The sequence below is a fragment of the Crotalus tigris genome, unplaced genomic scaffold, assembly GCF_016545835.1.
Source record: "Crotalus tigris isolate CLP2741 ecotype Arizona unplaced genomic scaffold, ASM1654583v1 scf7180000018122.1127207, whole genome shotgun sequence".
NCBI classification, from domain to species: domain Eukaryota; kingdom Metazoa; phylum Chordata; class Lepidosauria; order Squamata; family Viperidae; genus Crotalus; species Crotalus tigris.
This window is the reverse complement of record NW_024096835.1, coordinates 114,723-228,515: the sequence shown is the minus strand read 5'-3', so window position 1 is coordinate 228,515 and position 113,793 is coordinate 114,723. Positions and strand designations below refer to the sequence as shown.

Genomic DNA, 113,793 nt, shown 5'->3' with positions numbered 1-113,793 from the left:
TTTGCAACATCCATACCACTATCACATTCAAGGCAGCCATAGTTTCGCTGGATCTTGACAAAGATGAGTGAAAATTGCATACTGGTAACAGTTCTATCCAGCTCTAGATTGCATGGTGTGATCAAACATAAGCAGAAGAAAAAACATCTTGTAATATTTCAACCACTCCACATCCAACTTGATGTGTCAGATTATCAGAATTGATTTCCTTTAAAATCTAAAGGTCCCATCTCTCTTCAAAGACCATCCTCATGGAGTGGACAAGACAATTTTTTTTGTATTCAAACCAAGCCCAATGAAATTTGGTTTCATTCAAGACTGTCCAGAAATTCACTTTGGATTCAACTTTTCACATGGAGATAAATACGAAGGAAGAAATTCTGAGTTTGGTAGTTCATGAATGAATATTATTATTTAGCATATGAGAAGAATGTGACAAGCGAAGTAAACATATATACATAGTCCACGTAATTACAAGTAAAGTTTTTATGGGGGTATAACAGTGGCCTCATAACTGGATATCTAGTTCAAATATCCAGGTGATCGCTTCTGGCATTGCTTCATGCAGATCTTGTGTTTGAATGAATATACAAAATCAGCTTTTCAAATAGAGAAGATTTTACATCAGCAATTCGCTATTGGGTTTACCTTATACTAATGCAGCGGTTCTCAACCTTTGGGTTGCGACCCCATTTGGGGTCGAACGACCATTTTACGGGGCCCGCCAAACAATGCGATCCGCCATTTTTTCCCCAGGGGTCGCCGCCGCGCATGCACATTGCGCATGGGGCCATCGCCACGCATACACGCCGCACATGGGGGCGCCACCGTGCATGCGTGCCACATGCATGGGGCTGCCACCGCACATGCGTGCCACGCACATGGGGCCACGCCGCACATGCGCGGTGCATCCTTATGACCGGGGTCGCCGTATAAAAAGGTTGAGAACCACTGTACTAATGCATTGTTTAACCATGTTTTGTTATACAAGCCTCTGTTGGGTGAATTTGTACATTGAACTAAAGCATGTGTGTCAAACTCGTGACGTCACATGACGTGTCATGACATATTGTGACTTTTCCCCCATTGCTGGCAATAGGGTGGGTGCGGTTTTGGTATGACGCATCTGGCCTGCGGGCTGGCAGTTTGACACCCCTGAACTAAACCATAAATTGTGGCATACAAATCCTAGTGGTTGGAGTCACACAAAATAGCCAAAGTCAAAACCATCATGTTATATGTCGATGTATTGCCTGTCCTATTCTGATAACTATATGTTATGCCTCTAGCAAATTTCCTAAGACCTAAACAGCAGATTCTCCAGCCAGAGGGTCGCCATTTTCTATAAAAGTCTTCAAGCATCAAATACATTTATGATAATAGGCTTACATGAGAGCTGCTCTATTAAACCAGAATCAAAAAATTCTAATTGCTTTCTATACTTGGTCTTTGTCTTCAATAGTAGATTACTGAAGTGGCATCTTTCAGGGTAACAGATATCCCAAACTCTAAACCAGATTATGCAGAAACAAAAAACATTCTTTTGAATATATTAGTTTGCCAGAGGAGATACTTATTTCCTGAATGAGCAGAAAAAATGTCTTCATTTAGATCAAGAACAGGTGCTCTCCTTTTGTTCTCCAACTGCTAAACATTTGCTTCCAATTTGTTTTGTTTTGGATGACTTAAAAAAACTGGGAGTATAGACAGAATATATATTCTGTAGTATCTCAAACAGGCCTTAGTGAATTAGTGGGAGTTATGTACATATGCATAAGGATGAGTGTTACGACACTGTTTGTTTCATCTCAGAATGATGTTCCTTCCTGTAATGACTTGTATCTAGACTTTTAAAAATTTCCTGCACTGCACTACAGAGGAATCTCTAATTTTCAAGACCCCATTGTGGATAGATATGGAGCTTTCGACTGAGCTGAATTAAAAGACACGTGAATAAGAAATGGAAGGTGGGTATAATTGCTTAGGAGGTGTACCAGCAAACACCAACTATCTATCGAGAAAAAGTTGAAGTGCAGAAGGAACTTATATTAGAAAAGGGGAACAAAAGCAATAAAAGAGCTCTTTTTAAAATTATTAATTCCATCAGTACAATAAAAATAAAATTGTAAGTCCACTGTTTGGATAAATTGTAGGATGGTAACAGTTGATAGGTCAGAGATCTTCAACTTCCGTTACCGCGTTTCTCTGAAAATAAGACCCAGTCTTATATTTTTGTTGGCACCAAAAGACACCATCGCCCCCTGTGTGCTTGCTGCCTCCTGTGCTGGCCATGGCCACCCTCCCAGTTTATTTTTGGCAGCACGCTAAAAAAATCAGGCTAAGGCTTGTTTTCTGGGTGGGCCTTATTATCGGGAAACACGGTATATTTTCCCCCCAAAAGGAATTGTTTTAAAATACATTTAAACACAGCAATTGACACGAGGAGGGAGTGGCAACCCAAACGAAACAGGGATGGTAGAGCATATTCAGTATCGTGAATGAATTTAAATCACCAATTGGATCTGAAACCTTGAAGATTCAGTTAATTATATCACAGCCTCTTTCTGTGAAATCATGGAGGAAAAGCATAAACCCAAAGAAGTGGTGAAGGCAAATGCTCTTCCGCCCTACCTGGTAGACTATTCCAAGAAATCAACTCCACAGGTAGTCTATAACTACTTCTATTGAGATTGACTACAATAACAAGAACCTTGCAAGTCTGATTATGCTGTCTTCCTCCTCCTTCTTATAGTTCACTGAATTTGGGAGGTTTCTGCCTGAACCACTTCCAGATGATATCTGGATGTTCTGGATTTTAAAAATGCTTAGTCCCAAATGTCTAGGGAACAGAGCCTGTATATTTGTTTGGCAAGGTAATCTTCCTTACTCTCTACAATATTGGAGTATGTATGAGGTGAATAATCAATAAGGGATCTGGAACAGATAACTCATGAAAAATTACCGGAAGCATTAGGTAATTTTAACCTGGACAACTTGTGATATGGCTGCTGTGATGTATCTAAAGTGCTTTCATGTGGAAGTAGAACAATTAAGTGTTACAAGGAATAGGACAAGAAACTATAGGTCTGAATTACAAAGAGGTAGACTTTAAATATTAGGGGAAAAAAAATAAGAGCTGTCCAACAGGAGATTAACTTAATAGTGGTGCAGTCTCCTTCAGGCAAGACTCTGATGTTACGGTAGAAGTAATATGTATGACAAAAATTATTTTTTCTACTTTCAGTAGTGGGGGCAGGGGGATAAAAATATTCATTTGCTCTAGCCTGGTTTAGCATTATGACATGTTTTCTAATATAACATGAAGATTACATATAGCTATCACAAACTGTGGTATTCTGTTTGCCATGCCATGCCAAGGCACAAGATTTAATTGGAAGTTGTGGCTCAAATTATTCCCTCCTCATGTTTATTAGTTTGCTCACTATGTATTCCTTGAAACTAGAGTGGGGGTCTGGGATTAGTCTTTTTAAAGTCACAGTTTACCTCCTGAAAACAAAACTCTCTCATTTCTCAAAGGGTGCGGTGGGTCTTCCACTGAGTGATGAAGCCTTACAGAAGGAAAGCACATAGTTGTTCTGGAGACTTTTCTTTCACTAGCCTTCTTTCTCCCCTTCTCACTGCCTACCCCCATGTTCTTGGCTGAATTCTGGTTGGATTCAGATTCATGATTGCAAAAGGCAACCATTCAAATGCACACTAAAAGGCAAATGAGAGATTTATCAGTTCCAGATTTAGGATGTGGGCTGGTACATGTCTTGGAGAAGGTGTACCTTTGCTATTACAAAGGGGGCTGGACTGAAAAAGCTGCCTTTTAAAAGGTTGTGGAATACAAAAGACAAACAAACAGTTGAAATGGCCTTGTTTTGTAGGGCTGAACAAAGCTGAACAAGAGCCAGTTTTGCTCTTTCAGGGAGAAAAACACTCTCCACACAGGATAGTTAGCCAATGCAACATTATGCGGCTTCTGCTGACAACTATTTACATTTTCCCTGGGCTAGTTCCAATACAACTTAAAACCAAGGAAAATATATATGGCAAAGCCATTGCTTACGGTGTGTGTGTGTGTGTGTGTGTGTGAGAGAGAGAGAGAGAGAGACAGACAGACAGACAGACAGACAGACAGGCAGATAGAATATGTGTGCACACATTGACACACATAAATGTTCAAAGAGATTGTTATTTCACGTTGGTTTACAACCCCTGCACATATTGACAGTTGGATTTAAGGCCATTTCTTGCACTAAAATCAGCACTGTTGGCATCTCTCTCCTTCCATGCACAGACAGCCTTAATGCAACAATAGCCTAGCAACTGTAGCGGGAAAACGAGGCAAACCATTGGCTTGTAATTTGAGCCTGGCTTCACAGACCCTTTTGTGCCTGTTTCCTTGGACACCAGAAGCAGGAAGTGATAAGTTATACCAAACACCTCCAAGAATCCTGCACCAGCGCTTGGCTTGGCTTGCACGCTATGAGGGGCCTACTAACTAGTCAGGAACAGGATGGTTGGAGGGAACTGATTAACAAGGAGGTTTTCTGCAGGATCAGCTGGAAGGCAAAATACGGACGAAAATACCCCCAGCGCATCTCCAGGCAAAAGTGTTTGCTGCCTGCCATCTACCTTCCCAAGGAGCACTCAAGCTCTAGAAATCGAGAAGGAGCTCCCCAAAAGGAGGACCAGCAGGAGCCAGCAGAAGAGAAGGTTGGGCTGAGTCTTCAGGAGCATCTTCCAGAGATGAGGGTCCCAACCCCAGAGACCACACAGCTGCTATACAAGGGCTTCTCCCATGAAGGCAAAGGGAGGCAGCAGTACCTCAAAGAGAGAATGATGAAGTCTCCTGAAGAAAAATTTTACTACCCAGTGCTGTCTTCGTGGGAGTATGGTTGGCGCTTAGGTAAGCAGAACCCAGTTGCTGGTTCCCCACTCTGATGCTTCCAATGGGAGACGATATGGAGATGCTGTAAGGGCATCCAGTTTATTGATGGCAATACAACCACAGTCCCTATGTATCTATAGTTGTTTTGTTACTTGGAGGTGCATGTAGTTGTAAAACCTCACTCTTCATTAATATCTTCCTCGCCTAGGATATTTTAGTGGTTGCCCTTGCCCTGTGGCTGCCACCAGCCTACCCAGTGCTAACCAAAGCCCAGTTGCACTGCTACCCCCTCCCTCCCACTCTTCCACCTGTTAGGATCTAGGTGAGGCTGGGAGGTGTCTTGCTAGGCTTCCCAGGTCTTCTTTTCAAGGGATCCACTATTAGTAATCCCTGCAAGAGTAGCACTCCAGAAATACCGCCTTCCCAATCCTATTTGCTTCCTCCAGGGGAGAATGGCGATCAGGAGTGCCAGCAAGTGGTCAACACAGTGGGTGTAGACTTGGACAAAGCTTCTGAAGTGAAGTGTCTCAACAAAGATTCTTGAGATTTATTATGATTGGGAGCAGGGTTAAGATAATGGTAACTGTCCTAAAGGATGGGAAACAGCACATGGGAAAATGTAGATACTAAGATATTACAGGAAGTATGATTATTCTCATATGATGGGTTTTTTTGTCATTGAAATGGAGGCAATAGAAGTATGGAGGGAAGAAAACAAAGTCTCATTTTAGAATAAAATTAATTTCTTTCTTTGTCAAGAAATGTACATCTCCCTCATTCTGAAGAAGAAATTCATTGTTGTTGAATTAATACTGTATTAATTTTTGACCTAGTGTCCCTTCTAGATACATTCTGTATTTAATATTATTAAGTTCAGATTTAATGAAATTCTATTTTGAATGATCAGTGTTAGCATTTTGTTTTATTATAAGAGTCCATCTTCAGTGTTAATTTAGGTTTTAAATAAGGGGTGGGAATTCCAAACCTAATTTTTTTGCATTGGGCCTACATTCCTTAAATATGCCTCAGGCAAATCTTTTCCTAATTTGATAATTTCCAGGGGTTTTAGGACTATGATTTAAAGAGGCTGGCATTATAGAGACATATAGATAAATACAAAACAACTACTTTGCCCATGGATCTGGTCAAAGTACTAATACATTTGCTTATTTATCTTCTGAACTTCGTTTTATTGTAATTTGGAGTCATTTTGCTAGCTTATAGACAGAAATCAGAACAGCTCTATATGTGGGGTAATGATGGCATGACCACCACTATTGGAGTCAGGTAGCTTTATATATTGCTAAAATTATAAATAAACTACTGTAAATATATTTGTTTTTTGACCATAAAAATTTTCCATAAAGTTAAGTTGGTCTAGACCAGGGTTTCTCAATGTTACCAACTTTAAAATGACTCCAATTTCCAGAATTTCCCAGCTGGCTAGGGAATTTTGGAAGTTGAAGTCCAACATCTTAAAGTTCAACATCTTAAAGTTGCTAAGATAAGAAAATCCTGATCTTAGATCTTCCCTAAGCTGATGCTCCCCAGATGTCTTGAGTTTACAACTGACAGAAATCTCAGCTGGGAATACCTGGAAAGCAACTGGTTGTGAACGGAAGGTCTGGGAACCCACACATCATATCCTTCTGAAGTTGTTTTTAGACATGTTCCATTTGAGATTTGCTGGCCAATTTGGCATTGCTAAGAGAAAGAATTATGCTTGCTCAGCTAACCACTCACCATAAATTCATTTTTAATGATGGAATCTGAATAAAGTTCCAGTACCTTCAACGGAGTCGTAAGGCCTAACTATACATCTGTTTTATCATGTCAGGAAGCTGATGACATGTTTATCTTTATCTTGTCAGCTAATGAATCATGGCTGTTTTACAATGGAAACTGGACATTATGTCATTTAACAAGTGGATTTCTGCTCAACATTATTCAGACAAGTTTACCTTGATAACTACAATTGTAGTCCCTACAGCTCTAAATGTAAAGATTTCTGTCTGAAAATGCAAGAAAAAATGAATTTCTGCATAGAGTATTGCTGTTATAGAGGTGGACATTGAGTTTTCTTCCACAAATGCTTTTTATTTTGTTCACCCACCCTTTCCTTTGGTTTCTCTTCAAATTGTAACTATCTTATGCCTTATAATAAGTTCTCTTCTTCATAATGGGTTGTTTTGTGCATTATTGTTTTACAAGCCACATTTTGCTCAGCGGGAGCTATAAAACAGTAGATCCTTAGGTAATTCAAACATATTCAAATTGAGCAACCAACAAAACAGGATTCCTTTTCCTTGTCAGATGAGAGGAAACCATAGTTACTTGCTAACTGTAAGCATGCACAGATGTCTGTAGTGGAGATTTGAGCAGAATATGTCATCACTCTTTGCAGCTATAGGTGGTGATCTCACAAGCAATCTGTCTTTCAGGGCAAATAAATCCCTGGTGCAGATTTCATCATGTCAGGAAATGGATGACATGTCTATTGTTATCTTGCCTTACCAGATGATGAATTGTGTTTGTTGCCTGAGGGACCTGAACATTGCGTCATTTGTCAGTTGGAATTCTTTTTAAAATTATTCAAGAAAGTACCTTTCCAAGGAAGCTGTGGCTAGGGCGTTATGTTATGTACAGATGTGGTGGTTGGTGTTTTCTATTCAAACATACCTCAGCAAACATTAAGAAGAAACCTTATCTATCTATCTATCTATCTATCTATCTATCTATCTATCTATCTATCTATCTATCTATCTATCTATCTATCTATCTATCTAACATCTATCTATCTATCTATCTATCTATCTATCTATCTATCTAACATCTATCTATCTGTCTATCTATCTATCTATCTATCTATCTATCTATCTATCTATCTATCTATCTATCTATCTATCGTTGCTGTAACAAAGCCATCAGTGTATATAAGTTAATGCATAACAAAATAAAATAGCAAGCTTCTGAGTACTGCCAAGCAACTAGATCATCCTTGCTTAATAGATGTGGGATTAATTGCTAGTTTTTATTAGTTTTCCAGTGTACCGTCTGATGACTATTGGTTATAGCCTGGTGCCTGCCACCTTGCTGATGTTAAGCCCCTCCAGTCCCTTGCTGCCTGTGAACACCCATAATGGTGGTATTTACCGGTTCCAGCTTCTTTCATGTAAGAAAGGGGGCGGGGCTTCCACTGCAATGCCATAAAGCTGCTTCTTTTGGTTTGAACCCCTTGGCCTCCCCAACCACATGGACAGATGCTAACCTTAAAGAAGATTGATACTGTATACAGTGATAACCTTTTTATTCTGCTTTGAAGGACCTGCTTTTTCTTTTAATATTTGCATGCCCATTTTGTTTTTAATTTAAAAAAAAGTAAAATATTAACTACAACTACCCCTATTTGACTTGTTAATATATCTCAACTTCACCTTTATTTCAGGAGACACCATTAAGGACATCAGGACACCAGTTCACAAAAAATCTTGTATTGTAAAAGGTACTTTCTACTTCAAAAATGGAATCTTCTATACTCCATCCAAAACTGACAAATTAGCATGAATACTGGCTGAAAAAAAGAAAAAATGTTCCACTGTGTTGCTATATGCTTGCTGTGATATTAAATCAGAAGCCCTACATGAACTGGATCCAGATTTAATCATACTTAGAGTCAACCTATTTAAACCAGCGAGGTCCAAATCATGTTCTCTAGGTCAACCTTTCAAATATCAAGGGCAGAAAATAGAGGGTTTTCTAAATGTATGAAGAAACAAACAAACAAAAAAGAATAAACAAAACATGCACAAGAAACCCTCCCCCCCTATAATGAGTTTTTCAGTTGCAGTTTCCATTTTCTTTATGAAACTAGGGAAACATTATCAATGTTAGGATAATGTCAGGATTATGTTCTGCAAGTTGACAAGACAATCATTTACAAAGGAAAGGAAAGAGCTTAAATCATCCAGGGTACAGTCCCCATCAGAGCCAAAAGACGACTGGTGGGGGGGGGGAATGGATGAAGAAATCAGGGAAGAGACTGAAGGGTTAAAATTGGCAGAATCTGTAAACTACTTGAGCTCTACTCTATGAGCCCCAGAGGTCAAGATTGAAAGGCCTGAGCAAGCTGGAGGGTGAACCTTGGGTAATCTAGAAAGTGATGTTCATATCTACCTTTCCCCACTCTGGGGAAGAAATGAGACACCCCTTGTTCTGAACTGATGGTCCCCTGTGGATCCCAGATACTTCATTCAAGACAGGGGAACAAAAGCCCTGTTATTGCCATTTGTGCACATGAGAATGTGAGAGGGAAAGCAAACTAGCATGGGTGCTCATGCTTTGCAAAGTGCACTAGACAGGTATGCTTGGCAAAGCTGTTTCCACATTTAACAGATATAATTTACAGGAAACCTGAGAATCTCACACCCAGAAGGTACTTCCTGAACCCAAGAAAAATGGCATTGCAGCCATCAGCTTATATTACACAAAGGGAAAAAACAGCCCAACCTATTAAAAACAGTATCGCAAAAAACAGATTAGAAACACATGTTAAGATAGGCAAGAAAATGGTAAGTGAGCACCTGTCCAGCCTAGACGAGTTCAAATCACCAGGACCAGATGGATTACACCCCAAGGTTCTCAAGGAACTGGCAGATGTGATCTCAGAACCACTGAACTATATCTTTCAAAGATCCTGGACCACTGGAAAACTACCGGAGGACTGGAAAAGAGCTGATGTAGTTCCCATCTTCAAAAAAGGAAAAAAAAAATGGATCCAGGAAATTACAGACCTATCAGCCTAACCTCAATACCTGGCAAGATTCTGGAAAAGATAATCAAATAACGAATCAGCAAACACCTAGAGGCAAACAAAGTCATTACCAAAAGCCAACATGGGTTTGTCAAAAACAGATCATGCCAGACAAATCTTATCGCATTCTTTTTTTTTAAACAAAATTTTATTAAATTTATATAGGTGAGGAAAAATAGGAAGAATACAGGTATGGTAAAGAGAAGGGTAAAAGGAAAGGGGGAGGGGAAGGAAATAAGGAATTAGGGTAAAATAAGGATAGGTACAATCACATATTTCAACAAACAAGCAACCGTCCGGTTCATAATAATGAGTAAATATCATATTCAACCATTTTTAAGAAAGCTTAAACTGTAATATATTAAAAATAATTAGTAAGCAAATACGTTGATCTATTAAGTAAACACTACTAATAAAATCACACACACAAAAAATAGATCCTAACAATCAAAAGTAACAAATGAAAATCAGTAAATCAGGAAAAGTAATCGTATCATCAAAGTGTTAGTTAGAACTTGATTAAAAATCAGTCATCTATTCTAAAATATTAAATCCTTCAAGTTCTAACGTGTCTCTAACCATTGATAAAATTTTTCCCAAGATCTAAAATAAATTGAATCATCTTTTTCTTTCATTTCTAACATTAGTCTATCCATTTCTGCACACTCTAAAATTTTGGTAATAATAATCTGATCAGATGGTAGATTCTCATTTTTCCAAAACTGGGCAAATACTATCCTTGCAGCAGTTAAAACATGCAATATCAAGTAGTCATTCTCTTTACCATAATTAGGTCTTAATATTCCTAACAAAAACAATTCTGGTTTAAATTCTATTTGTAGTTTCATCATCTTTTCCAACCATCTATGAATCTTAGACCAATATTTCTTAGCGATAGGGCATGTCCACCAGGCATGATAATAAGTGCCTGGCTGTTGTTTACATTTCCAGCAAATATCCAAAACATTTTTAAACATTTTTGCTAGCGAACTGGTGTCATATGCCAACTATAGAACATCTTATATAAGTTTTCTTTATATGCTACCGCTTTTGTAAGCTTAATGTTTTTATCCCAAAGTTTTTGCCAGTCTTCCAAATCTATAGAATATCCAAAGTTCTTTGCCCATACTATCATTGTTTCTTTCACTTGTTCTTCTTCCATCTTCCAGTTTAGAAGAAATTTATAGAGTTTTCTACTCAAATTCTCATCTGTTTTTAACAAAATTTTATCCAATGGGTCTGTTCTTTGTAAAAACCTGTCGATTTTATATCTTTTTCATATCTTGTTTGAATTTGCAAATAGGACCACCATGTCAAATCGATACCTTGTAGTTATAAAGTTTGCCTGTCCTTAAGTTTTCCCTCTTTATCTAAAATGTCTTTATAACTAACCAGTTTGTCATAATTAATCAGATTTGGATAAGCAAATGCTTCCATTGTTGAAAGCCACTCAGGTATCTTATCACATTCTTTGACCAAGTAAAAAAATTAGTGGACCAGAGGAATGCTGTGGATATAATTTACTTGAACTTCAATAAGGCATTTGATAAAGTAGATCGCAACCTACTACTTGATAAGATAGAATAATGTGGGTTAGACAGCATCACCACCAGATGTATTTGTAGCTAGCTGACCAGCTGTACTCAGTGTATAGTCCTCAATGGAACTACATCTACTGTATATGGAGGGAAGTGAGTAGTGGGGTGCCCCAGGGCTCTGTCCTGGGCCCAGGGCTCTTCAGTATCTTCATCAATGATTTGGATGAGGTGATAAATGGGGAACTCATCAAATTTGCAGACGACACCAAGCTGGCAGGAATAGCCAACACTCCAGAAGATAGGCTTAAGATACAGAAGGATCTTTACAGACTTGAACATTGGGTGCTATCTAACAAAATGAAATTCAGTGGTGAAAAAAATAAGGTTCTACATTTAGGCAAGAAAAAACAAATGCACAGATATAGCTTAGGAGGTACCTTACTCAATAGTAGTAGTAACTGTGAAAGGGATCTCAGAGTCCTAATGGACAGTCACTTAAATATTAGCCAGCAGTGTGCTGCAGCTGCCAAAAAAGCCAACAGAATGCTAGGCTGCATTAATAGAGGGATAGAATCAAGATCACGTGAAGTGTTAATACCACTTTACAATGCCTTGGTAAGGCCACACTTGGAATACTGCATCCAGTTTTGGTCACCGTGATGTAAAAAAGATGTTGAGACTCTAGAAAGAGTACAGAGAAGAGCAACAAAGATGATTTGGGGACTGGAGGCTAAAACTTACAAGGAACGGTTGCTGGAATTGGGTATGTCTAGTTTAATGAAGAGAAGGGCGAGGGATGACATGATAGCAGTGTTCCAATATCTCAGGGGTTGCCACAAAGAAGAGGGAGTCAAGCTATTCTCCAAAGCACCTAAAGGCAAGACAAGAAGCAATGGATGGAAACTAATCAAGGAGAGAAGCAACCTAGAACTAAGGAGAAACTTCCTGACAGTTAGAACAATTAACCAGTGGAACAACCTGCCTCCAGAAGTGGTGAATGCTCCAACACTGGAGGTTTTTAAGAAGAGACTGGATAGCCATTTGTCCGAAATGGTATAGGGTTTCCTGCTTGAGCAGGGGTTTGGACTAGATGACCTCCAAGGTCCCTTCCAACATCATCATTATCATCATCATCATCATCATCATCACTGCTGCTTATATGCTTGTATTCTCCAGTTTTTCTCACTGTCTGATTTGAAAACATAGCTGATTATAATTTTTATTTTTTATTATTTATTAAAAAAAATTTTACTTGAAAAGATCCTATGTGTCAATGCTCCACTGAGATTGATGGAACATAGCAAACTATTATAAAACAAAATTATACAAAATAAATGTAATGAACAAACTATCACTTTATCTCTTCCAATATACCTGAAAAGTGACTCTTTTTTAACTAAAAATAAATGAGTTCATCTTTCATTGGTAAAGATAAGATAGATAAGATAAGATGAGCTGAGCTGAAATAAGATAAGATGAGGTAAGGTGAGGTGAGGCGAGGTGGGGAGGGGAGGGGCGGGGCAAGGCGAGGCGAGGCGAGACAAGACAAGATAAGATAAGATAACCTTTATTGTCGTTTTTTTACTGTGGACACACTGGCACACATTAAAAATGAAATTTAGTTGCTTGTTCTTAAAAGTGTACACAAATATAACACACATTTAAACATGCTATATACAACATATGTATAAACTTTCACCCTTATATATAAATAACATATAAATATTAATCACTGTCTAACTTGAATACATAGGTTGTATCCATAGGTTTCATAGTCATAGGTTTCATGTTATGACTCGACTGAAAGATGATAGCAATATGAAATATATTTTACTGTGTGATTTATTACACAAAAAATGTTGTCCAAAGTGCTGCAGAGGAATAAAGGATGACAATATCAGTGCACAATTTGATACACTGAGGATGCTTTTTCTGATGTGGTTAAATCACTGCCTTTTCTGTGATTCAGCATGTGCTGGTTGATGGACTGAAACTCCATTTGTTGTTCCAGTGTTGGTCTTTTCATCATTCTTTAACTCTCATTCTTTTCTGCATTTCTCCTCTTAGTTTGGCTCAGAGCCATTTAAAGAGTTTGGGAAATTACATTTGCCTAAGGGTGCATGGATAATGTGATGACTTACTGTAACTAGTCTATGTGAATGCACCTCCTGTCACTCTTGCAAGACAAGGATTTGGCAGCAAATCTCAGTCATCCCATTCCACACAACTTAATCTGACTTCTAATCTTGGACTTGGCCACAATGGGATAAAAATCTTGAGTGCAAATTAGAATGAAGTAATATTAAATAGCTGATTGGCCTTTGTCCCTGTGAGACTGCACTTCCCTCATGGCTGTTCAAATCTGATTTTTCTTCTTCCCACTTTTTCCAAGTTTCAACAGACTCTTTTCTTTGTGCTTCATGGCCAAATGGCTGTTGTTTCTTGATTGGTATTTCTGCTGTCAGAACGAAGGGTCTCGTTCTGGCTCATCAGCTACTCATGCTGTGACTCTTCTAGAGTAAGCGGTGGTAACTGTTTTTATATAATATTTTATTAATTTTCCAATTTTACATTTGAATATTTAAGAAGCAACGTGGTGACTGGGTTAATCAATAGTTCAATAACAAAATCTTAGTGCAAATCTCAGGTTACAACATCAAATATTTCTTCTCTTTTTCCCTTAACATTTACTGTCTCATATTCAGGTTAGTACATTTCTAGTTATATCAACTCAGTAAAAACATCATTATTACATTTATCAATAATTTTTTAGCTTATACATATCTTAATTACATTCCATCTTCATAAACAATCCATATCCTGTTATTGATTTTTACTCAATTTTTAATTTCTCATCAATATTCCAATTTAACCTTTGATATTTATAATTTTCACACTTTGGGTAACCAACATTTCCCTTATCTCACTTCATAACAAATTATAATATTCAAAATACATATTTTATCTATGTGAATATAATCTTGTTCTATTTCTTTAGAGATATTTATTTCCCACCATATTGAATCATCTACTTAATAACACAATATCCCCTTTAATAAATCAAAACCATTATATATATTGCCTGGGTTAATCAATAAATCAAACGTATTCATAATATTTAATTTTCTTTTCCCTTTTAAGTCTAATTTTTAAATATTAAACTGATAAAATTCTTATTTTCGACTGGTTTCCAAATATTTTAAATCTAATAACCAAAATTCCCCTTATTTCAACATCTCCCTTTAATCCTCTAATTGGCAATATAAAATCGTCTCTAATGAGTCAAAATCCCAATTCTTTCAACCTTATTCTAGCTTTCTTCCTTTGCCAACTAGGCTTTCGTATCGGCGCCTTTAAATCATCAAATAGATCTCCTTCTATTTTTACATATGTTATTTGAATTAAAGGAGACCATTTGATTGCCAGTTTTCTGGAAGGACTAGTCCATTTGTATTCATTAAATTGTCTCCCTGTTATTCCAGTTCCCCATGTTTGCTCTAATATATTTGTCTTCAATTCAATCTGTTCTACTTCTTTCTCACATTTCTTCTGATTTATATAGAAAGTCATTTCCATTTTCAATATTGTCACTTCCTTTTCTGGATTTTCCATCAGGTGTATTTGTTGGTCAATTGAGTCCTCTGTCTTAATATTTGGTTGTCCCGCTTCTTCTGTTATCTTCTGCATTGTTGGTTTTTTGGTTGTAGTCAAAATTTGGCTTTGTGCATCTAAGCTGGCATCTTGATCTTTTATTTTAGGTCTTATTTTATCACACATTAAAAGAATGGTTTCATGTATTGCTTTTAACATAGAATCTTTTCCTGGTCTTCATCCATCTCTTTCACTTATTTGTAAATAGTCTTTCTGGTAAAAGTTATTTGTTAAGCAAAAGTCAGTAAAGGTTTACATTCACAGTTCAAGTAGGCCAATTTTGCTGCCCAGCTGTTCTCTTACAGCTAAGTCTCTCACAGATGGTTCCAAGGTCAGGAAGGTCTTATCTAAAGTCTGGGCTTTGAGACAAGTCTCTTTTTAGGAAATAACAAATTGCAATACCCAGCTTCACCACAAGATGTCACTGATGCCATTTAGAGTTTTTTAAGTCCCGAATTTTTCTAATTCTTTTTCCAATTTTATTTCTTTTTTGTAGATAACAAAAGTCTCCAATAGAAATAGGAAAAATTTTGGTCCCCAAGTTTCAAGAACATATAAAACTTTAATTAGATTAAAGTTGTTCTTTTTAATGCTTTGATTCCCCTGGGTAATCAGATGCCGCTATTCTTAGAGGGTGGGAAAGAAATTCCCTCTCTCCTCACAGGGGGACGATACTTCAAACAACCTTTACAGGAAAAGAAGGTATTGGGGTAAAGAGAAGATCAGATCTCACCCAGTTTCATCCACATTGCTTTCAAAGTGGTTGATAGTAGATTTGACTTTGGCTTTCTGCAGCCTAATGATGAGCCATATTGCTATAGCCAGTCTTTTCTCCGCCAGTTTGGAGGACTGCCACGGATTGAGCGGAGGGGCTGCTGCCCTCCTGCGATCAAGTGGAGGTCCCCTCCTTGCTCGTCGCCCCTATAGGGTGACTTTTGACCCTTTCCAAGGTCCCCCAGCAAAGGAAAATCAGATGTAGAAGATGGAGTTGCTTTCCAAGTGTATGTGTCGATAAACTGGAAGAAATGGTGGTAACTTAAGTCAAGTAATTTGGGAGCAATTTTGCTTCCAGGTGGAATTTCATCTGGCCTTCTGAGTGATGGGTTCTAGGCAGGCTTCTGCCGAAAGTGCCACAAAAGAGACATAAGTCTCTTGGAGAATATTTTGGACTATATCTCCACCCCAATCTGTCTTGAGAGAATGCAGGATCTCAATATTTCAACTGATATTGTTTTATGAAATTTGCTTGTTTCCCATCCTCTGCTTGTAGCAATATCCTGCCTAATAAAATGTTCCTGAGAATTTTATGCGTAGATGTTCCTTTGCAGATTTTTAGTGGCTCCTAATAATGGTATCAGACAACTGTGGCAAAGACAGTATTCAGCAGGAGATCAGCGCCACACTTGTGAGAGATTTTACTGTATATTCAAGGGAATGGGCTTGTCTGAGCTGTTAACTCAGGAGGGAACATAATGAGAAGATAAGTGTTAAGAGAAACTTCTTGCTTCAGAGAATGTTCTTTAATCTGCTCCAGAAAAGGGAGCAGCAACCATTTTGTGTCCTCCAAATCCACTGGAAGCAGGGCCCAGTTGCCAAGCTTAAAAAACAGCCTGCCTCCACCCACACGCATACCACAAGCCCATCTGATGCATACCATTTCATGAATCATAAAAGAAAAGTTTTGGATTTAACTCCAAAACTATATTTCTTTCTTTTTCTAAATTATACTTTGGCTTGCCCTGGCACTCCTTGGTTGCATTCCAAACAGGACAGAAGTCTATTTGTATATATACTTGTGGATTTGCTCAAGGCATTTATTCCCATGTATTTGGAATCTGGATCTGTAAATCTTAACAACAGCACAGTAAGAAACGTTTACAATGAGAAGTATATTACTATCCATTGTCAGTATCAGAGGATTTAGGTAAAAATAGGCAAATTACGTTCTGTAAAGTTCCATGTTCCAAAGATGTCTATTGGTATATATAATACTGGTGTAATAATTTTCACTGTATCACCTGCAGAAAAGTGTCCATGTATTGTTCACCTGTGCAATCTTTTATTTCAGGCAAGGTGACTGGGAATTTCTGGGAATTATTGTCAGCACATCTTAAAAATCCTAAAGTTGAGAAATGCTGCTCTAATTGAGGCTTTTATGGTGTGAATGCCCTGTGTCCTTCAAGAATTTTTCAAGGGATTCTAATGATATGGTTTGTAATTTGTAATCCCTTAGTGTTTTATCAGCTATCAAGTTTTGGGGGACCCTACTTCATTTAGAGATTTTGTATATGCTTATTTTTGTAACAACATTTATTTTTCAGTAATTTTACTACTATATACAACTTGTTTAGTGTTCATGCTGCAGCTAATAAGAAATTCTTCTGATTCTTGCTTTGTCTGCCTGCCTCCTCATGTTGAACCAAGCAAGCTAAAGCCTCAATAGCCTCATTAGGACAATTTACTTAGATTTTTTATGACTCAGCCACCTTGGGCAAACTCAGTACATTTGCTTGATGTATGATTGAACATATTCAACTCAGGAAAAAAAAGTATATTTAATAAGTATCCTACTGGCTCTCGGTCCTGCAAAACATGTTAATTTAGCCACTAAGCTAATTAAGCTGGCAGTAAGTAAAGTCAAAGGCAGATACCAAGTGAAGTTTTCAGTATGGCATGGCATAGAAGAAAACAGCAAATTATCACAAACATTGAGTTATGAGAAGAAATAAAGAAATCAGGCTATGGAATTCAGACAGGGAAAACTACAGGGGAAGGGTTGCCTTTATTTTAACTCTGAATGAGTTTTGTTGAGGCTAGCAGTCGATTGTCTTGGTGGAAGGAACAATTGATTATTTCTGTCTTTTTCTGCTCAGTGGAATGAAGCCATGTTGGGGAAATAATTTTATTGTTGTGAATATTCCCAGTTGAGTCACAAGGAAATGATTTCACTGGATAAAATAGAATTTGTTCTGGGTCAGGAATGAAATACAGAATCGTCTTTTTTTTTTTCTCCCCCCTATCTAGGCTGTGCGTTTCCTCAGTTTGAAAAAAAATGGCCAACAGTTTGGGCTTGGCCAGTTCATCATCACCAGAGCAGTAAAAATGGTAACTTTGGGACACCCTTCTGTAGGCTGAAAATAAGTCTCAGGAGAACCTTAAGTTGGTTAAAATTCAGAAATACTTCTTTGTCCGATTAAGTAAATCAAAATAAAAAGGAAGTAATTCTTTATAGTTAAATAGATGTCTTGTGAGCTAAAGCAAGGAAAGGTTTGTGCACCCTCTGGTGGGAATAGTAAGACAAAATGAAGAAAAAGATTATATGTAAAGAAAAGAAAACCACCTATTCCTTTATTGACAATCAAATGCCGATGTTTATCTAGAGCAGGGGTAGTCAACCTTGGCTCTTTTATGACTCGTGGACTTCAATTCCCAAAATTCCTGAGCCAGCTGGAATGGTTCTATTTGCATTCTTGAATTGCTCAATGTTCAAAAGCATTGATTTGGAAGCAGGAGGGGGAGCAAAATGTTTTTCTTATCTGACTTTGCAAGCTGCCATGTTTAGACTCACTTCACCAGCTTTGTTACGACTTCAGTTCAATTTGACCAAAGGTCAAAATACCTAAGCGAAAGCTGAACCATGCTGTTTTGATACCAGGAAGGGCTGGCAAAACAGAAAAGAGGAAAGAAATATGGCAGTTCTATTACAATGTTAATAACAAGTTGCTGTGGTGTTTTGAAAATCTTTTTACATTCTAGAGCATTTGCTGCCCTGAATTGCTTGATGTGAGCAGCATTTAAATTTATTAGTAAGTAAGTAAAAAATTGGGCTGGGCGAGGTACTATTTGATTTCTCCATATTTGTCTCTTGAGAAAAGTCATTAGAGCAAATAAGGTCTAAGGTGTGGAGTGGAAAATAGTTAAATAAACAAGGAAAGAAGACTGGCTTGCTGACCCGAGCAAGAATACAAGCAGGACATTGTTAGTGACTTGTCACCCAGCACCGGAGGTAAGTACATCATTTTCTCTCTTTCTGGATGACATTGCTAGAATTAAGTGTTTCCACTTTAGGGAAGAATTAATTATACCTGTAATATAGAACACCACTGTTGAAAAGAAGAATGACAGTATAAATAAAAATAGAATGGGGATGACAAAGGTAAGGGTTTAATATATAAAAGTGTTATAAATTGTTATTATTACTATTATTTTTCAAAATAGTCAGCTGGCCAATCCATAGCACAGCTTGCTTAATTTTGCCATAGTATACTGTGCAGGTCAATAGTGGCATATCCAATAAACCATGGTTAAACTATGATGCATAAACTAAGCAAGTCTACATAAGGCCTCCTTCATGGATTACTGCCTTATCGTGGCGAAGGGGCTTGCGTAACTCAATGAAGCTATGAGCTATGCCGTGCAGGGCCACTCAAGACGGACCGGTCAGAGCAGAGAGTTCTGACAAAATGTGGTCCACTGGAGAAGGAAATGACAACCCACTCCGGTATCTTTGCCATGAAAACCCCATGGACAGTATCAAAAGACAAAAAGATATGACGCTGGAAGATGAGCCCCTCAGGTTGGAAGGTGTCCAATAAACTACTGGGGAAGAGCAGAGGGCTAGTACTAGTAGCACCAGAAAGAGTGAAGTGACTGGGCCAAAGCTGAAATGACGCTCAGCTGTGGCTATATCTGGTGGTGAAAGGAAAGTCCGATGCTGTAAAGATCTTTTCTCCATAGGAACCTGGAATGTAGTTTGAGGACCCACCTCAGCTAACCACCCAAGAAAGCAGAACTCTTGAAACAGGCATTGTCTCAAAAGGAAACTTTTATTAGGGGTTAGTGACAGTAGGAAAGTCAAGGCAAGATCTGGGGAAAACCCCGCACAAATGGTATAGTTAAGCTAGCAATATTCCTCCGTTCACGAAAGTCTCAATGTCCATTTGAAATCCATCCAATTTACAGGTGGCATGCTGCCTGGCCGGTTGGTACAGTTGGTGCGCATCTCAAGGTCTTCTCCACCTTTCGTTTCACCGTAACCATCTCCCTGATAAGGGAGACACATTCCTTTCTCAAGATGATGGAGGCAGGAGAGGGAAAGTAGAAAGCGAAATTTATCCCAAGCGAAAGCACATTCCCCTTCCCACCAAACAGAATGGCAGGCCCAAAAGTAGAATATATATGCAGGGAAAACAATGAGGGTTTGGGGACCTGACACTACCAATTGCATGGTTATATACACATTTTGAAAAGATATTTCTTGGTTGCTTAATGAAAAAAAACCTTGTATAATTGTTTGCTCTACTAATATGGACACTCACTGTTATCAGGTTTCAACAACATGGTCTCTAATATGTTAATATGGTACAGCAAAGAAATTAGATCCTACGCATCAAACATGAGATAAACAGTCAAACATGAGATAAAATCTGATAGAACAAAATCGTTTTCAGCAGGCTGACACGTCTTTACTTGTTATCATTTTTTATGTTTATGTCTTACTTGGCAAAATACAGTCAACATACAGTCCTATGAAAGAACTTTTGGTGACAAAAGTATCTGGAGGAATTCAAGAACAGCCTGCATTCAAAAATTTTTGGGAGTTCAAGACTATCTAAAGTTATAATTTATTTCAATAATTATTTGGAGATGGAGCACATTGGCTTGGTTCATACAATGTGAGCCACGAACTCCAGGCTGTGTATTAGAACTATATGAACCAAACCACTATCTCAGTACAATGGAGTTTATGAAGATGACCTTCAGAATCCAGACTGAATCAACAAATCCACAGTTCTCTGCCCATTTGAACTTTGCAATATATATATATATATATATATATATATATATATATATATATATATATATATATATATATGTTTTAGTGTAATTGTTAATATATATATATACACAAACAGTAGACAGATCTGTTCTGACTACTTAAATTTCTATGTTTATAAGATCAGATATGGAACAATTTTGAACAAACTATTTCATCAAATAATCCATGCAATAGAAACTAAGACATTCAAATTAATCTAAATTGTTTATTTTATAAACAAGCAGCATTTCATTAACCTTGAATGTTTTGAATATTATAAAGATATGGGCTTTGCATTTTTTGAGTTAACTATATCCTAGTGTAGCAAGACATCCATAAAAATGACCGCAAAATCAGCTCTTTTCTTGTGAATATACATTTTTGGGTTTGCGTGTTTTAGGTTTGACTAGAACAACATTTCACTGGATGTACAAGAGTTCTACAATATCTGGCTGTTCTTCTTGAGGAACTTCTCAGCTGGAATTCTACTGGGAAGTGATCACTCACTGCTAAGGCCTGTGAAGAAAAATGTATATTTTAAGTTAGAGACTATGGTGCACTAATATATAACATTATTATGTATAAAGTTAATATTATGATTAGTAGCTGATATTCATTGTTGTTTTACAACAAACATGAAGCAAAGATACTTCCTCCCAATTATATTAACTCGGGACCATGGACTTCGCTACACATACAACTCACTGAATCATAAAGTACCCAGTCAGATTTAGCCTAGCCTGCTGCATGAACTGTGCCTCTATGGTCAGTTTAGTCTGTATTGGTTGAACCCAGAAAATTGAGTGGAATAAATTATAGTTATATTAACCATGATTAGGCTGGGGTTTAATTTGCCCTGTGCACTCAGCATCTGTCTTAGCAGGGGTTCCCAACTACAGCCTTGTAAACATTTCTTGATGCTGGGCAGATTTTAAGAAAGAGATCTTTAGTGAGCATTTCCAGATATTGGAACTAACCAGAGAAGGGAAAATAAGAAAAGGAGGCCAGAATCCACCTGGAAGTAGAACGAAACTGAGAAGCAAAAAGAGCTCAAAGTATTTTGGTATAAGTAAGTTTGTGTGCAGAATTTCTCTGACTTTTGCTCTTTTCTTGGATAACAACACTATTTTTGGTATAGTAGTCTTTCTTTTTCTTTCTTTCTTTCTTTCTTTCTTTCTTTCTTTCTTTCTTTCTTTCTTTCTTTCTTTCTTTCTCTCTCTCTCTCTCTCTCTGTCAGCTCATCTTACCACAGGGTAACTCTGGGAAGTTTACAATATTAAAAAGATACAATTTTACAAAACCTATAGACAATATGAACTAAATAATATTAAAAGATAAATACTCACCCCTAAGTAAAAGTTAGGGAGGGAGTAAGATGAGCCAAGGGAGGGGAATGGGGGAATCTGTTATTAGTCTGTCAACCACCCCAATGTGACCCCCCCCAATAAGAGCCCCAAGCCATCTGGCAAAACCAGATCTTTAAGTTCTGCAGAAGATCAGGAGGGTCAAAGCTGACCTTACTCCAAGGGGCAAGATGTTTCAAAGGGCAGGATGTATCTATTTTCCCAAAAGCAAAAGTCTAAGAAAAGAAATAATTCTTTTAACAACTTAAATGGAAACAGCGGTACCGGTCTATTGCCCAGACCATTTTTCTGAAGGTATAGAAGCAGAGTACAGGATGGTTGTTAAACAAACACAGTGGTTGTTAAACTTTTTGGGGGCTGGGAGGGTCGTCCAATGGTCACTAAGCAACCATTCATAAATCGAGAATTGTAGAGTAGCTTTAATTTTTCTGAAGACCAATTGGTGATACTTAGCGAAGCAGACACAGAGAAAAACAACAATTAGTGTAGAATCTCTTAGGTCAACCCCACCAACACAAACACTTGCAGAGCCCAATCAGGATTTGCAGCAATTACAGTTCCAACATCCTGGGAGGTCAGTTGGGAAAAGCTGTTTTAGAAACGGGAAATCTTGCTTGCTTTCTCTCTCAATGCATCTTTGCCCATAGGAATCTAATTAGCATCACTGGAGGACAAGTAGTGGGAATCTGGTGCCCGTTGCTTTATTTTCCCTTCTTAGTCTACCTGTCTCAGTTCTACCTGTCTCTTCTTCTTTCCCGATTGATCCCACATATATGCCTCTTTCCCTTTTGACACAACAGAGCTGTGATCCCAAGCCCTGGCAGGTCACAGCAAAACAAAACTTAGAAAAGTTTCCCTGGAGCATCACCCTACGCTTTAACAAACCTGTTCCTCAGTCATGGAGAAGGCCCTCTGAAAATCAAAGGTACTGGCTGAGCCCAGCATGGCGGTATTTATGAGCATCTCCCCATGGAGCACAATCCTATACAGTAAGAGAAAGTGAGAACAAGACCATGGCATTAGTAACTACCTAAGCCCTCATAGAAGAAATACATTGCAGAAAAGATGGCATGTGGTGGAATGCCAACCCAAGGATGGGTTCTCAGGAGCAACAGTGGCCTGCAGCCAGCGCCCTGACCCACTGCTGCAGTATCACAAGCAGCTGGGAAGGATCTCTCATCTTCTGGCTTTTCAGAACTGTTTTTTTTCTTTGCATCCTCTGCACATAACACAGCAAGAAGGCAAGCATACAACAAGATTATAGGCGGGTATTTTTTTAAAAAAAAACAAGCCATGTTGAATTTAATGTATGTTGCTCCAATGAAACTGGGCAGGGTAATAGTTTGCAGTAGTTTACATATGCCATTATATAGCACAGAGAGAGTCTCCTGCTTTTTTTTTTTTTACTAGTTTTCTTTCAGTGGAATAAAATATAATTTATTTTGTATAAATAAATTGTCCAGGGTAGTTCTGGAAAAATTCTCAGCAGTGGAGTTTGGTAGTTTTATACTAATTTAATGTGATGGCCTGGATATACAACTTTCTATGAAACAGTTTGCACCCTCCCTGTTTTCCCATATTTTTATTATATACCAAGAGAATGTATCAGGGTAGAGCTCCTTCCATGTGAAGTTCATGATTTTATGTAGATTTACAAGGATGCAAGCCTCATTAGATTTAGACTCTTGCCAAGTCTACCTGTACAGGATTGCATATACATCATAAAGAGTAGATTTGTCATCCATCTTTTTTATGTTTAATTATTAGCTGCCCAAAATCAATGGGATGAATACAGTATATATCTTGTAGAGGGGATTCCCTGCAGATCTGTTACCTAAGACCATGTTTGACCAGAGATAAAGGTAAGCTGCCTTAATTGTTAAGAACTTGGATTGCTTCCTGTTCAGCTGTTTTACTTAATTCCATTCCTATCCAACTTTTAATTTTTGAGAATTCCTAGACAGCTGGCAGGGTCCACAAAACTGGAGGAGCACAAGAGCAAGTATACTTCTTCAAAACAGGAAAGAGGACCTGGGAAATTACAGATCAGTTAACTTGAGCCTTGAGTAAGAATGCAACAGTTTGAAGTGACTAACACTTTAGATGAGAGAGAAGATTCAGAAAGATCTGGATGGGCTGGAACAGAAAACTGAAATAAACAAGATGAAATTTAACAAAAAACATGTCCTATATCTGAAGAAAAAAAAACTTGAAAGACACAAAGCATAGAAGTGACCTGGCTTGCAGTAGTACATGTGAAAAGTTGTACATGTATTATAGTATCTTAAGTTTATCTATGTGAGTCAACAGTGTGATGCAGCTACCAAAAGCAAATGCTATTCTGGGATATATTAATAGAAGCATGGAGTTCAAATCATGGAATATAATTACTCCACTCTACTCTACCTTGGTCAGAAATGCTGTATGCTGTAACAAGCAGGTGTAACCAGACATCAACAAAGTGGAGCAAGTTCAGAGGAAGGCTGTCAAGAAGGTGAGGGAATTGGAAACCAAATTCTTTGAAAATGGTTAAAGAAACTGGGTATGTTTATACAATAGAAGAGTAAACTAAAGAGGGATAGAATAAAAGCTGTCAGCCAGCAGAACAGGTTACTTCATGAAGCGATACTTTCCCCTTTATTAGAGAACTTCAGAAAGAGGCTGGAGATACATTATTTGCCTCCAATAACACCCTGATAATGAGCTGCGAAACAGTTTTTATGGTTTTGCATAACAGTTGCTATGAGGTAGAGACAGGAAGTAAAAGACGATTATTTAGGGTTGAAGTTTGGAAAAAGGAGAATTGGCTGGTGAATCATGTTGGAAATGCTGTCTGTTCTAGGCAGATTCAAGACCACTGAAATATCTGTGGGTGAGCTATAAAAAGTTCACTGAAGACAGATGCTATGCAATCTGATCCAGGAGACAGGTATCTTTCATGTCATAAAACCATATCCAAAGAAGGATCAAGGAAGACAATATCTAGATAGCATATTCTAGTAGATTTAATGAAGATACAAAGTTTTCTTTTTGAATATCAAAGAAAAGTTATTTCAGCCAGAGCTGCAGCTTTAGTTCCATTTTGCTGTATCTCAGACACAGTATGAATTAACTTGTTAAGAATCTGATTGGCATCCCAACTTTTCACTCTGGCTTTCTGTCATTAAACCAAGAAGCACTGGAATATTCCCACCATTTAGACTTCTGAGACAATGTGCTCTCAGCTGGACATGCTTATGCCACAAGAGGACCCATGCTACTCATTGGGAAAGGCTGAATTATGGCCAGCCAGCCAGCTGGCCTCTATATATCTTGGTCTGACTCCCATAATTATTGGTGGAAGAGGCTACCATAACTGGGTATGACCCTGGTGAAAGCTTTCCACAAACGATGAACACTTATCCACCAAAGCAGCCCAAGTAGGGAAGAGGGGCCATATTAAATGGTTGGGACAATGATGTGAAGTACATGAGTTGAAAGACAAGGCTATCCGAGTTTTCTTTTGTGTGTGTGTGAATAATACTTTTCTTTGTTGCATGAAGGGTGCATACAGTTTTAGTACTCCTTGCTTCAAAGTGATGGGTTACCATGCCATCCACTTTTGATAGTCAAAACCTCCAAAAGAAGACTAGGGGATGCAGGCAATCTGGGACTATAGATTGTCTGCCTTCCATATAAGTTAGCTAGCTTGATTCTCATTATTTTCTTGTTGTCTTCATCTCCTGTGATGAGTCAACTAGAGCTTTGCCAACTTCACAGGACAGGTTCTTTTCATATTGCAAATCATAGGTAGCATTAGTAGATGAACTGAATGGAATACGAATGAGTCAACTGTAACTTGAACCATTACCTGTCATAGGGGCAGTGTGTTGTTGATTTCACAGTTGTATCTCTTTTATCATCAATTATCCAAACAAAGTCAGTGTGATTTCGTAATCGGATATTTTTCCACTGCTTCTTTGCCACATAGCCACAGCCAGCATTGAAGTCTCCCATAAATATGAAATTCTTTTAAAAATGAGAGACATATTTTAAGATAGAGCTGCTAAATACATAATGCACACATGAGAGAAGATTGGCTCGCTCTGTTGAGCTGGCTTTGGCTAACCTTAGTCTTCCAGTGCAACTTGACATCCAGAAACACATTATAGAGTTCATCGATTTCTTGCACAGCCATTTCAGGCATTGTGTGTATCGGGATGATCACAAATTCTGTGACCGCTTAACAAAAATTTGTTAAAAAAAAGAAGAAAAAAAGAGGGATTATTGGCAGTTTTTAAAACTCACAGACTGAAGAAGCAGACATTTAATTTCCATGCATTTGAACCCAGAGATAATATGCAAAAACAAAATAAACTATCGCTTGTGCAGCACAGCCCTCCAATTTTTTTCTTTTTGATTTTCCAGTTTCGCTATCCCATCCTTTCAGACTGAAGAATCACTGACTTTAAAACCGGCAAGTGGTGGGACAAGTAGGGTTGTAAAAGAGGAAAGAAAGCAGACAAGCCTGTTGTGATTAGAGTTTCATTCAGCTGTTCTGCAGTGGGAATTTGTAATGTCCCACTACCTGACTCAGGAGAAGGCTCCTGTACTCCTCCTACCGCAGCACCTCCTTTGTTGCATGCAGCTGATCATATTAGAAATGGAAACAGAAACAACCCCAGTTGCAAGTTGTCTATGTAGAGCAACAGCTAGCAAGTGGTCAGCTAAAATGGCAAGCTCTTCTGGAAAACGGAGCCTTTGGTGCAATGAAATGGCTGCTGAATTACTTGAGAAAAATGAAAAGGGCTTCACTTCAATTTGCCATCCTCCTGATCTGTTTTTCAAAGCTTCTGCATGAATTTATCTAATAGTAAGTCTATCGCTATTTGGATAGAGCATGGATAGTCCTCAATTTACAACAAGTCGCTTAGTGACAGATCTTCCCAAAGCTACTTATGATCTGGTTTCAACAATTGGACCACATTTACAGCCATGCCCCATGGACACTAGACCATGATTTACCATGGAAACTGATGTTTACTTCTGTTTTCCAGCAAAAAATGGTCCATAGCAAGCACTGGGATTGCTTAATGACTGCTACGTTCATTTAACAACTGCTGCAACAAAGGTCATGAAATTGGGTCTGATCGTGTGACGACCTGCTCAGGACTGTCATGACTTTCAACCATAATTGCCCAATTATTGTTGTAAGTCAATGACTACCTGTATTGGCTTCTAAAGTGCAGGGACATACATGCCTTAACTGTATGGATCAACCAAGATGTTTTTGTAAAGACAGAAAAACATGGCTTGATGTTTCTTTCGGCATCTTAAAGCCCTTTTTAAAAAACTTGTGATTATATCAATCACACTAAAACTTGTGATTATGCTGTATCAATTGTGCTTGCTGGGATAATGGTGACCATAGCAGGTCCATCAGACTGGTCCAAACACCATGTTAAAGTAGTGACCTCTGAGCTGCATAGAATCCTCCCTCTCCACATATACCCTTTGGTTTCTACCTAGCACCTCAAATCACCCTAGTGAAATGAGGTAGCTTCTGCAATGTGGACATGTTTTTCAGAGTTGGTGGTCAAGTTTGAGTAATTTGCCTCCTGGAGGACCTCTATTTCTATCCTTAAACCTCATTAAAATTAAGTTGGAAAAAATGGTCCTTCTTTGGGATTTGGGATATGGCCTTTTTATTTAGGTGGGAATGTTGGTTGTTTTTCCAACAGATATCAGTTTAAAAGAGCTCTGGTGTTGAACCCTTGGCTTTAGAGGGCAAGGATATTTCTGTGTTTTCTAGATCTCAGACTTCTCCAAGGATCCCATTTCTTTTGACTTTCAACCTTGAACAAGAAGGACATTAACTGTGTCTAACCTGTTCTTGGAGAGTTGAACCAAACAATAAAAGGTTCTCTGGAAAAGGCATCTTCATCACCCGGCTGCAGATCAGGATACTGATAAATTTGCCTCACACAGACACTTTCCAATCTGTAGTGTAAATTAATATATCAGTAGAAGATTACTGTTCCAAGTGTGGACATGTTAATCTTGATTATTCCAAGGCTGTCTTTCTGATTTATGGTGGCCAAGAATAAAAAAAATAGGTAACAAAAACACTATGTATGGTTAAGTTACAATCCTAAAATAATTGAATTCAGTGGGAGTTAACATATAATAATAATAATAATAATAATAATAATAATAATAATAATAAAGTTGGAAGGTCATCTATTCCAACCCTCTGCTCAGGCAGGAAACCCTATACCATTTCAGACAAATGGCTGTCCAGTCTCTTCTTAAAAACTCCAGTGTTGGAAGTTTTTAATTAAACTAGGTTAGCAAAAATATTTGGTATAATCAGAGCTAATATCTGAGGAGCAATGGACATGGGTACTTGAGCCTAGACTAAATTGGGCTGGATAATTTGTGATTTAACATTCATAGAACTCCCTCACAATGTTATTTGTTAACTGACTTAGAGTTGTTATGTTTGGGTTGCCAGAAGACCACCAGAAATCTCTTTTTGGCCATCTAATGAATATATAGGTTTTCATATTTTTATATGGTACCACTTCCAATTTTCTTTTCTAAAAGTTTATAGTCAGTAGTCATTAGCTATTGATACTAAGTACAGTAGCTTTTTTATGCCTTCCCTATCTTAGCAATGACAGATGTGCTAGATTCTGCTACCTACAATGATATTTCTTTTTTGCTTCCGTGATAGCACGGTGCATTAATAGAAAATTTCTCTCAGTTTTCCTCACATATTTTTATTCGATTTATACTGTTTTAACAACTTGTGCTTATTATTGCATTTTATTTTTGTACATTTGTATATTTGTAGATAGATAAGAGAGAGAGAGAGAGAGAGAGAGAGAGAGAGAGAGAGAGAGAGAGAGAGAGAGCACATTTCTACAGCTGTAGGCCTCTGCATTTTTTTCTCACAGTTTCTGAATAATAACATTTATACTGAATGAAATCAACATACCTGTAGAAAAAAGCATATTGCTCTTTGTAATTCCTTCTTCCTAACCTCTTACTGACCACATAATTGTATGTTCCTTCTGACCGTCTGGGAAGAAAAATAAATCTGATTTTTAATTTATTACTAAGATCCAGATGGGTTTATCTGCACTGCCACCAATAGATTAAAGAGAGCAGGAAGGAACATTGTTATCTCCTACTCTTTAGCCCCAAAATAATCTCTGCCTATGTTCTTCTGCTGCCTGTCCAAAGTAGCCTTTTTTGGCTTGTACCAATGTAAGCATGGCAGTAGTTTCCTTTCTTCTAGGCCAGTGATGGCAAACCTATGGCACGCATGCCAGAGGTGGCAATCCGAGCCCTCTCTGTGGGCACACATGCCGTTGCCCCAGCCTTGCCTCCCCCACGACCCCCTCCTCACCAAAAGCCCCCCTGGAGGAGAGCCGCCCCCGAGCGTGGCCCATGCAGAGCAGTGCAGCCAAGGACATGGCAGCCAGGCAGCATAGTCAAGACTCTGCCCTTACACCCCATCGCGCACAGTTGATGCTGCGGGGCACAGGCAGAGGGCATGGCTGCAATGGTGCTGCTCGGCTGCCTGGGCAATCTGCGGCGGGCCCTGGAGGCGGTGAGTGGCCCTGCAGGCAGGCGGGATGGGGGCGGGGCAGGAGGTGGAGAGGGGCGGGGCCAGTTTTTGGGCACTCGGTCTCTAAAAGGTTCGCCATCACTGTTCTAGGCAACCCCCTTCACCAGATACTTTCTTAGCCCCTGTGCATAGGCAGAAATAGCATCCCCCCATTTTACCACCTGTTCTTCAAGAAGGTCTGCTGCAGCTTCTGCTATAGGTCATTCTTAGTGACATAGTGGTTATAGCACTTGCTTGAAGTGAAGAACAGCTCCAGTTTCAAACTTGATCCATATTTTTAAATATTATTTTTCTTTTCCTGAGCCATCTAGTTTTCCTCTAAGCTTGGGAGCTGGGAGTAAAATCTTTTAAACTCAAGTGACTGGAAAAACAAAGGAGCCTAGCAGAAAAGGCCAGTGGGAAGGAAGGTAGCTCAGGGAAAGAAAAATAGCAATTAAAAAAATCCCCACTTTTGCCAATTTACAAACTGCAGCAGACTTTTAAGAAAAGCTGGGAAAAGAGCAAGATTTTTTTTAAATTTTATTTTAAAGTTGGATGTTGTGCCTGCTGGATAGTATGCACTCTATGCAGAGGTACATACACACACAAACACATTTCTACAGTGTTGGTGTCCCACTGTATTTGAACTACTTTACTCAGATCTCTGTATGTGGGCTGGATTTATGCCCATCTAGAGCAATTTAAAGAACTCTTTGGAGGGAGGGAGGAAGAAATGAGCACAAAAATGGTTCCTTTCTTGTTTTATTCTAAGTTCCAACGTTACTCTTTGCACATTTATTGTATTAGTTTGTAGTTTTTAATCATATTAAACCATATTAAATATTTATTCATATTAAATATTTAAAAATGTGCCTGATGCAGACTAATATTTCATTCTGATCACCTTTCATCAATATTGGTTTTGTGACTCATACACATATCACTTACCCACCTATATATCAAACATATATTGCCTCTCTCTTTCTCTTCTTTTCTCCAATAAAGACGAGAGCAATCAGGAAATATTTACTCTAATTAATGGCTTCATTCAGAGTATTTTATCCAGTGTCACCCAAATCTTCATTCACTCCTACAAGTTTTAATATACTTCATATCTGCATCTTACCCATTCAGTTTCTCTAATAGAAAGGGACATATTCTGTTCCTATTGTCCTTTATTTCCATTAGTAGCATGATATCACAGCGAGATATAATCTGAGGAGCAAACAAAAATGGTCTGTAAAGGTTCTGTGTTTGGCATGTTGTACTATGAGAATTGCTGATTAGGGCTCTAATTTAATTAGGATCATAATGGTTACATTGCAGTAATAATGGAACTGAAAAAATAATACTGTCAACTTGACTATGTGCTTTTTGTGGAGAAAGGTTGCAGGCAGTTATGGAATTCATTTAGTTATATTTATTCATAATTTCAGGTTGTAAGCTGCCCATTCACCAATGAAGGTTCTCAATGACCCCCATTCCTTTGAAAATATGTCCCTTTCAGTGAAGAGGTTATGTAGTGGTTACAGGGGACAAATGGGAAGATCTTGGCTCAAATCTGTAATGATTATCCAGAGCTTACCAGGTCCCATACAACCTGTTATTCAGAGTTTTTCCTGAAGATGTTCCTCGACAGCAGTTGCCTTTTTGTGCTTCTTAAAAGAAGTAACAATTCCCAACTGACCCTTTGACAGACCTTAACAGGCACTGCCACAGGACACCTACACTGATAACTACTCAGCAGTCTTTCCAGTTTAGGAATTACAAACTAGGAGAGCATCCATTGAGATCACTAATCCCAGATCCAGAACAGTATTAAGAAGGCCTGTTAATTAATATTAGGACATATACTTTGAGAAAATCTTATTAGGTCTGAAGAATCAAGCTTGCTTGAAATTCTGCTGCTAATCAGGGTAGAGCATGCAACAGCTAGCACTGAGCTTGCATTATAACGTAAATTATAAGCACATAATTGTATACCCTGGACCAAGCTAGTGCCATATTTAATCATTTTGTGGGCTTTTAATATAAAAAAGGTGTTATAGATGTATACCATAGCTTGGGAATTAATGAGGGAGTGATGACAGGTGCAGGGACACTGAGGAGTTCACAGGGAAGATATTTCACAGGCTGTTTAAGTTAGATTCTCACACATTTTTAATTGATGTGTTGTGCTGATGAATAATGAATGCTCAGTGTATTGGGTATAAAAATTTTACAAACCCACCTCCTGGCATGGGTATGCCAGGATAGACCATTGCATATATACCTGGTATCCATTCCAGGAAGCACTGTATGTTTACTCCATTAAATATTAAACTTTAATAAAGCTTATTATTAGCTTTCAGTTCTCTTTCTTGGAAATTTCTCATAATTACTGAGCCTGAAGGCATTTGCCTTTACATTTGCCTTTGGGTTAACAATCATATAATTGCATATGTTTTGATGCTTTGTGGGTTTTTGGCTTGATTATTTGTTTGATGTTATTTTATACCACCAGAGTCACCTTGTTTGAATAGGGCAGCTTTACAATTATTAAATTAATGACAATAGTCTATGTCTCTAAATTTAAACACATACACACATACAAGATCACAGCTCTATTAATAAGTAAAGATCCATAGTAGTATTTTAAATCTGCCTAAATCCAAATATTGACTTACTGTTTGCTGAATAGCCAAATAAATTCATTCTGTTAAATGAACATTTTGGGCCACCCTTTAAAATATCACAGCAATGAGCCTGCATCAAGACACTCATATACAGAATAGCATATTTTATCAGAATTAGAGATTTGAAATTCATTATTTACTAGGAAAGAAAAATTCATGGAAAGAAGCTGCATTCTACTTTTCCTGAGAAACCCAAAATGACTCCAAAGAGAAGTCATTGCAATGTGAGAATAAAATACTATTTTTGTTAACCTGCTCCTATTACCCAAACCTTTGAATGGTATCTACTGTAAGTATTCAACTCTTGCCCCCATGAGCACCTTTTGACTTATCATGATCATTTCTTAATGAGCTCAGAGGTATTTTATACTGGCAATTAAACTAATTAGAAGTGGCAATATCCGAAAAGACATCGGAAAAGAATGATTTTTTCCCCCTGAGAAATCATATATTTTAGTAATCTTACATAGTTACTAACAACAGCATTTGCAAGTAAAGTCTTGCTTATCCATGTAGTTTCGATCTGGTGATGACTTTTTGGGGTAAGTTTGTTGCTAAAATCACAGATTTATTTATGCTCAAATGCACATTAATCTGAAACTCATCTGTGTTAATATATAATTATTCAGTTGAAAACCCCACTATCTAGTTGAACTTAATCCCAAGAGAGAACAACATACCTCTACAATAACATCTATGATTTCTGGTTTTTTTCTCTTAGATTCTCCAAATGATCTCACGTTGAAAGAGCAGATTCTTAGGCTCTGAACAACCTGGCCAAAAAAGAGCAGGAACAGAAAAAAATGCAGCATTTTTTAAGCTTTACCAAAAGAGAATGCAGAACTTCTCTCTCGTTAGCACTCGCACTGCCAAAAATAGTAGAATTTATAACTATGCTCCTTTTGTGATCACTATGCAAATCAAGCAACCGCCTCCCAGCTTCACTTACACTTTATTCACTTCTCTATTTTCAGTTTAAGGTCAGCCTCAGTTGAGGAACTTAACTTTCTGCCCTGCAAGAATGACTTGAAATTGAAGTTATCCTCCGAATTCACGTGATTTGGACTACTCTAATATTGTTCATTCTCAGTGGCAGGAACCCTAAAGGATTTAAAACATTATTCATTTCTCATGTGAGCAGAGACCTTGGGATATTGTACATACTTTCTATTATTAAGTTTCATACTCGCTTCATCTTTCCAAATATGCCACTCCTTTTCTTGTCTCTAGGTTGCTAATGAAAGGTCATATGGAATTTACAAAGGTCAAAGAGTCAGAGCTGTAGTTCTCCTATGACATCTGCAAAATTTATTCCCATATACTGTAATATAGGAAACTTTGTCAATGAGGAACCTGACTCCTTTTAGTTTAAATTAAAGTTTCCTCATGAGACTGAAACAATTGAAGGTTTTTTTTTTCACATTGGTCTATAGGACTTCCTATTATATTCTCACAAAAAAACTCATGTCCCTTTCCAGGCACACAACATTGTGCTCGGTGCAGAAAAAAAGAAAGAAGTACTGCAATCGGTAAAATAAATTAAAGGCAGGAGACAAAATGAAAAGAAGTCTACATATATATAGTTTATGCATTATTCACTATAATTGTTGTGTCCTGAGCCTGCAAGAGCTGAAAGCAGGCTCAGAATTGTTACAAATGGTCCCAGGCAATCCAAAAGCTGCCTAGGACCAGACAGAGTGGCGCCAGCCTTATGCGCATGTGCAAGGTGCGAAAATGGTCAATTCCTATTGGTTCACACTGTCCGGGTTTCAGGCACTATAAAAGGCCTGTGTGCCTTTTGCTGCTTGCTTGGTTGTAGGAGAGAGAAATAAAGAGTTTGTTGTTTTCACCATGTGTCTTCGTCAATTGCCAACAAGCCGAAAACACAATACTGGCGATGAAGGTGGGATCCCTGCAAGCAAGAAAAAGAATTAGGACTCACCAAGGAAGTCCTGACAATTGGGAAGACGGTGTCCTACATTTGCGACTCAGCCTGCCAGTACAGCATCGCTGGAGGTGAGCTCGGCAAAAGGATCCTTCCCTAAATCATAGCTTGCACAGGAGGCAATTAGCGAAGGCCGGAGAGCTTACGATGTCGAAGATTGGCCGTTTGACTGATTTTGATGTCTCCCACCCAGAGAGATGGAATTCATACGTAGCACGGGTGGAGAACTACTTTAGAGTAAATCAAATCAGAGAAGACGGCCTGAATGCAGCAACACTTCTGTGTGCCTACGGACAGGAAGCTTTTGACATCACGGAAAATCTGGTGGCCCCTGCACTTCTGGAGTCAGTAACATACGCTGACTTGAAGAAGATGTTGAAAGAACACTTCCAGCCGAAATTATCTGTCATTGCTTGGAGGCACGCGTTCAAGCAGAGAGACTAGAGGCCGGGTGAATCTGCTGTGGACTTTATTGCTGCCTTAAGACAAGTGGCCAGGCCTTGTGAGTTCAAGGATCTGGAAGAAAGGCTGCGCGATCGCTTCATGTGTGGCTTGAGAAGTAGCGACCTACAACAAAAGATTTTTGTGAAAGAAGAGGTCTCGTTCCAAGACGCGTTAAGAGAGGTGGCAGCTGAAGAAGCAGCAGGCTTCTGTGAAGGCTTTGCGGCTCACCAGGAACCCTCCAGCCACCGCTAACGTCCATCAAGAGGACACTCGAGAAGAATCCGAAGCAGATCCTGAAGAGGAGGTGGACAGGCTTCACCAGCCAGCTGAAAGGAGGCCGAAGGGCTGTCCAGACAAGGCCCCAGCATCTCTTCAGTGTGCGGAGGACGCCACAGGCAAGCTGACTGCAGGTTTTGCTCTGCCATTTGCCAGGCATGTGGCAGGCAAGACCACATCACCTCTGTCTATTTGGGTCGCCAGAAGGTTCAACCTCGGGAAGAATTGCTTCAGAAAGGTACCCGGGTCCCCAGCCAACACAGGGTGGGTTTCTGCACATTGCGCAGGAGTATTCTGAGGACAGGGACACACAAGTCCCTTAAGAAAAAACTTTGCATTGACGTGAAGTTGCAAGGGGTTCCCTTATTGATGGAGTTGGACACAGGGTCCGCTCTATCAATCATTTCACTTGACACCTTCAAAAGGATTTGCAGCACTAGTGGCCTTCGAGTTAAACTCAGGCCATCAAATCTAATACTCACTGATTTTCAGAATTCTAAGGTCTGTGTAAAGGGGGAGGCCACACTCAAGGTACAGCGTAAGGATTTTGAAGGTTTCCTGGATGTGATGGTAGTTGGGGGTGAACATACGAGTTTTATTGGACTTGATTGGTTTGAGGCTCTGGGAATCCAAGCAACTGGGCTGCACAACTTGCAAATGTTGGGCCTTGCAGAGGTTTGCAAGGAGTTTGCTGATGTGTTTAGTTCAGAGCTAGGATCCTACAAGGGGCCTCCCATTGCACTACGGTTAGACCCAACTATCACGCCCATCAGCGTTAAGTTTAGAAGGGTGCCTTTTGCCCTCAAAAGTAAGATAGATGCTGAGCTGAACAAATTGCTCCAGTAGGGCATTTTAGAACCTGTAGATTCTGGTCCATGGGAAAACCCCATAGTAATGCCTTTAAAGGCTAATAGGGAAGTCCGTATATGTGCAGACTATAAGTGCACACTGAATAAAGCATTGCAACAGCATGCATATCCAGTGCCTGTTGTAAGCCACATTCTGGTCTCCCTCAAAGGGGGGTGCATTTTTGCGAAACTTAACGTGGCACAGGCCTATCAACAGCTACCTGTTGATGAGGCATCTGCAGAGGCCCAGATGATTGTAACACACAGGGGGCCTTCAAGGTCAAAAGACTGCAATTTGGGGTAAATGTAGCCCCTGGCATATTCCAAAGTGTCATGGAGCGTACACTTCAGGGTATTCCTGGGGTCTGTCCTACTTCGATAACGTCCTCATTGGTGGGGAGTCATCTCAAAATTTAGCAGAAAGGCTAAAGGCTGTCTTGCTTCGTTTTTGCAAAGCAGGCCTTAACCTGAAGCAGAATAAATGCAAGATTGGAGTCACTTCCACTGACTTCTTAGGGTTCAGGATTGATGCCCAAGGCATTCACCCTGCTGAATCCAAGCTTCAAGCGATTCAGCAGGCCCCAAGGCCCAAGTCCAAAAGTGAGCTGCAAGCTTTCTTGGGGCTCTTAAATTTCTATCACACATTCCTTCCACATAAGGCTGCAGTGGCTGAGCCATTACACCGGCTCTTAGGCAAGCAGGCTCCATGGCAGTGGACTAAAGATCATGAGAGAAGTTTCAATGAGGTTAAGGCCTTGCTCTCTTCAAACGCGGTGTTAACACATTTCAATGAGTAATTGCCTGTATGCATGCAATGCATCTCCTTATAGGGTGGGAGCAGTACTTAGCCATCTGAAGGCTGATGGGACACAAGTCCCTGTGGCCTACTACTCAAGGACTCTGTCATCTGCAGAGCGGAATTACGCTCAGATTGACAGAGAAGCCTTGACAGAGAAGCCTTGGCCATAGTGGCTGGCATAAAGAAATTCCATGAGTTCTTATATGGCCACCTCTTCATGGTCTACACAGACCATAAGCCTCTGCTGGGTTTGTTTACCACTAACAAACAGACATCACATATTATTTTGCCACGTATGCTGAGATGGTCCATTTTCTTGTCAGTATATGACTACACTCTAATTCATAAACCTGGAAAAGAAATGGGCCATGCTGATGGCCTCAGCAGATTACCTCTTAAACAGATAGAGGCAGATCCTGCTCCTGCCATTAATATTCTTTCCATTCAGGAGTTACCTGAATCTCCACTAAATGCTAGGGACGTGGCTGCAGAAACTGTGCTGACCTGGGTGTTGTCAGGGTGGCCTGACACGTGCCCAGATACTGAGTTCCAAAGCTTCTGGCACAAGAAGCATGACCTTTCCACTTTCAAGGGGTGCCTGTTGTGGGATAGCAGGGTAGTAATCCCAGCCTCATTGCGGTCTGGAATCTTGCTCTCTCTGCATGAGGGACATCCTGGTATAGTAAGGATGAAAGCGCTTGCACGCAGCCATCTTTGGTGGCCTGGGCTCGATAAAGCCATCGAGGCTCAGGTGCACAGTTGCCAACTGTGCCAACAGTCATGGCCTGAAATGCCTCAGGCCCCTGTACATAGGTGGGAGGAAACTCAAACCCCGTGGTCACGGGTGCATATAGACTATGCTGGGCCCTTTCGGGGCAATTCTTCCTTCTCATTGTTGACAGCCATTCTAAGTGGCTAGAGGTTGTTCCTGTTTTCTCCACTACTACTGCCAGGACCATCCAGGTGTTGAGAAGAATTTTTGCCTCGCACAGGCTTCCAGATGTCCTGGTTTCAAATAATGGCCTTCAATTTACTTCTTTTGAGTTCCAGGCTTTTCTTCAGGCCAACTTGATCTGGCATGTGACTTCTTCTCCCTTCCACCCATCCTCCAATGGACAGGCTAAGAGAATGGTGCGCACTACCAAAGATGCTCTCAAGAAACTGACTTACGATAACTAGCATCACAGGTTAGCAGATTTCCTTCTTGCACACTGCACCACACCTTGCACAGCTACAGGAAAGAGCCCTGCAGAACTCCGCTGAGTTCACTGCCTTATCACCAAACTGGACAGGTTGCACCCAGACCGGGTAGCTTCACAGATGTCACAACCGCGGGCACCTAGGAGACTTCAGATGGGCGATCCGGTTTGGGCAAGGAACTATGGGCCTGGACATCTCTGGGTCACAGCAGTGGTCTGCAAGATCTCTGGGCCACTGTCATATGAAGTTGCCTTGGATGATGGCTGCGTTCTTTGCAGACACATAGACCAACTGCGTTGGAGGCTGGACAGCCACGTTTCCACTCCTGGCTCTGCTCTGGGAGGGAGGAGGAGGACCATAATATGGGTTCTGGGGCACAGGTCCCTAGGCCTAACAGGGCCTCACAAGCTGATGAGGTCGTTTGGGAGTCATCCCAAGCTTCTGCAAATGCTCCAAACAGGAATTCCCAGGATAGGGGGTCATCCCGCATATCCGTTATTGCTCCAGACAGGGAGTCACACTGGGAGTATCCACATTATTCAAACATGTCTGATAGTGCTCCAGACAGGGAGACAGACTGGGGGTATCCACATAAATCAAACACAGCCATAGAAAGGGAATTCCATCAGGGGCACTCTCATAATTCAGCTATTGCTCCAAAAAGGAAGTCAGTAGCAAGGGAGTTTGCCATGGAGGCAGCTCCTGACTCTGGCACCTCTGGCATGTGCTCGGGGGCTATGGAGTACTGGGGCACTTCCGCCACTCAGGCCTCTCCATCTGCTGGCCTTGGGCTCGAGGGACAGTGTTCCCAGGAGGAGTCCATTGTGGACTCAGGGACTTCCACCCCTCCAAGGTACACTGGCTTGGACTCAAAGGGTCCAGCCAGTTAGCAGCTGGGTGGGTCACCTGGGTATTTGGGGCATCAAAGTCCTGGCCTGCCTAGCCTGGTGGCCGAGCAGGTAGGCCAGGCACTCTCACCAGGGTCACCTGGGTATTTAGGGCATCAAAGCCCTGGCCTGCCTAGCCTGGTAGGCGAGCAGGTTGCCCAGGCAACCTCACTGGCCCTTAGAAGGTCGCAGTGGGCCAAGTGCCCACCTAAACATCTAGGAGATTATATGAGGTTGCTGTCAACACATGAGGAACCTGAATGAGGGGATTAACACTTAGTAAGAGTATCATATATTATTATGATTTTGGATACATTTATTCTAGTTAATAATTATTTTGAAAGGCATTTGCCTGCATGCAGACTGAGCATTTCCACCCTCCTTGCATTTGAATAATGCAGCTGTGTTCCATTCTCCTTGCATTGCACAATGCACCTATGCGTAAGCTAGGTGTGTTTCATCTAGGGGGGGAGGGGTGTTGTGTCCTGAGCCTGCAAGAACTGAAAACAGGCTCAGAATTGTTGAAAATGGTCCTGGGCAATCCAAAAGCTGCCCGGGACCAGACAGAGTGGCGCCAGCCTTGCGCGCATGCTCAAGGCGCGAAAATGGTCAATTCCTATTGGTTCACACTGTCTGGGTTTCAGGCACTATAAAAGGCCTGCGTGCCTTTTGCTGCTTGCTTGATTGTAGGAGAGAGAAACAAAGAGCTTGTTGTTTTCACCATGTGTCTTCGTCAATTGCCAACGAGCCGAAAACACAATAATAATGATATCATGGTGTGGTAAGGGTGGGGAGGGCAAGATTAGATCCTATTACTAAGTGTACCAGCAAAAAAGGGAAGGGACGAAAATGAAGAGGAAGATCAGGTTTTAAAAAGCTAGAACAAACCCATCACTTTATACTGACATTTCCTGTTTGAATAGCAGGTGCTAAGGCTCTTGTTTCCCTTTCTGATAGGTGTGGCCCTTAACTATAATGCTCCTACAAAGTGTTCCAACTCTGACTGATGGATGGGACTAGTGTGATTATTTCCCTTTGTCGATGATATTACTGGTGTGGGAGATAATTTATGAGAGCAAATCAGATGTACCTGAAGTCTCTTGCAACTAAAGCTAAGCAGGTTTGGACGTAAAATGGGAATCTGGCAGGGGCCCTTTGAATATCTTGCCCCCCAGAGAGAGGTTGGTTCCAAATCTCCTGATATTCTTTAAAGACCTGGCTCTGCCAGTTAGCTCTGGGCTCCAATGGGGGAGCTTCATAGTAGAGGTGGTTGGTAGATCCTGTTCTGTCCTCCTCATCTTTTAATTGAGTTGCAGTATTTGGTTTTTCATAGTATTTTATTATGTCTTTTATCTTTTGTATAGTATTTATTTTTTAAGATTGTAAGCTGCCCAGTTACCCTCTGCAAAGATGGGCAGCCAATAACATTTACAAGCAAGCAAGCAAACCAACCAATCAACCAACCAACAAACGGAGACTCCTCCCCAAATGGCTGATGAAGGGTGAGGGCTTTTCCCCCTCTCTTACCCAATATGACTTTGGACCCACCTGGGAGGGGGAATCTTGAAGATTGCAGCTCCTTATGGCACCAGCCAGAAAGTCAATGGTTTTTTTTACATGTCTTCCTGCCAGCAATACATTTTAGTAAGCAAGCCTGGGACTTTTAACCTTACTTTTTCAACTTTTGTTTTTGTTCTTTAACTTTAAATGTTAATTGGCTGGCTGAATGCTGATTTATTTCAAACACCCCCCCCCCCCGCTAGACTCTATCTGCTATTTCTGCTTTCTCTTTATTTATTTATTCTTTTTAATTATTGGATATGTCTAGTTTAATAAAAAGAAAGACTAGGGGTGACATGATAACAGTGTTCCAATATCTTGGGGGTTGCCACAAGGAAGACTGAGTCAAGCTATTCTCCAAAGCACCTGAAGGGAGGACAAGAAGCAATGGATGGAAACTAGTCAAAGAGAGAAACAACCTAGAACTAAGGAGAAATTTCCTGATAGAACAATTAATCAGTGGAACAACCTGCCTCCAGAAGTTGTGAATACTCCAACATTGGAAGCTTTTAAGAAGAGATTGGACAACCATTTGTCTGAAATGGTATAGAGTTTCCTGCCTAAGCATTGGTTGGACTAGAAGACTCCCAAAGTCCCTTCCAACTCTGTTATTCTGTTCTGTTCTGTTCTGTTCCACCCTATCCCATCCCGTCTCATCCCATCCCATCTCATTATGTGGTCACTAAAAATAACTTGATGGCAATTAATAGTCAACGCAAATGGACTTCTCCATGAATGCATCTGGGTTGTTACCTACATTACCTACATTAGTGGCCATCATCAACTCTCATTGTATCAAAATGCAGTTTAAGTAAGTACTTCATTTTAGAAATCGCGCATTTAATTTTTAATGGATGCCCCTCCATCAGTATGCTCATGAGGGACAAATATTTCATTTTCTTCACATTTTCCCTACCATGCATAAATGTATAGACATGGGTCCTGTGTCTTGTTAGTCACTTTCTGTTTAGAAATCCTAAATCCTATTGGTTTTCTTTGTAACCCTCTAGTAAGTTTAGTACCTCAAGTGCTTATCAGAAAAAATATATAAAAATTGGGGGGGGGGAGGGAAGAAATGATCTGATTTGTAGTGATATTAAATGGATCCTATTTTCCAAATAAACATTCTTAATATAGCATGGCTCTACAAATACTTTTGCCTGCACTTTTTAGAGACATTTATGCTTTGCTCTTAACATCCGGAGAGAAGAAGGAGAAATTCAAGGCCGCATGAGGGAACTGATAGCAGAACAGGAAGTTATAAAAAAAAGTTTCCAAGGAGAAGAGATGCAGTTGGGTTACCACCTGGCAATTATTTTATCCTCCAGAGGATGAACATGGGAATGTAGGAAGAATGGGTGCAAATTTGAGGGGAAACACACAAAGAATGACCATTCTGTACTTTCAACCCAGCAGGTTTCCCTTATTAAAATCAGATCCATTTTTTATATTTTCTTATAAAATAGTAAGGGAATATAGTTGGCTTCTTTTTTTAAAACCAATAATTGAAGGTTACAATTCTATACCAGCTGTAGGAGGGTCGAGAAGCAACTATAAACTATATGAAGGCATGAAGAGTGTTTCAAAAATAGACTAAAAGCAAAATATAACTTGAACCAAGCTGAGTGTTATTTTTGACAAAAGAAAAAAAATACAAGCAATAGCTGAATGAAGACAAACAACAGAGCAGGCTCCAGAAGAATTTGAAATGATAATTGTGAAACATAGTAAATGCTACATTTCATTCTTTATACGCAGGTTGACTGTTGTTGCAGTGCAGCATAGCTAGAAGATTCCCAGCTTAAGGAAAACTGATTTGGAGTGGAGCTGCTTTGCTGGGGTTAAGAAGTCCTTTTTTTCTTAATCATATCTGATTCGCAGAGACTGCATGGACGGTCCCTGCAGCTTTCTTGACAAAATTTTTCAGAAGTGGTTTTCTGGACTAAAACTCAAGGTCTACCCATTTCTGTCTTTACATCAGGGGTGTCAAACTTGCAACGTCACGTGACGTGTCACAATGTATCGCAACTTTTTTTCCATTGCCGGCAATGGGGTGGGCGCAGTTTTGCCATGACGCATCCAGCCCGTGGGCTGGCAGTTTGACACCCCTGCTTTACACCAAACTAGCTCTCTAGGCAATTACTACACGGTGCTGCCATCTTATGGTATCACTATCCTGATCACCACAACCTTAATGTAGATGCACTGGATTGTACAGTACTTTCCGTTGAAAAAAGTAGTCTAAGATTAAGGTGCACTTTAGCAGGGCTTGTATAAGATGCTGAACCCTACATCTGGGTTAATAAAAAGCGGCAGCTTAACATGATGTCACAGAACGTACTTGGATAATGACTAGAGTCTCAAAGAGTGCAGTATCACAACTAACACCATTTCATTTTGATCAGGTTGGTACATGCAAAAATGTACAGAAAGCACTCAGATCAGGAAGGAAATGTATAGAAAAGAGAGTGACTTGAACACAAACATGAATGTGTGTTGTATTCTGAGGACGATACTTCCCTATTTTTCATTGCTCACCTGGAGTCAAAACTCTTTTATGTCAACATGCTGAAAAGCATTCATTTATAAGGTGGGTCTGGATGCAGGGATGTCAGGCTCTGGTAGAGCTACCAGATCTGTGCAGCAGATAAATAAATTATTTTTAAATAAATTATTATTAAATAAATATATATCATAATATATAATACAATGACAGAGGGCAGAACTGATAGATATCATGTTTGATAATAATATGATTTGTTTCTTTGTGGCATGGTGTGTTGCATAACTCAGGCTACAGTTTATACTTCAAAGAAGTGTTTTTTAACCTTAGCAACTTTATGTGTGGACTTCAACTTCCAGAATTCCCTAGCTAATACAGAAAATTCAGAGTTGTCACTTTTTGCTAAATATCATTTAGACCCTAAGACAGAAAAATGGATGAGACATTTAACTCCCACTTCCCCCAAAAGAGAAGATATAATGTATATTCACAGAAAAATGCTTGCATAAAATAAGTATGCATTTTAAAGATAAAGATGCTAATTTAAAATAATTATTGCTATTACCTAGCGACATCTATATCTAACTTAATTATATCTAACCAGGGTACAACGTTTTCTGGCAAAATGTTTTTTTCTGCTGTGTCCCCATGATATTGGGTTCATTTCATCTTATCCATGAGTGAAATAGGCTTTAACTATCCTTAAGGGTATTGATGTTAAAGACCATTTCCCTACTTGAGTCAATAATAGCTTCTCACTTTAACACCTATCATGTCAGGGGATGTTACATGACCAGGAATGGGTCACATCAGAGCAGAACCTATTGGCTGTTTCACCTCTCTAGCCCTAACTCAGAATCACCTGTGAGGTCCTTGTTGCGCTCTGAGCTTGGTTGTTTTCTTGCAGATGTTTCATTACCCAACTAGGTAATATAAGCACTGACAATCTGCAAGAAAATCTCAGAGCTCAGAGAGCACCAAGGATCCCATTGTTCAAGCTGAGCTTACAGAGATTCACTTCGATTGAGACTATGGAAAGAAAAGTCTTCATCCTGGCTCTTCCAAGCCGGGGATAAATAAGCAACATGGCGGCTGCTTTAGAAAGAAGGTTGCAGCTTATTGAAGAGCCAGACAGCAAGATGGTTCTGGCAGGAAAGAGGGAGGGGGAAAGGGCTGAATACATGTGGGTAGTAGGTTTTTATACCCCTCTGGAGCCTTTTGTTTAAAGTAGTTTCCTGTTTCAGGCTTTGTATTTCCTGTGTCACATATTCTGACCTGAGTCTGGGTGTGCCATTCTGGTATTCTTGTTGTTGTTGGGTTAATCCTATTATATATCCTGCTTCCCTGGTGGCTAGGGCTAATGACTCCTAGAGTTTGGGTGGGGTATGCAGATTTTAAGTGTCTTTTCTTCTCCTAGCGTCCAGCTCCAACTTTCCTGATGGTTTACATTTGCATTTGTATAGAGCTGGCTTCTGCTTGGGACAGAGACTTGGGGGCAGGGTTGGTTTCTGCTTTTAAAATCCTTTTGAGGAAATATATTTTTCTGCCCTTTTAATATTTCCTTCTCTGGGGGGGCTGACTTTCCACAAGACTCATCCATATTGCACATTTTTTCCTCAACATTCTGACTAGCCTTATGGTTTCATGAGGCCCCTTGCAGTCGAGCAATTGTTTCTTTTCTTTGAGCACGTGCTCTCACTGGTTTTGATCAGCTGTTCACAGATGACTGTGCATCTTGAAGGAGCAAATGTTGCACAGGATGTTATGAACGGATGGCACATAGACCCATTCCTTCCCTCTAAAGCACCAGGTAGCAGAGCAGCGAGCATCTTTAAGCAATTTATGAACACTCAGTGTGTTATGGACAACAAACATTCTTTGCCTTCACTTTCACTCACCGGCTCATTCCTCCAATTGCTCACCTGACTTTTGTGACTGGCTACAGCAATGCTGGATACATAGACGCATTGTGTAATAGCACTAGATTGCTCAGCCAAAGGTACTGTACGTGCTGTCACTATCAACTCTCAAAACGAAATTAGCTGAGGCCATTTCCTCTTCGGTTGCCACAGAATGGGAGGGATGAGTGTTTTATCTTAGGCATAACAATATGTTGTTCTGTGGGAACCAAGGTTATTGTTAACTGCATTTTGGCAGGCTGTAGTCTCCATTAGAAAGCCTGCACAAATAATTAATTGGGGAATGTAATTTATGACTCACTGTTGGGTTGGGAAGTTTTGCAACTTTGTAATCTTTGGGGAGGTGTTTCAGTTTTGGGTTCATCATTGAACCCAATGGTTATTATGTAGCCAAATAAAAATGTTCTTTAAGGAAATTCTTTTTTGCCTTGGAGTTCTTTTTTTTGGTCTCATCTTTCGGAATCATGACAGTCACTTTGTGGCTCTTATCAGTTTAGCAAAATAGTGTATCAGTGAAATAATATTACAACTAAACTGCATGAGAAATACATCTTTACTGGTTCTCCTGCTGTTGCTTATATAAAGAAAGGAAAAGAGCAACATGGTTTGGTTCCCTTTATCACTCCATTTTTAAAACATTTATCTAGTCACTGGGAAGAAGGTAAGAGTCAAAGGTATCTAGGTTATTGGCAAAAATGTCAGCATGGGAATGGCAATAGTGCAATTAAAGTTCCACCTGCTTTTTTATGTTCATTGCATTACACAAAAACCAGGTGGAACTTTAATCAACCTGTTGTGACTATCATCTTGATTTTTTTTTAACCACACTGCATGAATAACCCTGATGTTAAGCCGAGTACTGTAGTCTGCCCCACACCATTTCCGTATTAGCACCATGGTAGGTAGATGCCTTTCTCTGATTTCAACTGGTGACATGATAAAGAGGATGCTCAGCAAAAGCAGAGGTATCTGCCCATCTGTTTGCCTAAAGCAGGCTGCATATGCAGAACCAGGATAGCAATATTTAGCAGAGACCAGAGGAGATGCAGACAAGCAGGAGATGGACTGGAAATGGGGATAGCAATTTACACGATGGATATTCAGCACTTTAATACAGCAGGGTGTCCTAGCTTTGCACAGTAAGGGGAAGAAAGAAGAACAATTAGAAGCAAGAGTCTAAGACAGTGATGGCGAACCTTTTAGAGACTGAGTGCCCAAACTGCAACCCAAAACCCACTTATATATCATCTGGTGCCGGATGGGTGTGGCATTGGGTGGGCGTGGCCCATTGGGTGGGCGTGGCCCATTGGGTGGGTGTGGCTGCGGTGGTAACAGCAGACTGGGTGGGACTAAAAAGTTCAATCAATCAATTCCAACTTTGCGAGATCTTTTTTTTCCCCACGAGAAGTTGAAACTGATTGAAAAAAGTTGAACCTTTTTTTTTTGCACGGCGGCGGAGACCTAAAGTGAAAAGATTTTATAAAACCCAGCTGAAGGCCTAGGACTGAGGCAACAGCTTGCGTGCCCATAGAGAGGGCTCTGCGTGCCACCTGTGGCACGCGTGCCATAGATTTGCCATCACGGGTCTAAGACATCAAAGTGCCTGAACTGCAGGGGAGATCAAAATGGACAAGATGGGAGATGTAGTGGGACTTGAATGGTGATGTCATCTTGCTTGTTTTAATCCCTCCTACGGTTGCTATTGCTCATAACTTTGGTTTCTGAAGACTGGGGAGAATCCCAGAGTAGAGGAAGCCAGAGAAGAGGTGTTCCCACCAATGAGAAGGAATCCCATTCTGCAGCCCCAAGGGAAATTTAAAAGCTCGCTGTCAGGTCTCCAAATCCTTATCTACCTTGCATATATATTCTTGTGCTTTTGTTTTGGGGTCTGCCATTCTACTGGGGGGAAGGGGGTTATTTGCTTTTGCTTGGGATAATTTTTGCTTTCTACTTTTCCTCTCCCGCCTCTATCCGTTCAGTGAGACAGTTACAGAGAAATGAAACTGGAGAAGGCCTTGAGATACAGTGGGGCAAAAAAGTATTTAGTCAGCCACCAATTGTGCAAGTTCTCCCACTTAAAAAGATGAGAGAGGCCTGTAATTGTCATCATAGGTAGACCTCAACTATGAGAGACAAAATGAGAAAACAAATCCAGACAATCACATTGTCTGATTTGGAAAGAATTTATTTGCAAATTATGGTGGAAAATAAGTATTTGGTCACCTACAAACAAGCAAGATTTCTGGCTCTCACAGACCTGTAACTTCTTCTTTAAGAGGCTCCTCTGTCCTCCACTCATTACCTGTATTAATGGCACCTGTTTGAACTTGTTATCAGTATAAAAGACACCTGTCCACAACCTCAAACAGTCACACTCCAAACTCCACTATGGTGAAGACCAAAGAGCTGTCGAAGGACACCAGAAACAAAACTGTAGACCTGCACCCAGGCTGGAAAGACTGAATCTGCAATAGGCAAGCAGCTTGGTGTGAAGAAATCAACTGTGGGAGCAATAATTAGAAAATGGAAGACATACAAGACCACTGATAATCTCCCTCGATCTGGGGCTTCACGCAAGATCTCACCCCATGGGGTCAAATGATCACAAGAACAGTGAGCAAAAATCCCAGAACCACACGGGGGGGACCTAGTGAATGACCTGCAGAGAGCTGGGACCAACGTAACAAAGGCAACCATCAGTAACACACTACGCTGCCAGGGACTCAGATCCTGCACTGCCAGACGTGTCCCCCTGTTTAAGCCAGTACATGTCCGGGCCCGTCTGAAGTTTGCTAGAGAGCATTTGGATGATCCAGAAGAGGATTGGAAGAATGTCCTATGGTCAGATGAAACCAAAGTAGAACTGTTTGGTAGAAACACAATTCGTCATGTTTGGAGGAGAGAGAATGCTGAGTTGCATCCAAAGAACACCATACCTACTGTGAAGCATGGGGGTGGCAACATCATGCTTTGGGACTGTTTCTCTGCAAAGGGACCAGGAAGACTGATCCGTGTACAGGAAAGAATGAATGGGGCCATGTATCGTGAGATTTTGAGTGCAAACCTCCTTCCATCAGCAAGGGCATTGAAGATGAAACATGGCTGGGTCTTTCAGCATGGCAATGATCTCAAACACACCGCCCGGGCAACGAAGGAGTGGCTTCGTAAGAAGCATTTCAAAGTCCTGGAGTGGCCTAGCCAGTCTCCAGATCTCAACCCCATAGAAAACCTTTGGAGGGAGTTGAAAGTCCGTGTTGCCCAGCGACAGCCCCAAAACATCACTGATCTAGAGGAGATCTGCATGGAGGAATGGGCCAATATACCAGCAACAGTGTGTTCCAACCTTGTGAAGACTTACAGAAAACATTTGACCTCTGTCATTGCCAACAAAGGATATATAACAAAGTATTGAGATGAACTTTTGATATTGATCACATACTTATTTTCCACCATAATTTGCAAATAAATTCTTTCCAAATCAGACAATGTGATTGTCTGGATTTGTTTTCTCATTTTGTCTCTCGTAGTTGAGGTCTACCTATGATGACAATTACAGGCCTCTCTCATCTTTTTAAGTGGGAGAACTTGCACAATTGGTGGCTGATTAAATACTTTTTTGACCCACTGTATGTGTCAACCGTGCCAGTTACCAGCACATCATAACACCTGTGGATTGGCTGGATTTCAAATGGATACTATGACTTTGGTGGGAGGAGGAAGATCGCTAGTTTAACTATACCGTTTGAGTGAGATTTTCCCCAGATCTCACCTTGACTTCCCTACTGTCACTAGCTCCTAATAAAAGTTTCCTTTTGAGACAATGCCTGTTTCAAGAGTTCTGCTTTCTTGGGTGGTTAGCTGAGGTGGGTCCTTACACTTGCTATCTCGGTGTTTCTCCTGGATTGAGCTAGTTAACTTCCAGAGTTAATTGGCTTAGCTTTCATTCCATTCTGAAAGTTCTTTCTGCGGGGGGGGGGGGAGAGGAGAACAGATTAGTGCTGGCATAGTAGATGGGAACAATCCTTTTTTTAAAATTAGTTTTATTCATTTATAATATAAAATGTGAAGACAACAGTAGAAAAAGGGAAAACAAAAAAGGTGTGAAGAAAGGGAGGGGAAGAAACAAAAGGCATTAACTTTCAACTCTCTCTGTTGCAGTAAAACCAGACATTAAAATCAAATCTCAACTTTTTACATTTCTATAGTAGTATGCACTAGCCATTTCTCTATTCAGCAAATCAGTCTAATTGGTAAAACCCAAAATCACAGTATCATTTTTTTCCACCTCAAGCACAAAGTCCAGAAGTGCTTTCCAAATAGAAACAAAAGTATTTATGTTCTTTTCTTTGATCAGCACAGTCAATTTGGCCATCTCTGCTAATTTCATCAGCTTTTGTAACCATTCGTCCATGATAGGAATCAAGATATACTTCCACTTTTGTGCATAGGGCAATCTTGCTGCTGTCACCATATATAAAATCAGAGTTCCAATTTTTTTTCCAGTTCTCTTTCCATTAGGCCCAGAAGGAAAGTTTCTGGTTTAATCTTTATATTCACTTTAAGAATTTTCGGCATTAATATATGGATCCTATTTCTTTACCTTATCAAATGTCCACCATAAATGATAAAAAGTCTCTTCTTTACATTTACATTGCCACATTCATTTGAAATACTTTTATACATTCTAGATAACTTATCTGGTGTTAAATACCAGCGATACATCATTTTGTAAAAAATTTCTTTTAGGTTATAATTTAATGTGAATTTTAAGCCTTTTACCCACATATTCTCCCATTGTTCAAATGTCACATTATACCCATAATTCCTTGCTCACTGGATCATACAGTGTTTTACACTTTCATTTTCCAAATTCAATTTTAATATTGTTTTATAGACCTTGGCGATTATATGATCATCACTACCACGTAGTAGGATTTCCAATTCATTTTTAGCAAACTCAAAACCATGGCCTTTTTTCTCTAGTTTAAATCTTTCCTTCATTTGTTGGCATGTAAACCATTAGAAGTGTGACCTTTTAATTCTAATTCTTCCCTAACTTGAGGATGGGGTCTCTGGAATTGAAATATACTATTTTACCATACATCTTTTACCATACGGCTTTATCACCATTTCTTTTCTAAAAAAAAAGCTTTCGTAAAACTTGTTTTATATTTATTCCAAACTCTTAATATGGTGTGTCTAATAAAATGATTATTAAAATCAACATTTACTTTATCATACCATAAATACCCAAGCCATCCAAATGGGAAGATGGGAACAATCCTGTAGAAAAGCTCAGAGTTATTTTCATCAACCAAAGCTGAAATACATTTTTATTTCCTATAATATTTTATATAGCATTTGGAATACTGTACAAAACTCTAGTAAAGGGAAGCAGGAAAGCAATGGCAAATTGAAGAATGGGCTGACGACCAAGGCAGAAGGAAGAGCCAGTGAACGAATTGGCGCCCTAAACTCCTCTCCAGATTAAGGGGAGGACCTGGGATCTCCCATAGTTCTCCATACAGATACTCCCCACGATGAGACTATAAGACAGCAATTTCTGGCGGGTTTTACAGCTCTGGAAGTCTTGCTCAAATTGCATTCGGAGCCTTTAGTTCACTTCTTGTCTTAATAACTTTCACTGATATGTCTTGTAAATTGCTTTTCTGGATACCAAGAACCTTGAGAAGGATAAGTTTTATTACATTGGTGATTTCCCTTCAGTTCTCATGGAAAGAAGTTTCATGTCAGTTTAAGAACTTAAAGAAAAATCTAATGTTTGGAAATAAGCATTAATTTCAGAGTGTTTTAAACAGACCAAGGGTGAACTTGATTGGAAATCAGATTTTGAACTAAGAACATTTCCTGTTTAAAATCCTATTTAAAATATATGAATATTTTGAAGTTAAGTGTGAGAAATCTTTCCGGGGGAAAATGTAGATTAGAGAAAAATATAATAAGAGGAGACCTCTTTTGCTGAAGGCTTTTAAGTATTTAGGACAAAATCAGCTAAAGTACTTTTCTTTAATTCTGGTCCTCTCTGCAGCCTCAAAGCTGTGACAGGAGCTTCCTATTGTTTTGAGCTGAGAAAAAGAGAAAAACTATAAAACAGTTTCTGGGGAACTACCAGAGGACTGGAAAAGAGCTGATGTAGTTCCCATCTTCAAAAAAAAAAAAAAAAAAAAAAAAAAAAAAAAAAAAAGGGGGGGGGGAAGGATCCAGGAAACTACAGTCCACTAATTTTATCACCTGGTCAAAGAATGTAGTAAGATTTATCTGGCATGATCTGTTTTTGAGAAACCCATGTTGGCTTTTGTAATGACTTTGTTTGCCCATAGGTGTTTGCTGATTCGTTGATTGATTATCTTTTCCAAGATCTTCCCAGTTATTGAGGTCAGGCTGATAGGTTCGTAGTTTCCTGGATCCATTCCCCCCCCCTTTTGAAGATGGGAACTACTTCAGCCCTTTTCCAGTCCTCTGGTAGTTCCCCAGTGCTCCAGGATCTTTGAAAGATATAGTTCAGTGGTTCTGAGATCACATCTGCCAGTTCCTTCAGAACCTTGGGGTGTAAACCATCTGGTCTTGGTGATTTGAACTCATCTAGAGTGGGCAGGTGCTCACTTACCATTTTCTTGCCTATCTTAACTTGTGTTTCTAATCTGTTGTTTACAGTAGTGTTTTTGATAGGTTGGACTGTTTTTTCCCTTTGTGTAAATACGGATGCAAAAAATGAGTTGAGTAGTTCTGCTTTCTCCCTGTTGCTTGTCATCTTCGTGCCACTTTCTCCCACTAGTGGACCAATCATTTCCTTAACCTTTTTCTTGTTTTTTACATGTTGAAAGAAGCTTTTTTTGTTATTTTTGACTTTTGTTGAAAGCCTTAGTTCATTTTGAGCCTTACCTTTCCTCACTCCAACTCTATTATTATTATTATTATTATTATTATTATTATTATTATTGTTGTTGTTGTTGTTGTTGTTGTTGTTTCAGTAGAAAAGCCAATTTTAAAAGATATATATGTAAACTGTGCCATTTTTGTTGATTGTCCAACTAGCAGCTTCATTTGGTTACTAAAGATGATTTTCTAATGTTTGGGACTCAAAAAACTGCCTTAGCCAAAAAACCAAACTACATCTCGGTTTTTTCCCCATTTTTCATAAGAAATATGTTTGCACATTTATAGGATGAGATTTACAAAGGATGCTTGTATTTTTTAGCATGTTAAAAATATTTTTCAACAGAGGACTATGGAAAAATCATTAAAAGCTAGCTTAAATTTTATCCCATTGATTCTTATCTCCTATTCCATTATTTTTCATACATTAGTTCAAAGATATCCCCAACATATTGAAGACAGGTAACCATACAACAGTTTCAAGGCCATCATCATGGCTCTGAAACACATTTTAAAGCCATCATCGTGGTTTTAAAAACAATACTCCTTTTTCCCTTGAAGGATGTCGAGGACCTGCCATGCTGAGTCTGTAATATTCCACTTCAAACGATTTTTTCTGTTTTTCATCTGATTGAAGCAAAATGCTTCAAATTAGCGCTGCACTTTCGGGCCCCATTCCCCTTGGGCACGGGATGGCAACCCGCGGCTCTGGAACCATATGTGGCTCTTTCAGCCTTCTACTGCAGCTCCCAATCCTCCTCCGCCATTTGCAGAGAGAGAGAGACAGACAGAGAGAGGCACTTGCACTTCCCTTCTCAATCCATTGGGATTGAGCCCTGCCTGCCTGCTCCGTCCACTGCTTCCACTTGCCTTCAATGCCAGCGTAATGCTGCTTTATCTACATATTCCAATCGCAGCTATTTTGGCTACAGCCTGGGGACCTCGGCGAAATACAAAGCAGTTGGTTGGAACCTGCAAGAAGACAGAGGTCCAGAAGGTCCAGAAGCCCCCCCCCCCCGAGAGAGAGAGAGAGAGAGAGAGAGAGAGAGAGAGAGAAAGAGAGAAGCGCAAGTGCCTCTCTCTCTCTCTCTTTCACCCACACACACACAGACAAACACACTGACTGGGGAAGAGGACTGGCAGACCAAGGGCAGGAGACGAGCGCCGTATAAGAATGTCCATGGTGCGTCAGCTGTGATGAGGTGCCTGAGATGCAGCAAGTGTCTTAAGGCAGCTGTGTTCATTTGTCCTATTCCGTTCGGGCCGGTTCCTCTTCCTCTCGATCCCCGTGAGACCAAGATAGAAAAATTTGTGTATGTGGGCGTGTGCGGGTGCTCGGGTCAGATGAATGAATGGGCAGAAAGAGAGAGAGGGATAGGGAGGGAGAGAGAGAGAGAGAGGGAAGGAGGGAGGGAGGGAGGGAAAGGGAAGGAGAGAGACAGAGGGAGGGAGAGGGGGGGAGAGGGAGAGGGGGGAAAGAGGAAGGGAGGGAGGGAAGGAGGAAGGGAGGGAGAGGGAGACGGGGGGGAGAGAGAGAGAGAGAGGGAGAGAGATGCAGGGAGGAAGAGAGGCAGGGAGAGAGATATATGAATATATGTAGTTGTCCTTACTAGACCATTAGTAAAGAACATTTAATGAAATATTTTGATGTTTTTTCAATTAAGACATAAGGTGTGGAGATAATTATGCCGTATTTAAAGATGGCAGATAAGCTACTAAAATTGTTTTTATCTGTTGGCATGAAGGAGAAAGATTTGTTTTTTCTTTCTTTCTCCTGTCTTTTTCTCCCCCCTCCCCCACAATTTTTTTCTTTTCTATTTTTCTGTTTGTAGTTTTTATAGCTTGCACCGGCTTTTTATTTCATAAATACGAGGAGGACTCAAATAGACATTGAGTATTTTATTTGAAAGTAACCTTCCACCCAGCATCTTTTTTGGGGGGTGGAGGGGTGGAGTTCAAAATGTTTGTGTTGCATGCAGAAATAAAAATTTGTTTTCTTTGTGGCAGTTCATTGGTTTCATAACACACTATAGTTTTTTTATACATAGCATAAAGGTAAAAAGTGATATACACAGTGTTATCTTCATTTTAGATGTCAAAAGGGTTTTGTGGCTCCCAGTGTTTTCTTTTCTATGGGAAACGGATCCTAATGGCTCTTTTGAGTGTTTAAGGTTGCTGACCCCTGCCCTCGGGCAAGCCCAATTGAATTCAGCGGGGCTTCTGAGAAGACAAGCCTAAGATTTTGCATTGAAAATCAGTGCAACTCTTCAACAGTCTGCACAGAAACCCCACGAGAACGGGACCGGAGCTTTCATTACAATTATTCGTGGTAAGCTCTTTGCTTTATCTTACGTGTGGCGAAATAAGCAAGATGATCTGGATTTGGACTCTCGTGTTAAAAGCTGCCAGGCTACCTTTGGATTTTACTCAAAGGCAAGCCCATCTGGATTTATTTTGGACGATAGTCTAACAAAGGAAGATAGGCGGGAATTGGCTTTGAGATCGTCGTTATTAATTATCGCGCTGATGCCCGATGCGCTACCTCAGCACGTCCATCTCCGACTTTGGCCAACCCACTCGCCTTTTCTGTCGGAGGAACCACACCTTGCCTTTAATACACCGCTTTGCCTTTAATACACCGCGAAGCAGAAAAAGACCGGCCGAAGGAAGTGCCCGGGGAGCAGGTTATTCTTGAGGCTGAAGTCATTGCAGCGCTCAGGTAGATTGCCGGAGCGGGGTGGGCACGGCGGGCAGCCCTAACGAGGTCTCCGTTAGGCAAAACAGGGAGCGGGGAGGTTGGCTTGGCTACGGTTAGGAAGTCACAGCAGCCGCTGCAGCGACAAGGAGGAAGCAAATAGATGGGACCGAGAGGACTGCTGGAGCGGGCGCTGCACCACAGGCTAGGCGGATTAGCAGTACGTGGCTTTTCCCCGGGGAGTAAAGGACTCTGGGATTCCCGGGGCCCGGCAGCCATTGGCAATCCTTCATTGGAAGCCGGGCCGTGGCGGGGGAACTTCCTCGGCGGAGCCGATTCCCGGTTCCCTGAGCTTTTCTTCTGGGCGGCCCTGCTGGCCATGTCTCCTGAGTTTGGCAGCGGGTGCAAAGCGAGGCAGTGTTTGGCGGTGCTGCTGGATGGAGTGCAAGAACTTGAGGCCCTTTCATATCAATTCCCTCGGCATTAAAGGGTTAAAGATGCCGAGACTGGTGCACAGCCTGGTGCGCCGTAATAGGCGAGCGATCCTATCGCGTAAAAGACAGGGGACCTAATTCCGAATATACGTCGCTCATTAAAGTATAGCTGGGTCTGGTAGCCAGCGTTGCTTTTTTTTTAAACACGCAACTGTGTATGCAGACAAGGCCTCTGCCTTAATGCGTGCTTAAAGTTGCCAAACTGTTTTAAGATTTGAGAAAACAAAATCAGAATAATAGAAAATTGGTAAAAGATCACGGACTGTCCTGTAGGAGTCTTTACCCACCTGTTAATAATAAAGTTGGAAGGGACCTTGGAGGTCATCTAGTCCAAGCCCCTGCTCAGGCAGGAAACCCTATACCATTTCAGACAAATGGCTGTCCAGTCTCTTCTTAAAAACTTCCAGTGTTGGAGCATTCACCGCTTCTGGAGGCAGGTTGTTCCACTGGTTAATTATTCTAACTGTCAGGAAGTTTCTCCTTAGTTCTAGGTTGCTTCTCTCTTTGGTTAGTTTCCATCTGTTGCTTCTTGCCCTGCCTTCAGGTACTTTGGGGAATAGCTTGACTCCCTCTTCTTTATGGCAGCCCCTGAGGTATTGGAACACTGCTATCATGTCCCCCCTTATCCGTTTCTTCATTAGACATTGTTGTATATTCTTGTGTGAATTATTCTCAGGAATATTTTCAGGGCATGACTCATTAAGCTTATTGTTCTGTATTTGGTACACTTCTTTGCATTTATTTTTTTGGGGATTGTCACAAAGGTTGATTTTAGCCAATCATTAGGTATCTTTCCTGTTTCATATATCCGATTGAAGAGCTGCAGTAAAAAATTCTTCCCATTGTCTTCCAGCAATTTTAAAATTTCTACTGGGATATCATCAGGTCCTGTGGCTTTTCTTGTTTTTGCTATTTTTATTGCATGGTCAACCTCCTCCATAGCGATATTTGGTCCAGTTGTTATACTTCCCATATCTATATCATCCCCAGTGTCCTCAAAAAGTTCTTCAACATATTCCTTCCATCTTTTTAGTTTTTCATCCTCATCTAAGATAATTTTCTCCTCTTTGTCAACTAAGTTGTTGGTTTTCTTTTTGTAGAAGTCTGCTGCTTTTTTCACTTTTTTGTGTAAATTGAAATTATCATGCATACGTTCTGTCTCTTCTATTTCCTTGCATCTCTTAGCAAACCACTTTTCTTTTGCCAGTCGAATTTTTCTTCAAATTGTTTTCTGCAATTCATTGTATTTTTGTTCGTTTTTATTTTTATAAGATCTTCTTTCATCCACGAGATGAAGACTTTCCTCCATCATCCACTGTTGTTTCTTGTGGTACCCCTCTCTCTGTTTTGAATTTGTTCATATTTACTGGAGTACTATTTATTTGGATCATTATCACTCTTATCGGATACAGGAATAAAGGATTCGATGCATTTATTTACATGATTGTTTACAATTATAGCTACTCCATTTCGATGGTGTTTGCTATTCTCACCAGAGTAGTAGATAGTATAATTTCCTATTCTACACATTCCATTTTCAGGCCAGCGCATTTCACTCACTCCAATATAGAGATATTGTATTTGGACATTTTTTGGATAGTGTTGTATGTTTTCCCAGCTTCGTATAGGGTTCTCAGATTCCACATACCAATTCATAGTTTTGGGTTTATCATGCTTCTAGCAGACCGGGAGATTCTTAGCACCCCTGCCCCATTTAAGGGGTGCCCGTACTCAGGGCCATTGTTAGGTTTTGCTGCCATTAACATGATTTTCCTGGGAAATATATAGTGTAGTAGTCTTTCCTTTGCTTTCTACACCGCTGTGCACATGCTGTTCAAGTGGCTGCCACCACACCGTGTGCTGTTCTTCTGAATCTGTTCCAACCAATATGGTCTCCGCCTTCAATCGATACTGGGGAGCCAGCTGCCACTCATTAGGCCTGTTGGTCCAGGGGAGGTATTTGATTCCCTCCAATCCGCCATTACAGCATAAAAGCCATAATGGGTAGGGCCCCCCAATCTGCTACCTGGGGACGTGCTCTGTGGGGGTTCCAGGCTCCCCCTAAGAGCTTTTAGGCAATAGCAAGTTGTATTATTAGGTTTAGCCACAAGATGTCGCCCATACCTTTTAAAATTATTTTTTTTTAAGTCCAAAATTTTTATAATCCTTTTTCCAATTTTACTTCTTTTTTGTAAGTAAAAACCCAAATCTTCAATAAGAGTAAGAAATCTTTTAGTCCTCAAATTTTAGAAAGATAGAAATCCAGTTATAATCAGGTTACTATTTCAGCATTTTAAACTCCCCTGGATAGTCAGTCGCTGCTGTTTTTAGAGGGTGGGATAGAATTTCCCTTCCCTTTCTCCACAGGGGGGAAAACACTTTAGTTAGCTTGTACAGGTAGAAAAATATTAGGATTGAAGAGAGGTTCAGATCTCACCCAGTCTCACCCGCGCTGCTTTATAGGTGCCTGGTGGTAAGTTTGACTTGGGCTGTGTGCAGCCTAGTGACGGGCCATATTTCTATGGCCAGTCTTTTGTCCGCCAGTTTGGAGGGCTGCCCCAGATCGAGCGGAAGGGTCCCCTCCTTGCTTGTCGCCCCTACAGGGTGACTTTCAACCCTTTCCAGGATCCCTCAGCGGTGCGAAATCGGATGTGGAAGACGGAGCTCTCCACGTTGGCAAACCGGAAGTCTAAGATGGCTGTTATGTGCTCCTGGCTACTTTCCTTCGTGACCAGAGGCAAGCTCGCCTGACCAATAACCAGCCAAGACACAGTGAAGGCCTTTTGTTTCGTTTATTGCAATAAGCGGGGAGAGAAGCTTTCAAAGCTTGGTTCTCTCCAAAGTTTTAACCCAAAATATCTCCTTCTTTTATTCATCCCTCTCACCGGCCGCTACAGCCCTCCTCTTTCCCCATTGGCTGAGGTAGTATGAGGTTACACTCTTTCCGTCCGCCTATACACATTTCCTGATAACATACTAAATCATATTCACTTATACAATAAGAATAAGAAAAATTATTTTCCTATCGTTATTTTTAAACTCAATATATATATTTATGTCTCCACAATAAGCTCTTTTCCTGCTCTCCATTCCTCTCTTCTTATCTTATTTGGCATGGTTTCCTACTTTCCTATACTTCCTGGCTAGCCATTTCCTTTAAAAACAATTATTTATCCATTTTATGACTTTCCTCTTTCTTTCTCAGACCCAGCTATTTTTGCCTATATGGTTATCTTACTTCCTTAATCTCTTCCTGACTCTCACCATCTGTATTTTTTTCTATTAGTTTCCATTGTATTGTATTTTTAACTGACTGAAGATTTATCATATTGATGTATATTTATCAATCCCCCCTGTATTTCTGTATACTCTGATGAATCTTCATTTTTGGCTATATTAGATAACATAAATTGAATCTGTATATCTTCTCCAGAGATGTTTTTCGCTACTGACCCCAATGTTTTAGTGCAAAATGAAATACAGCAGGGTATACATTGGAGACAGACACAACACATAATACCTATCACAACTATAAACACTAGTCCTTTAAATATTTGTTTTAACCATCCAAAATTGGGAAGCCAATTTGTTAACCAACTCCAATCACCCCACATATTTTCATACTTTTGTTCAGGAGCGTTGGGCACATTCCTGATTCCTTTTGCAATATCCATTCTGCTTCATGATTATCATCTATCTTTAAATCCCACAAACACATTTTTACCTTTATTTCCCAGGCTGTTCTGGTGTGTTGTCTTCAGTAATATTAGAAGTAGAATCCACCCTTCATGATTATTACACAGTATTTCACACCCACAAATTGATCCACAATTACAACAATAACAATAATCACTAGCTATTACAGAGGTAACACATCTACCACCTAATTCTTGCAATGTACATTTTCAGTTTCTAATGGTATGACTTCTGACTTAGTTATTCATTTTATTTGTAACAAACAACTTTTATTTCTCTGATGAGTCACCACCAACATCTTTGTTCTTCGTCTGGGGTCACCTGAAATTCTAATAAAGATATTCAAAATAGGTAGGGGTTCTGGTCCACTACCCATTCAAGTCCTTTTAAACGTGGCTTTCAGTCCTTGTCCTGGAATAACCGTCCACCCTCTTTCAGGTCCAGTCACCACCTTTGCTCATGTGTAGTGAGTCCAACCCTTCTCAGCCCTCGGGACAGCAGATATAATAAGGAACTTCCTTTCTTTGGTTGTAGAAGTTCCTCCTTCCATTTACGATTCAGCACACACTGTCCCGGCTGGATCTTATGGACTGGAAATTCCAAAGGAGTTGTTTGCGCCACCAAACCTTCCTGTCAAAGAGAAGACAGAGACCCCAGTACTTGTTCTACATTTAGCTATTTGTCTCCCTCCTTTGGGAGTCTTAACCCTTTATTAATCCTTTTACATATCAAATATCCCTCTGTAGCCCTTTGGGCTATCCCATAAATTCCAAGGGTAGCATACAATTTCAAATACATTTCTACCTATGCTTTAATTCCCCAATATTTCCCCTCATATAGTTTTTGGATCACCATTCTTGCAGTACCTTGTAATAACCACAGAATCCCACCCGTTGTCTCCGTTATTGTTTGTTTTAACACTGGAAATTTTGTTGATTAAAATTCGGGAGTCTCAAGAAATAAAAGGAATAGAAATTAATAAAAAAGAATATAAATTAAGAGCCTTTGCAGATGACTTGGTTGTTACTTTGTCTCAACCTGTTTCTTCGGTGGTGAAATTATTACAATTGATTCAACAATATGGACGTGTTTCTGGCTTTAAAATTAATAATAATAAGACCAAAATATTAGCTAAAAACATGACTAATGGTGATAAACAGGCTCTAGTTAACTTAACAGACTTTGAAATTGTTGATAAGGTAAAATATTTGGGGGTTACATTATCTGCTTCTAATGTAAAATTGTATAAAAATAATTATGAAAAGCTGTGGATGGAGGTACAGAAGGATTTAAAAAACTGGAATAATTTACAGTTATCCCTTATGGGCAGAATTGCAGTTATTAAAATGAATGTCCTGCCAAAGTTTATTTTTTTGTTCCAAATGTTACCTATCTTAAAGAACGAACGTAATTTAGATGAATGGCAAAAAGGTATTAATAAATTTGTTTGGGCAGGGAAAAAACCAAGGGTGAAACTTAAAATAATGCAAGATTTTCGTGAGAGAGGTGGACTCAAGGTACCAAATATGAAATTGTATTATGATGCTGTAGTATTGACATTGATTAGCGACTGGGTGAATTTAACAAATACAGAAATACTTCATTTGGAAGGCTGGGACCTATTTTTTGGATGGCATGCCTATTTAATATTTAATAAAAAAGTGGATTGGGTTTTTAAGTCTCATATTATAAGAAACTCTTTGCTAAGAGTGTGGAGAAAGTATTATAAAAGTGACTTCAAAATACCATTATGGGCTATACCTCGGCATGCCATAGAAGGTATAAGGAAAGGGGTAAATATGGACAAGGTCTCTTACGTACAGTTATTAAGATGGGATGGCCAAGACTGGCAGTTAAAATCTTTGGAAGAATTAACACATGAAAACTTAACTTATTCATGGTTCCAATATAGACAAATAGTGGATAGATGGAAGATGGATTGTAAAATGGGCTGGCTTAGAGAAGATGAAATTTTTTTAAAACAAGTAAGAGATCAAAGGCCAACCCATATTAAGAGAGTTTATGGGGTTTTAGTGGAATTAGATTCAGAACTTGAACTAGTTAAAGATTGTATGATTAAATGGGCACAGAATATTGGTGAAACGATTTCAATGGATACTTGGGAACTTATTTGGATAAGAAATGTTAAATTCACACAAGCGCAAAATTTAAGAGAGAATTTTTATAAGATGTTTTATAGATGGCACCTTGACCCAAAGAAAATGTCCATTATGTACCCTAATCTACAGCCGAAATGCTGGAGATGTGGATATTTGGATGCTACCTATTACCATATTTGGTGGACGTGTAAGCATATAAAAGCTTTTTGGATTAAGATATGGTGGAATATTCAAAGAATTTTTAAAAGGAGGGTAAAATTTACTCCGCAATTATTTTTACTAGGTATTGTTATTGACTGTGATGCTAAGGAGGTTATATTGATGTTAAATTTGATTACAGCCGCTAGGTTGTTAATAGGACAATATTGGAAGAAGGAATCTTTGCCTACTTTACAAGAATGGTTTCATAAAGTTTCGTATTTGGCAGAAATGGCAAAGATTTCGGCTTTCTTAAAGGAGCAATCTCAAGAAAAATTTTTTGCGGTATGGGAAAAATGGATAAATTTTATACAACATAATTTGGATATGGAAAAATATTATCTAGCCTTTTTATAATTTGTAATGATTGTTTTTTCTTTCTTTCTTTCTTCTTTTTCTTTTTTATATATATACATTTTTTATGTATTATTATTCATATATTTTTTTTTTTATATATATATATGCTTTATTCTTCGTCTACTTTCTTCTTTCTTCTTTCTCTCTCTCTCTTCTCTTTTTATTTATTTTTTTTTCTTTTTTAGTATATATTATTCATTTTAAAGTTTATGTTATGTATATTATTATTATATATATTATTATTGTGATTTTTATTATTATTATTAATTATTTTATAAATTGCAAATGTTATTTTTAAAATATTTGTTAAATAATCCTATATTCAGTTCTGGGAAGTCGGGGGGGGGGGGGGTGGTTGGGGAGGGGGGGGTGGATTTTTATTTGTAAAACTTTTGAAAAATTTCAATAAAAAAAAAAAAAAATAACCACAGAATCCCCTTAAGACCATTTTTGTTGTTTGGTAATTATAAATCTATATCCTTAATCCTTTTACTATCTATTTTCCTTTCCAATTCAACTATCAAATACATTTCTAGATATTTTACCTCCTTTCATACCAATTGGGCTTTATTTGCTAAACACCCTCAATCCTTTCTTCTGCCAAAAAGTTGCTTTCCCATTTCTTTATAATTCCCAGAATAAGTTCTTACAAAACTGGGAAGCTACATAAAAATGTATTTGCTTCCACAGCTTAAAAGTGGAGGAAAGAAAAGAAAGAAAAAATTATTTGTCCTGTATCAGATAGACTACACTTGTCCATGGAAGCTCTATCAAAAATTGTCACATTTTTCTTTCTTCTCCCCCTTTCACCCTGATTAGATACCATGTTATAAAAATATAACTCAATAAACTTATTGTAAATAACACATTCAGGATTCTAAAAGGTAAAGCACATAGGCTCACCAATTAGCATTGGACCAACATTTCTGGAATGCCTTTTGTCTCAGGCAAATAACATTCAAATCACTCTTGTGGCAGCACATCAAAGAACGCCAGGATAGCTAAGAAGACAAAAGATTGTCTCCCCCTTCCCCCACTCACTAAACCAGACAGTAAAAATTTATACAAAACTTTTGCTTGAAACAGCCCTCAGGAGGAAAATTGCCATAACATTTACAAAAGTGGCTTGCCAATACCTCCCTCCTAGGGCTGAACAAAAATAAACCAGCCCCAAAACACTCAGCCAACCCTCATGGCCAAAGCAGGATTTGAACTCAAATCCAGCCTTGCAGCCTGTGGCTATAACCCTGAAACCAAATTGGATTTCTATAAAGATTTCCCTCCCCCTCCTTGGCTCCAAGGAAAAGGAAAACAAATTGTACACACACAGTATGCAGCAATTAATCATCTTTTCTGCAGTAGCAAGGAGTCCCAAAGACACATATTTATCAGATGTTAAATAAAACATCATAAGATTGTTCCTTTGACAAGAATACCCTCAAATGCATTATTAAGGATAAATCCAAACTAAAATGCAAAGGAAAATCACTGAAGCATGCCACACATACAAAAACAGAATATCAGAGTTGGATGGGACATTAGAGGTCCTCTAATCCAACCCCTTACTGAAACAGGAAACTCTATCCATTTCAGACCCTATCAATTTCTAACCTCCTCCCAAAAACCTCCAATAATGAAGCATCCACAATTTCTGGAGACAATTATCCCACTGATTAATTATCCTTACAGTCATGAAATTTTACCCATTTTCTGTTCTTAAAAAAAAAAAAACACACATACACACAAACAAACATGCAGACAGAAACTGCCCCCCCCTTTTTTTCTTCTTCTTTCTTCTTCTTGCATCTCTTACTTTTCCAAGGCAGAAATTCTTGGGTTAAAAAAAGTAACAAACTAAACATGTTTAAAAGGATTGCTCAAAAATTTCACCCCCCTTCAATAGCCCTTCCACCATGGGTTTTAAACCCATTCTTCCTTCCAATGTAATGTTATACTGTTTCTGATGTACAGCTTCTCCTGGTTATTTAAGAGTTACTTTTAAGGGTTTAATTTGAACCCTTCCCCTATTCCCCTCCTTGGCCCAAACTGAGGGGTTCACTTTTCTTTGAGCCTCCTCACTTAAGGCCATAATGTTTACTATTATTTCCCTTTCATTCCCCATAATAACAACCCCCAATTTACCAATTAAATCCCTTCCAACCAAATTACAGCTCCCTTCAACCAATACAAAATCACACCATACCCTAGGCTCTTTTTCTTGAGACTTAACTATAGTGGGTTCAAAAATTCTAGCTTCCACTATATGCCCACCTATGCCTTGTGCCCTAATTTTTCCTTGTCCAATTTTCAACCCTTTTGGTATGAAGTTCAGTGTGGATCTGGTGGCTCCAGAATCAACCAAAAACAAAATGTCTTCATTCTCTGGTCCAACTTTCAAAGTTATCACGGGTTCCTGGAAAGCTGGACCCAAAAACAGTTTTGTCCCCTGACTCCCCTAATCTTCAAAGTTCACCAAATGTGCTAGTTCTTCCCCCTCCTTCCTCTTAAGCTACCGTACTCATTTTCCCAGTGTCCTTCCTCCTTACAAAAGGCACATTTATTTATTTATTTAAGGACTGGGGAAATTTTTTTTTCTCCTAGAGATTTATATCCCCTGGTGCCAACTGGCTGTCCTCACCCCCAGCCTGCCTTTCCTAATTACTCTTCCTCTTTGCTGGCCTGTTTGCAATAATTGAGCCATGATTTTTATCTTATCTTACGTTTATCTCTCTCCTCACTTCGCATATACTTTCTGAGCCTCTTTTACCGTTAATAAATCTTCTATTGTTTTAGTTTTCCATCTGTCTAATTTCTGCATTTGTACCCTAATACCTTCCCATGCTTTCCATTGGTCCTAAAAAAATTTCTAACTTGTTTTCCTACTTCAATAGAATCTTCTATTAGTTTGGGCAATTCTTTCCTAGATTGCCTGATTTCAAAAGCTGTTAGGGGGGACAATCCCCCCCCTTTGGAGAGAGGTTTTCTCCTCTCTTGTCACCTTCCAAACTATAGGAACCTCATGAAATACATAGCTTTCTACTTAACTCTTTCACACAAAAATAGCGGATCAGAGATCTCGCTTTTCATCCTGGCCAGGCATAAAACTTCACACAGCTCCTTTCTTTCTCTCTCTCTCTCTTTCCCTCTCTTCCATCTGATTATTTCCATTCTTTTAACACCTTCCATTATCCTTCTAATTACTAAGAAACTACCCTTCTTCACCCTTTCTTGCTTTTACACCAGACACAAAAAATTCCAAATGCTTCACCCCAGGCAAAATAATCATTCTTATTTTCAAGAAGCTTTTTTTCCCAAATTTCCCTTTTGGAATAAGACCTTGTTGTTTTGTATATTACTGTTAGAGGGTCTCTCCCTCCCCTCCCCCAGGTCTTTAGAAATGAGTCAATACAATCCCCAAACACACAGACCATTAAACATAATTTCCAGACCTTTCTACTTTTACTCTTTTAGGGCACTTGTAGCTTGTTCTCTAGGCAATGGGGAAATGCAAGGAGCGTTTCTGATAGACTTTAACCACTGCCTATCCATTCCCCATCGCTCTAAGCTAAGCTGAGAAGCCCAATTTAATTTATTGGCTGGCCAAACATGTACTTAGGCCAAATATATACTGTAATGTATCATCCTTCCTTTGTTCAAATGCCTTGTTTAAAGCATTGACTTAAAACACTTCAACATTCTCCCTAAAGGATTCCCATCTCCCTAAGGGGGTTCATTCCAGAATGTAAATACCTTTCCTCTTTTTTTTTTCTTTGTTGGCCGGCACATTGGCCGGAGGCGTCCCTCCTCTTCAAACTCTTATTGCCCATTAACACCTCTCTGATATACAGATACCTCTCTGGTATCTTACCTGTCAGGCTGAGCTGAAGTCCTTCCTTAGGTCGGCCGACTTTCCCTTAGGTTTTCACTGGGTCCTGGCTTTTATCTCGGGATCTCCAATTCCTCCTTGTTTGAGCAGGGGCAATCCGACCTTTAGGGCTGGGAAAAACTTACCCAGGTGCGCACTCCCCTTTCGAATATCCCCGGCTGCCAAAGATGGAACGGATGCAAATCCCGGAGGAGCCCCCAAGGCTGTTATGTGCTCCTGGCTACTTTCCTTCGTGACCAGAGGCAAGCTCGCCTGACCAATAACCAGCCAAGACACAGTGAAGGCCTTTTGTTTCGTTTATTGCAATAAGCGGGGAGAGAAGCTTTCAAAGCTTGGTTCTCTCCAAAGTTTTAACCCAAAATATCTCCTTCTTTTATTCATCCCTCTCACCGGCCGCTACAGCCCTCCTCTTTCCCCATTGGCTGAGGTAGTATGAGGTTACACTCTTTCCGTCCGCCTATACACATTTCCTGATAACATACTAAATCATATTCACTTATACAATAAGAATAAGAAAAATTATTTTCCTATGGTTATTTTTAAACTCAATATATATATTTATGTCTCCACAATAAGCTCTTTTCCTGCTCTCCATTCCTCTCTTCTTATCTTATTTGGCATGGTTTCCTACTTTCCTATACTTCCTGGCTAGCCATTTCCTTTAAAAACAATTATTTATCCATTTTATGACTTTCCTCTTTCTTTCTCAGACCCAGCTATTTTTGCCTATATGGTTATCTTACTTCCTTAATCTCTTCCTGACTCTCACCATCTGTATTTTTTTTCTATTAGTTTCCACTGTATTGTATTTTTAACTGACTGAAGATTTATCATATTGATGTATATTTATCATGGGCATTCTTAAAAATCCCCATTTTGTTAATATGATACATAAATGCTAAAATTGAGGCTGCTCCATCACTGGAGGTTTTTAAGAAAAGATTGGAGAAGCAGTTATTTGAAATGGTATAGAGTCTCCTGCTTGCAAAGACTAGAAGACCTCCAAGGCCCCTTTCAACTATTTTATTCTGTTCTTTCTAGGGAGAGAAAGAATGAACTCAAACCTCCATTTGAATCAATGCTGAAAAGCTATCTTCTAGGTGGTTATAGTACAAGAAGCAAAATGAGGCCTTCACTTCCATTTTACATTCTTCATCCCTGAAAATGAACTGTCCCTCCATTTTTTTATGGAGACAATATAATGATTTTGGGAGACCTCCTATGGCCTTTAGAAGGTCATTGAAGCCAAGACAGTCCCCAACTCTTTAGAATTTGCCCACGACTCTAGGGAGACACTCTTGAAAGGCTTGCATTAATCTAAAAAACAATTTCTCACAATTGTGTGAATCAAGTTAAGGTACATCTTTCGTCTTCTCCTGTTTCTCTGTTAGCTTTTTAAGATACTTCTCTGGAGAAGCAATTTTGTATGCCTCTGTCTTTGCAGCCAAGAAGAGGCTCTCTCAGAACTAAGGATCTGGCCATTTCCCTCTCCTTTTCCAAGAGAAACCCAATCCGTTGTTTCTGTGAATGCTTTTGTGGAACCAGCGAGATAAAATTCCAGTGTACATTATCTGTGTTTGTCAATTCACTCTCTTAATTGATCATCTGTTTATATGTGGTAACTGGGTTTAATTCATCAAATTGCACTTTGGCTTTTGTTTAAATACTGAATGCCTCAGTGGGCATATATTATGGCAGTGATGCTGAACCTTTTAGATACCGAGTGCCCAAAAACTGGCCCCGCCCCTGCTCCACTCTCTGCCCTGCCTCCACCTTGCCTATCTGCAGGGCCACTCACCGCCTCCAGGGCCTGCTGCAGATCGCCCAGGAAGCCCAACAGCACCATTGCGGCCATGCCCTCTGCCCGCGCCCCACAGCATCAACTGTGCATGATGGGGTGTGAGGGCAGAGTCTTGTCTACACTGCCTGGCTGCCATATCCTTGGCTGCACTGCTCCATGTGGGCCACGCTCAGGGGCGACTCTCCTCCAGGGGGGCTGCTGGTGAGGAAGGGGTCACGGGAGGAGGCAAGGCTGGGGCAATGGCACGTGTGCCCACAGAGAGGGCTCCAAGTGCTGCCTCTGGCACACGTGCCATAGGTTCACCACCACGGTATTATGGGATCTTAGGTTAGAGACAGGCTTCTTTAGCATATTTAATAACTCAGAGATGGTGGTCTGAAAGAGTAAATTAGTGTGTTTTGCAAATGATCTGTGGTCAATATTGCACTGATAGTTTTTAGAGTTTGCTGTGCATTGAAATTCATTGTGTAGATGTAAATCAGAAATAGAACTTAGCCACCTATTGTATGGTCTTTAATTAGTAATTGAACAGATATAAGTAAACCAAACTTGAATAATTTAATGTTTTATTTGGTGGTTTGCAGGACTAATTTTTTTAGGGTAGTCTCCTAGTCTCTTCATTAGTTGTGCTTTGGATTCTGCTGAATCCTGCCTCCAAAGTCGAATCAATATGGATTTCAGATTACCCTCTGTCCAGGTTGATTTTGTGATTGAGTGCCCATTGGTCATACTATCTCTCCTATAGACATTTCCCTGTAGATGTCCCCCTTTACTCAGTCATCTCCTTTATTTTTGGTTCTGAAATTTAACTCAAGGAAAATATTGTTATCCTGGAACATTTGAAAAAGAGAACAGATAGTTTGGCTCTGTTGTCTGAGATCCTGTACAATATCTGTTCTACAACTTTGTCTTCAGGCATTTGTTGCTTGGCTACTTTGAGACTTATATTTCTACTTCTTTTATCCATGCAGGTGAAGAAAGCAGAACTGCAAAGAAGGCAAGATGGATCTTGATGTGTTAAACATGTTTGTAATAGCCGGAGGCACTTTGGCTATTCCCATTTTGGCTTTTGTGGCGTCCTTCCTCCTGTGGCCTTCAGCACTGATCAAAATATATTACTGGTAAGCTTTTCATTTTGCTTGGCATGATAACTTCAGTTTCTGTTCTTTTACAGAACAAATTCATAACCTGTTGTAATTTGCTTAATTAGAATGAACAAAGTCATATTTCTTTCAAAGAGTCTTCTTGCTTTCCACCTTGTTTTGTACCTGCTTTCTTGACATTGCAGATTCTAAAAACTGGGCATTGCTGAACTGTGCCCAATATAGCATGATGGTTCTGCAGTAGGAAGAAGTAAGAGAATCTAGTGTAAACATTAAATATTAAACCCTTTATCCTCCAATCTGTTCATCAAAGAATATTAAAAGATACTGTTTCACAACTTTAAGATGTGTGGAGTTCTCACTGGCTGGGCAGGACTGGGGATTAAATTAAACATATTTAAAATGGCTGAGATTGAGAAATATTATTGTAAGGTACCAATTACCTGGATGTTGAACCTAACCTAATTAGATAGTATTCCTGATGAAGTCTGATACATAGATTCACCTAAAGGCTGTTTCCTCTAGGCATGATGATAAAACACGACTTTCTGTCTAACATCAGCTGGGTATCTTTGGGCCAGTCATTCTTTCTCAGTCCAACGGTTATTGTTGTGGGGAAAATGGGAGGTGGAAGGAGTAATTTTTTGCGTTAAGTTGTTTATAAAAATAATAAAGGCAGAATATAAACAAACAACATAAGATAATCAGTGACATGCAGCCATTGCTTTCCAGAGAGTCCATCTCTGTAAAATACCATTGCAGGAAGATGCCTTATATAAGGTTAGGTGTTGTGATCATTTAATGGTCCATGTTATTGTGATAAGCCAGTAATATTCAAGAATTTCAGACAGAGGTCTCCTCTATCATCTGACCTAAAATCCTTTTATCATAAGTTGTTGGGGATTAAATGAAGCATCCTTGCCAAGCAGAATAGCATTCTTCCACTCAGCTGTAGTTTATCTGAAGACGGGTGGGCAATTATTTTACAATTAGGCCTGTATGCATGGGTGGCTCAGTAGCTCAGAGGTTAAAGACACTGGGCTTGTCAGCTGGAAAGCTGGTAGCTCGGGTTTGAGATCTGAGCACCACGCAATGGGGTGAGCTCCCGTTCATGCTCCAGCTCCTGCCCAGTTCAAAAGCAAATGTCAGTAGATAAAAACATACCACCTGGCCAGATGACCATAGAAATGTCATCGGAGAGTGCTGGCTCAGTGGCCTTGAAACGGAGATGAGCATCGCCCCCTAGATTCGGCAACGACTAATGGAGTAAAATCTGCAGTGACTCCTTTACCTGTTTCCATGCATAATAGACAAAGTTGGGTGCTAGAATCTCCTGCAAAATTATTGTTACTGTTAATGCTCAGTTAATATAATGCAGAATTCTCTTAACAGCATGTATCTAAGTACCAAGGCATGTATTTATTTTGGTTGCTAGGCAGTAGATTATTACCTAGGTTACTTTGCCTGATTTAGGAAACTAGATCCCTGTGAGTAAAGATGTCAGAAGCTTATTTTTTCAATGGGGACAAATACTTTACTAAACAGTGTCATCCAAAAACTACATTAAATGATTAAGCATAAATAAAAGTTAGGTGGGATAAGAATATCATCTTTGATGATCTTAGCAAAAGGAGAATTATTGAGGAAGGACCATGAGAGGGAAAATGAAGGAGGTGTCCCTAAGGGAAAAAAAAGGCAGTCTTCTGTGGAATGGAAACATGGGAATCAGTTTTTCTTCTCACATATGCAGCTCCTATCAGTAAAATGCTGCGGTGATTATTGTAGGATTCTCTTGTGCCTGGTTGAATCTTCCCTTTTGAACAATTCTTGTTGAGTTATATATCATCAATAGCTTTTTGTCTTTTTTTTCTCCATTGCTGGTTAGTGCACAGATGATTTTCTGCTCTTCCATCAGAAAAGCCAAACAGCTCAAAATGAACACATTCTCTGGAATACGGCTATCTGGAAAATTGGATAGCTTCATTGTGAATGTGTTGCTAACCCCCAGTACTGTGTTGGATCCAGACTTAATAATATCTAGAGTAAATTTATTGAAATTAATAGACTTAAGTTGGACATGATTAATCTGTATCTCTCCAATTTCAATGGGCCTAATTTTAGAACACCAAGTCTGCATTCAGTCCAGGGTAATGCAACACATTATCTTGCCTTTTTTGTTCTTTGTTTTCCTCATCCACTGCAGAAAGGAATGGAAGGCGAAGTGTGAAGATGGCTCGGAGTTTTAAAAAGCCACGATAGCACATGTGACTGTGTGATTAAAGCCTTGTATAGTTTTTTACACACACCACATTGCAAAATGCACATATAAAGAGGGCAGGGCTACAATAATGTGGCCATGACCCCCATCTTGGTTTTTTTGACCTACCTACTCTTTTAGTCAACCTTGGGGTTGCAGGTTGTGAATACCAGCATACTAGTAATGAGCCATAGGCACGACTGAATCCAGGAAGTGAACTGTAAGCAGAAGTCAAGGCTGAAGAACAACTGGCAGGCAGAGAAAGCTAGAAATCTAGAAAGGAAGGCATAGAAGACTCCACATACAGAAGCATCCAGGGACTACCCAGGCAGATCATTTGTCCATCGGCTACACACTCTGTGGTCCAGTGTCTATTCTTACCATTCAGCTACATTGGATATATATTTCATTTGTTATTTATGAAGTTTATATTATCTCTAGAACAGTTTAATATTCCTATAAAATTTTCAGCATCAAAGTTACCATTTTTTTGTAATGAACAACTTCTTATTTTAAACTTTTTTTTAAAAAAAAAAAATTCCAGGATAATCATTATGCTGCTTGAACAACATATAATATAAACATATAACGGAGTGAATAGTGTTTGATTAATGGAAAGCAGAAGAGAGGAGAAGGAAAAACTAGTCTTGGATTGAATTCATTGCACTGCAATTTTTTTCCTTTGTCCCCCTTCCTTCCTTCCTTCCTTCCTTCCTTCCTTCCTTCCTTCCTTCCTTCCTTCCTTCCTTCCTTCCTTCCTTCCTTCCTTCCTTCCTTCCATTAGGTATTGGCGTCGAACCCTGGGCCTGCAGGTGAAATATGTACATTGTGGTAATTATCAGTTTTGCTATTCTTACCGAGGGAGACCCAGCCACAGACCATCTGTCCTCATGCTGCACGGGTTCTCGACTGATAAAGATATGTGGGTTTCTATAGTCAAGGTATGCTTCTGTTTCTCTGATGGTAAAACAATTCAATCTTGGATTTCAAGTGTCACGTGAACAATGGATCTTCAGTCCTTTGTGTGTGTGTGTTTGTATGTTTGTGTGCAGCTGATCTTTATTGTACTAAACGTGCTTAGTGTGTGGACCATGCAATTATCTTGTCTTGCAATGTGATGACTGAAATTAACATGAAATGTAGATATTTCTGTTAGAACAGTTTGTATCCTCAGAAATAGTGTATGAATCTACCCTAGGGTTAAGATAATAGATATTTTGTTAGGATGGTCACTACCAAAATATCTTTGCTGTCTTCACCCATTTACTAAGGCAAATACTTCACAGTTATTTGATTCTACTAGGACTGGAACCTACTCTTCCACATACCTATAGATGGGACTAGTTTTTGCTGAGTTGGAAATAAATTATTGATGTTGAGTCTGGAAAAGAAAACACACCAACTTAGTTCTTGGGCCATAAAATCTATTTAATATGTCTTGAAAACTGCCATATGTTTGGGCACATGGATTCTCAGAAAGAACTTGAGGTTGATGAAGAGTTTGTGACTGTGCTTTCTCTTGTACAGGAGGAGACACTAAAGGATCACATGTGGCCCACAACCCTGGAATGGATCCTCATAGTGGAAAAGAGTTGTCATTTCCTGTTTTACAAGAATTCTTTGTGCTGAGCCAGTCTGTGGTCAAAACAAGGCTGTTCAACTCCATGGACAGATTCTCGTGTTGTGCTAGGCCAACATATAGATTGCTTAATTTTGGCTTAGCTTGTTATACAAACCCAGCCAATTACAGTTGTTTGCAATAAACCATTATTGAATAAATGGTAGCTTAATACAATGTGTAAACCAGGATAATAATAATGATGATGATGATGATGATGATGGCCATACTGGAATGTTGCTTAAGTTCGATTTTGATATAAAGTATCTTGTGCTTGTTCTCCACAGTTTCTTCCAAAAAACCTTCACTTGATGTGTGTTGATATGCCAGGTCATGGGAGTACTACTCGGTCATCTCTTGATGACTATTCCATATATGGACAAGTGAAAAGAATACATCAGGTAAAATGTGCAGAAGTTGCCCCTACATTGTTGCAGTCTTGTGGTTTCTTAGAACTTCCAGTTTTGAAGTAATTAAAAATGAATGGGAAAGTGTGTTTTCTATTATATTTGAGGGGGAAAAGGCTACCACAGATTCCTTTATCTGGTACTTTCTCTATGCATTGGACTACTTTGTTGGGGAGTAAGGGAGCTTAACTGTATTAAAGCCCAGTTTAGTTCAAGTGTCGCAGAAGCACAGCATAGACTCCAGACTCCGGGTTGTCAAATTTTTCCTCTGAGGAGATTGTGGCTTTATTTTGTGTGTGTCATAAAATAAACAATCTTTGCTGTTTATTACATACTTGAGCAATATTGAAGGTCACTCTTTCCAACACGTGTGCCAGTGTCTTCCTCCAGTTCTGATTTCTGGCTTTTCCACATGATACATTTCAGTCAGCAATGCAAAAGCACTGTCACCTCAGTTCTGTTCATACAGAATCTATAATTAGTCTTCCGGGTAGAACTTGTAGCACTTTGTAAATTACTTAAGATGCCACATTGGAAGTCAGTCAGTGCTCTTGGGAGAGAGCTGTATCTGACATTTATTTATAGAGGAAACTTTTATGGCCACCTAGCTTATGCATAATCATCCTAGGCAGAAATATTCCATGAAAATAAAAATAAACTCACAAAATCTCACAAAAGATATTGTACTCTCATCACAGTAGCACAGCATCCCACCAATTTGCTGGGCTCACTTCTGTCCTAGCCAGATGCCAGAGCAAAGAGACAGCCCTCCAGAAGATTAATAGCATGGGGACTCTCCAGATGTCATGGGGAGTGTTCCAAAGGATTAGAACAGCACGGACAAGGCAAGTCTCCAGGTCAGTGCTATATAGCCTGCCCCAACTTTTTTGAGAAGCTGCTGGGCCAGGAAACTATGGCAGGAGCCAGTGAAATTGATGCGCCTCTGAGCAGCCATTTTAAATTTCCCACAATGGCTGTCTTTTGCTGCTTCCAAGCAAACTTACAACTAAGGGACAGGACTGTCATTATCAGAGAAAATGAGCGGAGATACTTATAAGCAGTGGGGCAGGAGGCACAGTGGCTCTTGACTTGAGCACCACACTTGCTTGTCAATGGTGAAACTCCAAAAGTGGGTAGGGCCACTTTGAATTTATTATTTTTAAATAGATTACTTGCCCTACAAAATACCAATAAGCAAATAGAAATGCTGCATCTGTGTTTCCTACCTGTTCCTTCATTTTTTTTAACAAAAGGAAAAAATAAAGATCACTAGATGGCATGGGAGTTTGAGGATGGAGGGTTAAAGGGCCAAAGTCGTCCACCCCGGGTGTTCTCTGTAGAGTGGCCTTCACACACACAGCTACCTTTAATTGGAAATCAGCTATAAGTTATAGTTATAAATCCACTGCTTTGGTTGTTTTGGGTGAATCTGCATTTTCCCTCTTTACCTGCCACATGGAGTTTCTTAACCAGAGCTGGATGTGTATCCTGGTGATTACAACATGGTCATCATGAAACCATGATAGTTATGGATTTCAGTTTGAGGCTAACCCTAACTGGACATTGTATGATTGATGTTTATGTGGTGGACACAATGAAGCACCTATTTTGAACAGTGGACCGGAAAGGACAGCAATTTGGATTAAGTCCCAATTGTCGCCCAAACTCTGCTTCTCAGAACACCCACTGTGTTAAAATCTGCTGAGCTCTCTGGAATGGCTAGCTGACTAGCCTACACCAACCTCTGTAGGGTATTGTTTGGTTTCTGACTTGAGAGTGAGATGCAGTGGCATGGGGTACCTGTGAGGGCCACAGAGTGGGAAAGAGCTGTGCTAGGAATGGTGAGTCTTGTTTCTGGCTCATTAGTCCACCTTCTTCTGGCTTCAAGCATCAGGTTTTTTTTATACAACATACTGAACCCTACAGATAACAGCGATCTATGGTTAAGATGCCATAGAGGATGGGAGTAATGAAGGGAATCTCATTGGTCTTAACAAAAGAATGAAAATACTAATAGCTTTATGGTATTTTTAAAAGTCTTCCTGACTAAATAGCCTTCTTGAAATCACACCTGACCTTTGGTGACTTTATGGACATGTTTTTGTACTTTTCCTGGCATCAGTACAGAAATGACTTGCACGTGCTTTCTTCCAGGATGCTTTTCTTTTTTACTCAGTTTAGTCCACTGTTCTTGGAGTTCCCTGAAGGTCTCCCATCCAAGTACAGACTAGGCCTGACCTGCTTAACTTCTCAGCCAAAACCACCTAGCCAGAAACAGTCACATCCTGAAATTTCAAAAGTTAACAGGATTTTGCTACAGTATTTTAAAACTTGCAGTCTTTGCTCTTTGGGGATATTTACTTTTTCCTGATCCTGCATAGCTTTTCATCAGTAATACCAATTCTTTCTTAATTGAAAAAGAGCTCCCAGATTAAAGCAATTTCTGCATCCAGTCATGGTTTGCCTTCACACTGAATTTGAAATAAGCTTTCCTAATCCTTCCTATTTTGGATTAGGGGGGACAGCAATTTAGGTTAAGCCCCAGCTGTTGTGTTGTGACCTGCAGGATGCTGATCCATGGTCTCTCCTTTAATTTTTCAGTTTGTTGAAAGCATCAATCTGAATCGAAAGCCATTTTACCTGGTTGGAACATCTATGGGTGGTCACGTGGCTGGCGTTTATGCTGCTCAGTATCCTGCAGAGGTCTGCCACTTAAGTCTTATATGCCCTTCAGGTGAGTTTCCCTGTTTGTGTTGGAGGCACCCTTTAAGGTGCTTTTGGGTTGAAAGGATTAGCCAGTGACATCACTGTTACCCAGGGACACCCATGGGGGGCTTCTTTCATGTTCCTGTCAAGGAGCTGGAGCGAATGATGGGAGCTCACCTTACCACACAGCAACATTCAGGTGTTGAACCTGGGCTTGTTAACCTCCAACCCAGCATCCTAACCACGTGAGCCACCGCGTTCCTGCAGGTGAATGATGCAAAGGAAATCTGACTTCTGAGAAAGAAGTAGAATGCACTGGATAGGACCCATAAAATTATGTTTGCATGATAGATCCCAGGAAGAAACAGATGGATTTTAAGTCTCTTTTTGCAGTGAATTTTGTCCTTGGTTCAGAGAAATCCTATGTACTTTCTTTTCCTCTTCCTTCTGACTATTTTCTCACCCTATCCCCTTTTTAGTACAATAAATGTGTAAAGTCTATTGAAGGATTCTTCCCAAGCAGGATGACTTCCAAAAATATGGGTGTCAAATCCTAGAAATTTTATCAATGGTCTATTTGGCTGCATGACTCTGAGTGTGGGCAAGGTTGCATTAACATATTTCTGTTGTAGTTTTGAAAGAGAAATAACTTGCCTCAAGATTTCAGTGGTGTGTTACTAAATTTTATGTCACAAATTGGGATCTTGCTGTAAACATGGTCAAAGGCTAGAGGGCCACATTTGGACTGTGGTTTGAATATCATTTGCTATGATCTGACATCAGGAAATTAAACATTTTGGGGCATATCTCTCTTCCAAGGGCAGTCGTTGATTAGTGGAAATGGACACAGTTGAATCATTCTAGATTTTTCTTTCCCAGTTTGATGCCCTCCAGATGTTCTAGAATGAGAATGTTGAGGGATTATTTTACGGTACAATTTAGAGCAGAAGATGCTTCATAAATGCTCACTGAATTCAACAATAGCGATATTTTTAATTGAATTTTTAATTCCATGCACTTAACTGAATTGCCAACTAAATCCTTAGGTCAGGTCTTGTTAGCACTTCCTTTTCTTCATTTTCCCCAGTTTTTATTTTCTTTATTTCTAAATAAAATTTTCTCTGGCAGGGTTTTGAGAAAATCTACTGCTTTGTGATCTTAGCACACAATGCTTCTTCTCCTGTCATTACAGGTATTCCACAGCTCCCAAAAAACGATTTTTCAAAACAGGTGATAGAATTGAGGAAGGACTGTTCTGCTCAGATTCCTTTGGTTCCATCCACTGTGGAAGAAATGAGAGACATGCTAAAACTGTGCTCTTATGTTCGCTTCAAGGTGCCCCATCAGGTAAGCAAGTGGCATCATAGGAAAATATCTTTAAGTAGAATTTCCCCTCAAATTGGTTGTTTTATTGTTGACTACAAATAATACAATGTAGAGACCAATGAAAATTAAGTGCAGTGGTATCTATTCAATCGGATCTGAAAACTGTTAACCCTGAGATTAAAGTAAATTAAACCTGTCAAATAGCAAATTTATATCAATGTTAAGTGTATCCATATATGTTCGGACATAGACTTGCTTATATTATTTATTTATTTAAGAAAATTTGTATGGTCGCCCACTCAGAGACTCTGGGCAACTTACAAAAATAAAAACTCAATATAAAAACAATAAAAAACAACATCTCAATATGACATGGATTAGAAGTTGCAAAGAGCATTGAATTATTTTTTAATATGAAAGAAAGTTTATATTTTTGAATTTAAGACTAAAGTTGTGGCTATTTATGTTTAGTAACTAGAAATTTCCATCATTAAATGAGGACCATCTGGTTCATTAAGAACCTCACATGATTGCAACTTACAACTTCCTGCCAGCTTCCCCATTGATGCTGGGAAAGTTGGCAATCACAGTCACATGGTCATGGCTGACTGCAATGCTGTAATAGTGAGTTGACTACTGAGTGTGTAGATTGTGATCCTGTGATTGTGGGGTTGCTACGGTGGCTGGAATTTCATGGATTCCCTTTTGTTCAGCCCCATTGTAACGTTGAATGGTTGCTGAATGAATGTACATAACCTGAGGACCACTTGTAACCCTGTTTTTGTCACTTACTTCAGCAATATGCAGTGAATACCTTTGAGGGTTTATTGTATGATTTCTATGTCATCAGGCTTGGGAATAGCATACCTTTCTGAGCCTTCTATTCAGATTTCTAGTTTAGGAACTTTCAGCTACAATATCAAATTCCATGAGAGTGATGGAACTTTCATCATTAAACTGTAAGGCAAAGGTTTGACAAAAGATACTAAAAGCTTGGGCTGCTCCTCATTGGATAATAACACATATGAGGAACAGAATGAGGGTTATAAGAAGCTGCTTTAAATGGAGACAGACTCCATTTAAAAATTTTCCAGCTCACACAGGAAAGTCTTTGCCAATTCTAACTAGAAATTGCAGGAACTAAGTTTGCAAGCTACCCGTGGCAACTTGTGAGAGGCATTTTGTTTTTCTTCTAACTCAGGGGTGTCAAACTGCCAGCCCTTGGGCCGGATGTGTCACGATGAAACCTCGCCCACCCCATTGCCAGCAATAGGGAAAAAGCTCCGATGCTTTGCGCGATGTCACGTGATGTCACAAGTTTGACATGTCTGTTCTAACTGATTCTAATGTCCTGAACATTTAGAAGCCATACAGGCATTAGAAAGAAAAGTACTGCTACGTGCTATGTTGGAGGGATAATTTTTAAAAAGAAAAAAGAATAAAAATAAAAGAAATGGAACTATGCAAACATTTAAAAGTTGGGGCACTATAAGGGCAACCCTGACTTAAATACATGAGTTACGCAAGATCCACAAATTATAAAAAAAATATATTAAATCAAGATGAAAGGATGATTTTTTAAAATGGATGTAGCCTTGATTCGCTTTTCTTGTTCTTAGCTATCTTAGTTTTCCTTCATGGAAGATACATTTTCATTTTTTAATTACCAGGCATGTGAAACTCTTAGTTAAATTTTCTCTAGTTAATACAGTAGGCCTCTATTTCCCACATTTTCTTGCCTCAGCCTTTTGTTGTTATAAGTCTCTAAATAGTTTATTTAGAGGCAGAAGAAGAACATTGTGGCTTCAAAATTTAAGGGACTGGTTTGGACAAAACTCAGGAGCACTTTTTTGTGTGGCTGCTGATAAAAACAAGATCGCCAACATGATCGCCAATGTCCGATATGGCACAAGAAGAAGAAGAAGACAATAGTTTATATCTTAATTTAGTTATTTACCACAGAGAAGGCAAACTGGGGTGTTCAAGAGTCTGATTGCCATTCCCAGCAAGCTCTGAGAAATGAATAAATGAATAACATGACCTTTTTTAAAAAGAGGGAACGGTGTGCCCTGGCTTTATTTTTTAATACCATCTTTATATATTCATAGATCCTGCAGGGCCTTGTTGACGTTCGGATCCCACATAATGATTTTTACCGAAAATGTAAGTGCCTTGCACTAATTTTCTCTTTGATTTGAACTGAAAACAGCAGCATCTACAGAGGGGTTCCAGAAGGGAAAATTGCTTCGCCCCTTTTGTACATGACATCATGGGCTGGATTTGCATTTTGTCATTTTAATGAACTCATCAGATTCTGCTGATGCTGCTGACTGAGGACACTTGGACCATTTATTTATCTTCATCCAGAAAGAAAAATTTTGCTTGTTTTTCATTAATGAAACAATGCCAAAACAAGGTTAAGTGTTATTTGACTTATATCCTATTTTTTGTACATGAGATCAAAGTGGCATACATAGTGCTATTTTTTCCCCTGCAGCAACAATCCTGTGTGGTAGATTGTGCTATGACCAATATTGACAAAAATTAAAACAGTTTAATTTATAAACTATTTTGGGGTTTTTTAAAAAAATAAACTTGGCATATTTAAAGGACTAGAATCCAGTAACATTGGATGGAAGCTGCATAACAAAACAATCGCCAAACAGAGGCCTTTAGCTTTGGGGAACTGGGCAGAAGAAATCTGAAGTGGGTGTTTTAGTTCATTTGATTTCTGAAGCCTCTGCTAACAAATTGTTTGTGTGCTTCCTTTCTTCACTGAAATTTGGTTCTAGCTTTGAGTGAATCTCTCATTTTGAGGGATTTTGGTTAAAGTTAAAAACTTTGTAAATGATGCAGAGTCTTTTTACATGCCATTTCAATTCCTACCTCTTGCATTTTGATTGGTATAGAAATGCATGATGTGTAGCTAAGGGCGAATACCTGAGACTGTGAGAAGATGGAGAAATGGCCATGGGAACAATGGTTTGGGTTGTAACCACAGGCAAAAAAATGTTCCGTCTGTGTTTGTTTTCCAAGGAAATGTAATTTTGCTGCACCAGAATTAATCAGTGAGTGAATGGCTGGATTTGTTCCCTAACCCTCTTAGCCTGGTTCCTGAATTAGCAACTTCTCTGGATTTGCCCAGTGTATCAAATCATATGCTGAGGGACCCTCCTCTCCTTGGCACTGTTGTTTCCTCAACTGACCTTGTTAAGTATGCCTTGTGAAGCCAGCCAGAAAATTGTCTGAAAAAGCTTTTGTGTCTCCCTGCCTGTGCAGTCTCTCCTCCTGCTAACCTCAGTAATTATTTTCCTTGCTTCTATTGCCTCATTGACAACAGTCTGTTGCCATTATTTTCTTTCTGGGTGAAGATCTTGAAGTCTGTTTCAGCATAATTGGAATGCCTCATTGCTTTGGATGGACTGATTTGCTTCTCTCCCCCTCACTTCTTTTTCTCCTCTGTAAAGTGTTTTTAGAACTAATAGATGAAAAGAAAGCGACCTGCCTTTATGACAACATGAGCAAGATCAAAGCTGCAACACAGATTATCTGGGGGAAGCAAGATCAGGTATATCAGTTTTTCTGTAAGGTTTTTAACCAAGACCAGACTGTACTAGTCTGTTCTTCAGTATAATGTTGCCTCATTCAATTGTGAAATACATAATGCATGTCCCAATTGTATGGTATTGAGTAACATGTTGCAATCCATTTTACTTTAGAAGATGGAGCAGTTTTACAATTATATAGCCTGGTTCCATGACTTCAGATTGGAGTTCATGAAATTTGTGGCATGAAAATTCATACAGTAGGTTTGCAGTTTCTCTCCCTTTTTCCAGGATATTATTTGCCACATTTTCACATTTCTATGCTGCCATACCTCAAAACAATTGTGGATGGCTTTACAGATTAAAAACAATAAAATAGAAAAAAAATACCTGACAAAGCATCAAATATAACTGGTATATCAAGGGAAACCCATCAAACATGCTGGTTAAAAACACACCATACCTCCATTGTGACCATCATATCACCCCTCCTTCCCTCCATCTTAAGTCTTTTTAATTTTGTTTTCCTACTAGTGAGAACTCTCTCTCTCTCTCTGTGTAAGGAACCTTATCTGCTCCAGATCAGCAGTTCCCCAGATGAGCTTACTGTCTTCCAAGAGCAGATATTGTCTCCAAGTGATCATGTAAGCGGATGGCAGGCCACGTTAGTTTCTCCACATAGCATTGCCTCAGAAAAAAAAAAAGTTGGGCTCTCGTTACAATGAAGATTATATTACAGCAGTAGAGTTACTAAAGGAGAGAGAATAACTAACAAATGTGACTTTGGGAAGGAAATGAGAGGACAGGAAAAAAGTAGGAAATGATGGCAAATGAGGAAATAATTTTATGTGAAGGAAACTGAAGGAAGCGCTGGATGAGCCTGAATGAAAATGGCTCTAAGTATATAATAGTACATAGCCATAGTCTCCAGCAGCCTTTCTTTAAAATCTCTACTCTCACATAGAGCCCATGTGTTTCTTCTGCCAGTCGTCTCAAACTGTAACAAGCATGGACAATCTCCAACAGCCTATGGCACAGGTCGGCAACCTGCGGCTCCGGAGCCGCATGCGGCTCTTTGAGCCTTCCCCTGTGGCTCCCAGCCTCCTCTGCCTTTGCAGAGAGAGACAGAGACAGAGGCAATTGTGCTTCCCTGCTTCTCTCTCTCTCTCTCTCTCTCTCTCTCTCTCTCTCTCTCTCTCTCTCTGTGTGTGCGTGTGTGTGTGTGCGTGTGTGTGTGTGTGTGTGTAAAAAAGAGAGTGCACTCACAATGTTCTCCGAGGAGCTGAGAAGCTTAGTGGGTGGAGCTCCTCCCTTTGCTGCTCTCTGCAGGAAGCAGGAAGGGCAGGCGAGAGCTAGCTAGCCCAGCTAGGCTGACTCAGTACAGATAATTGAACAAACTTTGTTGCATTACATTCTTGATTAAATTATATTTCCAATGATATATAATTTTATGGTACTACTCCAAAATAAAAGGGGGTGTTATTAGCTATCAAACCTCAAAAATACACTTTTCCCAAAAGATTTCCACAATTTTGGCCACTACTGTAACTAGTCTAGCACTGATGTTTACCTACTGTGAATAATGAAATGTCTGCAAGAAAATCACCAAGCTCAGAGATCACCAAGGACCCCCTCATAAAAGGAACTGTTGCTATATCATGGCAACAACTGATATATAAAGTATCTCATTCTCATGGCTCAGAAACACCATAGGCCAGGGGTAGGCAACCCAAAACACTCAAAGAGCCACTTGGACCCGTTTCCCACCAAAAACAAAACACCGGGAGCCACAAAACCCTTTTGATATCTAAAATGAAGATAACACTGCATATATCCTTTTTTACCTTTATTATAGGTGTGTGTGTGTGTGTGTGTGTGTATGTATATGTGTATATATATATATGTATGTGTATGTATGTATGTGTGTGTATATGTATGTATGTATGTGTATGTATGTATGTATATATATATATTCAAAATATAAAAACGAGCACCAGGAGGTAAAACAATTAAAAGTTTAATAAATAAATAACCTAGCTTTCGATGGCTATATTGCTGCCATCATCGTCAGGGTGTTAAAAGCCAGAGGGTGGGGGAGCTCGTTTATAGGCACAAACGCGCCTGCACACGGCTCATAGACCTCGTTATGGGGCCCGGTCGATTGATCCTCTCATCACTCATGTCAGAAGTGTTTCTGAGTTCTAAGTTCTTGCAGCTGATTACTTCTCTGTTGCGTGCGGCTCCTAGGCTGGGAGGCGAGCATTCCATGTCACTACGCACTAGAGTAACATGTGTAACTGCAGACCAATCCTGCGATGAAATCCCAGATCTGGCTATCTTCCTCCCCCGTGTCTGACGTATCACTCTCAGGGGGCATGCCACCCCATGCGTGCTCCCATCTTCCCCTATAGCCCCCAACCCGCCGCCCTTCCGTGCGTGGGATGCACAGCAGTTCGTTGCGATCTCCGTTCCTGTCAGTTTGGCGTCCGATTCAACTCTCCCTTCGGAGGAAATTCCAACTGCGGTCTTCGCGCGTGCGCCCTCACGTTTCCACCGTACTACTTGGGAACGCGTGATGGGACCCTTAATGGGGCGGTTGCAGTCAGTAGGTCGGACGCAATATCGAGGAGAGGGAGGGGGAAGGGGAGGAGTGTTCGGGGCATCCAGGGCACTAGGGGTGGGTTGCTGTTGTCAACGAATTCTTCATTCATCAATGGGTGCGCGCAGGAATTGCTAATAGCCGGGGGCACTCCGGATGGTAGGATCGTCCTTACCTCGTTGTCTATCTCTTCGTTGGAACAATTGAGATTGCAAACAGTGGGGTGCTTCCTCCGTCTGGAACAAATGCGTGCCTCCCAAGTTTTCATGACCTGGTGTGCAGGATGTAACTCCACACATCGATTAATAGAGTTACAGTCTGAGAACCAAGCCTCTTTGAGGAGTCTGCCGCTCTTGGAGGCATCACTAGCAATAACCTGCACCCCATTGAAATCAAACTTGTGTCCAAGCTCTACCATGTGAGTGAGGATTTGTGAATAGTGCTCCCCTCTTTTTATTGCCAGCTTGTGTTCCTGTATTCTTGTCCTTACTCTTTTAGAGGTTTCTCCCACGTAATTACCTGGGCAATCTATACAATGGATTCTATAGATCACCCCAGATTTCTCAGTAACGGGGAGTGGATCTTTCAACCTCATGATACAGGAACGCAATGTGCAGTCCGGTCTATGTGCCACCCTTATTCCATAGGGTGACAATAGCCTAGCCGTGGCTTCAGAAACGTTACTGACATAGGGGAGAGTAATACGTGTAGTCTGTACACAGACGTACTGGTGGCTTCATCAGATGTGCTAAGGATCATCGCGAACTGTGCCGTACTAGGTTCAAAGACCAGCATTTTGCTGCATTAAACCACCATATTCAGCTGGTTTTTAACAACACAAGATTGCGTGCTACAAATAGACTCCAGGATAAGATTGAGGGATTACGAGAATTACGTAAGAACACTATTCCCTCTGAGAACCTTGTACATAACCTCTCTAGTAAGACACTTACCCACTCCCAACTTTCCCTTTTACAATGGGATGTGGGACACAACTTAACGGACGCTCGCGCGTTGGATTTTATGGCGGCGCTAGAACCAACGTTACACCGTGTTGGTATGGAGGAGGTTGGAGATGACATCAGGCACCATGTAGTGGGATTACTTATGAATCATCGACCCCACCAAGCTCTATCGAGGAATGAGTTGGAAGCTCTTGCCCAGCTCAAGAAGGATGATGCAACCCTCATATTGCCAGCTGACAAGGGGAGAGCTACGGTTGTCATGGATAGAGCACATTACATCAGTAAGGCGTCGGGGTTGCTTGAGGACACTACGGCCTACAGGATTGTGAGTGGGGACCCCATGGTGACCCTTAAAAATCGAGTCAATAAGACGCTCAACGCCCTGAAACGAGGTAGAAGATTAGATGACATAACCCTTTTGAGGATACGCCCTAGCGACACGGCGGTGGCTAGATTCTATGGGCTACCCAAAGTGCACAAGGAAGGGGTTCCCCTCCGCCCCATAGTATCTTTTAGGGGTACCCCCATGTCTGGTTTGGCTAAGTGGCTGAGTCTTCGTATCGGCCACTTGGTCGCTGATAGCCAGACAGTGGTAAGATCGGCAGAGGAATTCCTGGACAAGATTAGGTCCTTAAGGATAGAAGATGACGAGGTGATGGTATCTTTTGATGTCGTCTCCCTCTTCACCTCTATCTCACAGGACCTAGCCCTTGCGACCGTTAAAGATCTTTTGAGTCGCAGGGGTTTAGGACAACACCAGGATTCCCTTCGCCCGGAAGATCTTGTGGACCTTTTGGGCTTATGCCTCAAGACCTACTTCACGTTTCAGGGTAACACCTATGAGCAAATAAAGGGTACTCCCATGGGGTCACCCATTTCCAGCGTTATTGCCGAGGCTGTATTGCAGTGGATAGAACAAGTAGCGATGGCTCAGTATTGTCCCAAATTCTGGGCCCGCTACGTTGATGACACCTTTGTTGTCATCAAAAAGAGTTGGAAGGCTGACTTTGTGGGCATACTTAATTCGGTGTGTGTGGACTTGCAGTTTACGGAGGAGGAGGAGGAACATCAAGGCAGGCTGGCGTTCCTTGACGTTTTGGTCCATCGCCAGCCTGATGGGACCCTTGCTACTAGGGTCTACCGCAAGCCCACGCACACTGATAGGATTTTGCATTTTAACAGCAACCATCCGGTGGCCCACAAGGTCAGCTGTATTAGAACCCTGTTTAAAAGAGCTGACTCACACTGTAGCACGGCCAAAGCTAAGGCTGAAGAAAGGAAATACCTGTTCCACGCCTGTAGACGTAATGGATACCCCAATAAATTTATCAGGCGCCACAGTGCTCTATCCAGACCTCCCCATAACCCACCTATTGGGGAGCTACTTCCACAGACTACACGTATTACTCTCCCCTATGTCAGTAACGTTTCTGAAGCCACGGCTAGGCTATTGTCACCCTATGGAATAAGGTGGCACATAGACCGGACTGCACATTGCGTTCCTGTATCATGAGGTTGAAAGATCCACTCCCCGTTACTGAGAAATCTGGGGTGATCTATAGAATCCATTGTATAGATTGCCCAGGTAATTACGTGGGAGAAACCTCTAAAAGAGTAAGGACAAGAATACAGGAACACAAGCTGGCAATAAAAAGAGGGGAGCACTATTCACAAATCCTCACTCACATGGTAGAGCTTGGACACAAGTTTGATTTCAATGGGGTGCAGGTTATTGCTAGTGATGCCTCCAAGAGTGGCAGACTCCTCAAAGAGGCTTGGTTCTCAGACTGTAACTCTATTAATCGATGTGTGGAGTTACATCCTGCACACCAGGTCATGAAAACTTGGGAGGCACGCATTTGTTCCAGACGGAGGAAGCACCCCACTGTTTGCAATCTCAATTGTTCCAACGAAGAGATAGACAACGAGGTAAGGACGATCCTACCATCCGGAGTGCCCCCGGCTATTAGCAATTCCTGCGCGCACCCATTGATGAATGAAGAATTCGTTGACAACAGCAACCCACCCCTAGTGCCCTGGATGCCCCGAACACTCCTCCCCTTCCCCCTCCCTCTCCTCGATATTGCGTCCGACCTACTGACTGCAACCGCCCCATTAAGGGTCCCATCACGCGTTCCCAAGTAGTACGGTGGAAACGTGAGGGCGCACGCGCGAAGACCGCAGTTGGAATTTCCTCCGAAGGGAGAGTTGAATCGGACGCCAAACTGACAGGAACGGAGATCGCAACGAACTGCTGTGCATCCCACGCACGGAAGGGCGGCGGGTTGGGGGCTATAGGGGAAGATGGGAGCACGCATGGGGTGGCATGCCCCCTGAGAGTGATACGTCAGACACGGGGGAGGAAGATAGCCAGATCTGGGATTTCATCGCAGGATGGTCTGCAGTTACACATGTTACTCTAGTGCGTAGTGACATGGAATGCTCGCCTCCCAGCCTAGGAGCCGCACGCAACAGAGAAGTAATCAGCTGCAAGAACTTAGAACTCAGAAACACTTCTGACATGAGTGATGAGAGGATCAATGACCGGGCCCCATAACGAGGTCTATGAGCCGTGTGCAGGCGCGTTTGTGCCTATAAACGAGCTCCCCCACCCTCTGGCTTTTAACACCCTGACGATGATGGCAGCAATATAGCCATCGAAAGCTAGGTTATTTATTTATTAAACTTTTAATTGTTTTACCTCCTGGTGCTCCTTTTTATCTTTTGAATATATATATATATATATATATATATATATATATATATATATATATATATATATATATGTATGTAGGTCTTTGGTTGTTCAGGTTTTCTCCCGCGTAAAATTGGAAGTGTCTTGGCGACGTTTCGACGAAGTCCCATTCGTCATCTTCAGGCTGGTGTTTTCAGCTTGTGCTTTGAGCAGCAATGTGTGGTCTTAGCTGTTTCTTCCTTTTAACTGCCAGTGGGGGTATGAACTGATTGGGTGGGAGCTTGGCTGTGTTCTGATTGGGTGGAGGTGTGTTCTGAATGGTTAGGGGCTTGGCTGTGCTCTGATTGGCTGGGGGAGTGTTCTGTTTGGTTGTGCTCAGGTTAGTCTGAGTTGCAGAGGGGTTTGAGATTTTGGGCTGCCTTGCTATTTTTTGGCTTCGCGTTCGTGGTCGTGCTTCCTCTTCATGGAGGGTGTCAGTTTGCTTCATGTATGGATTGGAGGGGTTTAAAGTGGCTAATGATGCAGCTGTGGTCTGGCTTCTGGTTTGTGGTCGTGCCTCGTCATCGGTGTGGCTTTGGGTTTGTTTTTTGCGTGGATGTGTGGTGGTGACCTCCTGTGTGGTTTTTGTGAGTGTGGGTCTGGTATCATTTTTTGTGTTAGGGAGTCGTTTGTCAATAAGGGCGGGTTTCCAAATGGCTGGTAGGCGGGAGGTATCATCTCGCTTGTTCATGCTGTGTGGGCGTTTTTCTATCTCGATGGCTTCTCTGATTATTCTGTTATTAAAATGTTCACTTTTGGCAATGGTTCTGGTATTTTTAAAGTCAATTTCATGTCCTGTGGCTTTAAGGTGTTGGACCAGGGAAGATGTTGGTTCCTCTTTTTTGACTGAGTTCTTATGTTCTTCAATGCGTGCACTTATTCTTCTGTTGGTTTGTCCGATGTATGTGGTGGGACAAGTGGTGCATGGGATTTCGTATACTCCTTGATTTTCTAATTCAATTTTATCTTTGGGGTTTCTAAGGATGGTGGATATTTTTCTGTTTGTGCAGAATGCTGTTTTGATGTTGTGTTTATGGAGGATCTTACTGATTCTGTCTGTGGTGCCTTTTATGTATGGGAGGAGGGCTTTGCCGTTTTCTTGTTCTTTGTCTTGGATTTTAGTGGGGGTTTCTTTTTGGATTAGGTTTGTAATCTTATTTCTATGGAATCCATTGGATGTTAGTACATTGGTGAGAGTGTGTAGTTCGGGTTTTAGGTGTTGTTCGTCAGCTAAGCGTTTTGTTCTGGAGATGAGTGTCTTGGCTACAGAGTTGATCTGTGTTGGGTGGTGGTGTGAGAGAGCGTGCAGATAGCGGTTTGTGTGTGTTTTCTTCTGGTAGATGGTGTGTCCTAGGGAGCCATTGGATTTCTTGTAGACTAAGACATCCAGGAAGGGAAGTTGGTTGTTAGCTTCTGTTTCCATGGTGAACTGTATTTTGGGGTGTAGGCTGTTGAGGTGTGTGAGGAAGTTGTCCAGTTTTTCTTTCCCATGTGGCCAGATTATGAAGGTGTCGTCTACGTATCTGAGCCAGAGTTTGGGTTTGTGATCCGATTTTTCTAGAGCTTGGGTTTCAAAGTGTTCCATGTAGAGGTTGGCAATGACAGGTGAGAGGGGTGATCCCATGGGTGCTCCTTCTGTTTGTTTGTATTTTTGTCCATTATAGATGAAGTATGTGTTGGATAGGCAGTGGTTGGTCAGATCTAAGATGTGTTTGGGGGGGTTATATTTGTTTTGAATAGCTGTCAAGGCTTCTTTGATAGGCACTTGGGTGAAGAGGGATATGACATCGAAGCTCACTAGTAGGTCGCTGGGCTGTAAGTTTTGTTTCTTTATGATCTCTATAAACTGGAATGAGTTTTTTACGTGTGAGGTGATGGATTCTGCATAGGGCTGTAATTGTTTGGCGAGAAATTTGGCTAGGTTTTGTAGAGGTGAGCCTATGGAGCTGACTATAGGTCTGAGTGGGGTTCCTTCTTTGTGTATCTTGGGGAGACCATAGAGTTTGGGGCATCTGGATGATTTCTCTCTGGGAATGATTCTTTGCTGGATCTCTTCGCTAATGGGGGAGGCTTTTATTTTGGATCTGGTGGTTTTTTCCAGGTAGGTGGTGGGATCATCAGCAAAGAATCATTCCCAGAGAGAAATCATCCAGATGCCCCAAACTCTATGGTCAAAGCACGAAGCTGAAAACACCAGCCTGAAGATGACGAATGGGACTTCGTCGAAACGTCGCCAAGACACTTCCAATTTTACGCGGGAGAAAACCCGAACAACCAAAGACCTACAAACAAATACCCGCGAAAACCTCAGAAAACATATATATATATACACACACACACACATACATACATATACACACACATACATACATACACATACATATATATATATACACATATACATACACACACACACACACACACACACACCTATAATAAAGGTAAAAAAGGATATATGCAGTGTTATCTTCATTTTAGATATCAAAAGGGTTTTGTGGCTCCCGGTGTTTTGTTTTTGGTGGGAAACGGGTCCAAGTGGCTCTTTGAGTGTTTTGGGTTGCCTACCCCTGGCGTATGGTGTTTCTGAGCCATGAGAATGAGATACTTTATATATCAGTTGTTGCCATGATATAGCAACAGTTCCTTTTATGAGGGGGTCCTTGGTGATCTCTGAGCTTGGTGATTTTCTTGCAGACATTTCATTATCCACAGTAGGTAAACATCAGTGCTAGACTAGCCCTGATGATGTTACAGTAGTGGCCAAAATTGTGGAAATCTTTTGGGAAAAGTGTATTTTTGAGGTTTGATGGCTAATAACACCCCCTTTTATTTTGGAGTAGTACCATAAAATTATATATCATTGGAAATATAATTTAATCAAGAATGTAATGCAACAAAGTTTGTTCAATTATCTGTACTGTATTCTATGAAACGTTGTAGCCAAATAACCAGAAAAAGGAAGCACAACTTGCTTAGGTTGATATCAGGTAGCTTTCCTTCATCTGATTGTAGCCAGTGAGCATGAGTGTTTAGAGAGCCAATCAGGTGTCATCTTGTTTTGGCAATGAGCCAATCAGATCACAGTAGGATTCAGTTATTGATGTCATGTATTGAAGCTGAGAGGAGGACATTTTTCGGTGTGCTATGTGATCGCTATCAAGTTGGTTGGGTTTTTTTATGTTCTTTCATTTAGTGAGCTTGTAAAACATAATAAAATTAAAGTAATGGTGTAAAGAGTTGACTGGTCACCCAGAAAATGATTTAAAATAGAATTATTAAGTGAACAAGGCAATAGTGATAAAGAAATTAGAAGAAAAATTGGTGGAAACTTAACCAAAGGTGACATTTCTACTGTACACTTTTCCCAAAAGGTTTCCACAATTTTGGCCACTACTGTACCTAGTTTGGGTAATGAAATGTCTGCAAGAAAACCACCAACTCAGAGATCACCAAGGACCCTTCATTTCAACCTTGAGCTACAAATATTCTCCCTTACGGAATTCCATTTATGAAAAGAAATGTGAAAATTGTGACTTTTTTAAAACAATTTTTGTCCTAGTTGTTTCCTTGTGCAGTCAAATTGGTTCCTTTGTGAGCCAAATTTGATGCTGAAGTAGCTCGGAGTATCTTGCTGAATTCAGGGATGGCCAACATGGGGATCATTTTTTCTTGGTTTATCTTTTTCTCTCTAGTTGCTCGATGTTTCAGGAGCAGACATTTTAGCAAAAGCAATCCCTGATGCGCAAGTTCATGTTCTGGAAAATTGCGGGCACAGTATAGTCGTGGAACGACCCAGAAAAACAGCAAAACTTATTTTGGATTTCATCATCGCTGTACAGAATGCTGAGAATAAGAAGAAACTGGCTTGAACTTTTCCTATGGGTTTGAACTCTTAAGCCTAGCTGTATCAGTTGAGAGGAAATACTGCTAATTTAAACAGTTCTCAGGGATCTTATTATACAGAACTTGGTGATTGTGCCAAAATCCCTGAAGAAATCTGAATAATTCATATATTTAATTTAGAAGTCTTATCAGTGCAATGACTCTGGGATACTGAACAATCTTCACTAACATATGATAATGATAAAAATAATAATAAATAATAAAATAATAAAATAAAATAATAATAAAAATCTGCATTTCTAATATTTGGAGGAATAGTGAAAGACTTACAAGGTAGATGTGTAACACTGGGGGTTTTTTTATACCAATCACACATTTTAAAATATTCAATTTGAATTACTGCTAGGTAAAATAAGAAAAAAACCATCATCTTCTGTTGTTAGTATGTCCCTTTCTTAGTCTGGTAATGTTCCACTGAACTGTAACTCTAAACATCAGAGAAAAAAATGCCAAAGGGCAAATCGTTGTGGGACAGATTCTTATATGGGTTCTATGTTATCCAAAAAATGTGCATCTTGCCTTCCATTTGGGCTTTACCTATACAGTAGCATATCAATAATATAACACTGGTCTACAGATTTTGGGAAATTATCGACCTCCAAGATAAAATGTGTTAATTCTTACATATTTTGATTAGATAAATTAGAAAACAGGTGATAAAGGTAAAGGCTTGTGAAAGTGTCATTGCCTAACATTTCCAAGGAACAAGTTGCGTGATATTTTCTCTCAGAAGCCAAGATGCCTTGAAACTGTGTAAACAATGCAGATATCTTCTGCTACAGTTGTGGTAAGGTGACATTTGCATCTAAAAAATGCAGTATGATGGCAGTGGTAAAAAAAAGACATATCACCTATATTTTGGTTGCAAAATAGGGGATCAGGACAAGAATTGGGCCCCTCATTATTGTTGCATTACATGTGTAGCTTATCTGCATCATTGGCTAAATAAGAAGAAACAGTCCATGCCTTTCGCAGTCCCAATGGTGTGGAGGGAACCCACCAATCATAGTAGCAACTGCTATTTTTGCATGGTTCCCCCAGTTGCAAAAGGGATCTCAAGAAAGAAGAAGTGGACCCTGGAATATCCATACATTCCATCCACACTATGTTCTGTTCTCCATGGTGAGGATTTGCTAATTCCAGATCCACCAGAATCCTACTCTCTAGACTCAGATGATGATAAAGATGATGAGCAGGATGCAGCTGATCCGGGGCTGTCTATGTCAGCGGATCCGAACTTTAGCCCATCATATGCTCTTCCTGAACCATTTCTAATTTCACAGAGTGAATTAAATGACCTGATCAGGGATTTGGAATTGCCTAAGAGTAAGGCAGAGCTTTTGGGTCCAGATTACAACAGTGGAACCTCTTGCAGAGTGAAAAAGTATGAAAATGTTACATGAAAGAAACAATAAATGAACGGGAAGTTATGTTACTGATATCAATAAAAAGATAAATTTATGATGATTGGTGTGGCACCATTCTCATTGCTATATCACATTTTGTAGAAAGGTTATGGAGCATAATCTCACATCCTCGTAATTTTGAATTATTTTGATCCAATTTTAACCTGAAGGCATATCTTGGAAACAGGAGCCAATTAATACTCAGGACTTAATTTTCCTTTATTAGTGACCCAATTCTGGTAAAATTTAGCTACTTTCATTTTCAAGACTTTCTTCTTGTTGACCAGTGTAATTATTGATATATTTATAAAAACTAAAATATGACTGTCAGAAAATTCTGAGTCATGGAATTCATTGGCCACTTCTAGGTTTATGCAGTGACTTCATACAATCTAGCATAATACCTGGTTAATTGGAATATAGATGGCAATTGCAATTGATTTTAAATATGTAGGAAAAAATGGCCTAGAGCAAAATTTCATACAGAGGGGGCAAAAGTGAGCTTCCATTTCCTAATGTAGATGACTTTGCATGAGGAAATGTGACAAAAGGCTTGGATGATTCAGATATTCATTGAAGTGCTGTTCATATTAAGTTACGATTTCAACCAAGAAAAAATATGCACTACATTTTAAACGTATGAAAGTTTTGTTGATGCAGTGCAAGTCTTCAGTGTTTATATTGATTTATGAAGAAGATGGTTTTGTATTCCTCCATAGCTCCATTTACACCTTAGGAGCAAATTGAAATATTGATGTCATCTGGATCGACTATTACTGCAATAGTCAAGTACCTATGAAGTAGCTTGGATCCCTTCTTTGAAGGGCAGGTCACTGATTATAAAACTTGTGTATGTATGGTTGTATGAACACACAAACATGTACGTACACAGAGGTTAAATTCCAATAAAGTCAACATGACTATATCTGATGCAAGTGGTTAGCAAATTCCCAGTGAAGAGTAATCTTACTGTACAGCTAATAAAGTAAATGGAGCTGTCCCAAAGCCATTTCTGGAGCCATTGTTTCAATCTAGATGGGACCTGATCCAAGCAATAACACTATATGTAAATAAATATAGAAGTGATCAAATTTTGGTTAGAATTGGGCTGAACTGCTTTTTTAGCTTCTTCTGCTGCCCCTTTTAATTAAGCGTTCTACTGAGTAAACTATTTACTTAATGAATTCTTTGAATTCTGTGTTCTGTTCGAAGAGTAGATATGAAATGTGTACCAATAAAGTAGAATTGGAGTATTCTAAATGTTTATTTGTTATGCTCACCCGACTCTTACAAAGTGAATTATTTATCAATCTTCAGCATACTCTGCTTTTAAATTAATATTTAAAGAATATAAAGCATACAGTATTCCTTTTCCTGGGTATGTGTTCTCATTTCTGAGTGCAGTTTTTTAGTGAACAAACATTCTGTATCAGATTTAGAATGTTGGAGTTATTGCATCCTTGTAACCACACTTTCCCTATTTATATATATACGGAGGCTTGTGAAAACCTTTCCCACCAAGAAACATTCAATGAATGTTGTTGTTTCATTGAGTAACAATTTGCAGCACTGCATATTTTAGAATAGCAGTTAAATGAGTGAACTGATTCCAAAGTAATTTGACTTTGAAGAAAACTTGTATTTGTTGAAACATTAAGAAAATATGTTGATACCAAGTCTGGTTTCTGATTTTACAACCACTGTAGAAGTGAGATACCAGTATAAATACTGTAATTTTGTTCCAATTAAAATACTTCATTTGTGACTAATTTCTTCCAATCATATCCTTACAATTCCTCGAATTTTCAACTTCTATTTAGGAATGCAATCAGATTGCCTTGCAATACATTATTATTACAGAGTCATGAATGGTCTATCTTTTCCTCAAATGGGGTTGGAGGAATTCAACTTTTATTGAGAAAAAATAAGAACCTGCACATTTTATTGAATAACTGATCAATATTTCAAGAAATATAAATTAAAATCCACACAGAACCAACAGAAAACAAGTCAGTAGGTTTAATCTGGGTCTCAGAAGCCAATGTACTGTACACAAAAAGACTCAATTAAAACATAATTGAAATATCAAACTCTTGAATATGTGGTTTTTTTCTCCCTCATATCCTTTCTTTTATTTCTGGCATTCCGACTGCAAGTGCCACTGCTTGATAGCTAAATCTACCCAGTGAGCCTGCTAGCAGAGGAAGTCCTTGCTTTACAACCATTCATTTAGCAACTGTTCAAAGTTAAATGGCACTGAAAAAAATGATACAAAACCTGATACAACCATCTCAACATGCTTTCTGACCAGCAAGCCAATGAGAGAAACTGGATGTGCTTAATGACTGTGATTCATTTAACTGCAGTGATTTGCTTAACAAACATACAAAAAAAAAAAGATCATAAAATTGGGCATGATTCACTTTAACAATTGTTTACACTACCTGGTATGATGACGGGTGCATCCTGGGTGGGGGAAGCGGACATAAAATCCCCCCCCCGGTTGTTGCGGCTCTTCCACTGACGGTGTCCCCATAAGCCGGGGTGTGTGTGTGTGGCTGCATCATCTACCACAGCTCATGATTAATCACATGTTTCTCCTTGCCTTCCAGGTGGAGCCCTGGTAGAGGGGGCCGCCTGTCAAGCCTCTGTAGGCTCGACACTGATGGGAGGGGGGAGGGGGACAAGGACAGCACCTGGGGGCATCCAAATACAGTGGAGGAGGCCAGCGACAACCAACAGTGACAACCCTTTCCTCCCCCGTTACCTGGACTATCAAAGGGGAACCTGGCAGAGCAAGGCGGTGTGTCCGTCCGTGGTTGTCCCACTGAACAGCTGATTGGCTCCACAGCGGCCCGCCGAACAGCTGTTTGGCACAGGGAAGCACCAGGACACCAGAAGCCTGCAGTGCAAACAGCTGGTCGGCATAGGGAAGCTACACGGAGCCGGGAGCCTGCAGTGCGTCCTGCCTGGCTGCTCTTATTAACTCGCACATCAGATGCTGGTTAGGTGGGGGGGGGGTGGGACCCAGTTGGGAAACACATATGTAAGGCGCTGGGAGGCGATTGCTTCCAGCATAACTTTGTTTGCTGTTTCTGTGACTAAACGCATGCCAGAATGTTCTGTGATTAAAGCCAGCCATCTGTGAATTCAATGACTTGTTTCTTGTTGGAGCCAGGGGTGTGGCAAGGACTTCTAACACTCTGCTTAACAATGGATATTCTGGTTACAACTATGGTTGTAAGCTGTAGTGGTATATAACCATCTGCCCCATAAACAATGTAAAATTGACTATCTTGTGATCAATAGTCACAGTTGACTGCAGGAGTGGGGTGGGAGGTGGAGAGAGAAGTAAATATGCCCAGGAGAATGGGGGAGGAGAATAAATGCAATGACTGAAGTCCTCAATTGGAAAGTCTACCTGGTATTGACTTTTGTGAAAGATTAATGTACTCTTGAATTAATATGGAACCAGTTTCAGTTTTTAGACCCCAAGATGCTCCTTTTTTTTATATCTTCTTCTCTCATTAACTTCAAAGAGAGCAATGTGGAAGTTACTGCTACTTTTTCTAAGGTTAACTTAGAGGTGTTGTGTTCATATGACAAAATTGTATGGCAGGTTGCACAGCATGCTAGGACAATGGCTGATGACCACTGTCCAGGGTACAAACTGCCTGTGATACACTGAAGTGCAAGATAACCAACTATTTCTCCCAGTATAGTTTATACAGTAATCTGTGTTTTCAACTTTTGCATAAAAGTTTGGTATTTCCCTTTATCATGTTTAGAAAGCAGGGCAACCAAAAGACCCAAGTTATAAAAACATTCAGGCAATTATCTTGCTCTGAGATTATATTCTTGGGTTTCTGATGCTACATTAGTCATTCCTGTGCTGATTGCTGAGCTGAATTTTGCTTTAAATTGCTTGAGATACACAGATCTATTGTAGTGTGATAAACATTTTGGGCTGTGATTCTTATCGACTTCTTGCTTGTAAATTTGGCTCATGATTACAATTACAACAGATCTAAAAGTTTTGTTGTTCATACCTACACTGTTAGGTATTTAATGAGAAGGTGGTGACAAACTAAAGACAGTGAATGGTATAATTTTTTTTTTGTATTTTTTTATCTTCCAGTATGAAACTACTTCAAGGGTAATTGTGGCTCTTTTTTCTCCTTTTATGATCTTTAGAACATTTATGTTGTGCTTTCTGAAGAGTAGGAAAGTTTAATTTGGTCCTTGCTTTGAAAGAGTTCAAAGCTTTAAGAAGCTGCTTCTTCCTATCTTCAATCTGATGATAAATTCTGCCCTTCTTGATGATAATTCATCCTAGCAGAAACTAAGATGCTAAATTCTGCTGGCTATGTTGACTTGAAATATTTACAGGATGCAGTTTGACAAGAATTCTAAACCTTATCAAGATTCTTTGGTCACTATTCATTGAAATGTAAATATTGTTCAATATTGTCCAATCTTTGATCTGCAACTTCATATTCTTGTTCAGTGTTTTATGTACCCGTTTATATACCTGTTTCAGCAGAAGGAGGTAAAAAAAACTTCCTTTCATCTTTAATGGTCTATTTGCAATGACCAGTATTACCATTGATGATTAACAATGGCAGTAGCCTGTTGTATGAACCCAGTCACTGTGGATACCAAACCATAGTTTACAGCTTAGTGCAGTGTGTAAATGCACCAATTTTTCTTCTATCAACCATCTTAAGGTAGAGGTTTGTTTTGAGTTTGGGAAATAAAAAGCCATCTTCATGGCTGTGAATAGATGGTTGGATGTTCTTCTAATATTACATGAATGCAAACAGGTCAACAGAAAATTAGTTTAAGATTGATAGGAACAGTGGTTATTCCACCAGCAAAGCTCTTAAAAATCGATGAAAGTTCTCTGCTTGCTGCAGGTTGGTAGTCTAAAACAGGGCTTTTCAACCTTTTTACACATTGTACCAATTTTAGGATATGGCAGCATCTGAGTACCACCAGTTGCCTAGCAAGGTATCAAAAACTTGATGACCCCCCCCCAAAAGGAAAAAAAGTGATGAAGTACAGGTAGTCCTCAACTTATAACTGTCTGAAGTTACAAAAAGGTGCCCCCCAAGCCACAGCCGAGTAAGACACCTGCCTGCCTGCCTGCCTGGTGGCGCTCTTCCTCCTGTCCGAGGTTTTTATTGTTGTGAGCATTTCTGTTGGGGATTGGCAGTGAGGGTGGGGTGGGGGGTGTTTGGTTTATATTCCCCCTGTCTGCTGGCCGGTTGCAGCAGGTTTTGGTCACTTCACATGACTCTGGGATACTGTGACCGTCATAAATATGAATCAGTTGCCAAGCATCTGAATGTAAATCACAAGACCCTGGAGATGCTGCAACATTCCAGCTGTTGGTGCTTCTTCTGGGCTCAGCAGAAGCACCAGGATCAGCACCGAGTTCTAGCTGGAGCTTGGCGCTGATCCTGGCGCTTCCGTTGAGCCCTGACAGCCCCGAAGAAGTGCCAATCAGCTGGAAAGCAGCAATGATCCTGGCGCTTCCGCTGAGCCCTACAGCCCTGGAGCTCTAGCCGTCTCTCACTCAGGCTTGTGCGGTGCTGCCACTGATTCAGCTCATTCCCCTCCCCTGCTACCACTTTTCTAGGATGGTCGTGTACCACCTGCCAGGTGCCAATGTACCACAGGTGGTACCCGTACCACTGGTTGAAAAGCCTTGGTCTAAAAGACATAGTACCTACTAAATGAGAGCAAGGTTGTGTAGAGGTTAAATCATCAGGCTGGAAACTAGGAGATAGTGAATTCCAGTCCCACCTTAGACACAAAGCTGGTCATTCAGCAGAATAACAGAGATGGAAGGGAACTTGGAAGTCTTCTAGTCCAACTCCCTGCTCAAGCAGAAGACCATATACCTGTCAACTGTCCAGCTAGTGAATCCAACATTGAAGAAACTCTACGGTCTTGAAGTGCCATAAGAAATAATCTTACATACTGCCCCTGAAGAAGCAAAATCAACTCTAGTTTTCCCACATGAAATTCTGGTTACTTAACAATGGCTTTTCATAACCCCCACACACCATGTGTTCACATTGCCCAATCACATCCTTTCTGATTGTTATGGGAACAGTCCACTTCTCTGCCAGACACCTGCTTTTGATGACCTTGGGTCTCATGGTCCATGGACGGCTTCTTGAAACTCCCACTTCTTTCTCAGGCTTTCCCTCCCTCTCTGTTTCTATGGCAAGTTGAGTAGTGGCAGAGGTTAGCAAGCATCTTAGCAATTCAACCTTGACAATACCATTCAAGACAAGTAACTGTCCAGTCACTTCTTTAAAGCCTCCAGTGATGGAGCACCCACAACTTCTGAAGGCAACCTGTTCCACTAGTTAATTGTTCTCACTGTTAAGAAATTTCTAGGTTGCTTCTCTTGCTGATTAGTTTCCATCCATTGTTTCTTGTCTTGCCTTCTGTTGCTTTGGAAAATAGGTTGACCTCTTTGTGGCAGTCCCTCAAATATTGGAACACTGCTATCATGTCACCATGTAGTCCTTCTTTTTGCTAGACTGGACCTCAGCCCTAGGAAGAAGGCAAGGGCAAACCACATCTGAAATCTTGCCAAGCAAATTGCATGGACTTGTACAGGGAGTCACCAGGAGTCAACATTGACTTGAAGGCAACTGCATGCATGTGTGGACACCCCCCCCCCCAGAGTCACTCTATTGCTCAATACTTCCATCTAGGTTGAATCTCATTTCTCCCTCTTCTTCCATAGACCATCAGAGCAATTTCACTGTTGCTCTTCACCTCTCTGATCATAATCTCTCACCCATCACCAATAGATCCTTACGTAATGAATATCTTCCTTGCTGATTCTCCTTCCAAGCACTCTCCTCCTCCATAGGCTGAATCTCCCAGATTGTCCCTGCTTCCAAATTCATTAAAGAGGGTCCCTGTCATGCAGTTTACCTAATAAACATCCTAATAAACACCACAAGCTACACCATGCTTTTCAGCTACAAAGAAATGATAGGTAACTAGTGAGTCTTCTAGGCAACATCAATACATCTCTTTGTTGTTCAGTTTTTGTTTTTCTTCTTTGTATGATTTCCTAAGCAAAACCCTGATAGGAAAAATTCAGAAAGCCACCGAATATAGGTGACAGTTGTTCTCAACATTCTCTATGAATGTTTGTTGCCACAAATGGTGAGATTCTTAACGGGAATTAGAACAACTATAGCTAGAAAGGGAAAAAAATAATTATTGTGTTCTGCTTAGTGGAGCACTATCATTTTAGAAAATGTGATACTTTAGCTTGACACTTTGGCTATTAAAGAAGACTTTCAGCCTGACAGACAGTGTTCCTGAGTAAAAGAAGAGCCTTGGTTTCTTATGGAGAGTCCCAGCACGAATCCATATGGCAGAAGAGAAATTATTTTCTCTGTAATTACATTTTTGCATTTTACCTGTTGGAAAAGTCATCCCACAATAATTTTAGCTAAATGGATTTACTAAAGGGGGGATAGCGCCACCTAGAGGCCAGCAAGAGCAATATAAATAGTCCTTTTTTAGCAATCACAATTGGATCAGGTTAACTGTTAAGGGAAGCAGTTGCTAAATCAGTGGTTCTCAACCTGTGGGTCGGGACCCCATTTGGGGTTGAACGACCATTTCACGGGGGTCGCCAAACAATGCAGTCCGCCATTTTTTCCCCCTTTTCCTTAGCTGTGCTACTCCCTTTTATTCTATTGGCTTTTGAAAGCCAATAGAATGGACTCTCTTGAATAGAGTCTAATTCTATTGGCTTTCAAAAGCCAATAGGAATTGTCCAGGCTGTCTCTGCCTTGCTGAGCCCACCAAAAGTCCAATTCTGCAAACGGTGCTGCACCAGTTGAGTAGTCCTCGACTTATGACCGGTTGGGGGTCGCGGCATTAAAAAGGTTGAGAACCACTGTGCTAAATGAAACGGTGATTATACTTACTATCATACTTCAGCTTTCCTTTGCATATCTGTGAAAATTGTAAATGCAATGATTGGTCATAAAGTTACTTTTTTATCACAATCTTAATTGCAAATGGTCACTAAATGAGGCACTTGCTAAATGAGGACTACCTGTACCTAAAAAAGTCAAAAGGGACACTTTAAAAAATAAAGATTTCACAGGCAACAGCAGTACCTGAGCAATCTTGCCTAGGGACCACAAAAAAATCCCTGGCCTAGTTAGGATGGAATTTTACCAGAGTCCAGACAATGTGATACAAAACCAAACCAAACCACAAACGCATCCTTGCTGGGATTCAGTTTAAGTCTATTTCTCCCCATCCAGAACTGGGCCTTCAGGATCTGGGTCAGGTCTTCACCTCATCTTCTGCTTGGGCCAGGTTGAAGATCTATAATAGAGTAACATTGGCATCATGATGACTTTTTCATGCTGGCAGGTAAGCTCTCCCAATCCCTTCATGTATAGTTGTACTTTTCAGTCTCTAAAACTTTAAATGTGTGGATTTCAATTCCCAGAATTCCCCAGCCAGCATGTAGATTGGGGAGACATCCTATAGCAAAGCTCCCAAGAACCCAACTTCTCCTTTCTCCACCTGCTTAGGACAGAGAAGAAACACTACAAAAGACAGTGTCTCCCATTTCCAGGCCTTCCAACTATCCCAGAGGGATAGTCTCCAAGATCCCTTAGCAGAACAAACAGGACCAGGAGATCCACACATCCCCTATCCCAGGGGTAGGCAATCTTGGTTCTTTTATGACTTGTGGACTTCAACTCCCAGAATTCCTGAGCCAGCATGGGAACTGAAGTCCACGAGTCATAAAAGACCAAGGCTGCCTACCCCTGCCCTATCCCAACTGCACTCTAGATCAACAACAAGAATGACTAATGTAGTTTCAATTTAATATCTAAGTCTGTTCCTGACTGGATAAAGTCCAGGTAATCAGTTTCATCTAGGACTGTAGTCTGCTAGCCTTTAGAAGGCCTTGAGAACTTAGCTTTTCCCCCAGACGCTGCCTGTCGTTTGTTTTACTGTTAGAGATATTTGTAAGGGCCTTGACTGGTAGAGTAAAGAAACATTTGCTTGTCTCTTAAAATGCAACTACAAGTACAAGGTCAGTGTTGGGCTTTCTGTTTACTGAAGCAGTTTAGAGAGCTGTCTTTTCCCTCTCATAACAAATGCTAAACGTTGAGGTCATTCCCTGAACTTGCAAGATGAAAGATCCAGAACAGATTCAAAGAAGGTACTCTGCTTCTCCCAGAGCACAGTTTGTGGATCTCTAATCCTGTGAGCTTTAAAACACAATGGGATCGATTCCCAAAGCAAGAGGCAAGCAGGGATGCCAGACATTGTTGTCAGACCGTGCACAGTCCTATCACGTGCGACAGCCCAGGAGCAAACACAAGCAAACAGTGGTTTGTAACAAATGGCGGTTTATCTACAATATCTACAATGCCATACAAGTATCACTAGGAACAATATACATACATGTGCTACGAGCAGAATCCAACAAACAGCAAATACAGCAGGAAAGGGAAAAGAAGCAGAGACACACTAGCAGACCCTCCCCTTTTGTACATAGGCTCTTAAAGAGACAACAGCCAAAGACCCTGATGACTCATTCACATCATTGCATCAGCTAGTCAGCTCTTAAATAATCACCTTGAGAATTGTCAACACAGGTCAGACTTGGCAACTTTAAGATGGTCGGACTTCAGCTCCCAGAATTCTCCAGCCAGCCATGCTTGTTTTTGGATGTTGACGTCCACACATCTTAAAGTTGCTAAGGTTGAGAGACACTGGACCACAATATCAGAAGTAGAATATTTTACAATATCAATTATTGGGAAACATGTATAAGAAAATTTTATTGTGTATTTGCTATTTTTTTTGTTGATATGAGTTTCGCCAGAGAGAATCTTTATTTTCTAAAAATCTTTTTACAGTGTATATGTAGAAATTTGTCTGACATTTGATTCATATCATAGTTAAGTCATATTGATAGTTTCCCTATTTTCTGCTTTTTTATTTCATTTTTTTGTTAACTTGATTAGCTCTATTTTTTTTTTTTTTAGTTTTTCATAAAAAATAGTTTTCTGTTTTTGGGGTGGATAGGTATTTTATATTCTTTTTCTATTTCTTTCAATAAAATGTGTTAAGACAATAAATAAAAGTACCTTTTAAAAATACATCAGGATATTGAACCTGGCTCTGCCTTGATTTAACATGGCTGTTTTATTTTCTTTACTCCTTTCTCTTGTAAAATATACAGTATTGCACTTTGATCCTCAGTGAATGGAAACTTTGCTTGCTGAGGCAAGTTCTACTTGTGGCAGCAGGTGGCATTATTGTCCCCTTTAAAGGTTTTTTTTTTTTCACCTTTAGTAACTTGCTGAAATGTCTGTACTGAGATTATAGGGTGTTTTTTTTTCCTCTCAAAATGTTTGCTTATTCAGTTTTAATGACTAGTTCTTTAATTCTACGATGCTAATGTTGGTATTGAAAGCTTGGTTTCTAATAGCAATAACAATAATATAAAACTCTAAGTACAATATCTACTCAATGCTTAAAACATTTCAGTAAAAATAGCTCAGTGAGCAACATCAAGATAATAAATCACAATAGAATATGAGAAGAATATGAGAGAACATTTGTCGGATATAGGCAAGGATCTCTTACAGAAGGAGATCTAATGTGGTGTATTTGCTAAGGTGTTGGATTTAGGAGCAAAGATATCCAGGTTCAAATCCATTCCCAGCCATAGATGCTCTCTAAGTGATTTTGTGAATGTTGCTCTTTCTAAGCCTAAACCACCCTTACAAGGTTGTGCGATTGTATGCTCCTGAATAAAAGGCAAGAGATAAAACTAATAAATAAATAAATACCTGGTCTCTGTTGTTAAAAGAAAAATCTTCATCAGGGTCCAATCCAAGCTGGGAATAAACAAAATAGAGACTGCTTTAGAAAGAAGGTTGGAGTTTATTGGAGAGGAGAGCCAGACAGAAAGATGGCTCTGGGAAAGTTGACCACATGTAGTAGGGAGTGGTGGATTTTTATACTTTCTTGAGCTTTTGTTTGGAGTTGTTCCTGTGGCATGAACTTTGACCTGAGGTTCAGTGTGCCTTTCTGGTATTCTGATGGTGGTGGTTTAATCCTATTATGTCCCAAAGGTCATATCCTGTTTCCCTGGGGCTGTGGCTGATGACTGTTGGATTTTTTTGTGTGAGGGATTGTTGATTCTATGGATCTTTGTCTTTCTAATCCAAGCTTCCTGGCTCCAATCTTTCTGACAAGATTATCACATCTGCATTTCTGCAGACCTGGTTTCTGTTTGGGGCAGAGAGACTTGGGGAGGGGATTGGTTTCTGCCTTTAAGATCCTTTGGGAAAATATATTCTGCTTTTTTAATATTTCCCAAAATATTTCTTTCCCTGGAAAGAAATCATTCTAGAAAACAGAACCTTGTACATTGGTCTTGAGTTACAGGAAAATATATTCTGGTGGAATGCTAAAGAAGAAAAGTTTAGTCATTCCTTCAGAGCGCTGATAGGCTTCCCTTCACTGGATTTGTTGAGCAGAGGTGGGATTAAAGCTGTTGGCAAAGCTTTAATCTGGATTCCTGCATGTTTGGCTCAATGATCCCTAGCAGAGATTCTGATTTTTTTAAAATGAAAATATACAGTACAATGTCCTAAATCACATTATGTCACATCGCTGGAAGGTGAGAATTCTTTGTTGGTACACCTTGATCTACTTTCATTCTTCCCTTATAAAATCAGCTACAAGCGAGGAAGGGACCTTGTCCACGTGCAAATTCTGTCTATGAGTTTGCCCCCACAGCCAGCCCTGACTTTCCCATTTTGAGCAGAAGGGTTAGAAGGAGGCTTCTGCATTGTTTCCTCGCTACTTCTGTTTCTATGTGATGGCCAATTCCTGGAAGTTGAACTTTTGGCTGACAGTTGTGTACTAGTGAATGTGAGAAGAGCTTTCTTGTAGACCAGGGGTATCCAGTCTTGACAACTTAAGATTTGTGGACTTCAGCTCCTAGAATTCTCAAGTTAGCATGGCTAGCTGGCTGAGGAATTCTGTGAGCTGAAGTCCACAAGTCTTAAAGTTGTCAAGGTTGCAGACCCCTGGTGTAGGATCTCCAGCTTGAGCGGGGGGGGGGGTGTTGGACTAGAAACCTCCAAAGTCCCTTCCAACTCCATTATTCTGTAATTCTGTAAATCTTCCAGTAGTACCAGAAGTTATTTTTTCAGGTTGCTGATGAATTTTCTAATGGACCTGGGATACAGCTCCCTCTCATCTTCACTCAGATACTAAGCCTTTGCTATTTCTGGAATCCTGGGAGTTGTAGTCTTAGCATATAGAGCCGAGGTGGCGCAGCAGTTAGAATGCAGTACTGCAGGCCACTTTAGCTGACTGTGTTCAGCAGGTCAGCGGTTCAAATCTCACCGGCTCAAGGTTGACTCAGCCTTCCATCCTTCCGAGGTAGGTAAAAGAGGACCCAGATTGTTGGGGGCAATGTAAATATATATATATACATTGCTTACTGGTGTACACCGCTTAGAGAGTGCTTGCACTTAAAGCGGTATATAAGTCTCATAAATAAATAAATAAATATCTGGAAGATACCTGGTTGAGAACAGTTGATACAGCTTGGTTCATTACATAATTATCACTCATGCATATGTTGTGCTATAGGTCAGATTCTCCAACCTGGTGTGTTCCAAGTATATCAGGACTATCGTTTCCAGCATTCCAAAAATGGGGAAAAAATACATGTGAGAATGGGAAGCCCTAAATTTCCTCATAAGGCAGTCCTGGCATGGACATTGACATTCTCCAATAACAACAGTTGGTGATCCTTCTGTTAGGATATAATTTAGACAGAGAACAAAGCTCTAGCCTGTTCACCTCCATAACCTTACATAGCCAATCTCTGGGGCTAAAGAATGAACATTACAGTTAAGCACATTAAAGTATAGTACATTAATTTCTCCTGTCTCCAGGTACAGAATGTGAAGTCCTGAAAAATGCATGTGAGTGGATAATGCTTTCCTAGCTAATTAGGCCTAGTTGGTCTGTAGCCTTTCTGAACCAGAGCTTAATGATACATTCCAGGTTGAGAGCTTAATGAAATTACCAGTCCCAGCATTACCAGTGATCTATATCAGTCTTGCTATGTTGTTATCTCCTATAACTCTAGGACCTAGAGTATCTGAATGTTAAGGTGACCAACTTTTTTACAATGAAAAGGAGGACATAAATAAATTGAAGAAAAGAAATATTGTAAATAAAAGAGTCATTTTATTCATTGCAACAATAATACAGAATGCACTATAATATTATAAATGCATAATAAAAATATTTGTAACAATAACATTTTATATTATAATTATGCTTATATGCCTATTAATTATTATTTAAATGAGTACTTTTCCATTGAATGAATATTTTTTGTCAATGTATCATCTTCTAACAATATATTGTTAGAAATATCCTTCATATTGAAGTTTACGGCAAGTGCTGCAGCTAGAGTATCAACATTCAATCTCGATTTCTCATTTTTCTAAAAATCATTAGCAATTGAAAAAACCCTTTCAACTGCTGTATTAGTTCCAGGGCAGCACAACGTAAATTGAACAAGAATAAATAAATTTTCACATGGAATATGTTCATTTTTGAAATGGCTGAATATTTCCACCCATCTTTTATCAATTTCAACATGTTTATTTTCCCATTGTATTAATTTTTCAGAATTTAAAAATACATTAAGTCTTCTAATTTCTTCAAAGAGACAATTGTCGTCTATTTTAATGTCTGGCATTTCTTTAGATAAAAACTCAACACAAGATTCAATATCTGTCCAATATACTTGCAATGAAATCAAAAAATACCATTGAAAACTGTTATTTCCTGTGATGTTTGTTTCAGACCATTCTTCGATATATTGAAAACATGTTTGAGAAAAATTCTGCACTTCTTTGATAAACTTTTCCATTATGCCCAGATTTGATTCCTCTAAGTCTGACAATTTTCTTTTTATAACTAAAGAAAGAAATTTTTCTTCAAATCAAGTTTTATATTGAAGGATAAAGTCATTCAAAATAAGATTAACTTCTGCAGCTGAAATGTGTTCACCTTCAATCTTTTGACTTGTTTTCTGAAAAATAGATGCTTGATTATGTACAAAATACATTAATATTTCAGATATTTCATTATTGAAAAACTATTCCAGGATTTTAGGACATTTATCTAAACTTAAAAAATATGAACGGAGAGGCTCAAATAATTGTAGAACACACTCTATAGCAGGTGTTAGAGCAAGCCATCTAACTTTTGAATATCCTAAAAGTTTTTTGTATTGAACATTCGCTTTTTCATAAAATTGTTTTAAAGTAGCCACATGAACGGTAAAACAACTAAAATACAAATAAATTGTAGTTATTATTACTTCTACATCAATTGGCATGGCACATGACGCCGTGTTGATTGCATTTGACAAAATATGTGCATTACAACCTATTCCTAGTATTTTCTTTTGAAGTAAATCTTGTAATTTTACATACATGTTCTTCACCCCTTTGCGTCTTCGCCCACCAAAATTTGTGTTTGTATTATCAGCTGTTAGTGCAACAACTTTGGATTTCAAATTATTTTCATTTATTACTCTGTATAGATGGTTTGACAAAATTTCAGTAGTTTCGCCCTCAATGGATTCTAAATTTAAAATTTTTACTTGAATGCCCTTGGTAACATTAAAATATCTTACTAGTATTGGATACAATTTAGTTTAATTATGATTGGATGCATCAGATAAAACCGTTACAAATGCTGCAGTTTCCAAGTCTTCTGTAAGTATTTTGTCACAGTAATTTTTAAATACTGATTTAATAATAGCCTTGCATTTTGTCCTGGCACATGAAAGTTTAGCATCCTGAAACTTTTTCAATAATTTAGTTGTACAATCCATATTACGAAAACTTTGATTGTGAATTATGGTATGGTATGGAATGCAAATGTTCCCTCCATTGCAGCTAACTGTTTTTCATCTTCAGAATACTTTGAAGTTTTAAAAAAACTTGTTACTTTACAACTGGAAGCAGATGCATCTGATGATTGCTTATGTTTCTTGGTGGTCAAGCGTTTTGTAATAGCTGCTCTGCCCCCAACTGCAATACAAAATTCTCCGCTGCAAATATTGCAGAAACAATGTTATCCTTCTTTGATGTGATGAATGGAAATTCCTTATTCAATTTATCGTTGAAATGGCATTTCCTCTTTTTTGATTTTTCCATCCCTAAATGGAAGTTAGTCTCCTCCAGATATCTTAGAAACTAACTAGGAGATAGTGTAGTTGGGTAGCAGGGAGGGGTGCAAAGTTCCTGCCAATTCTCCTTTGCTGCAGACAACTTGCATGTGCAAAGTTTGCCGGCCGGGTGTTTTGGCGTGCTCAGCAGCAATTTCTATTGGCTTTCGAAAGCCAATAGGGGGAGTAGCACAGCTCATGCAAAAGTTGAAAAAAAAACCATCAAAAAAAGGTGCCGGAACGACATTCTGAGCGTTCTGTGAGGAAAAAAAAAAGCCTTGCAGATTAGTCTTCAAATATCGAAAAGGAGGACATGTAGGAGGACACTTTTCAAGGGAGGACAGAACTTACAAAAGGAGGACTATCCTCCCTAAAGGAGGACGGTTGGTCACCTTATGAATGTACTGTATTTAGCAGTAGTCTTCTTAGCTAGGCCTGGAATACTGCTTTAATGTTCCATGAATGTAGCATAATCTTAGATTAACCCTCTTCCTCTCCTTCTAGTACAATCACTGTAGGAGGCTGGCTATTTGAGAAAGATCATCTTGTGAAGAGTAGTGGCAAAATCACATTAAGAAAAGAACATTAGTTGTAACTAATTAAGATTAAGGTCTATAGTCCTCTCTGGAAGTAATATCTGAGTTTAAAGAGACTGTCGTATTCAGGCAGATATGTCTCACTTCCTATATGCCAACATACAACTAACTGGAGATATAGAAAAAAGGTTCTATAGATGCACAATAGGAAACCTAATATTATTAAACATGGCTAAGGTCTTCTTGGGGTCAGGTTTATACCCTTACGTGCATAGGAACATGCAAATCAGTCTGTATCAATTTCCAGTTTGCATGTCTTGGATCACAGTTTTGTTCCATCCAGTTTCCACATCATTCTGCAAGTTTCAGCTTTCTCTAATATCTAAATATATATTTGTCTAAATATACATATCTTTGCATGCCATGGTTGAATTGAGAACTCAGTGGCTCTTCTCACGAAGGATGATGGCAGTTGATGTTCAGTTCTTTCAAGGACACTATATTGGGAAAAGCTTCTTTAAAACAGAGATGCAAAATAAAAATTAAACGCTCCATTTGTGGATTTCCAGCACCCCTTGTATATAATCCCATTTCAGGGTATAAACGCATTGCTGTTGATTTGAACTTTAATCTGAGCACAGACTTGTTTCTCTCCTGAAGAGCTGAGGAATATCCTCCAAGAGTTGGCGTAACTGTCCCCGCCTTGCCAACAGCACCCTATCCAGGGAAAATAAACAAAATTCTGTAGGTAAGGAAAATGAAAAATCCCTCCCATGCATCTTTCCACAGAACTTGTATCCAGCACGTACACACTGCTTGACTCAGAAGCAGACAAGGAGAACCAGGGGAGATTCCAGACTTTTTTTTTTTAAAAAAGAGAAAGAAGATTGTTATACTCAACGCTTCTTTGCCAAGAGAATAAGACCCAGTAACTGGAGTAATACAATAGGAGAAAGTGAAGCAGGAGTGCTGATTTGGTATTAGTGCAAACTTGAAAATACACAGCTGACTAGGTTTTCAGTTCACATCACACCACTAACTGGAGAAGGGTAATTAGACTCACAACTGTCCCAATATAGTTTTCAGTTGAAACCGCCCCTTCCAGATAGACTGGGTTACTGGGCCACACCACATGCTGGGCTCTTAAACTGACCTGGTTATATTTATTTAAATGAAGCCATAGTGTGAGCTGCATGTAATTCAGGCCAAACAGATCAATGTTAATACTCTTTAGTGGCCAGGAAAGAAATCTGAAACTTACCCTGTGTTGACCTACTTGCTATATCCACTCTACTATTTTTGACTGGCCTTATTGGACATCTTTATTCATAGGGTAATGGTTCAGGCAGTGAAGGATTCTAAATGGACATTTCAGAAAGATGCTTGCCCTTGCTTTCTTCCTTATCTCCCTCTAATTCTGTCTACATCGGTACTTCTCTCTGTCTACTGATCCATCTGTCCCAAAGATCAATGCATCAATGTTTCTCCACCTAATGCCTGAAGTACAGAGTGTTCTCAACTTATGGCAGTTCATTTAGTGACCGTTCAAAGTTACAGCAGCACTGAAAGAAGTGACTTATGGCCCTTTTTTACACTTACGACCATTGCAGCATCCTCATTGTCATGTGATCAAAGTTCAGACGATGCTTGGCAACTGGCTCATATCTATGACAGTTGCAGTGTCTCGGGGTCACGTGATCACCTTTTGCAACTTTCTGACAAGAGAAATCAATGAGGAAGCCAGATTCAGTTAACAATCCATGTTACTAACTTAACAACTGCAACGATTTACTTAACAACTGTAGTAAGAAAGGTCGTAAAATGGAGAAAAATTCATTTAACTGTCTAGCAACAGAAATTTTGGGCTCAGTTGTAAGACAAGGACTGCCTATATGTATTACCTGTATGTAGTTTAACCAAGGGTGTTTTGAAATGGGACTTTGCATCTTTGCAAGTAACTTAGGGATGAATCACATTTTTAAAGGTTAATTAGGCATTATACAAACAAAATGGGACTGGTTCTATGGAGTTTTGTGAGACAATCAAACCGATGGATCTAGAAATCAGTCAAAAACTACATCATCCCAGCATTTTGATTACCTCACTTTTTAGCTTTGTTGCTACACACATTCATCTTTTTAGAGGGTGATAGAACTGCAAACTTTGAAAACCTCTGGAGTAATCAGCTCATGGCAAACTAGTTCCTCTTATTTCTCTTCTCTTGGACTCAGTCTGCTTCCCATGAAACAGGTCTTCCCTTGGGAGATAACACATGGCCTCCTATGTATTTTCACTACCCCTAAGCTAGTTCACTTATCTTTATATAATAAATCTTGTTTTAAAGTAAAGTGGTGCTTACTTCCTGGAAACTGCATTAAAGCACTAGTGAAACTTTATGAGTATCTCTGAAAATGGAAGACAGGAATTTAAGAATCTATGATAGATGCAGCTTCAGTTTTCAATTAAGTTTTCATATTTGTATCTCTGCCTTATTCATGTATAAAGGGTGTTAACTATAATTTCAGCTGATTCCCCCTTTCTCTTTCTCCATAGCTTGTTGCTTGAAGTATTTTTCACATCTTATTTCAAGTATGGAGAACTGAAAATAAGGGAAAATGAGAGAAGAACTCAGAAAGCTCGGATTACCCAAGAAGCTGTTTTACAAAGGAATTATTGAGTCTGTCATTTGCCCCTCTATAACTGTCTGGTTTGGCACTGCAACGAAATAAGACAGACACAGACTTCAGTGGATAGTTAGAACTGCAGAAAAAACAATTGCTATCCGCCTGCCTTCCACTGAGGCTCTGAAAATATCTACAGACCCTTCACATTCTGGACATAAACTGTTTCAACTTCTTTGCTCAAGATAATGCTATGGGGGATTGCATGCCAGAACAACTAGACACAAAGATAGTTTTTCCCCCATGCCATCATTCTGCTAAACAACTAATTCCCACAACACTGTCAAACTACCTAGTAAGGTTGTATTACTATTATTCTTCTCATTTTCCCTATTACCTATCTCCTTATCTCCTTATGATTATAACTTTGTTACTTGTATCTTACAATTTATATTAAGTCTTTTATTTAGTATCCTAGTATGATTTATGTTGTTTGCTTATTTAGTATCCTATGACTATCACTAAGTGTTGTATCTTATGATTTATAATACATGTATTTTTATGATTATTATGATCATGAGTTATCATTTATTGCTTGTATGTACACTGGGAGCTTATGCATTGAAGACAAATTCCTTGTGTGTCCAATCACACTTGGCCAATAAAGAATTCTATTCTATTCTATTCTATTCTATTCTATTCTATTCTATTCTATTCTATTCTATTCTATTCTATTCTATTCTATTCTATTCCAATGTTTGGGCAGTGGGAGGCAGAGAAGTTTGCGTTTCTTAAAGGGTGTTAATGAGACCTCCTGCGCCATACTTTAAACATTAGGAGACATAACATGAGTGGTTGCTATGCATCATTGCAGTTAGTTTGGCTCTCAGCCTGACAGATTCCACTCTGGAGTTTTGCCATACCTAAACACAGAAAAAGACAAAGATTGAAAAAAAATGCACTGAATTTCCTTGAGGGATCTTCAGTCATTTCCTATTTTGGATTAAGAAAGCAAAATGTTCCTGCTGTAGAACTTTCTTCCTGAATAAACACTTTCTTTGTGGATTAGTTTCCTTTGGAGGATAATTTAAAAAAAAATGCATTTTTTTTCCAACAAGGAGACACTTTGATTATAAAATAAAGTCAGGCTGCAATCCTAATTTTATTGATATGGAATACAGAGTTTTATCCAAAACTAATGAAATTTAATGGATAAAGAGATGAGGACTTCAAATATTAAAAAGCTAAGGGTTTATCAATGCTTTCCACAGGATTCTAAAAAAACACAGATCTTTATACAAGGGAAATATATAAGTGGATTAATTTAACTTTAATCTGTAATTGGAATGGAGGATGTTTTTAGACAGAGAAATGTTCTCTGATTATTCTTTAAATAGAGTCCATTTTCTAAAAATAGGACACATCCTATTTGTAGACTACATCCTATTTGTAGTCTAATTTTTCTTAAGCTGAAGTCCACCCTTGGTTGAGAGTTTATGGGATGAGGATGAAAATTACAGTTGTTGTGACATCAGTTGTGTTTTAAAATTAATTGCAATTACTTATAGATGATACAATTATCCCAGGAATATTTAATTACTTCTCCCTTCAGTCATACTTCACATTAAGTTGGATTTATGGACTATGCTTAAATTACTTACTGAATTAACCCATTTTCTGAGTTTGTACAATACATTGACTGATAAAATGCCCTGCTTCAGCTAATCCATGAAATCATAGGAAATCTAATAGAGACTGAAGCTAACCAAGTACAGTGTATTGTACAATGCAGTCTCTAGCTTTAGAAATGGCCTAATTAAAAGTGATGTATAAGAAATTGCATTCAAATTCATATCCAGTTTTGGAGATCACCATGGATGATATTCAAGATTTTAGGGGATATACAAGTAGCTCTGAGGCATCAACATGTTACTCCACTTAGTTCCTTTTATTATAATAAGAATTAAGTGAATTGTGAAATGCAAGAGTTACACTAATATCAAATAAATGGTGGAATAGAACCATTAAAGAAAGGATGCTAAGGAAAGACCAAAAGAATTGTGAATGACAAAAATTAAAATAATGTTGAAGAAATGGAAGTGGAGGACGGTACAGTTATCTCACATTCAGTTATCCTGCATTGAGTTCTCCCACATTAAGTTGTCCTGGATAGAGTTGGCCGTGATGAACTGTCCCACATCCAATTGGCTGGGGCAAATTGATCATAGCGAGTTGTCCCATTCTGCTTTTGAGAGCCACTACACTTTTAGTTGTAGTCTTTTTTTTTTGTTGAACAGGTGGATGTTGATTGAGGATTACTCTAACCCAGTGTCTTTTATTGTTTCTTTTACTTTTTTTGCATGTATGCTTTTGTTTTGATGCTTTTTTGGCTACCCCGTTATTTGAGTAAGATAGATGGTCAAATATGTTTGCAGAACAAATACATATTTTTAACATGTAAAATATGGATGCATGGTTAATGTATGTTGAATGTAACAGGCACTAGATGGGATATATTAAATTTTGCTGGCTATGGATAATATATGTTGCATTCTAACACATAAGAATGGTGTTGATTTGGAAAATAGCTGATCTGAACATTTGCTAAATGTTATGATAGATGTTTCAGCTCAATATTGTTATGACGATGGATAAGAAAATTGTGGGGGAGCACAAGATATCTCATGTATCATGACATCATGGTAATGATGTCAGTTGTATCATTCATGCCATATATGATGTCATTATGGCTTGTTGCAGACATCTTATCAAGGCAATGTGTTCTATTCACTTCAGGTTTAATCCAAATGTCTCATGGTTTTTTTTGGGGGGGGGCAGTGTTTTGAAAAAGTGAGTATTAAGTCATAGCAATATTTCAAGGACAATTCTTTCATCTTTAGGAATGTCATGTTCCCTTTTGTTCTTTTCTGAAGTAAAGGGTGGAAGTCGACAACAGTTGAACTATTTTTCCATTATTCAATATTACTGATTGCTGTTGATATTTAGCAATATCAAAAAAGATACAAGTTCCTCTCCCTGCCTCAGAAGATAGAAGAAGTCCAGGAAGACTCTTGGATGACTCATCACAAACATTCACAATCAAGAAGCAAGATTCTGTCAGTAGTAGTAGTAGTAGTATTAGTATTAGTAGTAATAATAATAATAATAAAGTTGGAAGGGACCTTGAAGGTCATCTTGTCGAAACCCCTGCTCAGGCAGGAAACCCTATACTATTTTAGACAAATGGCTGTCCAGTCTCTTCTTAAAAACTTCCATTCACTGCTTCTGGAGGCAGGTTGTCACCTTCTCAACTTCTGCTGGAGTCCCTGAGATTGAATGACAGCTGTGAAGGGATTTAAAGCATTGCAGACAAATGGTAAGAAGAGAATCTGAAAAGCTGTCCAGCTCTATTTTTTTTAACCTCTCCCAATTTTAAGATGTGTCTTAGACTTAGAGGTTCTGCTCTATGCACTCACACTGAGTGAAGTCAGTCAGAGGTCTACTAACAAAGACTCGTTTCTTACACAAAATGATACCCTTGGCTCCTAATGGAGTTTTGGTACAAATTGAAGATAATTGTATTCAGTGTCTAAGAGCTCCTTGAGTTTTTGCTGTTTTAGAATTAGTTTTATTAATAGAGGTTATTGGATTACTTTATAGGTTTCTATTAGTAGGAAGGCAAGACATTTTATATTCCTCATTTATAAAAATAAGACATTATACAAATCATGTTTTGGAGTTGGTTTAGTCCATTAAATTAAAGGTAACTTGAGATTGTCTGGTTTTGACATAATTAGATATTAAGGTTATACAGAAGTGCAAACTTTTGATTTGCTTCTTGTGTTCATGCTGGAAGAAATGTCAATTCAAAAGATTCTTTAGGCTTCTGCA

At 39.7% G+C, this 113,793-nt stretch overlaps 3 protein-coding genes across 5 annotated transcripts; 2 read left to right on the top strand and 1 right to left on the bottom strand.

Moving 5' to 3' along the window:
* The first annotated feature begins 4,161 nt into the window (after positions 1 to 4,161).
* On the top strand, positions 4,162 to 8,710 carry LOC120310093 (protein ATP6V1FNB). Its single transcript, XM_039348088.1, has 2 exons — positions 4,162 to 4,915; positions 8,343 to 8,710. Exons 1-2 carry the CDS (start codon positions 4,492 to 4,494, stop codon positions 8,459 to 8,461), a joined length of 543 nt encoding a protein of 180 aa, XP_039204022.1. The 5' UTR covers positions 4,162 to 4,491; the 3' UTR covers positions 8,462 to 8,710.
* A 9,803-nt stretch (positions 8,711 to 18,513) lies between these two features.
* On the top strand, positions 18,514 to 93,531 carry ABHD6 (abhydrolase domain containing 6, acylglycerol lipase). Of its 3 annotated transcripts, none has more exons than XM_039348083.1 (9): positions 18,514 to 18,902; positions 67,844 to 67,993; positions 71,017 to 71,173; positions 72,138 to 72,251; positions 74,859 to 74,991; positions 76,156 to 76,310; positions 78,398 to 78,452; positions 79,757 to 79,857; positions 89,825 to 90,001. In XM_039348083.1, the coding sequence occupies exons 2-9, from the start codon at positions 67,875 to 67,877 to the stop codon at positions 89,999 to 90,001; spliced, it is 1,011 nt and encodes a 336-aa protein (XP_039204017.1). In that variant the 5' UTR covers positions 18,514 to 18,902; positions 67,844 to 67,874. The 3 variants fall into 3 exon arrangements, with proteins under 3 accessions (XP_039204017.1, XP_039204019.1, XP_039204018.1); XM_039348085.1 differs by lacking the exons at positions 18,514 to 18,902; positions 89,825 to 90,001 and adding exons at positions 54,029 to 54,344; positions 80,398 to 80,574; XM_039348084.1 differs by lacking the exon at positions 18,514 to 18,902 and adding an exon at positions 54,189 to 54,344 and having other exon boundaries at positions 89,825 to 93,531.
* DNASE1L3 (deoxyribonuclease 1 like 3) lies at positions 20,761 to 33,532 on the bottom strand. The gene is made up of 8 exons (XM_039348086.1): positions 33,028 to 33,532; positions 30,799 to 30,887; positions 29,058 to 29,141; positions 27,945 to 28,057; positions 26,187 to 26,299; positions 25,929 to 26,086; positions 22,964 to 23,060; positions 20,761 to 21,230 (listed from the first exon to the last, which is right to left on the bottom strand). Exons 1-8 carry the CDS (start codon positions 33,157 to 33,159, stop codon positions 21,111 to 21,113), a joined length of 906 nt encoding a protein of 301 aa, XP_039204020.1. The 5' UTR covers positions 33,160 to 33,532; the 3' UTR covers positions 20,761 to 21,110.
* Positions 93,532 to 113,793: the final 20,262 nt, after the last annotated feature.

Excerpts from the sequence above, each read along its gene's own strand:
- LOC120310093 (XM_039348088.1), top strand. The coding sequence starts at position 4,492 with ATGAGGGGCCTACTAACTAGTCAGGAACAGGATGGTTGGAGGGAACTG. Across the intron at positions 4,916-8,342 it reads GGAGTATGGTTGGCGCTTAG|GAGACACCATTAAGGACATC; the intron begins GTAAGCAGAACC and ends CCTTTATTTCAG.
- DNASE1L3 (XM_039348086.1), bottom strand. The coding sequence starts at position 33,159 with ATGCTGCATTTTTTTCTGTTCCTGCTCTTTTTTGGCCAGGTTGTTCAG. Across the intron at positions 26,087-26,186 it reads AGTTGCACTGGAAGACTAAG|AATTTCATATTTATGGGAGA; the intron begins GTTAGCCAAAGC and ends CATTTTTAAAAG. Across the intron at positions 23,061-25,928 it reads ACACACTGCCCCTATGACAG|GATTGTGCTCCATGGGGAGA; the intron begins GTAATGGTTCAA and ends CTTACTGTATAG.
- ABHD6 (XM_039348084.1), top strand. The coding sequence starts at position 67,875 with ATGGATCTTGATGTGTTAAACATGTTTGTAATAGCCGGAGGCACTTTG. Across the intron at positions 67,994-71,016 it reads CTGATCAAAATATATTACTG|GTATTGGCGTCGAACCCTGG; the intron begins GTAAGCTTTTCA and ends TCCTTCCATTAG. Across the intron at positions 72,252-74,858 it reads AAGTGAAAAGAATACATCAG|TTTGTTGAAAGCATCAATCT; the intron begins GTAAAATGTGCA and ends TTAATTTTTCAG.